This window comes from Anomaloglossus baeobatrachus, chromosome 3 (assembly GCF_048569485.1).
Source record: "Anomaloglossus baeobatrachus isolate aAnoBae1 chromosome 3, aAnoBae1.hap1, whole genome shotgun sequence".
In the NCBI taxonomy this organism is placed as follows: Eukaryota; Metazoa; Chordata; class Amphibia; order Anura; family Aromobatidae; genus Anomaloglossus; species Anomaloglossus baeobatrachus.
The window spans coordinates 356,099,468-356,243,646 of record NC_134355.1 but is presented as its reverse complement, the minus strand read 5'-3'; positions in this window follow the sequence as shown (position 1 = coordinate 356,243,646).

Sequence of the window (144,179 nt, the reverse complement as noted above, 5' to 3'; positions counted from 1 at the left end):
AGTGCTTCATGCAAAGCATCTTTTTCTTTTTCAAAAGGGGGCTCAACCGATGCCAGTCAAGTGGGGTGTGTGTGGCCCAGTTAGTGGAAACGAGGGAGACTGTGGTTGGAGTCCCCTCGCTGTGACTCTAAAAGAACCAAGATGAACAAGTCATGGCTCTCAGAGGACTTTTCTTCCCCTGGGTCAGCCAGGGGACGGGAAAGGCACGCGTATTTTTGAGAGTGCTTCATGCAAAGCATCTTTTTCTTTTTCAAAAGGGGGCTCAACCGATGCCAGTCAAGTGGGGTGTGTGTGGCCCAGTTAGTGGAAACGAGGGAGACTGTGGTTGGAGTCCCCTCGCTGTGTCTCTAAAAGAACCAAGATGAACAAGTCATGGCTCTCAGAGGACTTTTCTTCCCCTGGGTCAGCCAGGGGACGGGAAAGGCACGCGTATTTTTGAGAGTGCTTCATGCAAAGCATCTTTTTCTTTTTCAAAAGGGGGCTCAACCGATGCCAGTCAAGTGGGGTGTGTGTGGCCCAGTTAGTGGAAACGAGGGAGACTGTGGTTGGAGTCCCCTCGCTGTGTCTCTAAAAGAACCAAGATGAACAAGTCATGGCTCTCAGAGGACTTTTCTTCCCCTGGGTCAGCCAGGGGACGGGAAAGGCACGCGTATTTTTGAGAGTGCTTCATGCAAAGCATCTTTTTCTTTTTCAAAAGGGGGCTCAACCGATGCCAGTCAAGTGGGGTGTGTGTGGCCCAGTTAGTGGAAACGAGGGAGACTGTGGTTGGAGTCCCCTCGCTGTGTCTCTAAAAGAACCAAGATGAACAAGTCATGGCTCTCAGAGGACTTTTCTTCCCCTGGGTCAGCCAGGGGACGGGAAAGGCACGCGTATTTTTGAGAGTGCTTCATGCAAAGCATCTTTTTCTTTTTCAAAAGGGGGCTCAACCGATGCCAGTCAAGTGGGGTGTGTGTGGCCCAGTTAGTGGAAACGAGGGAGACTGTGGTTGGAGTCCCCTCGCTGTGTCTCTAAAAGAACCAAGATGAACAAGTCATGGCTCTCAGAGGACTTTTCTTCCCCTGGGTCAGCCAGGGGACGGGAAAGGCACGCGTATTTTTGAGAGTGCTTCATGCAAAGCATCTTTTTCTTTTTCAAAAGGGGGCTCAACCGATGCCAGTCAAGTGGGGTGTGTGTGGCCCAGTTAGTGGAAACGAGGGAGACTGTGGTTGGAGTCCCCTCGCTGTGTCTCTAAAAGAACCAAGATGAACAAGTCATGGCTCTCAGAGGACTTTTCTTCCCCTGGGTCAGCCAGGGGACGGGAAAGGCACGCGTATTTTTGAGAGTGCTTCATGCAAAGCATCTTTTTCTTTTTCAAAAGGGGGCTCAACCGATGCCAGTCAAGTGGGGTGTGTGTGGCCCAGTTAGTGGAAACGAGGGAGACTGTGGTTGGAGTCCCCTCGCTGTGTCTCTAAAAGAACCAAGATGAACAAGTCATGGCTCTCAGAGGACTTTTCTTCCCCTGGGTCAGCCAGGGGACGGGAAAGGCACGCGTATTTTTGAGAGTGCTTCATGCAAAGCATCTTTTTCTTTTTCAAAAGGGGGCTCAACCGATGCCAGTCAAGTGGGGTGTGTGTGGCCCAGTTAGTGGAAACGAGGGAGACTGTGGTTGGAGTCCCCTCGCTGTGTCTCTAAAAGAACCAAGATGAACAAGTCATGGCTCTCAGAGGACTTTTCTTCCCCTGGGTCAGCCAGGGGACGGGAAAGGCACGCGTATTTTTGAGAGTGCTTCATGCAAAGCATCTTTTTCTTTTTCAAAAGGGGGCTCAACCGATGCCAGTCAAGTGGGGTGTGTGTGGCCCAGTTAGTGGAAACGAGGGAGACTGTGGTTGGAGTCCCCTCGCTGTGTCTCTAAAAGAACCAAGATGAACAAGTCATGGCTCTCAGAGGACTTTTCTTCCCCTGGGTCAGCCAGGGGACGGGAAAGGCACGCGTATTTTTGAGAGTGCTATATGCAAAGCATCTTTTTCTTTTTCAAAAGGGGGCTCAACCGATGCCAGTCAAGTGGGGTGTGTGTGGCCCAGTTAGTGGAAACGAGGGAGACTGTGGTTGGAGTCCCCTCGCTGTGTCTCTAAAAGAACCAAGATGAACAAGTCATGGCTCTCAGAGGACTTTTCTTCCCCTGGGTCAGCCAGGGGACGGGAAAGGCACGCGTATTTTTGAGAGTGCTTCATGCAAAGCATCTTTTTCTTTTTCAAAAGGGGGCTCAACCGATGCCAGTCAAGTGGGGTGTGTGTGGCCCAGTTAGTGGAAACGAGGGAGACTGTGGTTGGAGTCCCCTCGCTGTGTCTCTAAAAGAACCAAGATGAACAAGTCATGGCTCTCAGAGGACTTTTCTTCCCCTGGGTCAGCCAGGGGACGGGAAAGGCACGCGTATTTTTGAGAGTGCTTCATGCAAAGCATCTTTTTCTTTTTCAAAAGGGGGCTCAACCGATGCCAGTCAAGTGGGGTGTGTGTGGCCCAGTTAGTGGAAACGAGGGAGACTGTGGTTGGAGTCCCCTCGCTGTGTCTCTAAAAGAACCAAGATGAACAAGTCATGGCTCTCAGAGGACTTTTCTTCCCCTGGGTCAGCCAGGGGACGGGAAAGGCACGCGTATTTTTGAGAGTGCTTCATGCAAAGCATCTTTTTCTTTTTCAAAAGGGGGCTCAACCGATGCCAGTCAAGTGGGGTGTGTGTGGCCCAGTTAGTGGAAACGAGGGAGACTGCGGTTGGAGTCCCCTCGCTGTGTCTCTAAAAGAACCAAGATGAACAAGTCATGGCTCTCAGAGGACTTTTCTTCCCCTGGGTCAGCCAGGGGATGGGAAAGGCACGCGTATTTTTGAGTGCTTCATGCAAAGCATCTTTTTCTTTTTCAAAAGGGGGCTCAACCGATGCCAGTCAAGTGGGGTGTGTGTGGCCCAGTTAGTGGAAACGAGGGAGACTGTGGTTGGAGTCCCCTCGCTGTGTCTCTAAAAGAACCAAGATGAACAAGTCATGGCTCTCAGAGGACTTTTCTTCCCCTGGGTCAGCCAGGGGACGGGAAAGGCACGCGTATTTTTGAGAGTGCTTCATGCAAAGCATCTTTTTCTTTTTCAAAAGGGGGCTCAACCGATGCCAGTCAAGTGGGGTGTGTGTGGCCCAGTTAGTGGAAACGAGGGAGACTGTGGTTGGAGTCCCCTCGCTGTGTCTCTAAAAGAACCAAGATGAACAAGTCATGGCTCTCAGAGGACTTTTCTTCCCCTGGGTCAGCCAGGGGACGGGAAAGGCACGCGTATTTTTGAGAGTGCTTCATGCAAAGCATCTTTTTCTTTTTCAAAAGGGGGCTCAACCGATGCCAGTCAAGTGGGGTGTGTGTGGCCCAGTTAGTGGAAACGAGGGAGACTGTGGTTGGAGTCCCCTCGCTGTGTCTCTAAAAGAACCAAGATGAACAAGTCATGGCTCTCAGAGGACTTTTCTTCCCCTGGGTCAGCCAGGGGACGGGAAAGGCACGCGTATTTTTGAGAGTGCTTCATGCAAAGCATCTTTTTCTTTTTCAAAAGGGGGCTCAACCGATGCCAGTCAAGTGGGGTGTGTGTGGCCCAGTTAGTGGAAACGAGGGAGACTGTGGTTGGAGTCCCCTCGCTGTGTCTCTAAAAGAACCAAGATGAACAAGTCATGGCTCTCAGAGGACTTTTCTTCCCCTGGGTCAGCCAGGGGACGGGAAAGGCACGCGTATTTTTGAGAGTGCTTCATGCAAAGCATCTTTTTCTTTTTCAAAAGGGGGCTCAACCGATGCCAGTCAAGTGGGGTGTGTGTGGCCCAGTTAGTGGAAACGAGGGAGACTGTGGTTGGAGTCCCCTCGCTGTGTCTCTAAAAGAACCAAGATGAACAAGTCATGGCTCTCAGAGGACTTTTCTTCCCCTGGGTCAGCCAGGGGACGGGAAAGGCACGCGTATTTTTGAGAGTGCTTCATGCAAAGCATCTTTTTCTTTTTCAAAAGGGGGCTCAACCGATGCCAGTCAAGTGGGGTGTGTGTGGCCCAGTTAGTGGAAACGAGGGAGACTGTGGTTGGAGTCCCCTCGCTGTGTCTCTAAAAGAACCAAGATGAACAAGTCATGGCTCTCAGAGGACTTTTCTTCCCCTGGGTCAGCCAGGGGACGGGAAAGGCACGCGTATTTTTGAGAGTGCTTCATGCAAAGCATCTTTTTCTTTTTCAAAAGGGGGCTCAACCGATGCCAGTCAAGTGGGGTGTGTGTGGCCCAGTTAGTGGAAACGAGGGAGACTGTGGTTGGAGTCCCCTCGCTGTGTCTCTAAAAGAACCAAGATGAACAAGTCATGGCTCTCAGAGGACTTTTCTTCCCCTGGGTCAGCCAGGGGACGGGAAAGGCACGCGTATTTTTGAGAGTGCTTCATGCAAAGCATCTTTTTCTTTTTCAAAAGGGGGCTCAACCGATGCCAGTCAAGTGGGGTGTGTGTGGCCCAGTTAGTGGAAACGAGGGAGACTGTGGTTGGAGTCCCCTCGCTGTGTCTCTAAAAGAACCAAGATGAACAAGTCATGGCTCTCAGAGGACTTTTCTTCCCCTGGGTCAGCCAGGGGACGGGAAAGGCACGCGTATTTTTGAGAGTGCTTCATGCAAAGCATCTTTTTCTTTTTCAAAAGGGGGCTCAACCGATACCAGTCAAGTGGGGTGTGTGTGGCCCAGTTAGTGGAAACGAGGGAGACTGGTTGGAGTCCCCTCGCTGTGTCTCTAAAAGAACCAAGATGAACAAGTCATGGCTCTCAGAGGACTTTTCTTCCCCTGGGTCAGCCAGGGGACGGGAAAGGCACGCGTATTTTTGAGAGTGCTTCATGCAAAGCATCTTTTTCTTTTTCAAAAGGGGGCTCAACCGATGCCAGTCAAGTGGGGTGTGTGTGGCCCAGTTAGTGGAAACGAGGGAGACTGTGGTTGGAGTTCCCTCGCTGTGTCTCTAAAAGAACCAAGATGAACAAGTCATGGCTCTCAGAGGACTTTTCTTCCCCTGGGTCAGCCAGGGGACGGGAAAGGCACGCGTATTTTTGAGAGTGCTTCATGCAAAGCATCTTTTTCTTTTTCAAAAGGGGGCTCAACCGATGCCAGTCAAGTGGGGTGTGTGTGGCCCAGTTAGTGGAAACGAGGGAGACTGTGGTTGGAGTCCCCTCGCTGTGTCTCTAAAAGAACCAAGATGAACAAGTCATGGCTCTCAGAGGACTTTTCTTCCCCTGGGTCAGCCAGGGGACGGGAAAGGCACGCGTATTTTTGAGAGTGCTTCATGCAAAGCATCTTTTTCTTTTTCAAAAGGGGGCTCAACCGATGCCAGTCAAGTGGGGTGTGTGTGGCCCAGTTAGTGGAAACGAGGGAGACTGTGGTTGGAGTTCCCTCGCTGTGTCTCTAAAAGAACCAAGATGAACAAGTCATGGCTCTCAGAGGACTTTTCTTCCCCTGGGTCAGCCAGGGGACGGGAAAGGCACGCGTATTTTTGAAAGTGCTTCATGCAAAGCATCTTTTTCTTTTTCAAAAGGGGGCTCAACCGATGCCAGTCAAGTGGGGTGTGTGTGGCCCAGTTAGTGGAAACGAGGGAGACTGTGGTTGGAGTCCCCTCGCTGTGTCTCTAAAAGAACCAAGATGAACAAGTCATGGCTCTCAGAGGACTTTTCTTCCCCTGGGTCAGCCAGGGGACGGGAAAGGCACACGTATTTTTGAGAGTGCTTCATGCAAAGCATCTTTTTCTTTTTCAAAAGGGGGCTCAACCGATGCCAGTCAAGTGGGGTGTGTGTGGCCCAGTTAGTGGAAACGAGGGAGACTGTGGTTGGAGTCCCCTCGCTGTGTCTCTAAAAGAACCAAGATGAACAAGTCATGGCTCTCAGAGGACTTTTCTTCCCCTGGGTCAGCCAGGGGACGGGAAAGGCACGCGCATTTTTGAGAGTGCTTCATGCAAAGCATCTTTTTCTTTTTCAAAAGGGGGCTCAACCGATGCCAGTCAAGTGGGGTGTGTGTGGCCCAGTTAGTGGAAACGAGGGAGACTGTGGTTGGAGTCCCCTCGCTGTGTCTCTAAAAGAACCAAGATGAACAAGTCATGGCTCTCAGAGGACTTTTCTTCCCCTGGGTCAGCCAGGGGACGGGAAAGGCACGCGTATTTTTGAGAGTGCTTCATGCAAAGCATCTTTTTCTTTTTCAAAAGGGGGCTCAACCGATGCCAGTCAAGTGGGGTGTGTGTGGCCCAGTTAGTGGAAACGAGGAAGACTGTGGTTGGAGTCCCCTCGCTGTGTCTCTAAAAGAACCAAGATGAACAAGTCATGGCTCTCAGAGGACTTTTCTTCCCCTGGGTCAGCCAGGGGACGGGAAAGGCACGCGTATTTTTGAGAGTGCTTCATGCAAAGCATCTTTTTCTTTTTCAAAAGGGGGCTCAACCGATGCCAGTCAAGTGGGGTGTGTGTGGCCCAGTTAGTGGAAACGAGGGAGACTGTGGTTGGAGTCCCCTCGCTGTGTTTTACATGCTTCTAGAAGGGCATGACATGTCTTGGAGGTTGACTTTCATCATCTGCAAACTGTTGGCTACCAAAATGCTGCCTTTCCAACAACTGTGGTTATAGACAATGAGGAACATACTGATGAAGATGAGACGCAAATACCCGATTGGGATGACAACTGAAATATTCGGTAAGGGCAAGAAGAGGCTCGGTATGAGGGGGAGGGGATTGCAAACACAACAATTGATGATGAAGTTCTAGATCCCACCTACTGTCAACCCACAGTCAGACACTCGAGGAGGTCAACAGAGGCGGTTGAGGAGGATGCAACCGACGACGAAGTAACCTTGCGCCTTCCTGGACACAGTCGGAGCACTGGTAGCACGTCTACAACTGCATCCTCAGCCACCACTCTGCCTCTGAGCATTATTCGGGGTGGATCAACAGGTCGCATGGCCTCTAAGCCTTGCGTAGCCTGGTCCTTTTTTGACATAAAAAAAGATTGCCCAAATTATGTGATCTGTAACATTTGGCATGGTTATCTTAGTAGAGGTCAAAACCTCAGCAGTTTGACAACTTCTTCCATGAATCGTCACATGAATAAATATCATATGGCCTGGTGGGAAGCTCACCGTGCTGAAATGCGGCTTAGCGGAGCCAACCATCCACCGCCTGCCCCTTCCAGTGCATCCGCGCGCCCGTCATCTTCTAGGACTGTGGGGACAGCTGTCACACCTGTTTTTCCACCCACAACTTCCACCACTGTAACCGCAACAGGCAGTTTGCTTGGTAGGTCGTCAGTTGGTTTGGAAGGGGAAACAAGTGATTGTGTACAGCTCTCTCAAACATCGATAGCACCAACGTTGGATGAAGGCAACATCATGTCTCCGCCTGCACTTTCCTCACAAACCTGCATTTTTCCAGGGACACCCTACTCAACACTGTCTACACACAGCAGCCAGATCTCTGTCCCTCAGATGTGGTCAAATAAAAGGCCACTTCCTGCGACCCATGACAAAGCTAAGAGGTTGACTCTATCCCTCTGTAAGCTGTTGGCTACCGAAATGCTGCCTTTCCGCCTAGTGGACACACAGGATTTTAGAGACCTTATGTCTGTCGCTGTGCCCCAGTACCAGATGCTTAGTCGCCACTACTTCTCTAAGAAAGGTGTGCCCGCGCTACACCAACATGTCGCACACAACATCACCGCTTCCTTGAGAAACTCTGTGTGTGAACGGGTGCATTTCACCACCGATACTTGGACCAGTAAGCATGGACAGGGACGTTACATGTCGCTGACTGGCCACTGGGTAACTATGGTGATAGATGGTGAAGGGTCTGCTGCACAAGTCTTGCCGTCCCCACGACTTGTGTGTCAATCCTCTGTCTGTCCAAGTTCCGCCACTGCTTCTGCATCCTCCACCTCATCTGGGTCCTCCACCTCCGCCCCAAGCCTGCCTGGTCAGGCCACCAGCGTTCTCACTGCGCAGAAGGAATCACGCAACCCTCATTACTATGCTGGCAGCAGAGCGCAACGGCATCAGGCGGTCTTTAGCTTGACATGTCTTGGGAATAAGAGTCACAGAGCTGAGGAGTTGTGGTCAGCTCTGCGGTCCGAGTTAAATAAATGGTTGTCTCCACTCAACCTGCAGCCTGGTAAGGCCGTGTGCGACAATGCTGCAAACCTGGGTGCGGCCCTTCGCCTGGGCAAGCTGGCACACGTGCCTTGTATGGCTCACGTGTTTAACCTTGTTGTCCAGCAATTTTAACCCACTATCACGGCCTAGATGGGCTTCTGCACAGGGCATGGTCACTCTCTGCTCACTTCTGCCGTTGAAACGCCGCAGCTGACTTGACTTGCATTGCTCCAGAAGTCTTTCAGCCTGCCGGTTCATCACCTGAAATGCGATGTATCGACACGCTGGAATTCGACTCTCCACATGATACAGAGACAGCACCAACGAGCCCTGGTGCATTACGTCATGACGTATAGCCTAGGCCAATGAGATGCAGAGGTGGGGCAGATTACACTGCTAGAGTGGTCTCAGATCAAGGACCTATGCACCTTTCTGCACAGTTTCGACATGGCGACGAATATGTTTAGCGCTGACAATGCCATTATCAGCATGACGATTCCAGTCATTTACATGCTGGAGCACACGCTAAACACTATTCGGAGTCAGGGGGTGGGACAACAGGAAGGGGATGAACTACAGGAGGATTCATATGCGCAAGACACAACAACATAACCAAGGTCCAGACGTTCATCATCACCAAGGCGACAGGCATGGGACCATGGGGGACAGGGATCAACAAGGGCGCATGGTAGCAGGCGAGATGTTGAGGAAGGTGCAGGAGGACATGAAGATATGGAGGACGAACTGTCCATGGACATGGAAGACTCAGCAGATGAGGGGGACCTTGCTCAAATTTCAGTTGAAAGAGGTTGGGGGGAGATGTCAGAGGAAGAAAGAACGGTTAGCACCTCTATGCCACAAACACAGCGTGGACTTGGTCTGCATGGCTGCGCAAGACACATGAGTGCCTTCTTGTTGCACTACCTCCAACATGACCCTCGTATTGTCAAAATTAGAAGTGATGATGACTACTGGCTTGCCACACTATTAGATCCCCGGTACAAGTCCAAATTTTGTGACATAATTCCAGCCATAGAAAGGGACGCACTTATGCAGGAGCATCAGCAGAAGCTGTTACTCGATCTTAGATCCGCTTTTCCACCAAACAACCGTGCAGGTGCAGGGAGTGAATCTCCCAGTTTTAACTTGACAAACATGGGACGGTCTCGTCATCTTCAACAGTCTACACGTACCAGTAGGACCGTATCTGGTGCTGGTAACAGCAATTTAATGGAATCTTTTCATAATTTTTTTAGACACTCCTTTGCAAGGCCACCAGAGACAACAAGTCTAACACATAGTCAACGGCTGGAGAGGATGATACAGGAGTATCTACAAATGAACATCGATGCCATGACTTTGCAAATAGAGCCTTGCTCATTTTGGGCTTCAAATCTAGAAAAATGGCCAGAGCTATCCAGTTACGCCTTGGAGATTTTGTCGTGTCCAGCTGCCAGCGTTGTCTCTGAACGTGTCTTCAGTGCTGCTGGGTGTGTGCTGACAGATAAGCGCACGCGTCTGTCCAGTGACAATGTGGACAGAATGACGTTCATCAAAATTAACAAGTCATGGATCCAGAATGAATTTACAACCCCTGTGTCATCCTGGGGAGAGTAAATGCTTGTGGATTTTGAATGTGCTTGATGCAAATCTAGCTGTGAAGTGTACAACTATGGCACAACTGCTGCCACTGAATGGGTGGGTGTGTGTGGGGCACAATTTTTGGAAAAAAGGGAGGCTCCGCTTGGAGTAACCCTTGCTTACATTGTTTTTAAAAGGAGCCAAGATGACCAAGTCATGGTTCAGCAAAGACTTTATCTACCTACCCCGGTGTCATGCTGGGGACGGTTAATTATGCCGTATTTTTGAATGTGCTTGATGCAAATCAAAACATCCTGTTTGCAACTAGGGCACAAGTGCTGCCACTGATGGGGTGTCTGTGTGCCCAATTTTTGGAAAAAAGGGAGACTCCGCTTGGAGTAACCCTTGCTTGCTGTGTTTTTTAAAAATGATACAAGATGAACAGATCTGAAGGCAAGATGAAGGCAACATCATGTCTCCGCCTGCACTTTCCTCACAAACCTGCATTTTTCCAGGGACACCCTACTCAACACCGTCTACAGACAGCAGCCAGATCTCTGTCCCTCAGATGTGGTCAAATAAAAGGCCACTTCCTGCGACCCATGACAAAGCTAAGTGGTTGACTCTATCCCTCTGTAAGCTGTTGGCTACCGAAATCTTGCCTTTCCGCCTAGTGGACACACAGGATTTTAGAGACCTTATGTCTGTCGCTGTGCCCCAGTACCAGATGCCCAATCACCACTGCTTCTCCAAGAAAAGCATGCCCGCGCTACACCAGCATGTCGCACACAACATCACCACTTCCTTGAGAAAATCTGTGTGCGACAGGGTGCATTTCAACACAGATACTTGGACCAGTAAGCATAGACAGGGTCATTACATGTCACTGACTGGGCACTGGCAAACTATGGTGAGAGATGGAGAAGGGTCTGCTGTACAAGTCTTGCCGTCCCCACGAGTTGTTTCAATCCTTCTTCTGTATGTAGAAGTTAATACACTGCTTCTGCCTCTTCAACCTCGTGTGGGTCCTCCACCTTGGCGCAAACCCTGTGTGGTCAGGCCACACTTCCTTGCAACTGCGCACAAGGACTACCACACACCTCCTTACTATGCTGGCAGCAGAGCTCAATGCCATCAGGCGGTCAAAGTTTTACTTTGAAATGTATGGGAAATGTGAGTCACACCGCTATTCCAGAGAATAGTAGTCAGGCAGGGTCAAAACATTAATTGAGGAACAGGAACAGAATGGGACGGCCAGGACTTAATCAGAAAACAAGCAGAGGTGAAATGCGGATCGGCCAACAAGGTACATAAACAGCAAGCAGGAAAAGTAGTCAGGTAACAAGCACACAAAATCATAAAACTGAACTGGGGGTAAAATTAACCAGAGGTTCATAGCTATGGCTGGCAGTGGTCTGCAGACAGGATGGGCATAAAAAAGGGTGTGGTGTCTTCCCATTGGTTGTAGCTGAATGATGGTATTTCATCTGTGAGATACCCACCAGCTACATTCAGCCAGAGATTCTGCATCTGTCAAGGTAATGCAGCCCAGTGGGTGAGCATAACCTGCGTCCACCTGCGCCGCTGGCATCGACTACTCTCCCATCATCAGCACTATTCATGAAAGGAACACGTTGTCACCTGGCGACCGCAGTACAAATTGACGGAGCAGACTCCGTTGGTGACTTAACAGCCGTGTGCGGCAATGATGCAAACCTGGCTGCGGGCCATCCTCAGGGCAATGTGACACACGTGCCTTGTATGGCTCACGTGTTGAACCGAATTCTCCAGCAATTTTTAAAACACCATCCCGGCCTACATGGCCTTGTGCAGCGGGCACGCTCGCTATGTGCTCACTTCCATCGTGCGCACACAGCAGCTCAACAACTTTCATCACTCCGGAAGTCTTAGGGTCTGGCAGTTAAACGCCGGAAATGCGATGTTCCGACACGCAGGAATTGGAATCTGCACATGTTGCAGCGTGTGTGGCAGCACCGCAGAGCCCTGCTGAAATACGGTATGACATATAGCCTGGGATAACTTGATCAAGAGGTGGTGCAGATCACGCTGCTGGAGTGGTGTCAGATCAAGGACCTATGCACCCTGCTACACAGTTCACAAATGTCGACGAAGATGTTTAGCACTGGCAATGTCATTCTCAGCGTGACAATTCTGGTCATCTACATGATGGAGCACACTGTAATTATTATTCGGAGTCAGGTGTTGGGACAAGAGGAAGGGGAGGAAGTACAGGAGGAGTCATATGCGGAAGGGATAACAAGATCTACGAGGTCCAGATGGTCAGCGGCACCTATGCGGCATTCATGGTGAGGGAGATGGATTAACAAGGGCGCATAGTATCAGCAAAAAGTGTTGATGAAAGTGCAGGAGCCCATGAAGAAATGGAGGACGAACTGGCGATGGGCATGGAAGACTCAGCAGATGAGTGAGAGCTTGCTCACATTTCGGTTGTGCGAGGTTGTGGGGAGAGGGCAGAGGAAGGATGCACGATTCTCACCTCTCTGCCACCAACACACCAAGGACTTGGTCCTCGTGGATGCACAAGACACATGAGCGCCTTCTTGCTGCACTACCTACATGACCCTCGGATTGTATGAATTTGAAGTAATCCTGAATACTGGGTCGCCACACTGTTAGATCCCCGGTACAAGACAAAATTTGGCGAACTAATTCCTGCCATAGAAATGGACGCACGTATACAGGAGTATCTGCAGAATGGGGTACGCAATCTTAGATCTACTTTTCCACTAAACACCAGTGCTGCACAGAGTGAATCTCAACGCTTTGTCATGGATAGGAGGAAATGGTCTTTTCCTTGTCCACATCGGAGGGACCGAGGGATGGCTGCTGTGCTGAGATGGCGTTGAGTACGGTGTCCCTGCACAGTTGCACTTTTGGTCATATCCCAAAATGAGTTGAAAAAGGACAGATGCTGTTGGAAAGGGGAAAAAAGTTTTGGTCCGTGGATTTGGAGGTTAAGCAACTGTAACATTTGCTGAAGAAACACCATCTGTTACAGTGGGACTGGCAGATTTGGATAAAGTGGTATATAATCTGTGACCGCTATATAACGAAAATTAATAAGAAAAGAAAGAGAAAGGTAGATATCCCCATCAGCAGTCAGTGTCCACCGTGCTCCCAGTTGGAAAAGGAGAGGTTGGCAACTGGAAGGTTTGGTGGAGGATACAGAGCTGTGTGGCTATGAAACTAATAGTAGCCTGAACCGAGTTAGACGCCATTCGGATCTGGAGACTGTGAGCCCTGTTAGCGTCACAGGGTCCACATGCCCGCCCAGCCCAGGAACTCCCTGTTAACAACACAGGGGCCATTGAGTACGCTGACCGTGTGCGTAGGGGCACACCTGTGGACAGCAGGCGCATCAGCAGCAGCAAGCCTGTTAATGCCACTGGGCTGCACAAGCAGGACTGGTAGGACAGGAGCTGGTCTTAACCGTTCTGCGTTATCAACTGTGGTGGTGGCCTGCATCGACACCCTATCCCTGCCTACCTCTGGCCTAAAGCCGCAATGGGTTCAACACATGGAGGTGTGCTCTTTCGGAGCATAATAGAAGACTGCGCACCTCCTTGTTGGCTCCAGCCCCTTTTATAACCTGGGTCCGCCCCAAACCAGGGTGAACCACAATGCACCTCCTGGAGACAAAAGTAGAGTGACACGTCATGAGTGGCATAACTAGCGTCCTATTTGGAACCGCAACTTCAATGATGACCTCATGGCTGCCATGACCCAAACACCTCACCAGTCATCGTCTGACCATCAATAATGCGGTGACAAGTCATAGGTGTGGGCCTCTGCAAGCCATTTGGGAGGACACCTGATGCCCTGTGGTCTATATGTGCCCCCCACATCAGGGCCATGGCCAAAGAGTTCATTACCGGACCTAGTCTCTGATGCAGTAAGTGCCTGAGCATGCTCAGTAGCATGAAATACAGTCTCTGAAAAAAGACTATCAGCTTTAGCATGGTGTCTAGGCACAAAACAGGACTTAGACCCGGCACGGAATGCAAGCACCTGTGCAAAGAGGCTTTTCACACTTAGTGTGGGAGCATGCGCTGTATCCCGAAAAGAAGACTTAGCGTCAGGAATAACACATTCAGGCTGAGCATACTCACTAGGCGAAACACTGTAATTAGGCTGCAGCTGGGGTAAATCGGCACACGCATGCGCACTAGCTGCCTCTCCACACTTAGACGTGGAGGGGAAATTGCTCTTGGAGATGCTGTCTATGAACAGAAGGAAAAGCTAAAGGAAGCCTGACTTTCTATCCCTCCGAATTATGAAATGCAGCAATGAATTCCATGAGTTTGCTATAACATTAGCGTAGCAAAATGTGCATGAGGGTGTCATGTTGAGGTGCTAGAAATAGCTTGTCACCAGTGGGGCACTAATGGAATACAACAGCCAGTTCTATGATGCCACTAAATGGGAGTATTTTGTGCTATCATTATAGCTTATTAAAAACAGAGCAGGAGGGTGTCATGCAGAGGTGCTGCACATAGATTTGCAGTAGTGTGAATAGACAAAAGTACAATAGCCACGTTTAGGATGCCACTAGGTACAATGAGTGTTTGCTAGTATAATGGCTTAGTTTAAAAAAGTTTGAGTGTGCAATGCAGGCAGACGTGCTGCAAATATGTTTACAATAGTGTGAATAGACAAAAGTACAATAGCCACGTTTAGGATGCCACTAGGTACACTGAGTGTTTGCTAGTATAATGGCTGAGTTAAAAAAAGGTGGAGTGTGCAATGCAGGCAGACGTGCTGCAAATATGTTTACAATAGTGTGAATAGACAAAAGTACAATAGTCACGTTTAGGATGCCACTAGGTACACTGAGTGTTTGCTAGTATAATGGCTTACTTTAAAAAAGTTTGAGTGTGCAATGCAGGCAGACGTGCTGCAAATATGTTTACAATAGTGTGAATAGACAAAAGTACAATAGCCACGTTTAGGATGCCACTAGGTACACTGAGTGTTTGCTAGTATAATGGCTTAGTTTGAAAAAGTTTGAGTGTGCAATGCAGGCAGACGTGCTGCAAATATGTTTACAATAGTGTGAATAGACAAAAGTCCAATAGCCACGTTTAGGATGCCACTAGGTACACTGACTGTTTGCTAGTATAATGGCTTAGTTTAAAAAAGTTGGAGTGTGCAATGCAGGCAGACGTGCTCTGCAAATGTCTTTGCACTAGTGGGACTATAGCAAAGTCCAATAGCCACGTTTAGGATGCCACTAGGTACACTGAGTGTTTGCTAGTATAATGGCTGAGTTAAAAAAAGGTGGAGTGTGCAATGCAGGCAGACGTGCTGCAAATATCTTTACAATAGTGTGAATAGACAAAAGTCCAATAGCCACGTTTAGGATGCCACTAGGTACACTGACTGTTTGCTAGTATAATGGCTTAATTATAATGAGTTGGAGTGTGCAATGCAGGCAGACGTGCTGCAAATATGTTTACAATAGTGTGAATAGACAAAAGTACAATAGCCACGTTTAGGATGCCACTAGGTACACTGAGTGTTTGCTAGTATAATGGCTTAGTTAAAAAGAGTTGGAGTCTGCAATGCAGGCAGACGTGCTCTGCAAATGTCTTTGCACTAGTGGGACTATAGCAAAGTCCAATAGCCACGTTTAGAATGCCACTAGGTTCACTGAGTGTTTGCTAGTAAAATGGCTTAGTTTAAAAAAGTTGGAGTGTGCAATGCAGGCAGACGTGCTCTGCAAATGTCTTTGCACTAGTGGGACTATAGCAAAGTCCAATAGCCACGTTTAGGATGCCACTAGGTACACTGACTGTTTGCTAGTGTAATGGCTTAGTTAAAAAGAGTTGGAGTCTGCAATGCAGGCAGACGTGCTCTGCAAATGTCTTTGCACTAGTGGGACTATAGCAAAGTCCAATAGCCACGTTTAGGATGCCACTAGGTACACTGAGTGTTTGCTAGTATAATGGCTTAGTTATAATGAGTTGGAGTGTGCAGAGGACAGGAGGGTACAGTGGCAGGATTGTGGGGCTCTGGGTAGAGGAATGGAAGCCTGCCTTTCTATTCCCTCCTAATGGTGAAATGCAGGGAGGAAATCCCTGACCTTGGCTACACAGACGCTGTTGCTGTTTGCAGGACCTGTCACCTATGGCTCTCTGACCCTGCCGGTTTGAGCCCTTAAAAGGACTGCTAGAATGTGCTCTCCCTAAGCTGTCTAACGCTGTGTATGCAGCGCATACAGCTGTATCGGCGATAGGACTCAGGAGGACGGAGCTGCGACAGTGATGTCTGACACCAAAGACGCAGAAGGCAGATAATGGCGTCCTGGAGGAAAATGTCCGTTTTTATAATGCAGGGACATGTGACATGGACATCCTATCACACATGCCGTTGCTTCTCTGGCTAAAAGTCCACTTAGCTGTGTGTGTGTCTGGGATTGGCTGACATGCTGGCCCGCCCCACTACACGCGCGCGCTTAGGGAAGGAAGACAAGAAAAAAAAAAAAATGGCGATCGCCATTATCCCTGCAGCAGTGATCTGAATGCGCTGTTCCCGCACACTATACGCTGAAATTTCATAATAGTGTGAGTCACAGAGTGACTTACACTATTACAGCAGAAACCAAGGTAGGATTTAGCTGTTTTTTTGCTGCTAGAACCGTTCTCGAACGTTTCTAGAACTATCGAGCTTTTGCAAAAAAGCTCGAGTTCTAGTTCGATCTAGAACATGCCCCAAAATCACTCGAGCCTAGAACTGGAGAACCACGAACCACGAACCGCGCTCAACTCTAGTCCTGTCAAATTAATCTGATCAGCCTCTATGAGGAGGAAGGTTCCAGACTAGATGAGGGTAAGGCTGTAGATGTTGTATAACTGCACTTTCAAAAACATTTTATATGGTACCACATAAATGGTTACTATATGAAATAAGGACTGGAGGGAAATATTATTATTATTATTATAGTGCCATTTATTATAAAAAAAATATATGTAATTTTGTTAATTTTATCAGTGATAGGAAAGAGTGGGTGGTTATTAATGCGATAAACTCTGAGACATAGCTAACAGTGCGGCACCACAATGACCAGTATTGGCCCCTTCACTACCAATGACTTATATTTATGTTATTGGTCGTATCATTGTCTTTTATGTGGGCTCACACGCTAAATTAATCAGCTATCAGGTTCTCTAATCAGTTAAATGCTGCTGTCAATTACTGACAATGGCATTTAACACATGCAGACAGAAAGTGCGCCATTGATCCTGCCATACCTATTATCACGATCCTCCTGTGAACACCTTGGGCTGGCATTCATAGGAGATCGTGATCTCTGCTATATCGAAAATTAAAAAATTACAAACAATTAAATCACTGCCTTTTTCCCAATTAAAAATAAAACAATTAAAAATATAATCCCCCCACATATTTGGTGTATGAATCTATTTTGGGGGTAAGTCCATTGACTGCATCCAGATGACTCATAAAACTTATCCAAGAAGTGATCCACTCATCTCTCATATACACCTATGAGAACTAATAATATATTACAATTTTTGACCTTAGCAACAGCATGTTTAATATGAAAAAAATGTTAAATAATCTGAAATAATCAAAAATAACTATCATAATACAGGTAATGCTATCTCTTCAATGCATTAACATAAACTGTAATAAATTGACCTAATATAAAAAGAAAAAATATGCCTGATTACAGTTCAAAAATATTGCTAAATTGTACATTTGACATAATTATCTTGGACCAAAAAAATGTGCCCAAAAAATACAATTTTTAGTTTGCACAGAAATCAATAAAGAAAAGATGGATGTCTGCATGAATAAAATGACAAAAAAAGACAGTTGCACACTGTAATGCCAAGGAATATAAATAAATCATAAATATAAGAATATATACATGCATTACTGCAAAAGGCAATCTAGGAAAAGTTGAGATATTTAGCATACAAAAACGGCCATTTCTCATCTGCCCAGTAACCACATCAAGGCATTTCTTAAAATACTGGGTACCTACACTAAGCTGAAGCCTCTCTCTGGGTTAAAAACCTCCATGTGTGGGAGAATATGAACCTTTTATAGAGAATATATTCACCAGTGATTAATGGGGGAGGGATGCACAGTCAGAAGGCATTACCCCATAATCTACACAAAAAAGACTGACGGCACTCCCGAACATGCAGTGTGAACAGGTTCAAAACTGAAAAAGACATATAATGACAAGAAAAGAAAGTTGTACTCTGAAATGCTAAAGTATGCAAACCGTGAATGTAAGAATATAGACATGCATTACTGCGAAATCTAATTGAAAAAAATATGATATTTAGCATACAAAATAAAAATTTCTATATTTGCCCAATAGCCACATGAAGGCAATCTCATATTACTGGGATACTTTGTGACAGTGTCAGAGTATGGTGGTAATAAAATCTTATTTGGGTGAACAAGTACTGGATGCAGGACATTTTTACTCCATGGTTGAATTGAATGTTGGAGAGGCTATTCTTTTTTTTGTAATGATATTCTTTTGCACGCCTAACCTACTAACACAGAAAGCAGCAGTACTTTGTGTATCCACCCTGGAATCCAAGTAAGAGAGCAACCACCTTTAAGTCACCACAGAGGGACCACAACTGTCAGTTGTAGTTCAGGCACCTCAACAGCTGTTTCATGTTGTCAAAGGTTTTTTTCATGTGGATGGCATTACCAAATAGAATTGAAGTAAGCACATTGCCACTACTATGCAGCAAGGTGGCTTTTATTATTATTATTATTTATTATTATAGCGCCATTTATTCCATGGCGCTTTACAAGTGAAAGAGGGTATACGTACAACAATCATTAACAGTACAAGACAGACTGGTATATGAGGAGAGAGGTTTTAGACTTGATTTGTACAAATTGATTAATTGCTTCAATTCCTCTGGATTATGACTTATCTTCAGAGCTTCCATTAAACTGTTCATGTTGTTGCATGCCACAAGTTTGCCCTCCATAAAGAAGTATTGGACATGATTGGTTGAGCAACAAACAAAATCTGAACATCACCCATTTGGAGATTCCACTGCTGTAGTGTTGTACCTAAGAATTCAGCCTCAAGGCTGCTTTACACGCTGTGATATCGGTACCAATATCGCTAGCGTGGGTACCCGCCCCCATCTGTTGTGCGACACGGGCAAATCGTTGCCCGTGCCGCACAACATCGCCCAGACCCGTCACACTACTTACCTGTCCGGCAATGTCGCTGTGACCGGCGAACCGCCTCCTTTCTAAGGGGGCAGTTCATTCAGCGTCACAGCGGCGTCACAGCTGCGTCACTGAACCGCCGCCCAATAGAAGCGGAGGGGCGGAGATGAGCGGGACGTAACATCCCGCCCACCTCCTTCCTTCCGCATAGCGGCCGGGACGCAGGTAAGGAGAGCTTCCTCATTTCTGCGGTGTCACACGGAGCGATGTGTGCTGCCGCAGGAACGAGGAACAAGTTCGTTACTGCTGCAGTAACGATTTTTGAGAATGGACCCCCATGTCAGCGAGCGATTTTGCAGGTTTTTGCGACGATGCAAAATCGCTCATAGGTGTCACACGCAACGGCATCGCTAATGCGGCCGGATGTGCATCACCAATTCCGTGACCCCAACGAGTTCCCATTAGCGATGTCATAGTGTGTAAAGCCACCTTCACACTTTGGCAGAGCCAGATATCTAACAAGCTGATTCAGTTCACTTTGTGTGGAGGTGGAGTTTGGTTGAGGTTGCTGACACAAAGGTTGGTTCATTAGAGGAGCATGCTTCATGACACCAAGCACTCTCTTCTTTCTCACTTGGCTCAACTGAAAATGTTTTGCTGCTTTTAAAACCAGCAATTCTTCTGTTCTGTATGTGGTACTGGGCCTATTGAAGATTAAATTTTTGTATATTTGTAAAGTGCATTTCTTTCTTGAAACTTTTTTTCTAATTGGAGGCACCATGCAGAAATAGCAATTGTTAATGTGAGCGGTTTGCTCTCTTCAAATCATTGGGACTGCAAAAGGCATAGATTGCATCTGCCCATTCAATCACTGGGTCAGATGTTATGCAAATCTATTGCGGCATGTGTGAAGACCAACCCTTATCCTAATCTCCTATTCTGCAGCCAGAATACAGGTTGTAGGCTAGTTGCACGTAGTCACGGTTGCAGGTAGCCAAGGTTTGCCTTTGTGATGGAAAACTAACTTCTCCTATGTAACATAAACTATCCTATTTGTTAATGCAAAAAAAAGGCATATCTAAAAAAACATATAGAAACATGGGAATATGCTAAGAAATTAAGCTAAGGAATCCTAAAACTGTATACCATATACAGAGAGCATTTATAAAAGTAGATGATGGAACTGTAATTAGCATTACATCATCGAAGCTGAGTTGTCAATTTTTTGATTGGTCACCCTAAGATAATAGAATACTGAAGGCTCAATAGACTAAATAGATGATGTAATAGACTAGCTACTAACAATGCAATAATGATTAAATAATAAAGACACCATTTCTCTCTAAGCCTGCACAAAAGGTGTAATAGTTAATTACAACCTCCTCTAGATCTTGACAATTCAAGCCTATTAGTTAATTTAAGCATTATATGAGTTTTCAGCACCACACAATAACTTACGTTTAACTGTTTTCATCTCTGAACCAATTTTGCTGTAGAACTGTGTTCTGAGATCTTGTCCGAAACATAATCACCATCATCATCTTCATCCTTGATTCTGTTGACAGTTGCCTTTTTGTGGAAAATAGCCATACCTAAAAAAACCTAAATTTCTTTAATGTTCCATAACTGGGGCTTGGCAGACCTGGACCATAAAAGTCCAGATCCACGTAGTTTCAAAGATGTCCGGGTGCCGGGGCTTGGACCGGAATTCCAGGTGTTTGATCCAGTTCGGCACTGGGGGAATACAAAAAAAATAAAGGAAAAATAAAGAAAACAAGAATGAAGTGAGTGCATCAAGGCTCTGTGTCATGGCTGCACACTGCTTCCAGGTCACTGATTCACTTCGTTTGCCGTGCATTAGGCTAATTGCATACACACAGCTTTTCCCACTGGCCATCCTGTGATTGGTTGCAGTCAGATGCACCCACAACCTGTGTAACAGTGTCTGACTGCAATCACTGACAAACGCTGTACGCGGGTCAGTACCGAGGTATGAAAATAAATAAAACAATTGGTGCAGGGTCCCCCCAGTATTCTGATTCCAGCACATTTTTTATTTAAATAAATTTAAAAAAAACAACGTGCATTCCCTCCAATTTTCATACTCAGCCATGATAAAGCCAGCTGGGGACTGCTATTCTCAGGCTGGGGCTGAAATCTGGTGCAGACGATTTCAGCACCAAATGTGCACCTCCTGGCAGAAAATCATGGCAAAAATCGCAGCAAAAAGCCACAGCAAAAACCGTAGCAAAAACTGCGGCAAAAAAAATGTGTAAAAAAAATACGGATTTTTGCCAGGAGGTGTAGATTAAGTGCAGGAATATAGTGTAAAAAATGAGGCCAAATTTGCATTCTTTGGGCCAAAAATGCAAAAAAATATTTTTTTTTGTTGTGTTTATTTACTTACATTTACAGATTACTGATGTGGGTCTCATAGGCGCTGCCATAATCATTTGGCTCCTCTTCCTTTGATACACAGCCAAAAAGAGCGCATTTATGGGGCTCTAGTGTGACGCCCTGGCCGGGCCAGATAGTAACAAATAGGGCCCCGCACTACACCAGTCCCCTAACAAGGTGACATTAAAACCCTAGTTACCCCCCTCAGTGCTTGATGGACACACCAGGGGGCGGAACCAGGCGGTTGGAAGATGCCCACCGAGGAGTCTCAGACAGCCGGGGGCGGGAAAGTTCAGATCAGTTTTAGTGTTGAGCAGAAGTGGAGGTCAGGCCTGTGTGTCACAGGCCTGAAGTAAACTGAACCAGTGCCAGGGTAGGAGCCCTTTCAGACAGCAAGAGAAAAGCAGTTTTAAATACCGCGCCAAACCACAGGAGTCCAGATGACGTTAGTAAATCTCTTTTCTTTATTTTCACAGGTCTACGCGTTTCAAGGACATATCCGTCCTCTTCCTCAGGACAATATGCAGAGAATACTATAGATAGTATTCTCTGCATATTGTCCTGAGGAAGAGGACGGATATGTCCTTGAAATGCGTAGACCTGTGAAACTAAAGAAAAGAGATTTACTAACTTTATCTGGACTCCTGTGGTTTGGCACGGTATTTAAACCTGCTTTTCTCCTGCTGTCTGAAATCACTCTGTTTCGCGGGACCGCTGCCTTCCACGCTACTTTTATGCTGTCAAAGGGGTTGTGACTGGCACAACCACACCAGGTGAGTGTTCCTACTAACATTCACCTCCCATTGTCATACCGGGTAAGACCCTATTGCGCCTTATCTTCCCACAGTTTTTTCGCTTTCAGGGTAGGAGCCCTGGTACTGCTGGCTAGGAGGCAGACGGAGGCCTCTGTCTGCAGGAACTGAGAAGACAGCTCGGTGGAACCAAGGTGGACCGGGACAGGGTAGTGGCCCGCCGGTACCGACCCGGGGAACCGACTCGGAAACCGGAGCACAAAGGGGGGTACTCAGACCCTGAAGCTAGGTCCAGAAGCTACTGGGGGCTAGCTAATTAACTGATTGCGGCCAGGACTATAGGTCCTGTCCCACCCAAAGTCCCGACTGAAGACAACAGGCCAACGAGGGGGGTATAAAGCCACCACCACGGCAGAGAGATCCCCAGACGCTGGCAAAGGTCTCCTCAGGCAACCACAAGCCAGGGAGTGGACTCCTGAAGTTGCAAGCGCAGGTAGTCCACCATCACAAACAGGTGCAGGAGAAAGGCAGAGACCACCAAACGGGTGGGGGACCAGACTGCAGCTGTCTGCGGGCACCAACCACCATCACCTTGGTTTACCAGAGACTCATGTGTTTACTAATAGTGAGTACATCAGTGCCCTCCGGCCGCCCATCTCCCTGCACTGCCAAACACCCCCAACGAGTCCCGGGGCCACCATCCCTGCCCACAGAGGGGTTAACAACTTGCTGCATAACATCTCCCCCGGGTGCTCCATAACTGCACCAGTAGTGTCCACCTTCACCACATCTCATGGTTGATGTCACAAACTCAAACACGGCTCCGGCCGTACACCTACGTCCCCAAACCGCCAAACCCCTTTTGATCGACGTGACCGCAGGACCCCCGGGTCCGGAGACCCTCGAGCCACCCACTGAATGTCCGGGTCCGAGCGGCTCGGCTGCTGCGGAGCACGGGATGGCACAGTAGCCGTGCACTTTATCTTTGTTGGGTATCAGAATACTGGAGGGAGGGACATTCCACCAATTGTTTTTTTGTTTTTTTTACACCACAATACTGACAGTAGATGCTAGCATGTACCAGCTCCTTCCAGATACGATGTCATTTCAACACGCCCCCTTTCACATGATGGGGCATATTCAAAATGCCATCTAATGTTTCCAGCCAGAATAAACATTTTTTTTTCTAAGTCCACATGGGCATGGAGTTATTTATAATAGAAGCGGGGGTCTGGGGGTGACACCGCCAAATAGGGTGAGTGCGGGGGATGAAGCCCCCCTTGCATGGTTATGATGGACGAGAGGAAACATCACTATGCCCACTAGACTAGCCAGTCACACCCACTAACCTGGAGTGAGCCCATACATTCTAGGTTCATGGTAGATGCTAGAGTGTACGGAGAGTGTACAGCCATGCAGGAGCCTTGGTAAGTCCACCACTTGTGCTCCCATTACTCTATCCTTTCTACCACCATCTCCGGATTCTGATCCCTATAGACTTATATGAGGACGGATTCCAGACCGGATCAAGATTTTTTTTTAAGTATGGGACCCGCCAGTTCTGTTTTTTTTCGAGTCTGCCCAGCTCTATCCAAAACTAATTCAAAGCATATTGAAAATGTGGAATAGTATTACAACTAGGAAGCATGTGAATTAAACTGTGATTGCATTAACTGCTCTGATGTATTTTCTTGTAGTCATATTATATGCAGATTTTTTCTTAAATAAAATATTACTCATGAAAAGAGAACTATTAAATGCAAAAGAGCTGAGTATAAAAGATATAGGTGGCGCTCACTGATCCATAAAAGTACTTGATTTTGTTTGTTTAAAAACCATGGATGCGGCCAGCGCGATGGACGACAGGCATTCTCTGCGACATTGCGCTTCAGTGGGTCCTATTAAATGTAATAAAACTAAACTTTATTTGCTATGAAAAGTTTTGTACACATTCAGGCAAGTTTAACTTCTGTATTCTGATTTTCTCCAATCAGTATAATACATCTGCTCCAGAAATTAGCTTAGGGGAAAAAAATATTTGTTCATTCCAATGCCTTTACCAGCTGTAAATGGCTATTTAAATTATATGCAAATAGGCATCCACAGACAGCATAAGCTTTCCATGTATAAGGCAATACCATGTGTTAGGAAATAAATTACAGTTTTTATACATTCTTTCACAAACATTCAAGATGTTCAAGCATCCTCTTGTATGTGATTATAATAAAAATACCATACCTTTATTTTCTCTTGAATAATTAAAATCAGTTTGCCATTGTTTGATATTGATACAATACAAGTTAGCTTATACCTCATTGCCGGGGTTGCTAACTTAACTTTTTATTTCTTTTGGATAATGTTTTAAAAAATCACAGACAGACAATATTGTGAACAGACACATTGTAAGACCATAAAAAAAGCATTATGATTAGAAGTGATACACGTCTACAGCCAACAATGATATAAAGACATTAGCTGCATCACTGTAAATCTGTAAAATGATGGTATATACAGTCAAAATAATCTGTAAGTTTCTTCAACTTTAAAAATATCATGGACACCTTTTTTTTTTACGGACAGGGCAAAAAGATGCATTATTTTTGTTGACCGTTCAAGATTTTCTAGACAGTTAGCAACACAGCTCACTGCTGGATTATATATCCCTCCAATGTTTGTTTTTAGCATATTCTGTTTATACCTGTTTACACTGTTATGTGCAATGAAATGGTGCAAGTATGCTTGCGCCAGTCTTATAATAAAAGGAAGCTGTGTGTACCGTCCTACAGCTCCTTTCAAATTGTAAGTAGACACCTTGATAGTTGAGCAAGCAGAAAAGTATCATTCACTTATTCATTCAATACAATTTATTAAAAAAGGTAAAGTACATTTGTATTAGCTGGGTGTTTGCAAAAGCTTAAGAGACACAATGGTTCTGATACATCATAACTGGCATGAGGAAATGGGTTCATAGAATCATAGTATGGTAGAGCTGGAAGGGACCTCAAGGGCCATTGAGTCCAACCCCCTGCGAGTGCAAGCTTTCCTAAATCATCTCAGCTATATGTTTATCCATTTTCTGCTTGAATATTTCAATTGATGGAGAGCTCACTTAGAGTCAGATGCCCCTAATTCATGAAGAAGCATTTCCCTCTTCATTAATCAGCAGCACCGTATGAATGGCGTATACCTGTGTGCACCATGTCACAAATCCTTTTCCAGTCCATACCGGAGGAAGATTTGTGGCATAGCAAACATCACCGCTCATCATGAAGTTAATGAGCGGCGGTCTCTGTACTCCAATCCTGCCCAAGCTCTAACCCCTTTGTCGGAGCTGGATGAAAATTACGTGAGAAAGACAAAAGTCCCATCATTTAAGTGCAGTGATTATACAACTTTTCAAACCTTTTTAATGCAGAAAACTGCATGGGATTCTATCATTCCTCAAGCAGTAGTGAAGTGAGCAGCACCTATAGACCTCTCACTTTATACAGAGAAGACATGTTTGCCTAAAAGAGGTGGAAAAAAAATAGGAAGAAATATATTTAAGGGGAAACATTTGGACTTGCTTAGTTGTGTAGAGGGCTTTGAAAAAAAGATTATTTAGAGATAGGTTTAGAAACATTTTGACAGCCCAGATTTGGGCTCTGCATGCCAGAATGTTTTATTTAAAATGAAACAACTTAGATGCAGCTGAACTGTACACTTTCAGATTTCATTTAAACAAAAATATTCTGTGAAATGTTTAGGAATTGCAGCCATTTTTCTACAAAGGCTCTGCATTTCAGGACTCAAAAGTAATTGGACAAATTCACTCTAAAATAAATAAAATGTCAATTTGTAATACTTTGTAGAGAATCTTTTGCCTGAAGTCTAGAAGCCATGGATGTTACCAAATGCTGGGTTTCCTCTTTGTGATGCTTTGCCAGGTCGTTACTTCAGCTGATATATGTTGTTGCTTGCTTGTGGATCTGCTTTAAGTTTTCTTTTAAGCATGTAAAATGCATGTGCTAAGGGGTTGAGATCTAGTGATTGACTATGCTATTGAAACCTTTTTCACTTCTTTGCCTTAAATAAATTCCTGGGTTGCTTTTGCAGTATTTTTTGGGTCATTGTCCATCTATACAATAAAGCACCATCTAATCAACCTTACTGAATTTGCTGCAAACCTTGATGAATCTGAGCAGAAAATATTGCCCTGTAAACTTCACATGTAATCCAGCTGCTTCTGTCTTCAGTCATACCATCAATAAACACTAGTGACCAATGCCATTCGAAGTCATGCATGCTCATTGCATCACACTGCCTCGACCATGGTTTACAGAGAAAGTGGAGTGCTTTGGATCATGAGCCTTTCTAAGCCTTTATCCATACTCTCAGTACAGCTGTACTGCACAGTAAGTTGAAAGTTTTCATTCATTTTTTGGCATTCCACAATCTACAAGTATTTGATTGTGTTGAGGTCTTGGGACTGTGTGGGCCAATCCAGCACCTCTACTTTATTGAACCATTTAATTGTCAATCTTGATGCATGCTTTAGGTTGTTGACCCTCTGGAGCACTATGTCATCCTTTTCATACCCATATTTCTTCAATTTCTTGACCTGCTGACCCTTGTTCCTCTTGTTTCTTCTGGACACATTTACACCCATCAGAGCCTAGTCTATTGACTTTCGCCTCATCTCCTTATATAACCCATTTTTAATCTTCTACTGTCCACTTTTGTACTTTTTTGGCATATAAGCCAAAGCTTCTTATGACAATATCAAAGTTCAGGCTTCTTCACCTTTTTTGGGCCACCATTCCAGACTTGTATAGCGTGCATCACACGGTGCTTGCATAGACATCTGTTAACTCATTATTATGAAAAATATGAGCCACCTTCACTACCGTGTTTGTCATACCAGGACCTTGTCATGAGCCAACTTATTGACTCCGATATTTTGCCTGGACATCCTCCTCTTGGCTTTTGAATGAATGGCTAAGAATGAATGGATAAGCTTTTTTTCATATTCTTTCAACTGTTTTCTCACTCACGTGATGCATTTTCACAATTTTCTTGGCCAGGAGTCCATTATCGATGACCTGGATGATGTAATTTCTCTTCTCTTAGGAAATCTTCTTCATGACTGCTCCTCAATTTGAATATGTGAACTTTTGCTACGATTTCAACCAAATACGGATAACAAGAATTTAGAGCGCACCACCGTAATAATATCACAAAAATATAGAAATTGGGTGCTCCCTAGTGCAGTGAGACATAAGACGCTACACATGCAAAAAGGGGCACACCTTTTACATATTTGAATAGCAAAAAAAAACTTTATTCAGAACAAAAACATCTTTAAAAATAATTAAAAAAGTGACAATAAATACCACACACAAGAGCGGTACACTCCCCAAATTGTTCACAATCAAAACAGGCTCAGAATTCAGTAATATCAAGTATATGTCAATATTTTGTGCAAAAGAGCATGAGAAGCCACCTGGAAGATCAAACGTGCAATAATAAATCCAATATATAACAGATGATTATTTTAAATGCCGGTATAAAGAAAAATAATACATACAAAGATATATATCAAGTTCCTATTCTAAGATAGACCTTATCACATTCCTATTCAACAATAAGATGTATAAGAGGCAAAGATGGTAACCCAAGAAATAAACAGCATATAGTGAGACTGGCATATGGGTAATGATATAGGGGATAACCTAATCTTTATAGCTCAATAGGCTACTACTTTATCCTATTGAGCTATAAATAGGATAAAGTAGTAGCCCATATCATAATGGGATCATATTCCTTTAAAGTGCAAGCATTAACCCATAAACGCACAGCACAAACACTAAGAAAAAATACTTATATTCCATAGCATAGAAAAAGTAGAGTTAACTCAACAAGATGGCCCACAAATAATGGTGATGTGGATCATGAAACAACCATGTCCGCAGCAGGGAGAGGAAAAAATGCTCAGGGAGAAGGACCCCACGTGTATCGCTGCCGGGGCAGCTTCATCAGGGAAAGGTGGCACAATTACTGAAAGCACGGTTTATATGTAGTCATGTACATTTTCAACCTAATAACACACTGAGCTATTAGGCAATGTAAGAGCAGGATTAAATTTGTAATATATAGGAACAAACAAAAAATCTATCACCATGAGCAAAACAGTAACAATGCAGTGGCATGACAAGACTCTGCATAACTAGTCATAAGCCAAATAGTTGCACATCAAATTTATGTATAAAATAGCCAAGATGGTGTCTATAAAATGAAGGTATTCTCACTTTGAAGCTGTAGTGGATGGTGAGATACGGAGCCAGAAATTCAAAAGTTCAAAGCTTTGGTACCCTTTTGCTCATCAATGTATTTCCTGGAGAGTGTTCTTCTCTTCACCTAATTGGATGTTGTGAAGGGGCTTTTCTTCCCCTTAGAAAGGATTCTGCAATCATACACTTCTGTTGTCTTTTGTGGACGTTCAAGTCTTTTTGAGTTCCCAAGCTCATCAATTATACTCTTTTTTGCAGAATGTACCAAACTGTTGATTTGAACACTCCTAACATTCCTGTTATATAAAAACATTGGAAGTCAAGGAGCGCAAATAGGGTATTATCCAAGGGGGTACAAGAAGGGGAGTACAGGTAATGCTTAACTTGAGGTGTTGTGCAAGTCCCAACCAACTGTTACGGCATGAAAGCACAGCTGCCGCAGCCCCACGCGTAGTCAGGGATGAAGAGGCGATGAAAGGTTTAAATGTCGCACTGCCGAGCATAAAGACAATTCAGGTATAACCAGAGAGGGATTTGTTGTGTACGCATTTTCAGAGATTCCACCTCCTTCATCAGATAAAATCACATACGCTACTTTGACCTCATGTTTGTTGTGGGTTCACAGCAACAGAAACCCAGTGCAAATACCATTCCTGGAATCATCTCCATGCCTTTTAACTGCTTGATGGATTAATGAGGGAATAGCTCATGCAGCACAATAAAGAGCTTTAGAGAGCTTTCCCTTGGAAAAAAGGCAGCTACATGTTAAAGAGCTGTAATTACAAATGCCTTACTCCAAATAGGATGTGAATACATTCAAATGAAAGTTGAACTCCACTTTAAGCCCATATTGATTATAGAACTGTATCTTTAATATGTTTTTGTTAACAGTTTAAATGTCACACCTTGTGCCATATACAGCAGGTGAAATGAGTATTGAACACATCACCAATTTACTAAGTAAATAAGTTCTAAAAGTACTACTGACATATATTTCTCACCAGATTTCAGTAACAATCCATCCAATCCACACAGGCAAATAAATTAAACTATAGATGTTCATAAATTAAGTGTTGTCTGATAATGAGAAATGACACAGGGAGAAAGTATTGAACACACTTACTGAATTGTATTTTGTGAAATAGTAGAAAAAATTATGAAGAGCACTCACCGGTAGTTGCTGTGCAAATAGGTATCACCACAATAGATCATCCTAAGAAAACAATCAAATCATTTTTATCATTAAAACCCAAAGGGCCCATAGCATGGTATTTAATGATATAATGTGCTTCCCTCTGGAGAAGTAATTTATGGGTGTCTCCACCCCTTGCTGGTGTTTCAACCAGCTCTAATCCAGCAAATCTAAGTAAGTTACAATCCGCATTATGTGTTTCTTTCATATGGTTTATTAATTTTGTGGCCCCTATCCCTGATGAGATTGAATTACGGTGCTCTCTAAAATGAATAAATAGTGGTCTAATCGTCTTTCCAATGTAGAATTGTCCACATGGGTTTTAATGATAAAAATGATTTAATTATTTTCTTAGGATGATCTATTGTGGTGATTATCGCATGTACTGATGTTATATTTCCAAATTGAGACATCATTTGTTGAATTGTTTTCAAAGTCGTTTTTAATTTATCACTGACATCTGTCAGCATGAACCGCTGATTTAAAAGTCTAGGATGTGATGTCATTGACTGTCAGACCCGTCGAAGCACTAGTATAGAGTGTGAAACGGCCGTCGTCTGACGTGCCGCCCCGTCCTGCTCCCTCCCCGCCTGCCTTCACATGTATTATCGCACTTGTGAATAAATTTATACCTATTTGCACAGCAACTACCGGTGAGTGCTCTTCATCCTTTTTTCTACTATTTCACAAAGTGGATCATATTGCCTGTATGTTTGAAGTAGCACCCCGCAGCTGTGACAATGTCTTTTCCATTACTAGTGTTCTTGCCATTCGTAATATTGCTGCGTGCAGCGTAACAGCTGTGTAAGTTTTAAAGGGGTTTCTTTTCCCCCACATGTCTCTGCATATGGAGTAGTGCCCTGTCCTCCTCACCTGTTTACTGAATTGTATTTAATACTCCACACAAAAGTCTTTGGTGGTGAAGATAGCTTCATGATGCCTTCTGTATTGAGAAATTAGTCACCTGCATTCCTTAGTATGATTTGGCCCATTCTTCCGCACAAACACTCTTTATATCCTGAAGCCTCCATGGGCTAATTCTATGAGCTCTGAGCGTTAATTGTTTCCATAAATTTTGTATTGGATTCAGATCAAGTGATTGGCTGAGTCATTTTATTTTCATTCTCCGAAACCAATTGATAGTTTCATTGGCTGTGCGTTTGGGATCATCATTGTCTTGCTGAAATGTCCACCTCCGTTTCCTCTTAGGCTATGTGTCCACGTTGCTTTTTACCTGCTTTTTACCTGCTTTTGAACTGCAAAGCAGAGTTTTTGCCCAAATTTCTGCCAGAAAAAGGCGCAGTTTGAACTGCATAGTGGGCACAAGAAACCCAAATTCCCATAGACTTTGCTTGAAAAGCAGAACACACCAATTTTGGCATTAAACACTGCAGTTGAAAAAGCAGCAAAAAAGCAGGTAAAAAGCAACGTGGACACATAGCCTAAATCATCCTGGTAGATGGACAGAATGCATATGGATGAAACTACAGAGGAAAATGATACTATTTTTTATACATCCGTGTGAACTGGGCAGCACGGTGGCTCAGTGGTTAGCACTGCTGTCTTGCAGCGCTGGGGTTCTGGGTTCGAATCCCACCAAGGACACTATCTGCAAGGAGTTTGTATGTTCTCCCCGTGTTTGCGTGGGTTTCTTCCGGATACTCCGGTTTCCTCCCACACTCCAAAGACATACAGATAGGACTCTAGATTGTGAGCCCCAATGGGGACAGTATTGCCAATGTATGTAAAGCGCTGTGGAATTAATAGCGCTATATAAGTAAATAAATTTATTATTAATTATAATTATTATTAACTTAGCTTCAGTGTGACAATCAGAAAACAAATCCATAAATATTAGACGATATATGAAAATATCCTTCACATTTCTATGATTCTGATGGCTATGAGTGACAGGACATACTTTTATTATTTGCGCAGACGTGACTTTTTAAATGTGTTTTCTAATAAAATTAAATGCTTGTAGCTACTGATTAATATGGCCATCAATATTTATACCTTTGGAAATTATAATACTTTTTCAAAAGGGGATTGTGGATCATATGAGATTTAAAACCGAGGATACGGAAGAGCGTTTTTCTCACTGAATTTATGTTGCCACAAAGCAAAGATACCTGAAAGAGCTATTGCTACTGAGAAGGATATCAGATTTGTAAAGGTCAGATTGACATATATGTCAGTGAACAGACAGATTGTTAATGCTCTAGGGAATGTACAGCAAGAAAATCTGAAAAGCTATCTCGTTAGATTAAATTAATGTATTTAAATGATGTAATTTAAATATATGGCCAGCTTGATAGCTTGGGAACAAATGTAATAAAGTGTTATTAAAGATTTTAAGCTGTGTCTTGAGTTGAATGACTAGAGAGTGCTTAAAAGATTAAAAATGGAAAGTGTCCATAATGATACATTTAATTTGGAATTAAAAATATTTTTTCTTATTTGTGAAAATTCTGGTAAAGTCTTAATTGCTAGTAATGCCAAAAAATGAATAAAAGTAATGTCTATGGAATTTAGAATTAAATAATGTTCTCTTAAAGTCTACTGTCCGTGTCTGAGATATAGGTTTATTTGTATATAAAGCATGAGAGTTTTATTATGAATTTCTTATAAAAAAAAGACAGTAGAAGGTAGAAGAACATAATTCCTTACCAGTAAAGTGGGCTCCTAAGGCTATGTTCACACGCAGCTGTTATGCTGCAATTTATAACAGCAGTAGCCCTATGGAACCACAGTATTTACTCTGTTTCTGTCACGATCATCTCCCTGCATGTTGTGACCAGTGCAGCCTTTGGTCTGGAACCTCTCATCTGGCTCTCTTCATTTAAATGGGTTTCATTTCTCTTGGCACTGAAGTGGTTAAGTGCTAATTTTGCTGTTGCAGCTTTTCCTAAGCTGTTCCTTGCTGAGTGATCAGCTGCACTTAGTTTTTGGTGTGTTGTTAGTGCAGCGGTGAGGTCTAGTGAACCCCACCTGCCCCTCACTTGTCAGGGTTACTATAGGGTCTTCCGAGGGTCTCAGGTTCCTGTTCGGCAACAGTTGCGAAGACTGAGTAGGGACTGGTGAGGAGAGAAGGCACAGTTGCAGGGGAGGTTAGGAGGTGCCCACCTACCCCTCTTATTAGTTCCAGGGCCTTGTGGTGCCCCCCTTTTCTTGTGTTTTTTGTTGTGCTTCAGATGCTCGTAGGTCTGAACTCACCTCACTGTGCTTGATACACACGGCAAGCATGACAGTTTTCCTGCAAAATAACTTCATCTTTCAGTTGAAACAGTAGTTTTTGCAGCTGAAACATTTGCTTTCTTGCAAGATCAAGTGATTGTGCAGAAAAACAGTAGAAGAACTGTATCACAACTTGATCATTGCATGTGAACGCAGCCTTAAATGCTACTTAAAAGGTGACTATGATGTCTATATAAATTATAACAATGAAATGTAAATCTATCTTTATATAAGTGCAAAAGAAATGAAAAAAAAATGAGGAGTAAAAGAAAAATCTCAGTGGCAGAACAGCAGCATGGTGCAGATCAAACATAGCAGTTGTAACCAGTTATATTTATAGTACCACACATGGTAGTAAATGACATATTTAGTGTGTTTTCAACTATTGATGGAACATCAAGCATATGGGTATGGCCGGTAAGGCTGTGCACACGAGTTGAATATTTGCAGCAGATTATTCTACATCAAAAACTAGAGTGTTGGCAGGAAAACACTGAGTAAAACGCACATTTCTACAGTAGTTTTGTGTTTGTTTTTGGTACATTTTTACTTGTCTTTTTTTCCCATTAATATATAAATTGCTGCAAAGACACTGAAAGAATTGACATGCTGAAGATTAAAAAAAATGCTTGGGCGCACGCAATAAAAGCAGCATTAGCATGACATTTCAGAAACCTCATCCACTTTGCTGGAATTGTAAAATTCTGGGGGGGCGGGTTTCCACAACAAAAATGCACAGAAAAAAAAATAAGTTGAATTATGTAATCAAGCACTAAGGGAATTGTTTTCAATGGATCTGGCCATAAGTAAAGCTGGTGTCACACATAACGACGACGACAACGACGTCGCTGCTACGTCACCATTTTCTGTGACGTTGCAGCGACGTCCCGTCGCTGTCGCTGTGTGTGACATCCAGCAACGACCTGGCCCCTGCTGTGAGGTCGCCGGTCGTTGCTGAATGTCCAGCTTCATTTTTTGGTCGTCACTCTCCCGCTGTGACACACACATCGCTGTGTGTGACAGCGAGAGAGCGACGAAATGAAGCGATCAGGAGCCGGCACTGGCAGCTGCGGTAAGCTGTAACCAGCGTAAACATCGGGTAACCAAGGGAAGACCTTTCCCTGGTTACCCGATGTTTACGCTGGTTACCAGCCTCCGCTCTTGCTGCCAGCGCCGGCTCCTGCACTGTGACATGTGGCTGCAGTATGCATCGGGTAATTAACCCGATGTATACTGTAGCAAGGAGAGCAAGGAGCCAGCGCTAAGCAGTGCGCGCGGCTCCTTGATCTCTGCACTGTGACATGTAGCTGCAGCACACATCGGGTTAATTAACCCGATGTGTGCTGCAGGAGAGCAAGGAGCCAGCGCTAAGCGCGGCTCCCTGCTCTCTGAACTGTGACATGTAGCTGCAGCACACATCGGGTTAATTAACCCGATGTGTGCTGCAGGAGAGCAAGGAGCCAGCGCTAAGCGCGGCTCCCTGCTCTCTGAACATGTAGCACAGCGACCTTATGATCGCTGCTTCTGCTGTGTTTGACAGCTAAGCAGCGATCATAACAGCGACTTACAAGGTCGCTGTTACGTCACCGAAAATGGTGACGTAACAGCGACGTCGTTGTCGCTGTCGTTTAGTGTGACACCAGCTTAAAACAATTGTAGAATCATTGATCAGACCAGGATATTGTCTTTATCAATGACCACATACTTTTTACCCTTCTTGTACATATAGTGGTATAAAAAAATATCTTTTTATTTGTTGGATTATCAAAATGATTTTTGTTCTTTTTTTTACTTTTTTGATCACTTTGGATTTGATCGCCATGGTCCCCACTGTTGCCAAGTAACTGGGAATGAATAGAGCCAAGGTTTATCATGCTACGGCTCCATTAATGGGAGTGCTGATCTTTGGTGCTCCTAATAGAATGAATAAAGAGGCAGTGCGCATGATCAACCTCCGATCTATTCAGCTGGGACTCTTCAGAACCCCAGTTATTGAGATCAGGGAGTTCCATGGCAGTCAGGCCTCCAGCAATTGGAAAGGTTTCCCCTATCCTTTGAATAGGAGAAACTTAATCTTGAAAACACCCTTTAAAGGGAACCTGGCAGATGCAATGTGCTCCCAGAACCATGAGCAGTTTTGGGTGCATATTACTAATCCCTACCTAACCATCCCGTCATCTAGTAGCATACATAAAGAGGTCTTTAGAAAAAGTATTTCTAAAGATTCTTTATAATATGCTAGTGAGCACAGGGATTAGTTGCAAGGGCATTACTTCCCTTGACTAGTCGCCCCCTTAGCATGTTAGCATGACCCTGTTGGCGTGCTAACAGGCTGAGTGCGCAATGTCAGAGATATGGTTGATCTCACTGCTCTCTGCTGACACCACGCCAGACTGTATTTCTGCTCAGTGTGCATGATCAGAATACCTGGACTTCCAGTCATTCATACTATGAAGCCGGGTGTAAGTGTCCCGACTTCAAACTGGTGTAGTGTGCATGACCGGAATTCCAGGGATGATCTGATTGCGTGCATTGAGCCAAAAAACAGCAGTGGCAACAGAGGTGAGAGCGACCATGCCTCTGACATTGTGCATTCATTAGCATGTCTGAACGCCCACTGTGGTGTGCTAACATGCTAAGGGGGCAGACTAGCCAAGGGAACTAACACCGTTGTGACTAGTCGCTGGCCTCATTAGCATATGATAAAAGATCTTTAGAAATATGTTTTCTAAAGATCTCTTTATCTATGCTACTAGATAGAGGGACGGTTAAGGCCCTTTTACACACTGAGACTTTCTAGCGATCCCACCAGCGATCATGACCTGGCCGGGATCGCTGGGAAGTCTCTAACAGTCTCTGGTGAGCTGTCAAACAGGCAGATCTGGCCAACGATGCAGCAGCAATACGGACCTGCAGAACGACCTCGCTGGAAAGGGAACGCTAGCATGCCTATCGGCTGGGTCGCCAACGATGTCATTGTAACGGTGTCAAACACACCGATACATGCTGCGCAGTGGGAAACAAAGGATCAAAGAATGGTCCTGAATGACTTGTAGCAATCAGCGACCGCACAACGGGGGCCAGGTCGCTGATGCGTGTCACACACTGCAATGTCGCTGGGGAGGTTGCTATTACATCACCAAACCGGTGACGTTACAGCGATATCGCTAGCGATGTTGCAGTGTGTAAAGGGGCCTTCAAGCAAGGATTAGCAATATGTACCCTGAACTGCTCGTATTGCACCTGACAGGTTCCCTTTAAGTGTTTTATGGGATTTTGACGGAATTTTGAGGAGATCAATGAGGATTGGTGGACTGTTCTAGGACCCAATCACCTAACAATGGCTATTAGGTCAGCCATCCTATTAGGCTCTGCCATACCATACAACGACTAAAGCATCTTCTGCTGGGCCAGTCCTACCATGACTTTTCTACAAAAGAAACAAATACAAAATTAAATTAAACAAATGTCTTTCTGTTTTATAAGAATATCTGCATGACAAAGAGACTTCTGTTAGTAAATTTGCAAAATGTTTTTTTTTCTCCAGTATTTTTATTTACTTTTCTCTGATAATTGAATTTTGCCTGTTTCGGAATTAAAGGATTTTAATATTGTATTATTATGGGGTACTGTTCATGTACTAGATTTACTAACGAAATGGATGTTTACAATGTAGCTGCATGACTGAAGAATGACTTTAAATGAAAACTGCTGACACTCTCCTCATACGCTCACATTAATATTATTGCAATTTGTATAAATTATTAAAGTATCTAAAAGCCTAATCCCATTTGCTGTAAGGTCAGATTGGGAAATTGCTACTACTGAGCTACTCAGGCCTCCATTTAAAATAATTAATTCCATCCACATGTTTATTATGCATCTAAATTGTACATGAAATCCATTTCTATGCAGACAATTTGTAAAGAATATTTTAATGTAGAGTTACTAAGGCTTTCACTCAATTACCATCTGCTGTGTAAATTGAAGTTCTTCAGTAACAGTTTTTTTCGACATAATTCTACATTTCACCAGCAAGCTTTCTTTGTTATTGAAACTATATACAGATGCATCTAACAATTAGTATAGTACATCATGTTTTAGATACATATAGCAATATAGCTAGCGGGTTAGACAGTTCACTTACTCTATAACCTTGTAACTTAGAAAACTTCACACATACTGTATATTTCAAAACAGTAAGTACAAAAAGAAATAAAGGATAAAAAATAGTTAATGGGGAATGAATCACTGTGTGCAGTTACACAGTTACATAGGTCTAAAAAAAAACTAACTCCATCTAATTCAACCTTCCTCCACCAATTAAATATTTCATCACTAAAATATATATAACCCATAGTTACATAGGTTGAAAAAAGACTGACGTCTATTTATAATGAGTATACGGAAAAAATACTGTTTAATTATAGAAATTAATATAGATAATAGAGCCTGGGAACAGTCCTTGGAAGTCAATAACTGAACATTAAAGAATAGTAAAGTTTAATAAAGCAAGTTAATCAGGAGCGGGCACAGATAGAGGAGGGCCCCTGTGCAAGAATAATACATGGTCCCTTTGCAGTCCAATGGCTCATCCTTTCACCTGCTTCAATAGTGGAACTGGCCTCTTAACTCTGCACAGGTTGTATAAATTGCAATTTTTTTGCAAATGAAGGCATATGCAAACTTAGAATATATGAAACTTAAACTGCATTAATGCTATATAAAATAGACTTAGAAAAATAAAGGTTCTTTGCGTAAAAATTGGCCAATTTTTGTGTGCCTATCAACCACAACAAGATGCCCTTTCTTTTATGCAACCCTATTCTAGTATCATGATTCTCCTAGACTAAAAGTTTACAAATATACGGGCAGATAGGATATGTCACTAATTAAAACCACCCAGATGCTGATGGGCAGAGAGCACAGTCAGAATAGGAGGCGGTCTACATCTCAAATATATACTGAAAAAAAAACTGCATCTCCAAATATAAAGTGTGAATAGGTGCTAATTTCTAAAACTATCTGCCCATATATTTGTTGACTTTTAGTCCAGGAGAGGCATGACACTATGATACGGTCCCATCAAATAAAGGTCCCCTTGTCGCGGTTAATGGGCACACAACAATTGGCCAATTTTTGCACAAAGAACCTTCACTTTTCACTGAAGTTAGTAGCAAAGTTTACATTTGTGTCACTAAAGACCTGATGCATAGCCAGATGTTTAAAATCTAACAGAACTGTGGCACTTCACTGTAAAAAATCCTTTAAAAAAGTACAAAAAAGTAAAGCACAAAATATGCAATATACAGTGAAGATTGCTGCAGAAAGCATGAGAAAAAAATATATTTATTTTCCACTACATGGAAACAGTCTTAATGTACTAAAATGATATTATAAATTTATCCTTATCATTTATGTTTAATTGTAAAAGACTGATACATAAAGAATGATAAATGTGCATTTCAACTAACAGTACTCAGTCTAAATCAGTACAGTAATGATGAATTCATCGCTTTGGCTTGATGCTTATGTTTTCAGCATATCATTCGATAGCTGTTTGTGGTTACAGAATCCAGGAGGGCAATCTTTCAAAGTTATTTAGAAATGTTGCAGTGAGGACTGTAATGATCTTAATAGCACATGACTTGCATTAATGGACTATGACTTCCAAATTTAGCAAGTTGATTTACAACTATGTTCTGTGACTGTAATTCTAAACTTGAAAAATAAGAAAGTGACAGATACTTATTATTTTATTCAACAGACTCGCCTATTTCACAGCAAGTATAGTTTACATGAGAGACGACTAATTACACTATAATTATTAGTGCATTTGACAATGATTAATGTTCACAAGTAAAGTAAAAATATAAATTTAAAAATTATATTCAGGTAGTTTATTAATTACAAGAGATGTTTCGTACATCCCAATGTGAATTATGCACTTTTCTGTCAGGACGTACATTTGCTTTAGAGTTGTTATAGAGAAAAACATGTTGGAAAATATTAAGCATCTACAGTTGAAACCAGACGTTTACATAGACTATCTAAAAAGACACATATCCATGTTTTTCTCACTATCTGACATGAAATCAGAATAAACCTTTCCTGTTTTATATCAATTAGGATTACCAAAATTATTTATATTTGCTAAATTCCAGAATAATGAGAGAATGTTTAAGGTATTTGTATTACTTTCTGCAAAGTCTAAAATTTACATACACTAAGAGTACTATGCCTTTAAACAATATAAAATAATAAATACTCAATATGTGTTGGTTTTCTGATAATTATTTATTAATACTGTCTATTATACAATTTTCTCCTATCAATTTTTTGCTTTTATCTTGCTTTATATTTTGTTAATAAAATTTGAATTTTTACTTTACTTGTTTTAAATTTCTATTTCCCTTCACCATAACTCGTCCCGTTATTTGAGAATTTCACTGAATTTCTTTGGTATTTTCATTTAATGGTGCATCTCTTATTTAGTAGCTCAATTTGAAAAATCATACATGTCACATCTCTAGGGCGATTTTCCTTCACCATTTGCTTTCTGTATATGTACAGGATCGAACTGGGGTATCTGGGGCACACCAGGGGAATTGACTCTAGGGGTTGACCCTACAGCTGCGGTCTAGGAAGCAGGCGATGATGCCTCTTGCTCCCAATCTGCTTTTGGTGAGATGCAATCATCATCAATGACATCAGCTTCGATGTCCCAGCGTGGCGTTCATTTGTCCATAAAACATACATTACTGAATAATTTGAATAGAATTTGAATAGAGGGCCACTTTTGCTGGTGGTGTTGGAGGAGTAGAAGGAGGGCAAGGCCAACACTCAAATGGCCACATTGGCAATAGCACTGTAAAGTGTTATGGAGTACGTATTCTAACTTTCCCACTAATGATATAGAGGATGCAGAAAACTACAAATGACTGCCATCCCTCCCCAATGTATGTTACAGGGCCCACCTGAGAGGCCTAAGACGTCTGAGATTTGAGGACAGCCAGTGGCCCTTCCTATATTTGAGTATAGGACCACTGGAGCCAGTGGTGCTGGTGGAGGAGGAGGGCAAGGTCAACATCCCAACGGGCACAACGTAGCTGACCTTTGAAAATGCTGTCAAATATGTCCCAAAAAGGGAGGTGAGAGACAGACACCAATATAATGTATAAGTTACAGTCCTTTCTAATCGAAAAATAAGGAGAAATGTAAAAAACAAAACGTGTGAACATATGCTAAAGTGTTTTTATTTGGAGGTCGGGCTTGATTTGACGTTTATTACAGTGATTAGGCACTAGAAACTGTTTCTTCTCAATTTCCCCTCTTTTACTTTGGTTTGAGAGCTGTTCTGGCGACTACATAAACGCCTTGTGCTGCTCTGACCTTGTTATTCAAAGACACCAGAAATGCAGTGAGGCACCTTCTACAGGCTGTGCCCATGCTGTTTCAGCCTTTTCCTATCCATTTCAGCCTTTTCCTCAGTCACCACAGGTCACCGTTAGGTCTGACGTGAAATTATTCTGGTTTCCCATAGATTTACATTGGGGGTCGAACATTAGCGAATACTCGAATAGTGGTTAGGTATTCGCCGGATATTTGGCGAAGTGAATAATAGGGTATTCGATCATCCCTAGTAATGATTATTATGAAATTTATTTTTTTCATCTGCTTATTGAAAGGTAATGGCTTGACAAATATTACTACAAATGATAGAAAGAAATTGATTAGCATTTTGAGGAAAATAATGACTTTGAACCAAAAAATCTTTTAGATTTCTACTTCTTTTTAAGGTCATTAGAGGAAAATCAGATAAGATTTTGTTAAGGCAGGTTCAGTTTTCAAAACTGGGCAATGTCATTGCAAAATAGTTGTTATCATATTCCATTTCCCATTAAATGTAGAGATAAACTGAATCTGGAAATCTAGTTTTAAGATCTTTTACTTACGCTTCAAATTTAGGATCAATTGAATAAATTCACATAATTCGGAGAAACTGTCCAACTGATAATTTGTCTCTCCCAGTATCCTAAGAAAAGGTTAGTAAATGATGGCACACTGACTGCATCCATTGCGGTCCCATGTTTCTGTAAAAAGAAAATTGTGTTTGGAAATGAAGTAGTTGTGCATTAGGATATATTCCAGTAGCTCATGGACCTGCTCACAAACTTAACCATCTCAGAAAGAAGTGGATGGCCTCCAATCCATTTTCATGTTGAATCCAGGTGTAGATGGATTTAATTTCAACTGTGAAAAGATCCAATTCAATTCCATCAATTCTTGTTAGCGCATTCATCATATCACAAACACATGATGGTAATGTTTCCACTAGTGTTGAGCCACCCCCCTAGTGTTCGAGTTCAGGTCGTCAAACAGCGGCTTAGTTCGGCGAATGTTTGACGAACGTTCGATGAACACCTTCGAACCCCATTAAAAACAATGGCAGGCAAACAAAAACACATACATTATACATGTACACATACAGTTAATAAACATTGCCATTGCACTTACAGGTGCTCATGACGCGTCCTGCACTCTGTCTCCCACCACTTTATCTTCCGATCATCGCTGCGCCGTCCCGGTAACCAGCACTGATGATAAGACCTTCCGTGATGTTGTCATAGCATGTGACCAGTCACGTGTGTATTATCTCATTGGCTACAGACTGGTCACATGGCTAGACGTCATGCTAGGTCCTGTCAGTGCATCTGTCCGGTATGCGGTGCTCATTTGAGCATCTCCGTGTACCGGCGAGATGCTTGTGCACATGCTTGCCTCCCTGTTCCTGCATGTGAGCTCTCTTTACAGAGTCAGCCCACATGCAAGGACTGGATGCCACAGCTGGTGAATAACGGAGATCACCATTGCTATAGTAACCCGCCTGTCAGATTACTATTTCAATGGTGGCAGCGGTGATGTCACCGCTTACAACCCGCAGCCTCTGCTCACTCACTGAGTGATTAGACTGCACGGGAGCAGCAGCGTCTTCCTCCCATGCAGTGTTGTCTCATGTAGCAGAGCTGCATGGGTTGAAGGAGAAAGAAGACAGAAGACCAGGATCGTGGAGGGGTGAGAGGGAGTAATAAACATGGAGTCTCTAAGTGTGTCTGTGTATTTATTTCTATTAAAGTATTTTTTCTCTGTATGGTGTCTTTTTTAACCATTTATTGGAGATTCTTAGTGGCCAGGTCAAACTTGCCTGACATTAAGAATCTCTGGCTTAATACTAACTAGTAAAACAAAGCTGAAGAGTTGGATACAGCGGCAGACGATGACGCTTCTATGAAAGCGCCATTTTCTGGGGCAGCTGCGGACTGCAATTCTCAGCAGAGGGGCCCAGAAAGCTAGGGCCAACCTGCTGTGTGGCTGGACACAAAAATGGGGCAAAGCCCATGTCATTTTTTATTTTTTTTTTTAATTATTTCATGCAATTCATGAAATAATTAAAAAAAGGGCTTCCCTATATTTTTAGTTCCCAGCCGGGTACAAATAGGCAGCTGGGGGTTGGGGGCAGCTGTACCTGCCTGCTGTACCTGGCTAGCATACAAAAATATGGTGAAGCCCACGTCATTTTTTTTGTGGGCAAAAAACTCCTGCTTACAGTCCTAGATGGAGTATGCTGAGCCTTGTAGTTCTGCAGCTGCTGTCTGCTCTCCTGCATACACTAGTGTATGCAGCATGCTGAGTCTTGTAATTCTGCTCCCCCTGTCTCTTCCTCCAGCATATAGTCCTAGATGCAGCATGCTGAACCTTGTAGTTCTGCAGCTGCTGTCTGCTCTACTGCATACACTAGTGGATGAAGTATGCTGAGCCTTGCAGTTCTGCTCCCCCTGCCTCTCCCTCCAGCATACAGTCCTGGATGGAGGATGCTGAGCCTTGTAGTTCTGCAGCTGCTGTCTGCTCTCCTACATACAGACAGACAGCAGACAGCAGCTGCAGAACTACAAGGCTCAGCATACTCCATCCAGGACTGTATGCAGGAGTTTTTTGCCCCCCCAAAAAATTACGTGGGCTTTGTCATGTTTTTTATGCTAGTCAGGTATAGCAGGCAGCTATGGGCTGCCCCCAACCCCCAGCTGTCTATTTGTACCTGACTGGGAAACAAAAACATAGGGAAGCCCTTTTTTAAAAAAAATATTTCAGGAATTTCAGGAAATAATTAAAAAAAAAAATGACGTGGGCTTCGCCCAATTTTTGTGTCCAGCCAGGTACAACTAGGCAGCTGGGGATTGGAATCCGCTTTTTGGGCACCCCTGCTGTGAATTGTAGTCCGTAGCCGCCCCAGAAAATGGTGCTTTCATAGAAGCGCCATCTTCTGGCACTGTATCCAACTCTTCCAGCTGCCCTGGTGACGGGTGGCTCGCTGGGTAATAATGGGGTTAGGGCTTGCTGTATATTATTAACTGGCCCTAAGCCCGAAATTCATGGTATCACGCCAATATTATACACGGCCACCATGAATTTCTAGTACAGATAAAAAAAACACAACACAGAAAAATATTTTTATTAGAAATAAAACACAACACAATTAGTGACTCCATCTTTATTGAAATAAAGAATCCCCCTCCGCAGTAATCCTGGGTCAAGGGTCCCGTGCCGTCCAATCTGGATCCAATATCATCTGATCAGTTTGCTGGAAGGCAAAGCGATCAGATGATGTGTCAGGTTCAAGGGCCTGAATCACATGACACAGCAGCTGATTGTATAAACGGCTATTATACAATCAGCTGATGCATCAGTGCAAAAAGAAAAACAAATTACACACTTCTGTGCAGACTCCTGTCCGACAGCAGCAGTTGATAGTTTAGCCGGCCAGGCGGTAAAAAGCCAGCCTCACCGCTCGACTTGTAGTGTCAGCTGGGTCCTTCAGGTGACCGCATCAGCTTATCATCGCCGGGTCTGAGAGAGAGAGAGAAAAGAGAGAGAAAATAGAGAGAGAAAAGAGAGAGAGGAGAGAGAAGAGAGAGAAAAGAGAAGAGAGAGAGGGAGAGAGAGAGAAGAGAGAGAGAGAGAAGAGAGGAGAGAGAAGAGGAAAGAAGAGAGAGAGGAGAAGAAGAGAAGATAGAGAAGAGAGAGAGAAAAGAGTAGAGAGAGAGGGACAGAGAGAGGAGAGAGAGGAAAGAGGGAGAGAGAGAGAAGAGAGAGAAAAGAGAAGAGAGAGAGAGGAGAGATAAGAGAGAGAGGAGAGAGAAGAGAGAGGTGAGAGAAGAGAGGGAGAGGGAGAGAGGAGAGAGAGGAGAGAGGGAGAGAGAGAAGAGAGAGAGAAGAGAGAGAGAAGAGAGGAGAGAAAGAAGTGGAGAGAAGAGAGAGAGAAGGGAAAGAGAAGAGAGAGAAGAGAGAGAGGAGAGAGCAATGCAGCCTCATTCCGTGAACTGCTCCAATTTTAGAGGTGTATCCCGCGGCTCACAGCTGATGTCCGGCTCCTCCCCTCAGTGAATAATTAAATTAAATTATAATTATAAATAAATAATAATTATAATTTAAAATTAAAAATAAATTAAATAAAATTCCTTACCGGGACAGCCGGGACTCAAACTCGTGAACTAATTCTCCTTGGCAGTAGCTCTACCCATTGAGCCTCTGCCTGTAATGAAAAGCATAAGAAGATTTGGTAATCTTGACCTCTGTATTGCACTTGAGAATCCAGAAGTGGATTATTCAGCTGCAAAGAGGAGACAGTGAGGCAAAAAGAGAAAAAAAGAGAGAAAAAGAGAGCAAGAAAAAGAGAGAAAGAAAAAGAGAGAAAAAGAGAGGAAAATAAAGAGAAAAAGAGAGAGAAAGAGAGAAAAAGAGAGAAAAAGAGAGAGGGAAAAAGAGAGAAAAACAGAGAAAGAGAAAAAGAGAGAGAGAGAAAGAGAGAAAAAGAGAGAAAAAGGGAGAGAGAGATGAGAGAGAGAGAGAAGAGAGAGAGGAGAGAGCAATGCAGCATCATTCCGTGAACTGCTCTGATTTTAGAGGTGTGTCCCGCGGCTCACAGCTGATGTCCGGCTCCTCCCCTCAGTGCATAATTAAATTATAATTATAAATAAATAATAATTATAATTTAAAATTAAAAATAAATTTCTTTAACCGGGATGGCTGGGACTTGAACTTGTGAACTAATTCTCCTAAGGCAGTATCTCTAACCCTTAAGCCCCTGCCTCTAATGAAAAGCATAGGAAGATTTGGTAATCCTGACCTCTGTATTGCACTTGAGAATCCAGAAGTAGATTATTCAGCTACAAGGATGGATGGAGGGATGGATAGATGGATGGATAGAGGGAGGGATGGATGGAGGGATGGAGAGAGGGATTGATGGAGGGATGGAGGGATGGATGGAGGGATGGAGGGAGGGATGAATGGATGGAGGAATGGATTGATGGATGGATAGATGGATGGATGAAGGGATAGAGGGATGGATGGAGGGAGGGATGAATGGATGGAGGGAGGGATGGATGGATGGAGAGATGGATGGAAGGATGGATGGAGGGATGGAGTGATGGAGGGAGGGATGGATGGAGGGAGGGAAGAAGGGAGGGATGAATGGATGGAGAGATGGAGGAAGGGATGAAGGGAGGGATGAATGGATGGAGAGATGGATGAATGGATTGAGGGAGGGATGGAGGGATGGAATGATGGGCAAACATCGGCACTACCGCACTCATCACCGCACACACGCAGGCACTACAACCCCCATCATCACTGCACACGCAGGCATTACCTCAGTGATGTCCCCGTTGACAGCGCAGCTCACGTCAGTTGCTGCGTGGATCTGACACAGAGCGCTCGTGTTCCACGGTGCTCCCTGTCAGCTTCATGTAGCAGAGCTGAATGCATCGCGGGACCTCTGTGGATTACATCGGACCTGGAGGGGTATTTGGGGATTTTAAAAAAAGGGTAAAAGAGGGTGTTTTTTCATCTTTTATTCCAAATAAAGGATTTTTCATTGTGTGTGTTTATTTACTTTCACTTACAGGTTAATCATGGACGGTATCTTGGGGAGACGCTTGCCATGATTAACCCCTTAATACCCTGATTGCCACTGCACCAGGGCAATTCGGGATGAGACGGGTAGAGTCCTGGGACTATAACATCTCATGGATGCGGCAATTCCAGGCAGCTGCTGGGTGATATTGTTAGGCTGGTGGGATCCCCATAACGTGGCGCTCTTCATCCTGACAATACCAGCCTTCAGCCGTGTGGCTTTATCCTGGCTGGTATCAAAATTGGGGGGACCGCAGGTTTTTTTTATATTATTTATTTATTTTACTGCATGATATAGACCCGCCCGCCGGCGGCTGTGATTGGTTGCAGTGAGACAGCTGTCACTCATCGTGGGGGAGTGTCTGACTGCAACTAATCATGGGCGCCGGTGGGCGGGGAAAGCAGGAAATACCAGATTGAATAATGAGCGGCAACCATTTTCAAAAGAGGAAAAGCTGCTGGAGCTTTGTGACAGCCGTGCAGCGCCGCACCCGTGATCGGTGAGTAGGAAAGAGAGAGGGATTGTGCTGGGGATGCAGGACGCATGCAGATACGCAACGTGCGCACATAGCCTTACTGTGAAAAGCCAAGCTTTTTGTGATAGAACCGTTATAGAATGGTAACTTGAATGGCCGAACTTGAAGAAAATCGTTCGAGTTCGTCAAACGACTCAAACACCGACCAAAATCACTCGAATTTGAAATTGGTGATTGGTTTGAATCGAACATTGCTCAACTCTAGTTTCTACCAGTGTTCAAATAATAATTATTAAATTGGCATATTTGGTCACATAATTTTTCACCGCCTGAACTGAAGGAACATCATGTTCTAATGCATTTTTATATATCTTCAGAATGAAATATATTGTCGGAATTTTACAGCATTTTACATTTATCGTCCATCCAATACTTGTATGGCAATAATTCACCAATAAAAAGTCTCATGCAAGATAGTCTCCAACTCAATCGAGAAGGAAGACAAAAGCCTAAATGTCAATTTTCGGTAAGTATTTTTATCTCCTAATTGTTAAACACCCTCCATGAGCTCAAATGAATGGCGCTGTAATAGGCTTCACTAGATCAGGTGACCATGATGCGCTGTAAATAGAAGATGTCACTGGGTCATAGCCATGCCCCCTGAGAAAGCAAGTGGTATGAAATTCACAATGGAGAGGAGGTGTGGGATGCTCCCTGAATCCACTTAGGGTAAAAACCCTTTTTATTAACTTTATTGTTGGCTGCAAAATTTAGGCGGTAAAATTATATTACTTATGCAACTAAAGGAAATGCAATTTTCCTACAAGTCCCTAAAAGACTGCTATTCTATTGTTCTGATGGAATATACTCTGCATTGCCTCCAATTGTATAGCCATATACTTTAACACATTCACCTCTTGTTTTTGCACAAGTGTTTGTGATATCTATAAATGTACATCATCTTTGCACTTCATTTGTATTTGTGAATAACAATGTAATATATGATATCTGAAATTTTGTGGGCAGTCTGAAAAGTTAGGTGATATACCCTAAAATTTTTAGTGGGACTTCATCCTGTAGCATTGTGGCACCACTATATTAACAGAGATCTATCCTTAAATCCATACTGATATCACACTGTTTTGCTGAAGAATGATGTCTTCATACATATGTTGTATGATGTTAACCCATCGGGAGCTGTTGTTCTTAAATGTATGATAGCAATGTATGTGTTTTTTTATTCCACTGTTCCATACTAAACACTGTTGAGGACGTCACCCTGTGTAAATACAGCATTGCCCTCAGTATTGCCAGTCTCCAGCATGGTGTCAGCGGTGCGCACTTCCGGGTCTGGGGTTAGCGCATGCGCGAGTGGCGCGGTCTCCTACTTGGTGCTTCATGGGTGAGTCATCGGGAGTTTTCTCCCTAACCCATGGAGCACCGGAGAGTCTGCGCCGCCCACAGGATCGCACCTGTAGATCTGAGTGTACCAGGTGTGCTGCATAACATGGATCCTGGAAGGTATATATCGCCTCACTTCCTTCTCAATCTTCACGGTTCCCTGATGAAGCAACACGTGAAACACGTATTGTGCACGGATTGTATTGTGCATGCTAAGCATTCTGAATATGACACTTCTCTTTCGTATCTATCTGTCACCATGTGCTTTTCCCATATCTGACTCTCCTGTTGGTTTGATTAAATAGTACTTTCAGTCTTTTTCTGTGCAGCAACCTCTAACATATTTATCAGAGTGTCTGGGAATGCACATAATTTCCTATTTTAGTGTTGTCCAGATAGTCCAAATGACTGTGTCTTTAACTCTTTATGTGTGGACTCGTGGTGGTGGGGGGGTTATTCACCCTCCTGTGTCTTTTGTACTTGGATTTATACATACTATTTGTAATATTTGTATCCCCTTTACCTTTTTAAAGAAAATCTTTGTACCAATAAAATCTGATTTCATACACATTTTGTGTTATATTCCATCTGTGATATGGTAATGTGATGTATACTTGGCAAAATGAAAAACTTCTTCTGTCCTTTGGTGTTTATTCATGCTATTTGAAGTTTTTGCCTTCTGATCACACTATGAGATCCAGTGCTTTCTCTCTATGTTGTTTATCATGACGAGTACTGTCTAATACTCGCGTATGTATTCTGAATGGCGTGTGCAATGCAAGTCAATGAGGAATACTCGCAAAGTAACGAGTAACCTAAATTCCGCACTATTCTCTACTTGCACAAATAGTACGGCATTTGGATTAGTTGTTACATTGCGAGTGTTCCCCATAGACTTGCATTGCACACACTATTTGGAACGAATACGTGTGTATTAGAAAGTACTCATTACGAGTATTACAAATCCGAGTATTTCGAAACTCACTCTTCATTAGTTATTATATGTTCTGTAAATATATGCAAATCTGCAACCTGCTTGTATCATTCATTAAAACATACCCTAATGAAATGCTCCTTATGTCCACAATCAAAATAATAGCGTCTGTAAGCAGGTGAAATGTAATTAGATCACGGCAATATCATAATATAACACTATCACAGTGAGACAGAGCTTGTGACTTTCTTTCTTGTTTCTATATCATTCTAATTGTTTTTCTTACAACAGTTTATAAAAAGCCAAAGTATGGCTGTCGACAAGGAAGTAATTGATTTACAAGATATTAAATAGTGACTCTACACATTGAGGTGTAATCCATTAGACCTTTTAAACAAAATACTTATGTTTGCTGTAGATTTATTTGTATTCCTTTTACTAAACAGACAAAAGGAAAACACATGAATGGCTTCGGCACAATGAAAGTAAAAATCTTGTAAGTGGAGGATTTTGCCTCTGAGAGTCTGGTAATTACGTTGATTTTGATCTGGTTTGTATAAAATGATGCATAAGACAGACCATTTAAAGGTACATTAGTAACACACATTTACGTCCTGCTAAAATATTTTTTTTCAATGAAAAACAGTACAGAAAATAAAGCATGTTCCTTTTTTTTCTAAAGCGGATACTTAAGTTGTCATCTAGTAGATGTTTAAATGACTGTTCTTATGAGCCTAGCTCTAAAGTAATGGCAACATTTATAAATACATATTTAAGTTGAAATAAATAAATAGAATCTATTGTGTTGCAAACTTTATTTGTCTACTAGTATCCACGTGTTTTTACACAAATTAATTCAGGTCCGTCGGTTGCTGCCCCAAAGGGTGTGATGTTCTTATACAGCAGAAATAATACCATACAATGCATCTAAAAGTAGGGTTTTGAGGTTTGGGATAAAGGTATATGAACAAACAAAAGGGTGATCTGATCAGTAAGCTTTCCTTACATAGGAGTCTGACTGCATTACAAGTTATGTTGTGGTATAAGAATATTACATATAGATACTGTACTGGCATAAACATGATACACAAGGAAACATAAGGGAAACCAAAAAAACGAATCCAGCTCACCACATATGGAGTAAATCCTGGGACAGTGAACAGATAGGGAGGCAAATCCAGATTCAGATAATTGTAGAAAGATCCAGCATCCAAGTCCATATATAATATAACTTTGATTTATCAGAAATTCATGTTAAAAACATCCAGAAAAATCCATCATGGTAGCATGGTTTAGAAGACACGTTTCGGATGTGCTTGCGTCCTTAGTCATCTATCCCAGTGTGTGCCAAACAGGTTTAAAAAGAAAATCACTGGAAATGACATGGAAAGGGCAAATAATCTGGACATTGTAATCAGCTCATTATCATTATTATCAGCTGATTACGATGTCCAGATATATATATATATATATATATATATATATATATATATATATATATGTTACAGGCGATGTATGAAAACCCGGCATTCTATAGAAAACCTAGGCAATGTATACAATCCCTGTCGTTTTCAGGCAAGGTATGAAATACATACCTTGTATGTATTCTGTGTTGTTCTATACTTTTCCTAGGCATTACATAAAATGTCTAGGTATTATAAAGAATGACAAGAACTTCTCAGGGCAAAGTCTGATATAATGCCCAGATTGGAAAAGTTAGCCATTACATAAAATCCAACATGTCCAATCAGGAGAGGAGAGTTTTGGAGGATATGGATGCCTGGTCTGATGTGGTCTTCAAGCCTGCTGACAAGGGGGGGAATTTGGTTATTTGGCCGAAGGCCCTCTACGAAAAGCAGGCTTTTAGACTACTATCTGACCGGGTATGCTATAAAAAACTCTCCTCTGACCCCTTACCCAGATTCCAACAGGAGTTGAATGACATTATCATCGAGGCATTCAACAGGGGGATCATATCCAAGAAAATCTGTGATGCCATTACGTCGGTTAAGCCAAGGTTACCAACCTTCTACTTTTTACCAAAGGTGCATAAACAACTATTGGACCCCCCTGGGAGACCCATAGTTTCGGGCAATGGGGGTTTGTGTGAAAGTGTTTGCCAGTTCATCAATTTTTATTTGAAGCCAATTGTGTCCACCCTTCCGTCGTACCTTAAAGACACTACAGTTGCTCTAGCTAATTTCGACAATATATATCTGCAGGATGACATGATTATGGTCACTGCAGATATAGAAAGTCTGTACACCTCAATTCGTCATTCAGACGGTCTAAAAGCAGTTTCTTGGTTCCTGAAAAACAGCAACTTGGAACCATCTCTTTCAGAACTTCTTTTAATGTTACTTGAATATATTCTGACACATAACTGCTTTACTTTTAAAGACCAGACATACCTCCAGCTCCAAGGAACAGCAATGGGGGCGGCTTGTGCCCCCTCCTATGCTAATGTTTTCCTTGGAGCTTGGGAGAGGGAAATCTTTGTGTGTAATCCTTTACAACAGACGGAACGGGTGCACAATTGGCTTCGATATATCGATGATGTGTGGTTCCTTGGGAGGGCACTATACAGGAACTTCAAGCCTTTATGGATTGCCTTAATTCCAACACTATTAATTTAAAACTGACCTATCAGTTTGGTACCAGGCTCAGCTTCCTGGATATTGATATCCAGAGGACTGAACGGGGCTATTTAGATACATGTGTTTATCGCAAACCTACATCTAGCAATGCCCTGTTACGTGCCGATTCTGCTCATCCACCTGGAACAATTAGAGGGATTCCATCCAGTCAATTTTTAAGATTAAGGAGAATTTGTTCATCAGATGAGCAATTTCGGCAGCAATCAAGAGAACTTTCTGATCGCTTTAGGGCTAGGAGCTATAGCCATAGGACGATACGTCATGGCTTTAACATCGCTAATAATTCATCTAGAAATGATCTACTTTATCGGGAACAGTCTAATACATCAACAAATCAGGATACGGTTAGACTCATAACCACTTTCCATAGCCAATGGAAGGGTTTCCAAGAAATTATACATAGACCTTGGAAAACTTTGTTTACCGATCCAGTTCTCAGAAAGATCCTTCCCCCAAGACCCTCGATCACCGCAAGACGATCCAAAAATCTGGGTGATATCCTTGTAAGGAGCCACTACCAGGCAGTCCCTGCTAAAAGAACACCCGCCAATAATCAGGGCTTTTTTCCTTGCAGGACTTGTAAAGCCTGTTTGAATTTAGTTAAATGTAAGGACTTTACCGACTCTACCTCTACCCGCACTTACCAAATTTTTCACCATCTTACATGTTCTTCAAAGGGCGTAATTTATTACGCCACCTGCCCATGTAAAAAAATCTATGTGGGCCTGACTACTCGGGAACTGAAGATAAGAGTGCGGGAGCACGTCCGCGACATAAATAAGGCTAAAACAGCGGAATCTTTTGAACAACTTAAAACATTGGCAAAACATTTTAGGACATATCACAATAGTGACTCGAGTTTACTTCAGATAAGGGGGATTGACCAGGTTACACTTGGTAGTAGGGGTGGGGATTTGTTCAGGTCTCTGTCCCAGGTGGAAAGCCGCTGGATTTACAGGCTGGATACAGTCTCTCCGAAAGGTCTAAACGAAAATTCTGGGTTTGCCTCTTTTTTATAATTTATATTTTCAGGTTCCATAAGATCTGTTAGGCTGCTTTTTATTTGCAGGTTTTTACTCTGTATTGTGTATTTTTCTGTTTTTAATTTTTTTTCCATCTCTATTTCTCTAGTACCTTTTCCATCATTTAAGGTTTTCGATCTATGACCTTTGGACTGTATGATGTCATCCCATGGCCTGCGTAGGAGTATTCTGCATTTTGTCCTCCCTTTTCTCAAGAAAAAAAAGTTGCTTACTTTTCATAATTATTTGCTCTTTTTGTTTTTTTATTTTGCATACTCCATATATGTCTGTATATGCTTATACATACCTCCTATGGCCGCGTCCTTTAAAGCCATGTTTATTTTTCTACCACTTATGTGTATTCTGGGTGCAGTTTTTTTCTTATACAGCTGTCTGCCATTCTGTGTTTATAAAATGCAATGTTGTGTGCTTTAAGCAACCCCGTTCCATTCTAGATACCTGTCTGGTTTGGGATTTCCTGATGCTTGACCACTGCTATTTCTCTTTGAGCTATGCCTCTCTGTCCGATCAAAGAGCGCGTCTAGCTGGCCTGCCATCCATGGAATGTCTGTGCTCCAGCTCTATACAGGTGCACGCGTAGCGACATGGGACGCAGACGCTGCACTACCCGGAGCTTGGCATTTCCTGCTTTATGGATTGCGGCCCAGTGCGCATGCGCCAGTGACGTGATCGGATCAGACAGGATTCCCCTTTCTATGTGACGTATGCGGCTCACCCCCGCTGTTAATGGAACGCAGGCACTAACAGCTGCCACTATTGGCTCTCTTTGCATTTCCTTTCTGCCCTAGATTGTTTCTAATGAATTGGGTCATATGATAGTTTCCTGAATTCTGGATAGGTCATTCACCTGTATAATTAAACCTGTGTTGCACCGAATAAGCCACACCTCCTGACGAAGACCCTTTTGGAAACAAAAGAGAAAAAAAAAAAAAAAAGGGCGTTGACTGCTGACTGTGCTGGTTACCGGCCGCGATTGGTCCGGCCGCGCTGACAGAGTGGGGGTGGAGCAGCTGGAGCATGGGAGCACCATGTATAAAAACACATGGTTGCTTCACAGCGTTCCACCTCCCCCTGATGAAATAATCTTATAGCTGAGATTGTGAAAGTATATGTTGGGGCTCTCTCCGGGGGGTCTGCTCTGCTGCTTATCAGGCCAGCTTTGTGCACTTATGGGTATGTTTATTTAACCTGCTGGGATTCTATTCATGCATTCATGTCTTTGTACTTTATCTGACTGTTCATTGGCATCTAATTAGCACCTCATGGTGGCTAAACTTGTTTATCTGTTTATAGCTTTTTTGACTGTTTAACTATTTGACTCTGTCACCTCAGAAGTTGCTGCTTCACCAGCATCTGTATCAAGCACTGTTTATTAGTGATTAGTGAGACTTGGATCCTATTTTATATATTTTATATATCTCTGTTATTTCAGAGTATACACTTTTATCATTGTGCTTATCCAATGCTGGTTTTTACCATCTGTCTATGTGTAACAATTGTCAAAATTTTACACCATGCTCTTTATGTGCAGGATGCCTTGTTCATGTTTTTGACCCAGTCTGTTATTCATTCATTTTACTTGTGCCCTATATGTAATTGTCATCTAGTACATCTATATTGTATCTGCCGGCCTGTTTTTGCCGCTGATTCCTTTGTGCCAGTTGCTATTTATTAAACATATTTGCACTTTACTCCTTGTCCTCCGGTCTTTGTTTGATGTTCAGAGTGTGCTCAGACAGGTGCCATGCAGTGGCTTTCCTGCTTCTTTTTTATTGTTTGTTCCTCTTGCATATGTTGAGGTTGCCTGTCCTGGTGCTCTATTTTCTTGAGGTAATGGATCTTTTTGACTAAGTCTGCCCGTCTCATGTACACTCCTGTTTGCATGCATTGTATTGGTCACTTTTCTTTATATGGACCCACCTGTTTGCACATTGTACTGGTGGGGATCCTTGTACTGTGACCAAATATAAATAATAAAATATTTTTGTATAAATACCTTTAATGACTAAACCTGCATAACGGCAGTGTACTGTTTTCAGCATGTGGCACTTTACAACGGTCGTTTTAGCTTTTTTGCATGTCTGACTGTTTTTGCCTGCTGATATTTGTAATAATTTTTTGGGCTCATCCTTTCATCATCTAGATCCACCCTCTATTAAATTATTTATAATCAACTTTTATATATATATATATATATATATATATATATATATATATATATATATATATATATATTTTGTTTGCACCAGGTCTTGGCTTTTATGCAGTGTTTTGTACTCTTACATCTCTTAATTTTTAAGCCTAAATACTTTGGTGTTCTCATGTGTTGCTATATATGTTCAGTTTGATAGGCTATGTATTCTATTCACAAGGTTTTGTGTATACCATTACGTAAAATGTCTATTTATTATAAAGAATAACAAGAACTGCTCAGGGCAAAAGTGTCATTCCTGACTATAAGGGGTACTTTGCACATTGCGACATTGCTACTGCGATCTCGTCGGGGTCAAATTGAAAGTGACGCACATCCGGCGCCGGTAACGACGTCGCAACGTGTAAAGCCTAGAAGCACCGATAAACGATCGCAAAAGCGTCGTAAATCGGTGATCTGTGTAGTGTCGGTCATTTCCATATTTTCGCTTCAGCGACAGGTACGATGTTGTTCTTCGTTCCTGCGGCAGCACACATCGCTGTGTATGAAGACACAGGAGCGAGGAACATCTCCTTACCTGCATTCCGCCTGCAATGAGGAAGGAAGAAGGTGGGCAGGATGTTTACATCTCGCTCATCTCCCCCCCTCCGCTTCTATTGGCCGTCTGCCGTGTGACATCGCTGTGGCGCCGCACGACCCGCCCCCTTAGGAAAGAGGCGGATCGCCGGTCAGAGTGAGGTCCCTGGGCAGGTAAGTGCGTGTGAAGCTGCCGTAGTGATAATGTTCGCTACGGTAGCTATCACAAGATATCACATCTGTGACGGGGGCGGGGACTATCGTGCTCGGCATCGCTACAATCGGCTAGCGATGTCGTAGCGTGCAAAGTACCCCTTAGTCTTTAGTAACAAACAGTCAAAAACATGAAAGAAGAAATGCAAAATGAACAACAGGATATCTTTGCTGGGAAAAAAAAAGGAATCAGAAGTGTCATTCCTGACTATTTGTTGCAGCACGGGAGGCTAGAATGACATTTTAATGCTATGGGCAACTGAGTCAGTTTCACAGATCTGCTGCTGCCTGCTCTATCCACCTACTTTTGGATGCTAAGGGCAACTGAGCCAGTTTCACAGATCTGTGCTGCCTGCTCTGTCCACCTACTTTTGGATGCTAAGGGCAACTGAGCCAGTTTCACAGATCTGCTGCTGCCTGCTCTGTCGTTAATCAGGCTTTCATTTGTCAACCAACCTATCTGAGTTCTCGTCCCTCTATACACTGTGAGGTAGCGTGGTCGGCTGCGCAGCAGAAGACACGGGATCCAGGCACCAAGGTTCACAGCACACGGTTTAATACTCAAACAAAAGTCCACAACAGTACACATGTGCCTCCCTGGCAGAAAACTCAGGGAGTTGTGTTCACTTCCTCACACTAGGCACACCCCGCCCTTGTTCCTGTTTCCTTTTAACCCTTCTTTCAGCCTGTAGGGAAACAGCATTAACCCTGGAGTGGAGTTGCTTTCTATCATGGAGTGAGCACAACCGGGGCGAGACATACCGGCCGTCATAGATAACCCCGGTCACAGTCTCACATATTCCCCCCTCAGTTCAAGCGTGCGGGGTTGAACTCCCGCCATCAAACACGGGCCGCAGGACAAGGCATCGGCGTTGCCCAGCAACCTACCGGCCCGGTGTTCAACCGTAAACCGGAAGTTCTGCAGAGAAAGGAACCACCGGGTAACCCGGGCATTCCGTTCCTTGGCGGACCTCATCCAGACCAGTGGAGAGTGATCCGTCACCAAGCGAAACTGCCGTCCCAGCAGGTAATAGCGTAGGGACTCCAAGGCCCACTTGATCGCCAGGCACTCCTTCTCCACTACGCTATAATTCCGCTCGGGAGGGGTGAGCTTCCTACTTAAGAAGGTGACGGGGTGTTCCTCCCCCTGAACCACCTGAGACAGCACTGCCCCCAGGCCGAACTCAGAGGCATCAGTCTGTACTATGAACTCCTTCCGGAAATCAGGGTTTACAAGAATGGGCTGTCCGCACAGAACCCCCTTCAGGGCCCGGAAGGAGTCCTCGGCCTGCGGAGTCCAGCGCACCATGACGGACTTCTTGCCTTTGAGAAGGTCCGTCAAGGGGGCTGATAGTCCCGCAAAATCTTTTACAAACCTCCTGTAGTACCCCACGATACCCAGGAAGGCCCTAACCTGCTTCGTGGTCAGGGGTCTAGGCCACTTCTGGATCGCCTCAACCTTGTTAATTTGGGGCTTAATCACTCCTTGGCCTATCACGTAGCCCAAGTAGCGGGCTTCCGTGAGTCCCAACGCACATTTCTTGGGATTGGCTGTCAATCCGGCTGTTCGAAGCGCGTCCACCACCGCTTGTACCTGTTCCAAGTGGGTCTGCCACTCGGAGCTGTAAATAATGATGTCATCAAGGTACGCTGATACATACGCCTGGTGGGGTTCCAGCACCAATTCCATCAACCTCTGGAATGTAGCCGGAGCGCCATGTAACCCAAAAGGCAAGACAACATAGTGGAAGAGACCCTCCGGCGTAACAAAAGCGGTTTTCTCCTTGGCGGACTCCGTCAGTGGCACCTGCCAGTACCCCTTGGTCAGGTCGAAAGTGGTGAAATATCGTGCCTGTCCCAGCCTATCAATCAGCTCATCCACCCGGGGCATGGGGTAGAGATCGAACTTGGATATTTCGTTCAATCTCCTAAAGTCATTGCAGAACCTTAAGGAGCCATCGGGTTTTGGTATTAGGACAATGGGACTAGCCCATTCACTCCGGGATTTTTCGATGACCCCCAGGCGTAGCATTGTCTTCACTTCCTCTGATATGGCTTGTCTTCGAGCCTCCGGCACCCGGTATGATTTCAGGCGTACCTTCAGGTGAGGCTCGGTGACAATGTCATGTCGTATCAGACTGGTCCTACCCGGCAACTCGGAGAAGACATCGGGGTTCTGCTGAACCAGCCATCTGGCCTCTCGCCTCTGTTGCTTGGTGAGGGCTTCTCCAATCCTTACTTCTGGTTCGTCCTCTCCGGAGGTTGCTGGAGCCGGGTTTGAACGACCCGAAGAGGAGGGAGATGGGGGAAAATCAACCATCAGGCTTTCACGTTCCTGCCACGGTTTTAATAGGTTGACATGATATATTTGTTCAGGTTTCCGCCTACCGGGCTGCAATACCTTATAATTGACCACCCCGACTCTTTCCTTTATCTCGTAGGGGCCTTGCCACTGAGCCAGGAATTTACTCTCCGCCGTGGGGATCAATACCAACACCCGATCCCCGGGTTTAAAGGTCCGCACGGTGGCTTGTCTATTGTAGCGGCCGCTTTGCGCGGCCTGAGACTCCTGTAAATGCTCCTTCACAATTGGCATGACCGCGCTTATGCGGTTCTGCATTCCTAAAATGTGTTCAATCACACTTTTATGGGGGGTGGGCTCTTGCTCCCATGTTTCCTTTGCCAGGTCCAACAATCTCCGGGGATGTCGCCCGTATAACAACTCAAACGGCGAAAACCCCGTGGATGCCTGTGGCACCTCTCGTATGGCAAACATCAAATAGGGAAGCATCATATCCCAGTCTTTCCCGTCTTTGGAGATCACCCTTTTGAGCATGGTTTTCAGGGTTTTATTGAATCGTTCTACTAACCCATCCGTCTGAGGATGATACACAGACGTACGCAACTGCTTGATCTGGAGTAGCCGGCATAGCTCTTTGGTCACTTTAGACATGAATGGGGTCCCCTGATCCGTAAGGATCTCCTTGGGCAACCCCACCCGGCAGAACACAGCAAACAACTCCCGAGCTATAAGCTTCCCTGCAGTATGTCTGAGAGGTATCGCCTCTGGATACCGGGTGGCATAGTCAACAATCACTAGGATGTGTTGGTGCCCTCGAGCAGACTTTACGAGGGGCCCCACCAGATCCATCCCTATCCGTTCAAAAGGGACTTCTATAATGGGTAAGGGCACCAACGGACTGCGAAAGTGGGTCAGGGGTGCGGTAAGCTGACACTCCGGGCAGGTTTCACAGAACCGTTTTACCTCCCCAAAGACCCCGGGCCAATAGAACCTTTGCAATATTCGCTCCTGCGTTTTCTTGACCCCTAGGTGGCCCCTCATCAGGTGTTTATGAGCCAAGTCGAGGACCCGCTGGCGATACGGCTGGGGCACCACCAACTGCTCTACCCCCACGCCCCGTATTTCATCTACCCGGTAGAGCAAATCCTGCTTAAGAGCGAAATGGGGGTACCTTACCTGGGCACCGGGCAGCTGTGCCACCCCGTCAACTACTGTCACCCGACTCCGGGCATGTATTAATGTAGGGTCCTGGAGTTGGGCTGTCCCAAACGTATCCGGGGACGCCTCCAACTCCGGGATGGGCTCGACCGTCTCAGCCTCTCCTGCCAATACCTCTAGGGGCGACCTATCAGGTTCACAGGTTCACATTCTGTCCCTATCATGGGAACCCCTATGGCAGGCGTCCCGGATTCAGGATTGTAGGGCTCAGGTCCCGGACTGACCAATATCTGAGGGGACTTAGGAGGTCCCTTCCATAAAGTCCAAAAATAGGGCAGATCCCTTCCTAGGATCATGTCATAGGGAAGAGTGTTAATAAGTCCCACCTCATGTTGCACCTGACCGCAAGGTGCTGTGATGGTGACAATCCCCATGGGATAGTCTCGGCGGTCCCCATGTATGCAAACCACCCCCACGGTACGTCCTGTGGCCTTTACTTTAGCCCTTAGGGTTGATCGCACAAGGGTCACTAAGCTTCCGGAATCCAACAAGCCTGTAACCGGACATCCATTCACCTGTATTTGGCACAAGTGGGCCTCAGACCAGGTCAGCGGTACACACCACCTGAGCATACATTGAACCCCGCCGGGTAACCCCACAATCCATGGGCTCCGTGGTGAGTGGACACTGGGCTTCCATATGTCCCACCCGCTGGCACCGCCAACATCTAATAGGGAAGGAAACCCCCTTGACGAGTTGTCGTTTAGGGTACAGACCCTTCCGGACCTCAGGGACGGCGGGCGCGGCCTCAGACGGGACGGTAGCGGACTCCTGCACCGGTGTCGGCGGTGGGTCCTTGGCCCTAGGCTTGGAGGGGCCGGACCGACGGGCGGTACGCAAAGTCTCAGTGTCCCGTATCAAGTCCTGTGTAGCCACATGCCGCTCTACCAGGGACACTAATTGGTCCAGGGTACTCGGGTCGCCCTGTCCTACCCACCGTTGAATGGTGACGGGTAAAGTGCGCACAAAACGTTCAACTACTACCCTTCCCACCATTTGCGCCGGGCTCAGAGTGTCAGGCTGCAACCACTTTTTTACGAGATGCAACAAGTCATAGGCCTGGGAGCGTACGGGTTTGGCTTCCTCATAGAACCACTGATTTACCCGCTGAGCCCGTACATAGGTATTCACCCCCAACCGAGCCAGTATTTCGGCTATCAAAGACGCATATTCTATGGCGTCCTCGGTACAGAGGTCCAGGTACGCTTTTTGGGGCTCTCCCGTCAGATAGGGCGACAATACCTCAGCCCACTGGGGGGTCGGCAGCTTTTCCCGCTCGGCCACCCGCTCAAACACCGCCAGGAACGCTTCCACATCATCCCCCGGGGTCATCTTTTGCAACGCTTGTCTCACCGCTTTCCGGACGCTGCCGTCGTCACCCGGTCCCGGGGTTGTTGCTGCCGGTCCGGCACGGATCGACTTGGCCAGGAGGACCATCTGTTCTTGGTGCCTCTGTTCCTGCAATTTCAAGGATTGCTGCTGATGATCCAACGTCCGGAGCAGGTGTGTATTCGTCTGTTGTTGCTGTGCAGTAGCCTGAGCCAGCTGCTTTAGTATGTCCTCCATGGCGTCGCCGGGTTTGGGCTGTAGTATAGCCGCTCGAATCCAGGACATGCGCTGCTGGGTCACCAGGGATGGATGCTACACCTCACCGGGCTGGCATGCCCGCATTCTCCACCATATGGGAGGTAGCGTGGTCGGCTGCGCAGCAGAAGACACGGGATCCAGGCACCAAGGTTCACAGCACACAGTTTAATACTCAAACAAAAGTCCACAACAGTACACATGTGCCTCTCCGGCAGAAAACTCAGGGAGTTGTGTTCACTCCCTCACACTAGGCACACCCCGCCCTTGTTCCTGTTTCCTTTTAACCCTTCTTTACATTATTTATATTTATTGTTTATTTTTTATTTTTTCATTATTATTTTTCCAAATGTAACCCTCTTTTTGAGTTTTTTCTTAAAATTTAAATATATGCACTGGGAAGTGAATATATGAATATATGAAGGGTTTAAAGGAAATTGCAATGTCTGTTATCTCCCGTCTTATGTACTAATAAGGATCCCACCAATTTTGTGAACTGGAGGGAGGTCCTATGAGGGGTACATCTAGGAATATATATACCAGCTCATACAGATTTTCTGTACACTATCCTTGTCATTACTATACTGTCCTGAAGAGGGGGGCAGATACCCCTGAAACACTGTGACCTGTATATGTGCCTGCAATAATTGACTTGGATTAATAATTCTTACTTGCATTGGTGATAAGTGCGGCAGTGACCCCCTTTTTTCTTCTGAAAAATTAGGTACAGATAATATAAAGGAGATATGCATTGTTTTCCCACTTACATAAGATAGATTTTGATTATGGATATGACTATATATATATATATATATATATATATATATATATATATATATATATATATCATTCCTGTATGTTAATGTTTTGTGTATTTAGCAACTTCAGGATTTTAGGTATTAAAAAATCCAACATGCCATAACATTTAAATGTCTCTCATTGTTCATTAAACATTGTAGTAAGATCCTAAGGTAATTTAAAACTTCATTTTAATGAATCCTATTTTTTTCATCTTATTGAAAGCACAAGTGCTAAAACATGTCATTGGAGTCAACCCCTCATAACTATATTATTGTCAAACTTTTAATGAGGCAATATGTCTTTCTAATCTAAATTCAAATATACTCATCTTTCCATGTACTGCCATACCTCTTCAATGTTAGAGATTGTATTTTCAATTATCAAATTACCATATTTTGTATTATTGTAATCTAAAACACTATACAAAAATAGGATGCTATTTATCAAGTTACAAGCTTGTAGCATAAAAAGTAACATAATTAGCATGTTTATTGGAATGCACTAGCTTTCCGCTGTCTTTGCCACTGATTCCTATCATTTGAGCAGCGGAAATAGCCTGGTTGGTTAGACTGTATAAAACTGCTGGATGAGTTATTCTGAAGAGATGAAGCTCATTTCTGGTTTTCGCTAAATACTAGGGTTGCTTGGATTACACATGAGAGACCATATACTTTGAAATAAGGCAAGGTGGTTCGGTGGCATAGTCCGTTAGTTGATAATTTTATGAAGTAAATGAATAGTAGGTTGACACTAATGCTTTGTTAATAATACCTGTTATAGGTTAGGGTAAGATACAGTTTCATGTTAGCCCCATCATATGGGAAAATACAGGGTGGTCTATCTTTCAGTTTCTCCATTGTCATTTATTTTATACTCCTGTAACAAGAAATTGCACTATGAACCCTCCATCAGAGATCTAAAAGAGAACCTGACATCTTGCCCAATCCAAGACACTATGTTTGTCCTCAGCCAGGTATGTTTGATTCTGAACTGCTGCGGAGTTTAAGAGAACAACATATTTTGAATAGCCATAAATCCACAGAAGAGAAAATTCCAGTATTCCCATAAAATCTTCACTTTATTTTCAATTCATAAAATACATAATCATGGTCAGAGGAAGCAGCCAAAGATTTTATGGGAATACCAGAACTTTCTCTTACATGGATTTATTACTATTACCCAGTTGTGGCTGATTGGCTTTCCGGTTTCCCTGCCAAAGGAATACAAGAGCAGGTGACTCGCCCCAGGGCTATGGGGTAATCGGTCCCGGGCCGTGTATTGCTGGGATAGGTCACTGGGTGGCCGTTACCCGAGTCTGTGACCCTGGGGGTCGCTTGAAAAGGGTTATGTACAGGGGAATAATAATAGAGTTTTGTCGTGCGCCACTTGCGGGTTGCAGCTAGGTAGATGGAGCCGCCGTTGCACAGTTTCTCATCACTGGGGCTGGTGTTGATAGAGCCTGGATGTTGGGCCCTCCGCAAGTAGGGCCAGGCCCCAGGGGGTAGATGATGGTGTTGGGAACGAAAATAAGGTAGGCCACACAAGGGATTGCAGTGTAAAAGGTTTCTTTAATCACAGCGTTGTTATGGCTTGTAACCCAAAGAAGGCTGGTCCTCACCACTAGTCCCCTTAGTTCCAGTGCTGGTGTGGTAACCTGGTGGCGTCTTTCCCCTGCACCTGTCTCTGGTTGGTGGGTCCACGTGGCTTTGTGCATCTGGGGGTCCACTCTTGGTAGTTTTTGAGTCTTAGTCCGTACGGCAGGCAGTTTGAACCCTGTAGGGTCGGTTCTCTGTTCTGGTCCCTGGTTCTCCTGTCACTGCTGGTGCCCCCGGATTTTACGGTTGGTGAGGTCCTGGATGGTCCCCTCACCATGCAGATTTTATCAGGTCTGCCTAAATTTGCCTGACCTAGGGCTCTGTACCCAGTTGATGCTATGGTTCCGAGAGTACTTCACCGTACTCCTTTGGCAAGCACACGCCTGCGCCTGACAAGTCACTGTTACACACTCAGTACAATTACATTTGTCTCCTTTCACTTCCACTTACTGACTGTCTGACCCCTCCTCCCTGGTTGTCATCTAGTGGACTGGATCGGCTCCACCCCTAGGTGGCCATTCATTGGGTCCAAGCCTAGCCTGTCAACAGTCCTTAGGGAAGGTAAAAACAGGGACTATATGTGCTTTGGTGTTACCGGCACTGGTCTTCTGGGTCCCTGGGGGTAGGCTGTTGTGAATGTCAGTTATGCTTTGGCTGCTGGGAGGCTTCCTCTTGTGGCCAGGAATGGTTTGGACATAGACCAGGTGTGTTGAGCAATGGGCGTTTCCATTGCTAACTCTCTGCTTACTTAAATCCTGGTCTGATAGCAGGCTATGCCAGATGTCAGTTGTTCTTTGTTCACCAGCCTGCTTCATTCTGCTCCACACCACATCTACCCCAGATAAGTGCTTTGCTTTTTATTTGTTGTTTGGTTCTTTTACTCTTATCTGAGTTTTTCATTTGCTGTGGTTCTTTTCAGTTTATTTGCATGCAGGGATTTTCCCTCTCAGTTGCTTAGCTGGGAAACTCCCTGCAGTTTTGTTTGGAGTATAGCTCCTATAAGTCCATGTGTTTGTGACTTTTTGAATTTGTAATGATTCTTGTTTTCTGTTCATTGGTATGACAAGAGCACCTGGTATAGGACGGAGTGCAGATTGTGTGATCTGAGGGCCTTTTTGTACTATCAGGAATTTGGAATTTTGCAGGGTTTTTCTCTGGCCACCATCAGCCCTTTTCCTGTCCTTTCCTATTTTAGTCAGTGGGGGCCTCACCTTTTGCTAAACCTATCATCTATCTGTGTATTGTGTTTTCCTATATCACCGCAGTCTTTGAATGTGGGGGGCTTGCTATTCTTTGTCTATTTTCTGAGGCAGAGAGTTGTTCATCTTTCCTTCCTTTAGAATAGCTAGTTCTCCGGCTGGGTTCGCGGTGCACAGGATATTAGTTCACCCCTCGGCTACTTCTAGTGTTGATGGTTAGTAAGGGGATAGCGGCCAGATTAGTTGCCAATGCTCTTTTCACCTTTTACCAATGATTTATGGTGGTCTTCCATGGTTCTGGATCATAACAGTACATCTGGCCAACAAATTTAAAGGGTACTCTTAGGAAGGAAAAAAAAAAAAAGGTCTGCTGAAATGTATTTATTTTTTTTTTTTTGGTGTTTTTTACCTCTTCTTCTTCGGGTTCCGTGGAAGATTTCTTTTTTCTAGCATGGATGAATTGGGTGACCGTGTTGCTATTCTTGATGCTAAGGTTCGTCGTATAGAGTCTTATCTTGCACAGACTCCCCTTGCAGAGCCTAAGATTCCCGTTCCGGAATTTTTTTCGGGAGATGGGTCGAGATTTTTGAGCTTCAAAAATAATTGTAAATTATTTTTTGACCTGCGCCCTAAGTCCTCAGGGAATCCCGTACAGCAGGTTAAGATTGTCATCTCCTTACTGCATGGTGACCCTCAGGACTGGGCCTTCTCTTTAGCGTCTGATGATCCGATTCTCAGTGATGTGGACTCCTTTTTTCAGGCCTTGGGTTTATTATATGACGAACCCAATATTGTGGACCAAGCAGAAAAGGTCTTGTTGTCTTTAACTCAGGGTTTGGATTCTGCAGAAACGTTTTGTCAGAAATTTTGAAAGTGGGCGGTTCTTACCAAATGGAATGATGATGCGTTTGCGGCTCTTTTTCAGAAGGGTATTGCTGATACTGTGAAGGATGTAATGGTAAGAATTCCCGTCCCTTCTGGTCTTGATGCCTCTATGACCTTGGCCATTCAGATTGATAGGCGTTTACGTGAGCACAGGAAGATACCTGCTGATTTTGTGCCTGTGGAACAGCCTTGGGAGCCTATGGAGTGTGATAGGGTCCTTTCTAATGCTAGTCGGCAGGGGTTCAGACGGAAGAATAGACTGTGCTTCTATTGTAGAGACGCTTCTCATAACATCTCTGTCTGCCCTAAACGTGAAAGGAGATTGGCTACTTCTGTTACTGTGGGTTCTTTGCAACCAAAGTTTCTTTTGTCTGTCACATTGATTTGCTCATTGTCTTCCTTTTCTGCATTTGCCTTTGTGGACTCAGGGGCAGCGCTCAATTTGGTGGATTTTGGGTTTGCTAGGGATTGTGGTTTCCTCATGGTTCCTTTGCAAACTCCTATTCCTTTAAGGGGCATTGATGCTACCCCTTTGGCAGAAAATAAACCCCAATTTTGGACCCAGGGGCCTATTAGAGTTGCACCAGCGCATCAGGAAACTTGTACATTTTTAGTATTGCATAATCTACAGGATACCTTGGTACTGGGATTTCCGTGGTTGCAGAACCATAATCCAGTTCTTGACTGGAGACCCTTGTCGGTATTTAGTTGGGGTTGTCAAGGTTTGCATCAGGACCTTTTCATGCCGTCCACGTCTGCTCAGGCAGTTGATGTTTTGGCCTCCTTGTCTGATTTCCGTGATGTATTTAATGACCAGGAATCTGATTCTTTGCCCCCACATCAGGACTGTGACTGTGCCATTGAGCTGGTGCCGGGTTGTAAATTTCCCAAGGGGCAGATTTTCAACTTGTCTGTGCCCGAACATGATGCCATGCGGTCATTCATCAGGGAATCATTGGAGAAGGGGCACATTCGGCCCTCACCTTCTCCTTTGGTTGCTGGCTTCTTCTTTGTTGCTAAGAAAGATGGGTCATTGAGGCCTTGTATTGATTACCGTCTTCTTAATAAAATTACGGTCAAATATCAGTACCCTTTGCCTCTGATTTCTGATCTTTTCTCTAGAGTGAAGAGCGCCAAATGGTTTACGAAACTGGATCTCAAGGGTGTGTATAATCTCAGCCGTATTAAGGAGGGTGATGAATGGAAGATGGCTTTTAATACTCCTGAGGGGCATTTTGAGTACCTAGTGATGCCCTTTGGGCTCACTAATGCACCCTCCGTCTTCCAGGCTGTTACGGTTGCTGTGAGCACTGGAGACTATGTCCAGATTTCTTGCTACTGCACATGTGCGAGCGCTGGAGACTAAGTCCAGATTTCTTGCTACTGCACATGTGCGAGCGCTGGAGACTAAGTCCAGATTTCTTGCTACTGCACATGTGCGAGCGCCGGAGACTAAGTCCAATCTTGGAGCCATTGCACATGTGCGGGTGACATCATCGCTGACATGAGGTCACATGTCTCTGACACCTTCTATGCCGATTGGTCGTTGGTCATGTGCTTGTGACGTCTTGCTCGGTGATAGGCCAGCATGACGTCACTCCTGTCGTTCTGGCAGCGGATTGGCTCTGGTGTCCTCCATCTTGGATGAGGCACAGAGCCTATATAAGACCCTGACACACGCCGCATGGTGCTCAGTCCTCTTGGTTCATGCATATGAGTAGACGCTCTGTGCGCGTTCCTCTAGGCATTCCTCTGTCTATGCTAGGTGAGCGCTACCGGCAGGGTAGCGTTCTTATACCTTACAGCTTCGGCTGCTGTCCGTATCCTTACCTCTTAGGGGAGCGGACATAGGCAGGTGCCTGAGGCACATGGTCTGGCTGGGCCTTGTGATTCTACTCGTAGGTGGACGTTGCCGCTAGGGTAACGTTCCTTATACTGCGTCTGGCAGTTGTTCGTATCCTCGCACACTAGGGGAGCGAACAGAGGTAGGAGCTTTGTGCGGCTTACGCTGCTGTTCGTCTCTTTTGCACCACTAGAAGAGCGGACCTAGGCAGGTGCCATATCTAGTGGTTCGTGTCCTCGCACACTAGTGGAGCGAACGCAGGTAGGAGCTTTGTGCGGCTTACGCTGCTGTTCGTCTCTTTTGCACCACTAGAAGAGCGGACCTAGGTAGGTGCCATTTCGCACACATTGCTTTTGTCTCTGTGATTATTAACAGAGATCATTCCACACACCCTCCAAGTAAGGGAGGAATTGCTTTACTTACTTATTATATCCTTCTGTGAGTTAACAGAGGTATTGCACTCTGCCATAGTCTGCAGCAAAGTCTTTGCACGGTGGACCCTGACTGTCTGATACTCCTTTCAGTTATTATCAGACAGCTCCCCGTAACATTAGGACTGAGCCAAGGGTCTGGCAGTTATGGCAGAATATCAGCAGTTACACCGTTACATACAAGTACTTGAGTCACGGCTCAAGAGTATAGAGGATAAACCTCAGACCATGGTGACATCTGCACATGATCCTCGACTTGCTCTGCCAAACAGATATTCTGGCGATGCCAGATCATGTCGTGGTTTCATTAGTCAGTGTCAGATACACCTAGAGGTCAACTCTTCTCGCTTCTCTACGGAGAGGTCCAGAGTAGGCTTTATCGTCTCCTTACTTCAGGACAAAGCCTTAGAATGGGCGACTCCCCTATGGGAGCGCTCTGATGTGGTTACTCTGAGACATCAAGACTTTCTTGATGCTCTTAAGGCGGTATTCATGGGTCCGCAGGTTACCCATGATGCGGCCCTGAGACTGTTAGATCTATCTCAGGGTTCGTTATCCACTAGTTCTTATGCCATTGCTTTTAGAACTCTGGTGGCAGAACTAGATTGGCCAGAGAAGGTGTTGATTCCTATCTTCTGGAGAGGGTTGGCAGGCTATGTCAAGGATGCCCTTGCTACTCGTGAGGTCCCTGCTTCTCTGGAGGACTTGATCACAGTAGCAACGAGGATCGATGTACGCCATAAGGAACGTAGACTCGAGGTCTCTTCCTCACGCCCTAAGCATCGGGCTATTCCGGTTGTTGAGGGTCCACTACCATCTTCCTCAGCATCTGAAACATCTCCCACTCCTATGGAGTTAGGTCATACGTTCTCCAGACTACGCAAGTCTGGTCCTCCTATATGTTACGTATGTCGTCAGGCTGGGCACTATGCCAACAAGTGTCCTAGTCGTCAGGGAAACTCCCTGGCCTAGTAACCATTAGAGGGGGGTTACTAGAGACGTCTTCTGCACCCTCTAAGTGTTGTATCCCAGGTCAGCTCTCGTTATCTGAGAATACATGGCCTATTATGGCTTTTGTGGATTCCGGAGCTGACGGGATTTTTCTGTCCTCAGGATTTGTAAAGGGACACAATATTCCCTCTATCATGTTAGAGGCGCCTATTCCTGTCCGTGTTGTTAATGGAACTATGTTGTCTGACTCCATTACATTGAGGACAGTTCCCTTGCGCCTTTCCCTGTCTCAGGGTCACATAGAGGAGATTTCTTTTCTTGTTTTGCCTGAGGGTATAGACGACGTCCTTCTGGGTCTTCCATGGCTTCGGACTCATGCTCCTCACATTGACTGGGAGTCTGACAGCATTATTAGTTGGGGTTCGAAATGTCAGTCCCGATGTCTTCCCTTACCACCTAAGGTCGTTGCGGTTGCATCAACTGATCTCTCTCCCATACCTACACCCTATTTGGATTTCGCTGACGTGTTCTCCAAACAGGGTGCTGAGGTTCTTCCACCCCATAGGCCGTATGACTGTGCCATAGACCTTATCCCAGGTTCGGTTCCACCTAAAGGCAGGGTTTACCCCCTGTCGATACCTGAGTCGGAGGCCATGTCGACCTATATAAGAGAGAGTTTAGAGAAGGGGTTCATTCGTAAGTCTGTCTCTCCCGCGGGAGCTGGGTTTTTCTTTGTTCGGAAGAAAGAGGGTGATTTGCGTCCCTGCATAGATTACAGGGGTCTCAACGCAATCACAATAAAGAACAAATACCCATTACCTTTAATTTCGGAGCTCTTTGACAGACTGAGAGGAGCTCAAGTTTTTACGAAGTTGGATCTGCGGGGTGCGTATAACTTGGTACGAATTCGAAAGGGTGACGAATGGAAGACCGCTTTTAACACCCGAGACGGTCACTATGAATACCTCGTCATGCCTTTTGGGTTATGTAATGCACCCGCAGTATTTCAGGACTTCGTAAACGATGTGTTCAGGGATTTACTGTTATCCTCAGTAGTGGTGTATCTGGACGACATCCTGATTTTTTCTCCTGATCTGGAGACTCATCGTCAGGATGTCGTTCGTGTCCTTTTCCGTTTAAGGGAGCACTCATTGTTTGCTAAACTCGAGAAATGTGTATTCGAGCAGTCCTCATTGCCTTTTTTGGGTTACATTATCTCACAAGAGGGTCTGGCTATGGATCCTGCGAAGCTCTCTGCTGTCCTGCAATGGTCCGAACCTCATTCCTTGAAGGCGGTGCAACGCTTCTTAGGATTCATAAATTATTACAGGCAGTTCATACCCCATTTTTCTACTTTGGTGGCCCCTTTGGTGGCCTTGACTAAGAAAGGTGCTAATCCCAAAGCCTGGTCTACTGAGACATCTCAGGCTTTTGAGGCAGTAAAAAGACACTTTTCAACTGCTCCCGTTCTTCAAAGACCCGATGAGAATAAGCCCTTCCTCTTAGAGGTTGATGCCTCTTCAGTGGGTGCTGGTGCGGTCTTGTATCAAAAGAACGGTGCAGCTAGAAAAAGGCCGTGTTTCTTCTTTGCTAAAACCTTTTCACCGGCAGAGAGAAACTATACCATTGGGGATAGGGAACTGCTCGCCTTGAGATTAGCCTTGGAGGAGTGGCGTCACTTGCTGGAAGGAGCGAAACATCCTTTCCAGGTCTATACAGACCATAAGAATCTGACGTACTTACAAACCGCTCAGCGTCTGAATCCTCGCCAAGCCCGCTGGTCCTTGTTTTTCTCCCGCTTTCACTTCTCCATCAACTATTTGTCTGGGAGTAAGAATAACAAGGCAGACGCCCTGTCTCGCTCTATGCTTTCTACCCAGGAAGAGATTGACGAACCTCGTCTTATCCTTCCCTCCAGGGTTTTTCATACGCTCTCCCCTGTGACGTTAGACCAAATCCCACCGGGCAAGACCTTTGTTCCGCCTGATCGACATAATGATATACTGTCATGGGCCCACACCTCAAAGGTGGGTGGGCATTTTGGTATTAGGCGGACACGAGAGTTACTGGAGAGGTGGTATTGGTGGCCACACTTAGCCAGCCACGTCAAGAGATATGTCGGTTCCTGCTACTCGTGTGCTCGCAACCGTCCATTACGGCAGAGACCGGCTGGGCTCTTGCATCCTTTACCAGTGCCAGATAGACCATGGGAGGTGGTAGGCATGGACTTTGTGGGTGATCTTCCATGTTCACAGGGACATAGATTTGTGTGGGTCATTACGGACCATTTCTCCCGGATGGTTCATCTCGTACCGTTATCGAGAATCCCATCTTCCAGGGTACTAGCCAAACTATTCCTCAAGCATGTCTTTAGGCTTCACGGGATGCCAGATCGTATCATTTGTGATAGAGGCCCGCAATTTACTTCCCGTTTCTGGCGAGATCTTTGTAGCCTTCTGCAAATTGAGTTGAATCTCTCTTCGGCATACCATCCGGAGACTAATGGTTTGGTTGAACGTACCAATCAATCTATGATTATATACCTTCGACACTTTGTTGCTGAGAACCACGATAACTGGTCCTCCCTCCTACCCTGGGCAGAATTTGCCCTTAACAATTCGCTGGCTGAGGCCACTGGGCAGACACCGTTCGTACTCAATAATGGGCAACACCCTAGGGTACCGGTACCGTTTCCCGCTGCTGCACCTCCTCCTCTTGTGGCCGACTGGGCAACTAATGCCAGAGAGGTTTGGGATCGGACTCAAGAGTCGATCCAAGCAGCTAAGGACCGTATGAAGACGGTGTCCGATCGGTTTCGTCGCCCGGCTCCTGTCTTTTCTCCAGGGGACTTTGTGTGGCTCTCTGCAAAACACGTGAGACTTAGAGTGAGCTCTGTCAAATTTGCTCCTCGCTTCCTGGGTCCTTATGAGGTTCTTCGACAGGTAAATCCTGTAGTCTATCAATTGAAGTTACCTGTCCATCTTAGGATTCATGACAAATTCCATGACTCACTGCTAAAGCCGGCTATTTTACCTCACGCTCGTGAAGTGCACTCTCCTGCCTCTGATTCCTCTCGCTCTAGCTATGAGGTACGAGCCATAGTTGGTTCTAAGATGGTTAGAGGGCGCAGGTTCTTCTTGATAGATTGGGAGGGCTATGGCCCGGAACATCGCTCTTGGGAGCCTGAGGAGGCTGTCCATGCTCCCGACTTAGTTGCCGATTACCTGCGTCGCCGGGAGGGGGGCCCTTGAGGGGGAGGTACTGTTACGGTTGCTGTGAGCACTGGAGACTATGTCCAGATTTCTTGCTACTGCACATGTGCGAGCGCTGGAGACTAAGTCCAGATTTCTTGCTACTGCACATGTGCGAGCGCTGGAGACTAAGTCCAGATTTCTTGCTACTGCACATGTGCGAGCGCCGGAGACTAAGTCCAATCTTGGAGCCATTGCACATATGCGGGTGACATCATCGCTGACATGAGGTCACATGTCTCTGACACCTTCTATGCCGATTGGTCGTTGGTCATGTGCTTGTGACGTCTTGCTCGGTGATAGGCCAGCATGACGTCACTCCTGTCGTTCTGGCAGCGGATTGGCTCTGGTGTCCTCCATCTTGGATGAGGCACAGAGTCTATATAAGACCCTGACACACGCCGCATGGTGCTCAGTCCTCTTGGTTCATGCATATGAGTAGACGCTCTGTGCGCGTTCCTCTAGGCATTCCTCTGTCTATGCTAGGTGAGCGCTACCGGCAGGGTAGCGTTCTTATACCTTACAGCTTCGGCTGCTGTCCGTATCCTTACCTCTTAGGGGAGCGGACATAGGCAGGTGCCTGAGGCACATGATCTGGCTGGGCCTTGTGATTCTACTCGTAGGTGGACGTTGCCGCTAGGGTAACGTTCCTTATACTGCGTCTGGCAGTTGTTCGTATCCTCGCACACTAGGGGAGCGAACAGAGGTAGGAGCTTTGTGCGGCTTACGCTGCTGTTCGTCTCTTTTGCACCACTAGAAGAGCGGACCTAGGCAGGTGCCATATCTAGTGGTTCGTGTCCTCGCACACTAGTGGAGCGAACGCAGGTAGGAGCTTTGTGCGGCTTACGCTGCTGTTCGTCTCTTTTGCACCACTAGAAGAGCGGACCTAGGTAGGTGCCATTTCGCACACATTGCTTTTGTCTCTGTGATTATTAACAGAGATCATTCCACACACCCTCCAAGTAAGGGAGGAATTGCTTTACTTACTTATTATATCCTTCTGTGAGTTAACAGAGGTATTGCACTCTGCCATAGTCTGCAGCAAAGTCTTTGCACGGTGGACCCTGACTGTCTGATACTCCTTTCAGTTATTATCAGACAGCTCCCCGTAACACAGGCCTTCATGAATGATATTTTTCGGAACCTTATTGGTAAGTTTTTGATTGTGTATTTGGATGTCATCTTGATTTTTTCTGATGATTGGGACTCTCATGTTGGGCAAGTATGGGCTGTTTTTCAGACACTTAAGGATCATGCACTGTACGTTAAGTGGTCAAAGTGCCTCTTTGGGGTGCAAAGGATTTCCTTTTTGGGCGTCATCTTGTCTCCCTCCGCTATCGAAATGGACCCGGTTAAGGTTCAGGCTATTTATGACTGGGTGCAACCAACTTCTCTAAAATCCCTGCAGCAGTTTTTGGGGTTTTCTAATTTTTACCGTAAATTTATAGCCAATTTTTCTGCCATTGTCAAACCTCTGACAGATTTGACAAAGAAGGGAGCTGATGCTGAGCATTGGACCCCAGAGGCGATTGTGGCCCTCCAGGAGCTTAAAAGGCGATTCACTTCTGCCCCAGTCCTGCAGCAACCTGATGTGTCTCACCCATTTCAAGTTGAGATCAATGCCTCAGAGATTGGAGCAGGAGCTGTTCTGTCTCAACGAGACGCTACTTCGGGTAAACTTACGCCCTGTGCCTTTTTCTCTCAGACGTTTGCTTCTTCTGAACGGAATTATGATGTGGGGAATTATTGGCTATGAAGTGGGCATTTGAAGAGTGGAGGCATTGGTTGGAGGGGGCTAGACATCAAGTTGTGGTGCTTACGGACCACGAGAATCTTACCTATCTGGAATTGGCCAAGAGGTTGAATCCTCGGCAGGCCAGGTGGGCTTTGTTTTTTACCCTGTTTAATTTTGTGGTCTCTTTTTTGCCGGGCACCAAGAATGTTAAGGCCGATGCCCTTTCCAGGAGTTTCTGCGCTGACTCTTTGGAGGTTGTTGAGCCGTCTACTATCCTGAATGATGGTGTAGTTTTCTCGGCTATTTCGCCTGATCTGCGGTTGGTACTGGCGGAATTTCAGGGGGATAAACCTGAGAGATGTCCTACAGGGAAACTGTTTGTCTTGGACCAATGGAGAGACCGAATTGTCTCTGAGGTTCATTGCTCTGTTTTGGCGGGTCATCCTGGCATTTTTGGTACTCGGGATCTTGTGAGACGCTCTTTTTGGTGGCCTTCCCTGTCCCGGGATGTCCGTCATTTTGTGCAGTCGTGTGGAGTTTGTTCTAGGTCCAAGCCCTGTTGTTCACGTTCTAGTGGGCTATTATTGCCTTTGCCGGTACCTAAGAAACCTTGGACGCACATCTCTATGGATTTTATTTCAAAGCTTACCATCTCTCAGAAAATGACTGTGATTTGGGTGATCTGTGATAGATTTTCCAAGATGGTCCACTTGGTTCCCCTATCTAAGTTGCCGTCTTCATCAGAGTTGGTGCCTTTGTTTTTCCAACATGTTGTTCGTTTGCATGGTATTCCCGAAAACATTGTTTCTGACAGAGGGGTGCAGTTTGTATCCAGGTTTTGGAGGATTTTTTGCTCCAAATTGGGTGTTCAGCTGTCTTTCTCCTCGGCGTTTCATCCTCAGACCAATGGTCAGACTGAAAGGGCTAACCAGACCCTGGAGACCTATTTACGGTGTTTTGTTTCTGCGGATCAGAATGACTGGTTTTCGTTTTTGCCTTTGGCTGAATTTGCCCTTAACAATAGAGCTAGCTCTACCACATTGGTGTCCCCCTTTTTCTGCAATTTTGGGTATCACCCCATGTTCCTCTCGGGGCAGCTTGAGGCGTCTGACTGTCCAGGGGTAGATTCGGTGGTAAACAGAATGCAGCAGATTTGGGGGCAGGTAGTGGATAAATTGTTTCAGTCCCAAGAAACTGCCCAAAAGTTTGCTAACCAGCGTCGGACTGTTGGTCCCCGGTTTAAAGTAGGGCACATGGTGTGGTTGTCCTCTAAAAATATTACTATGAGAGTTCCATCTCCTAATTTTAAGCCCAGATTTATTGGACCTTATAAGATTTCGGAGATTATCAACCCTGTATCTTTCCGTTTGACTCTGCCTGTGTCATTTAAGATTCACAATGTCTTCCATAAGTCCTTGTTGAAGAAACATGTGGAGCCAACAGTTCCTGCAGCAGCGCCTCCTGACCCTGTTTTGGTACCAGGGGATCTGGAGTATGAGGTTGAAAAAATTCTGGATTCCCGTTGCAGTAGGCGTCAGCTTCAGTACCTTGTGAAATGGAAGGGTTATGGGCAGGAGGATAACTCTTTGGTTGTGGCTTCTGACATTCATGCGGACAGGTTGGTTTGCACCTTCCATCATGCTCATCCCGAGCGACCCGGTGCGTTGGTGAGGGTACGGTGACCCCTTCTCAAGGGGGGGGTACTGTTGTGAATGTCAGTTATGCTTTGGCTGCTGAGAGGCTCCCTCTTTTGGCCAGGAATGGTTTGGACAGAGACCAGGTGTGTTGAGCAATGGGCATTTCCATTGCTAACTCTCTGCTTATTTAAACCCTGGTCTGATAGCAGGCTATGCCGGATGTCAGTTGTTCTTTGTTCATCAGCCTGCTTCATTCTGCTCCACACCACATCTACCCCAGATAAGTGCTTTGCTCTTTATTTGTTGTTTGGTTCTTTTAATCTTATCTGAGTTTGTCATTTGCTGTGGTTGTTTTCAGTTTATTTGCATGCCGGGATTTTCCCTGTCAGTTGCTTAGCTGGGAAACTCCCTGCAGTTTTGTTTGGAGTATAGCTCCTATAAGTCCATGTGTTTGTGGCTTCTTGAATTTGTAATGGTTCCTGCTTTCTGTTCATTGGTATGACAAGAGCGTCTGGTATAGGACGTAGTGCAGATTGTGCGATCTGAGGGCCTTTTTGTACTATCAGGAATTTGGAATTTTGGAGGGTTTTTCTCTGGCCACCATCAGCCCTTTTCCTGTCCTTTCCTATTTTAGTCAGTGGGGGCCTCACCTTTAGCTAATCTTATCATCTATCTGTGCATTGTGTTTTCCTATATCACCGCAGTCTTTGAATGTGGGGGGCTTGCTATTCTTTATCTATTTTCTGAGGCAGAGAGTTATTCATCTTTCCTTCCTTTAGGATAGCTAGTTCTCCGGCTGGGTTCGCGGTGCACAGGATGTTAGTTCACCCCTCGGCTACTTCTAGTTGTGATGGTTAGTAAGGGGATGGCGGCCAGATTAGTTGCCAATGCTCTTGTCACCTTTTTCCAATGATTTATGGTTGTCTTCCATGGTTCCGGATCATAAAACCTTGCTGTCAAGTCCTTCACTAGAACGACCACCAAAAATTTGGAGTAATGTTCCACCATGGTGAGAGCATATGTATAGACTGTCCGAGTAGCTGTTAACTTCACATGGTCCAGGGCTACAAGGCTGCTTGGTGACAAAGGGTCGCAGCAGTGCTCTTTGGCTGTCGCGGTCTTTCCTTCTCAGAGCGCAAGGACCACAGTTTCTGCACCATTTTTCTATAGTGGTTCTCATTCCAGCCCAGTAAAATCAGTCACGCAGCAATGCTTCTAACTTTCTCCATCTGAAGAGTCCTGCTCGATCGTTGTAAGCTTCCCGCACCACCTGGACATGGTTCTTTTGCACTACTACTTGACATACCCTCTCGTGGGTTTTAGGGTTGGTAACGCTTCTGCACAGTTTGCCTCGATGGATACACAGCCTACTTCTGTCCTCCCACAGGTGTTAGGCTTCAAGTGGAGCATCAGGATCTAGGTACGAACCGGGTTGGGGTTATCAGTTCTTTGACCAGTCTAACCGCAGGGTAAGCCTCTTGTGTTTCCTTCCACTCATGATGAGGTAGCGGGTTCAATGCAGCCTCCTGGCACTTGCTAAAAGACTGCTGATTCTGGGAGGCATTATGGCAGTGGAACGCTGGCAACTTGATCTCCTCTAGTTCATCTATGTCTTCTCCCCCATCTGATAGGTGAGGCATCCTGGATAACACATCCGCATTGGCCTTCTTGCAACCAGTCCGAAATTTGATGGTGAAATCATAGTTTGCTAGCCAGGCCACCCAATATTGCTCCAATGCACCTGGCTTTGCCGTATCCAGGTGGGTAAGGGGGTTATTGTCTGTGAAGACAGTGAACTTCGCGGCCGCCAGGTAATGTTTAAACTGTTCGGTGACAGTCCAGACCAAGGCCAGGAACTCTAACTTGAAGGAACTGTAGTTTTCAGGGTCCCTCTCGGTAGGACGGAGCTTTCTGCTTGCATAGGCAATCACTCGTTCTTTGCCATTTTATACTTGAGATAGCATGGCTGCCAGTCCCACGTTGCTGGAATCAGTATACAGCACAAAGGGTAAGGTCACCAGTCAGGGCCCACTTCATCTGCCTGAAGGAATTCTCTTCTCCTTCACCTCATTCAAATGGAGGACCAGAAGTCTTGCCCTTCTTTGCCTGACCTACCAGGAGTTCTTGCAAAGGTGCTGTCATCTTCGTATAACCCTTTATGAATCTCCTGTAGTATCCCACCAGGCCCAGGAACTGACGTACCTCTTTGACGCTGGTCGGTTTTGGCCAGTTCTTGATGACTGTAATCTTCTCTGGGTCTGGTGCCACTCCTTCTGCGCTGACCACGTGTCTGAGATACTAAACCTTGGGTTTTAACTGATGACACTTTGATGGTTTCAACTTCATTCCATACTTTGACAACACTTCAATGCCTCAGCTAGATATTCCAGATGTTCCTCACAGGTTTTTGAGTGCACAATAACATCATCTAAGTAGAGCAGTACTGTCTCAAAGTTGCGGGATCCCAAGCAGCATTCCATCAATCTTTGGAAGGTTCCAGGTGTGTTACAGAGTTCAAACGGCATGCTATTGAACTCACACAGGCCCATTGGTGTTGCGAATGCAGTCTTCTCCCGATACTCTTCGGCTACAGAGACCTGCCAGTTGAGATTTAGGGTAGAAAAGTAGTTAGCAGCCTTCATTGCAGCCAGCGATTCTTCAATGCGGGGTAGCGAATAAGCATGCTTGTGAGTTATTCGATTGATTTGCCTATAGTCCACACACATCCTCATGATGCCATCCTTCTTTTTTACTAGAACCAGTGGAGCTGCCCAGGGGCTATAACTATCTCTAATAACCCCAGCCTCCTTCATGTTCCTCAACTTCATCTTGGCACACTGATGACTTGTTCGTATTCCTGCACTACCCGGTAGACTCCGTGTTTCTGGTATGAAGGAGTGGAATCAGTACCTACATGCAGTTCCTGACACCAACCTTCTAGCTGTTCTTGGGGACAGTCAACTTCTGCCTGTTCTGATGGGGTCAGGGATTCTACTGCCTGGATGGAATAATCTGTAATAGTGAACAGTTTGGCAATGGTAGCATACCTGGGAAATTTAGTTTCCTCCTCCCCACAATTTAACACTCGCATGGGAACTCTTCCCATGTGAACATTAACCCCCCCCTGGCTGTCATGACTGTAGACCAATTCTCTGAGTATATGGGCTCCATCATTGCCTGGTAATTTTGCCCTTTGATGCCTATTGCCACCCGACACCTTATTATCATTTCACTTCGTGGGGGTATCACAATAGGACCAGAGTCTATTACCCGTACATTACCAATTTCTCAACCAGATAGGTTTACCTGTTGTCGCTGCAGGAGGGCTCTGATTTCTCTTTGCCGGACCCTCTGCTGCCCAGTGTAAGGGGGTGGTCGAGCCCCCGTGAGAAGAAACCGCCCAGAAGACATAACATGGTTCTAAAACGTGTTTATTAATCTTTATAGTATTTTATAAGTGTGTATTAGAGATGTATGCATATTGTAATGTATAAGATGTAGCAGAGTACAGAATGTTGCTATGTAGAGGTGTAGCAGTATTGAAGATGTAATGTACAGTATGTGCATTGGTATAAGGTGTAATGTTATGTAGTATATAATGAATAATGCTTAATAAGGTATTATTAGTGTTATAGGTGCAGGTGAAAAGTTAAATCTGCCCGGTGACAGACAGGTGACAGCTGGGATTCTAGGATTAGCCAATAGGGAAAGAGCTACTGCTGAGGGAGAGAAATGGTTGCTGTGGAAACGTCAGTTAAGGCCCAGCCTGTGACAGGAACAGACGTCAGGTCTGAGGAGAAGCAGAGCCGCATGATATGGGTGACAAGAAAAGAGGGAGACCGTTACATAGAATAGTGTGACCGAGGAAAAGAAGGAATGACTGACAGAGAATGACAAGTCTGGTGCAAGACACAGTGGGACAAGGAATGACATAAGTGTCTTAAGCAGGTGTCCCTGAGGCGTCTTGAGTAGCTTATAGCTCGGTCCAGCCATATTGGCAAAATCTCTCTAAGAGGGAAAAGACGTGGAACTGCTTGAGGAGGAGAAAGTCTTCCAAGGACTGTGAGGTGGTGCTAGGCTGGGTAGTGAAGGGAAGAAAAGGACTTATGGAGGTTGGAACAACTGAACTGAAGGTTGTATCCTCCTCTGTGACACTGAAACATGTAAGAAGATTTATGTCCACTATCTAATGTACATTGGTGTTGACAAGTTTATGTTCAGTAAAATGACATTTTTTATGAACTTGTGGTCTCCCTCAATGAGCTGTGTACCATCTGGTCCTGGCCAGCCCAAACCATTGGCAACATGCGGCCTGCAAAGGCGTATCGCCTCCAGAATGCAACACCACACACCCAGCCAGGACTTCCATTTTCATGTAGCGTGCCGGGGTGCGGCAGACAAATACCTCGCCCACGACTACCACCCCACACCACGTTACACCAGCACCCGCAGTTTCAGCAATCTATTGGAGTAAGAACAACACTTTCCCCAGACAATTTTCAATCACATTTGCACCCAAAATCATCTGTGGATTCTTATCATTGTCGTCAGTTTCAACTACAATCAATTCTTGGTCTTTTAACTCTACCCTCCCCACCTTTATGGTTACCTCCTTAAACCCAATCTGAGTCACTGGTAATCCATTAACAGCATAAATAGTGAGGCCCAAGTCTGTACGGGTGAGTTCAGTATCTGACCAGAATCTCTTATAGAGTACACACGGGATGGTTGTTACCTGCGAGCCGGTGTCCACCAACGCAGATGTGGGAATTCCATCCAGGGTGATGGACAGAAACAGTCGTCCTCCCACATACCTGTTATGCCAATCAGATGGGCTTTGTCGTCTTATTCCTGGGGGTTGGCCCTTGACCCCAGGGATTGTCGGTTTAAGTGACACACTCATGCAAAAAGGCCGGCCTTGTTGCAACAATGGCAGATGGGTTGTCCAGATGAATCGTAGCGATCACTGCTCCTTCCTTGGGACGATGGGATCCTCCTTCCTCGCATCCGTGAGATGTCCTCCGGGCAGTCGGCTAACTGGATCTTCTCCGCCGGCTTGGGTTCTGGCTTGAGCTGCATCACTTTTAGGATCATGGCCACATCCTTGTTTAGCTGTTGCACCTGAGAACTCAACTCATTTGGAGTACCAGGGGGCGCAGCCTGTCTATTAGCCTCTACCACAGTTAAGGAGGAGGGCTCCACTTGCAAAGGTGAGGCACTGGCTTGCCAGGACTGAGAGGCAAAGTCTGTGGTTGCTGGGGATTGCAGGGCTTTTATGGTTCAGTCCTTTAAAACAACAAAGTCCACATCCGAGTGTTCCAGGGCCCACAGGCGCAGCTACTTGCAGTCTTCCACTGATTGTAAAGACTGCAGGAACTGTTCAATCATCATCTTGTTTCCTTCTGAATCACTGATGGGGTCTACATGTTTCAAGGTCCGCAGTGCTGCCTGTAATCTTAGAGTATAGTCTCTGATACTGTCCTGTGAACTCTGCTTGCAATTGTAAAATCCTAGTCTCAGCTCTGCCTCTGTACGGGTTTCAAAAGGAATTTTTAACTTTTTAAAGATGGTGTTCACTGACTCCCGGTCTACATCTGAACAGGTCTCTACTTCCAGCTCTGCTGCACTCATTAACTGTCCCAGCACCACAGACGCTCTTTGCTTGCCAGTCTTTGCATACATGTCCAATACGATGCATATTTTCTTCTTGAACCCGATTAAGGCATCCAGTTTGCCATCATACTGAGGCAGCCATGTTGCTCCTGGGAAATATGGCAGGCTGATCAGCATAATTGGCACCGCCGCTCCGGGCACTGCGGCTTGCATAGCCGGACCAGGCCCCGCTGCATTTCCATCACCCTGCACCTCCATTTTCCCGTCCCCCTTGGTTTTTTTTCACCACTTTCTCGCGGGACTTGAACACATCGGGAGCTTCCAGGTCAGGTCACTGCCCCCTTCTGCCCACGCTTGTCGAGTCGTGGGCGGGATCCCCTTTCGCGCCTTTTTCACCAGTGCTGTGGTGAGTCAGTTTTTCACACAAAAATGGCGGCAGTTGCACAAATAAATAGTCTGGGGGTCACTTGAAAGGGGTTATGTACAGGGGAATAATAATAGTTTTGTTATGACGCCACTTGCGGGTTGCGGCTAGGTAGATGGAGCCGCCGCTGCACAATCTCTCAAAGCAGGGGCTGAAGTTAATGGTAGCCTAGATGTTGGGCCCTCCGCAAGTAGAGCCAGGCCCCAGGTGGTAGATGATGGTGTTGGGTGTGGAAAGAAGGTAGGCCACACAAGGGATTGCAGTGTAACTGGTTTGTTTACTCACAGCATTGATATGGCTTGCAACCTGAAGAAGGCTGGTCCTGACCACTGGTCCTCTTAGTTCCAGTGCTGGTGTGGTAGCCTGGTGGCTTCTTTCCCTTGCACTTGTCTCTGGTTGGTGGGTACCCGTTGCTTGGAGCGTCTGGGGGATCACTCCTTGTAGTCTTTGAGTCTTAGTCCGGCGGGCAGTTTGAACCCTGAAGGGTCGGTGCTCTGTTCCGGTCCCTGGCTCTCACGTCCCTGCTGGTGCCCCCGGACTTTACAGTCGGTGAGGTCCTGGATGTTCTCCTCACCATGCAGATTTTATCAGGTCTGCCTGGAGTGTTTGCCTGACCTAGTGCTCTGTACCCTGCCGGTGCTATGGTTCCGAGAGTACTCCACCGTATTCCTTCAGCAACCAAACGCCTGCTGCTGACAGGTCACTGTTACACACTCCCATCATAACGATTACGTTCGTCTCCTTTCACTTCCACTTACTGACTGCCTGACCCCTCTTCCCTGGACTGGGTCGGCTCCACCCCTAGGTGTCCATCCATTGGGTTCAACCCTATCCTGTCACCAGTCCTTTGTGAAGGGAAAAACAGGGATTATATATGTGTTTTGGTGTTACCGGCACTGGTCTTCTGGGTCCCTGTGGGTAGGCCCTGCATCTTTTACAGGATGCAGTTCTTTGTAGCTCCTGATGGCATCAGGGTGCTACACAGGATCCCACGCAATTCAGTGGTGAGTGTTTTCTCGGAACGGTACTTATATTTTTAATAGCCGCTGGCAGTGGCGTAACTAGAGTCTGATGGGCCACAGTGCAAAATTTGGGCCCGAGTGCCTCCCATATATTCATCTGATGCATAGGCTCTTGCAGAATTCTAAATCCTATAAGGACATATGATTTGTGCCTCCTCCTACACTATGTAATAATGTCCCCCATCTTGGTGAATATGATCCCCATCCTGTTATATATGTGGCTGATACAGGTAAATACATTCCTCATCTTGGGCTCCTGTTAGTATATATGTTCCTCCTGTTGGCCCATCCTTGTGTGTATGTTCCCCATCCTGGCCCCATCATGATGTATATGTTATCCATCCTGGTACATAATTCCCCTATCCAGAGCCCATCCTTGTATATATGTTGCGCATCCAGTGCCCATCTTAGTATATATGTTCCCCATCCTGGTATATATCTTCCCCATTCTTGGCCCATCCTTGCAAATATGTTTCTCGTCCAGATATATATGTTTTGCATCCTTGGCCCATCCTGGTATATATGTTCCCCATCCTTGGCCCTTTCCTGGTATATATGTTCCCCATCCTGGCGAAGCAGTCAGTCATGGGTCATGCATGAAATAGGGTCTGGGCCAGCATTTACAGTTTTTAATGAAGTTAAAATTAAGAGGTAGATGAGTGGCAGGTGTTGACCTGGTGCTGTCAGACTCCTGCCACTACAGAAAACCCACAACTTGGAAACCTAACTTGCAGTCTCCACATTTCCAAAAATTAGGGGCAGACAACAGGAAAAGTGGCATCAATTGCCCTAGCGTACAAATAGTACAGTATAATGGTGCCACATGGATGCATGGGACAAGGCCGGGAACAAGGCCTTGCCCAGCATTTCTAGCGTAAACATTGATTAGTAATAGGGGAATGAGTGAGAGGTGTAGGCCTGGTGCTCTGAGACCCCTTCCACTACAGACAACACACAATTTGGAGACCCGACTTGGAGTCTCCACATTTACAAAAATTAGGTTTAGACACCAGTAAAAGTGGCATCAATTGGCCCAGAGTAGCTATAGTGTTGTGACATAGCAGTCACGCATAGGCCATGCATGACACAGGGTCTTAACCAGCATTTAAAGCTTTCAAATAAAGTTAACAATAAGAGGAGGATGAGTAACAGGTGTAGGCATGGTGCTCTGAGACTCCTACTACTATAGGCAACATACAACAAGGAGACCCGAATAAAAGTCTCCATTTACAAAAGATTTGGCTTGTTGTAGCACAGGAGGAAGCAAAAGGAGGAGGAATAGGAGGAATATTAGGTGCTTCATATATTAAAAAAAAAACAAATTGTAAAAGTAAATGTGGTGGACACACCGTTTGATTGCTGCACCTCTAAGGCGGGCTTTACATGCTGCGACATCGCTAGCAATTGCTAGCGATGTCGAAGCGCGATTGCACCCGCCCCCGTCTCACATGCGGTATGTGGTGATTGCTGCCGTAGCGAACATTATCGCTACGGCAGCTTCACACGCACATACCTGGTCGGCGACGTCGCTGTGACCGGCGAACAATATCTCCTTCAAGGGGGAGGTGCGTTCAGCATCACAGCGACGTCACCACGATGTCACTAAGCGGCCGGCCAATAGAAGCGGAGGTGCGGAGATGAAGGGGACATAACATCCCGCCCACCTCCTTCCTTCCGCATTGTCGGTGGAGACAGGTAAGGAGATGTTTGTCGTTCCTGCGGTGTCACACACGGCGAAGTGTGGTGCCGCAGGAATGACAAACAACATCGTACCGGCAGCAGCAATATTATAAAAAGGAGCGACGTGTCACCGATCAACGATTTTTGATGTTTTTGCGATCGGTGATCGTCGCTCCTAGGGTTACACGCTGCCATGTCAGTAACGGCGCCGGATGTGCGTCACTAATGACGTGACCCCGACGATATATCGTTACCGATGTCGCAACATGTAAAGCCCGCCTAAGACACTTGTTAGTAACGTCAGCTGCAGTAGCAAAAGCAGTAGCAAAAGCAGCCACAGAAGGTATGACAAAGGTGTGACAGACTGCAATAATAGTTTCTTAGTTTCATAGTGTTTAAGGTTAAAGGTAGACTTAAGTCCATCGAGTTCAACCCATGAACTAACCCAGTATGTTGATAGGAAGGAAAAAACCCCAGAGGACAGACAGTAAGCGCCCCTTTGGGGGAAAGAAAATCCTTCCTAACTCCACATGTGGCAATCAGACTAGTTCCCTGGATCAACGCTCCATCACTGAATCCAGTGCACATAACCAGTAACATTATATTTTTCAAGAAAAGCATCCAGGCCACTCTTAATTTTAGCAGTGAAGCAACCATTACAACATTATGTGGCAGAGAGTTCTCACTGCTCTACCAGTAAAGGATCTGCATCTGTGATTATGATAAAACCTTCTTTCCTCTAACCATAATGGATGCCCCTTTGTCCCTGTTGGAGGCCTAGGTGTAAGATGATCCTTTTATTATTATTATTGTTTATTTATAGAGCACCATTGATTCCATGGTGCTGTACATGAGGGGGTTACATACAGAATACATGTACACGTTACAATAGACAGACTAGCACAGGGGGAAGGGGGCCCTGCCCTTGCGGGCTTACATCCTAAAGGATTTTGGGGAGGAGACAGTAGGTGGGGTGTAGGTGGGGCGGCGGCTCCGCACGGTGGTGGGGCGGCAGCTCCGCACGGTGGTGGGGCGGCAGCTCCGCACGGTGGTGGGGCGGCAGCTCCGCACGGTGGTGGGGCGGCAGCTCCGCACGGTGGTGGGGCGGCAGCTCCGCACGGGGGTGGGGCGGCAGCTCCGCACGGGGGTGGGGCGGCAGCTCCGCACGGGGGTGAAGCAGTGAGGTCATTGAAGGTTATAGGCATTTCTGAACAGATGAGTCCTTAAAGAAAGCTCTGTACTGTCCCCTCATATATTTGTACATTTTAATAAGATCGCCCTTAAGCCTTCATTTTTCCAAACTGAATAACCCCAAGTTAGTAACCTGTCTGCGGTACTGCAGTCCACCTATTCCTTGGTTGTTCTTCTATGCACCCTCTATAGTTCAACTATGTCCTTCTTGTACACCGGAGACCAAAATTGTACACAATATTGTAACAGTAGTCAACTCTGGCCAGTGTAGTTTGCCCTTTGTTTCCTATCACTGAGCCAGTTCTTAACCAAGTTATACATATTTTCCCCTATTCCTATTAATCCCATTCTATGTACCATCCTTTTGTGTGACACTGTATCAATCACCTTTGAAAAATCAATATAGACAACATCCACTACATTTCCCTGGTCAAGTCTAGAACTTACCTCTTCAAAGAAGCCGATCAAATCAGTCTGACAGGTCCGAAGTCTACATTTCTGGGGTTTTTTTCTGCCAAGATTGGATGCAGAGTGTATATTAATGAGAAAAAAATGAACTTTTTTGAATTTACCAAATGGCAGCAATGAAACATGAAACAAAGAGTAAAAAATTGAATGGGTATCTGAATACTTTACGTACCCACTGTATATCAGTTGGCACTTGATGGTGTGAAGGAACTCTGAAATTCTCTGCTTACTATAGCAGCTGCTAAAGCTCGATAGAGAAGGCAGAGAAGTTTTATTGCTATTTTTGCCTCCCCATTCACTGAATAAACAGTGCTGAAAAAGTGCTATATATAGGATGCGATGACATAAATGGGTGTAGGGTGAGGGTAGGAGCTGTTGGGTGCTTGGATACTCAGTGAACTCTGCTATGCAGGCAGGAGGTTTCATTTCCTCTGTCACTTGGGCTAATATCCCAAGAGAGATCAAATCTCTTATAAGGGGCACAATGTGTGAAATAAATGAAAAATAAATAAATAAAAAGCTGAAAAAATGAAATAGATAAACGCTGAAGGAAATCTAAATTGCTGTTACTAACCCCACATCTGTTGAAAACTAAAACATGTCTGATATATAATGACAATTGCTCTGGAAAGGGTGGAAAATGTAAAATGCATTTCAGTGGTCCTTAGTGGTCCTAAGAAAAAAAAATGTGAAAAACATACAAGTATTTTGTTTTTTCCCCACTGATATTGCCTCATAATGTTAAAAAAGGGAGTATGAAAATCACATAAACATTAGGTCTCATTATCACATAAAAAGAGGGAATAATTATTTGAATATCTGAATGAGAATTTTTTTACTACTCTTTAAAACGCACATACGTACTAAACCGCATCAAAGGTGGTATAGACGATCAAGGCATGATTGTGGAGACACGGGGCTCAGTGGGTGCTCTCGTCTGCTAAAACCCGCCGCCTTTAGAAAGACAGCGTGGCTCAGGGCTCATCCCAACTGAACGCCAGCCTCCTTAACCGTGGGGGGAACACTACTCAGAGAACACAGGGTGAGGGAACCACAATAATTAGACTTTATTGGATCCCCAAACAGTTAACGGCACATAACACATAATCAGCAAATCACACAAATGTAACAGGCAACAGAGTCTCACCCTTCCGCTGGCTCACCAGGGATTTAGAATGTCCATGCCTCAGAGGTCCCAGGGCTATTTACTCCAATCCAGCAGCACCCCGCTTTTGGCAGGCACCCACCGAGAAAGGAATAATGCCAGATTTAGGAAGCTGTGTGAGGTCTGCAAAGTCTGTAGCAGGTGACTGAACTGTCCCAACCTGAGTGTCCTACTTAGGTAGTACTGGTATGATGATATAATCCTGGCAGCCGGGGTCGAAATCCCTAGACTGTGGATATGGTCTCCAACTGGAACCGGAGTCCCTAGATTGAAGCCACATGGTATCCTGATCCTCTAGTCAGCTCCTAAGAGCTTAGACTGGATCCATCAGCATCCATCAACCTTCAACAACCTGTTGGCTTAAAGAAGTCCTCTCTTATAGCCACAGCCCTCCCTCTGGGCACACTGCGTCCTCATCGATTGGTTGGACAAGATCGCCTCTCCCATTGGATGAATCTCAAGCTGCATGGACAATGTTCATCCAAATGATGTCTACAGAAAGACTGAGGGTATACATATAGTCTGGAATGCACAGACTAGACAATGACTACATTAGCAATACACAACTACAATACAATGATTACTGGAAGGGTCTGGAGAAACAATAGCTAAGCAAACATGACTTAGCACACATAAGAACAATACATCTGGCTGAATGTTAAGAAACTTTAACCCATGAGAGGCATTGGGTGTCCATGTCGTCACAATGATAGCCTACATTTGCGATACTGTTAGGGCCGGCTTCAGGTTTTTGTGGGCTCCGGACAAAAGAGTCTAAAGTGGGCCCCATGTACATGCAGACATGCACATGCACATGCACAGATACATACACATACAGCCATACGGACATATATAGATTTAAAGACAAGTTCACAAATATACATATAAACAGATTAAATATATACGCAGTCATATACACTGATATACATAGATATACACTGTGTTCAGAATTATTAGGCAAATGAGTATTTTGATCACATAATACTTTTTATACATGTTGTCCTACTCCAAGATGTATAGGCTGGAGAGTCAACTACCAGTTAAGTAAAATAGGTTATCTGCATCTCTGTAATGAGGAGGGGTGTGGTGTAATGACATCAACACCCTATATAAGGGGTGCATACTTATTAGGCAACTTCCTTTCCTTTGGCAAAATGGGTCAGAAGAGAGATTTGACGGGCACTGAAAAGTCCAAAATTGTGAGATGTCTTGCAGAGGGATACAGCAGTCTTGATTTTGCCAAACGTTTGTAGCATGATCACCGAACAATCAAGCGTTACATGGCAAATAGCCAACAGGGTCGCAAGACACGTGTTGGGCAAAAAAGGCGTAAAATAACTGCCCATGAATTGAGGAAAATCAAGCGTGAAGCTGCCAAGATGCCATTTGCTACCAGTTTGGCCATATTTCAGACCTGCAACGTTACTGGAGTAACAAAAAGCACAAGATTTGTCTACTCAGGGACATGGACAAGGTAAGGAAGGCTGAAAAACGACCACCTTTGAACAAGAAATATAAGATAAAACGTCAAGACTGGGCCAAGAAATATCTTAAGAATGATTTTTCAAAGCATTTAATGGATTAATGAAATGAGAGTGACCCTTGATGGGCCAGATGGATGGGCGAGAGGCTGATCAGTAAAGGGCAGAGAGATCCACTCCGACTCAGACGCCAGCAAGATGGAGGTGGGGTATTGGTATGGACTGGTATCATCAAAGATGAGCTTGTGGGACCTTTTCGGGTTGAGGATGGAGTGAAGCTCAACTCCCAGACCTACTGCCAGTTTCTGGAAGACAACTTCTTCAAGCAGTGGTACAGGAAGAAGTCTGTATTGTTCCAAAAAACCATGATTTTCATGCAAGACAATGCTCTATCACATGCATCCAACTACTCCAGAGCATGGCTGGCCAGTAAAGGTCTAAAAGATGAATAAAAAATGACATGGCCCCCTTGTTCACCTGATCTGATCCCCATAAAATGTAAGATCTACAGGGAGGGAAAACAATACACCTCTCGGAACAGTGTCTGGGAGGCTGTGGTGGCTGCTGCACGTAATGTTGATCGTAAAGAGGTCAAGCAGCTGACAGAATCTATGGATGGTAGGCTGTTGAGTGTCATCATAAAGAAAGGTGGCTATATTGGTTACTATAAAGAAAGGTGGCTATATTGGTCACTATTTTTTTGGGCTTTGTTTTTGCATGTCAGCAATGTTTATTTCTAAATTTTGTGGATTTATATTGGTTTACCTGGTGAAAATAAACAAGTGAAATGGGAATATATTTGGCTTTTATTAAGTTGCCTAATAATTCTGCACAGTAATAGTTACCTGCACAAACAGATATCCTCCTAAGATAGCCAAATCTCAAAATAACCCACTCCAACTTCCAAAAATATTAAGCTTTGATATTTAGGAGTCTCTGGGGTTGATTGAGAACATAGTTGTTGATCAATAATAAAAAAAATCAGCTAAAATACAACTTGCCTAATAAGTCTGCACCCAGTGTACACATCATACATGCACACACAGAGACATTACATATATTTTTACAGCAATCCTCACTCACCTCCCCCACGCGTCTCCTGTCCAACTCCTCCCAGGCACGTGACTGTGCAGAGCCTGCTGCCTAGAAGCTTTCACTAACATACATGGCCGTGCACAGTACACAATGAGGCTGCTATATATATATATATATATATATATATATATATCTCGAAGGGGAGGCTGGGGGCATACACATTACTAGGAGCATCTGATGCGCCCACGGGGTCCCTGGTGGTTACTCGTCACCGGGCCGGTGTCGATTTGGGTTGTCACAGTGTCCGTAAAAAAAAGGAGAGATGGGGATGATGGAGATTGTAGTAGTTATTTGTGACGCCACCTGTGGTGTGCGGCTAGGTATTAGCCGCTACAGCAGGAGGCCTTCTCCGGGGCGGATGATAATGCAGCTCTTATGGTATAGCTCTCCACAGGCAGAGCTTAGGCCCCAGTGAAGATGTGGGGAGTAGTAGTCCACTCTAATGCAGGAGCGCGGGGCGTGGAAAGGATCAGACAACACAGCGGTTGCAGTTTAAGTTCTTTTACTCACTGAAATGTCACTGCCTTTGGACTGCCGAACTCCGCCGTCATGGGCTCCTGCCGATCCCGGATAGTTTGGAGGTCAGAACCGGTGATTCAGTCAGTGAGCCCTTCCTCCTTACGCTGTGTTGGGCAAGTCCCTGCGGCTTGAAAATATGCTGAGACCTGAGTCCTTGGGGTCGTTCTGCTCCCCATCTCATATAGTAGGCAGAGCGAGTCCGTAGATGGAGCTGCCCTGTGGTCACAACTCCTGGCTCTATATGTTGCTTTGCCCTGGGCGCTGTGTGTGGGCCAGAAGACTTGAAATCCTCTCCCGGCGGATTCTGCTGGTGGCACTTGCAGTGTCCACCAGCCTAGGGCTCCGAACCCTGAGGTGAACGCTGGTCCCGAGGGAGCTATCAGTTCTCCCCTCAGCGACCGTGTCATCCTGCGTCTCACTTGTCCAGGACTAGACTGCTTGTAAGTCTGTGTGTGTGTCGCCTTGCTCCCCAGTGTTTAGCTCCTCCCCCGGGATCCTGAACTAGTGAACATAGGGTTCACTACATTAGTGATGGCCACCATCCAATGTCTTTACCCTAGCCCAGTTTCAGTGAGAGGGCATCTAACTGTGTGTTTTGGTGGATTGTGGTGGTTTTACTGCCGATGACCTCCTCCATATCTCAGATGAATACTGCACCTTTGGTGAGGTGCAGTACCCTGTGGTGACTGAAGCCTCAGGGGCACCACACATACACATTACTGGGTGGGGGCATATAGCTCTGGGAGGGCATATACTTTACTGCGTTGGGGAAATACAACATAGTATTCAGCTCTGGGAGCAAACAACTCTGGGATGCATACATCTCTAGGGGAGTCATACAGCTTTGGGGGCATACTGCTCAGGAGGAGGCATACAGATCTGGTGGGGAATACAATTCTGGGGGTATACAGCACTGGAGTAGGGGACATACAGCTCTGAGAGGTACACAGCATTGGGGTGGAGGGCCATATAGTTCTGGGGTTTATACAGCACTGGGTTGTGGGCATACAGCTCGAGGGGGTATACAGCACTGGGGTGGGGGGCATTCAGCTCTGGGGGTACACAGGACTGGGGTAGAGGGCATACAGCTCTGGGGGTAAACAGTTCTGGGGGAGCATACATCTCTGGGTGGCATACACATTACTACAGGGCTGGCTTTAGCACCAAGATGAAGAATCAAAAGAATCACGTGATAGAGGTTGACAGAGGCGGCAGGTCTCAAATGAAAGCAAGAGCTTGGCTTTGATGATGCAGAGATGCCGGAGAGCAGATGTACAATGGAATCGATTGGTGGGTTGGAGGCTTACCGCTCAACTGGTGCTGTGGCTCCTCTCTTTATCTGTGGGATGGCTGTGTATTGTGTACTACCTCCGCCCACAGATGAACTTCAATACACATGCACGCAGCATTCAGCAGTGAATGGTGTGCTCAAGTGGAGATTTAAAGGGCCGGCAATAAGCAAAGTGCGGATTATGGCCTGAGAACTGTAGTCTCTGGGATTCAGCCCGGGGACTGCAGAATACATAACCGCCCCTGCCGAGTGGCCACTCCTAGCCCTTGCCTGGGTGCGCCGGGTGCTGATGCCGGCCCTGGATATTGTATACAATTTTGGGCTCTCTCTCTGTTGTGATGATGTGTTTATTGAATAAGGTCAACAAAGGCCTGTATTTATTTCAGATACAAATATTAAACTTTAGAGGGCATATTCCACTAATATGGGCAACTGACATCTAGCTCATTTGGGTTTATTTCCTGGATCACCACATTAAGATTATAGTTTGGATATGTATATTTTTTTTAACTTTATAATCCACATAACCATGTAAAAGTGCTTGTGCTGTGCAAGGATTAATAAATAATAGCTAAGACCCATCAATCACCTTTCCAAAGTGCCGCCTATATTCACGTCTTATATTGTAAGTATTTCAAGTACAGAATAAGAATGAGTGTTTTATTACTCCTGATACACAGTTTATCATCATACATTTTCATATATTTTATACTCCTGGACATCCATATTTCAAAGAAATAAATGTGTAAATGATTCAGCTGAATAGCAGTGGGAAATATATAATTTAGTAAAGAGAATTTAGACCTCGCACCCGTTTTTTTCCCTGAAGTGTAAAGCCTGAATGAGTTTATGAAAATGACGGTGCAGCCGACTTTATTTGCATATTCCTTCTGCACTTTAAAATTAACTTCTGACATCCTATTTCAGACAATTTGTGAAGTTCAGTACCGCATGGCATTCCGCACTGCAGGAAGGAAGAGGTGATACATTTTAGCAATTCGACTCCATTCATTATAATAATCACAAACATTGCTGCAAGCTGTGAATTTAGTACTAGTAACCTCCAAAGTCTTCATTTTCAGGTTTCATTACAGATTATGCAACAAGTTAATACATTTACTTTCAATGCACTCACATCTGTTTAGGACATGGGGCAAGTTAAAATCTGAAGGATTAGGCTTTGCATAGATCACTGCTGCAAAGAATCAAGGCTGGCACTTTTTATGTTCCTGCAACCTTTCAATGTGGGTAGAACTGGGGGAGTTTTAAGTCTGACACTGCCTTGTATAGTAAGCTAATCTGCTAAACACACAAAGAAGAGAAAGACATGAAGCCTAGGTCTTGTTAACCCTGGACCTATGTGATTAAATACAAATAATTAAGACGAACAGATTCAGGTCTTGGGGCTTTTCATCCATATGGAATAACAGTTGGTGAAACTGACTGCAAATTGTGTAAGACTAATAAATAATGCATTAATGCATTTTTGTAGATGGATAATTGGGTAATGAAATGGAAATAATTCTAGAAAAGAATAAAAATGTTTTCGAAGCCAGATTTATCTTGGGTGGCACCCATAAAATATGTCAATCTTTCTGTTCTCATTAATAGTGAATTTGAAAGCAAGAGTCAATTTGAAAATTAACAAGGTTTAAGGGGAACCATCCTCAGAGGTTAAAGCAGCTTAATAGAAAAAAAATTCTTGGCAATATTGAGATGTGGCACAAACTAGAAGATACAGACTCTGCATATGAATAGGACAAATGTTCATAAGCGTTCTTATACGACTTAACTGTAAGGGACTGTGCACACGTTGAGTTGGTGTAAGCCAAAATCATAAATGAAACAATAAAAAGTATTATAGAAACACCACTTCTGCATTTTTCACCCACTCCTGGTTTTGGCTTACAAATACTGATATAAAATACTGAATAATTACTCAATGTGAGTGTAGTGGTGACACGGGGCACTTGTAGTAACGGGCGGGGACGAATCCCGGCTGGTCCTTGGCCACCTCTACAGTGAAAGGGGATATTTGCTGGGACTTGTGGTGCATAAATTCACTTGTGAGCCAGAAGCCTCCGCTGTCTCGATCTTCCAGACCACTCCAGTAGCAGCTGGTTCCCATTCCTCAGTTTCAGTACAGGTGACACATAATTTAGCAGACACCAGACACTTCTCTTCAACTAGAACTTTACTAAACATTTCCATTTCAACAAATATCTTCACAGTATGTGAGGCATAACATCTTCCAGTAATGTTACGGTGTACATTCATATTGTTCCTGCTTTATACCTGGACTTCTTATGCTTGCTGCTTGATGACGTCCTAGCACAATCTCTCTCTTGCTTCGGACCCCTTGTCTCTCCCAGCTGGTGACTCCTGGTCTCACTGCCCCTGTAGAGAAGGGGGTTTTCAGGTGCTATCTTAACACCAACCCTGAGCCTTAAGCGGGCTTTACACGCAACGACATCGCTAACGAGATGTCGTTGGGGGTCACGGAATTCGTGACGCACATCCGGCCTCGTTAGCGACGTCGTTGCGTGTGACACCGCAGGAACGACAATTAACGATCAAAAATACTCACCATATCATTGATCGTTGTCCAGTCGTTCCTATCCCGATTATCGTTGCTGTTGCAGGTACGATGTTGTGCGTCGTTCCTGCGGCAGCACACATCGCATGTGTGACACCAGAGGAACGAGGAACAACATCGTACCTGCGGCCGCACGCAATGAGGAAGGAAGGAGGTGGGCAGGATGTTCGTCCCGCTCATCTCCGCCTCTCCACTTCTATTGGGCGGCTGCTTAGTGACGCCGCTGTGATGCCGCACGAACCGCCCCCTTAGAAAGGAGGTGGTTAGTCGGCCACAGAGACGTTGCTAGGCAGGTAAATATAGTGTGACGGGTGTTAGCGATGTTGTGCGCCACGGGCAGCGATTTGTCTGTGATGCACAACCGACGGGGGCGGGTGCTTTCACCAGCGACATTGCTAGTGATGTTGCTGTGTGTAAAGCCCGCTTTAGGCTCCATACCTGCAGTAGTTTTAACACCCGGGAGTTTCTGGGTCCAACCCGCCAGAAGCGGGCACGCCTGGCAGGCCAGGTTCCTACATCCTCTCTTCACTCTGTCCTCTCAGACACCACCATTCTAAGATGGCTGCTGCCTGCAACCTCTGTTCTGTCTCCACCCAAATTAACTATTAATCATCATACAAAATACCCGTAATACAATTACCGACCAATAGGTGTGACATTACCTTATAAAACATCCTAGAACACTGTCTCTAGCACATTAATAGCCCTATCACATTAATATTTACATTCTTTGCACATACACATATATAACGCAATTGATGGTGTTTGCAAGAAGGCACTGACCATAGGTCACCTTCTTACATGTGCACGTGGTCGAAAGGTACATCTACACAAAATTGATAAACAGGAGAATTTCTGCTGGAAAAGCAACCCATTTAGATTAACCAAACTGATTTTATTCTGGGAAATGTCTGTAACAAAGCTATAACAATTTTGCTAATTTACATGTATCATGGGGATGATTAATTCAGGCTTGCATTTCATATACTACGAGGGGCTGCTGATAGGTCTTTGACTTTGTGATCTTTTTTTGTTTCTATGGTAACCAATGTTACATTACATGAAAGCCTTATGTGTCTAATATATGTTTTCAAAATTTTGTGTTTGTTGCTTATAGCAACAGTGTTCTACGCAAACAGAAGAACAAAATGGCAGAGTCTAATGTGATATTCATAGCAATTGAGAGCAGAGGAGTGATAAAATTCTTGTTTCTGCAAGGAAAGTCCGTGAAGAATATTCATGGTGATATGTCGCAGACATTGGGGGATCAATGCCCTTCATATTCCACAGTTAAGAATTGGGTTGCCAAATTTAAAACGGGCCACTTCAGCACTAATGATGAGGAATATCCTGGACGACTGAAAGAGATCGTTGATGCTGTGCACAGCCTCACACTGGAGAATCAATGAACTTCAGCTAAAGCAATAGCAGACATCATGGGGATTTCCCGTGAAAGTTTGTGTCATTATTATCCATGAACATTTGGACATAAGAAAGCTATCTGCAAAGTCGATCCCCAAATGTTTGACAACAGATCAGCGAAGCATGCGAATGAAAACTTCCCCGTCCATTCTGGACTGATAAGAACTTCCTGGATTGACTGGTCACTATGGATGAGACCTGGATTTATTTCTATGACCCTGAAAACAAGGAGCAGTCAAAAGAGGGGAGGCACAGTGATTCTCCTCGTCCAAAGAAGTTCAGAGTGCAAAAACCAGCCACTAAGGTGATGGCGTCTGTGTTCTGGGATAAGGAGGGTGTGATGCTAGTGGACTACTTTCAAAAGGGTTCCACCATCAATGCAAGGTATTACATTGAACTTTTGGAGCAATTGAAGTCAGCTCTGAAGGCCAAAAGGCACGGAAAGCTGTCCAAAGGAATCTTATTCCTGCAAGACAACACCTTCGCTCACACTGCACAAGTGACCATGGCAAAACTGGCAGAGCTGGGCTTCTAGCTGGTTGATCACCCACCTTATAAACCAGATCTAGCTCCCTACGACTATCATCTGTTTCCAAACCTGAAGAAACACCTCAAGGGTACTAAATTTCCCATAATTTCTGATGCCATGGCTGCTACGGATGCCTAGTTTGAGGCACAACCAAAATCCTTCTTTTTGCTAGGCCTACAAAACTTGGAATACTGATGGAAGAAGTGTGTTGACCTCAGTGGAGAGTATGTGGAATAAATGTAAACTTTCATCATTCTATCTCATTTCTTTCTGGGTAAAGCTAAAGACTTATCAGCAGCCCCTCGTAATTGTAATGAATGGCTTGCTGGAGTGCGATTTTCCTAATTAATACCGAGACACATGCCGCTAAATTAATTCGGTGCATTTTTTCAGTGGTGTTCAACTTTGTTGGACATTGCCAAAAATTATACTCCACTCAGGGAATGTTAGCATTTTTGGCATATAAAATGTTGGCACATTTGCAGAATTTGGGGTGTGGACATGGCCATTTAAAATATGACGTATAGTCAGGGAATATTTGTGAATAGGAAGCAAGAAAATGATTACCAAAAGTGCAAATTTTTATTAAATATCAAAAAGGTGCTGAGCCCTGCAATAGACAACCATAAAGTGATGTCTTTAGATCTTCTAGATACAGGATGGTCTCTCCATCTGCTCCTGGATACCAGGGGCAGACTGGAGGATCCTAAATATGATCCATAAAATATATAATGCACACAGGTAACGGCTTGATACAAACAATTATATACATAGAACTCAAAATGAGCCAATACTCAGCAGTGTTTAGATAGACAATCAGGGTTCTTATCAAAGAACCATTCCACTTCCATGGATAGATGAAAATGCTGTTGGCAATGATATATCAGTCCTCAGTGTGTTGTATACCCTGACTGCTGAAGCTGGAATCTCTACAGCACTGACTGTGCCCAAGGCAGGATCATCCAGGATCGATTTACCATGGGCTTGCATCTCTGATTTGGATTATTTATCTCTCATCTTTTGCTCAGGCCTCGTGAAGAACCATTGTTTATAGGGAAACGCGTCGAGGCAATATCACCAGGCTTATCATCTATATACAACGATGTATACAACACACTGAGGACTGCGATATCATTGCCAACAGCATTTTCAACTATCCATGGAAGTGGAATGGTTCTTTGATAAGGACCCTGATTGTCTATCTAAACACTGCTGAGTATTGGCTCATTTTGAGTTCTATGTATATAATTGTTTGTATCAAATCGATACCTGTGAGAATTATATATGTTATGGATCGTATTTAGGATCCTCCAGTCTGCCCCTGGTATCCAGGAGCAGATGGAGAGACCATCCTGTATCTAGAAGATCTAAAGAGATCACCTTATGGTTGTCTATTGCTGGGTTCAGCACCTTTTTGATATTTAATAAAAATTTGCACTTTTGGGAATCATTCTCTTGGTTCCTGCGGACATAGCCATGCCCTGTAAGTCCCGGATCCTTCTCAGCTCCACTCATTTTGGCAGAGCTACTACAGACTAGGAAGAAAATGCTCAACGTGATAAAAATTGTCACAACTCAGCATTTTGCAAACATTTTGAAATCTTTCAAAGCATTTTATGTCCTTTTTCCAACATAAAAGCTTTGCTGAATCATCCCTAGACTTCTCTGCCAAGTCCTGTCCCACAAGGCATGTCAGTACATAACACTAGTTTATCCAAGCTAAGGTATGGAAAAGATGTTGAAGCTCACAGTAAAGGCTTTAAGGGAAAAAATGAAATGGAAAACTATAAACTATTACATTAGATGAGTGGTACAGGTGACACTTTCCATTAGTTTTGTGATAGTGACTTCCCATAATAATTGACTAAATAGATATGTCTATTCAAGACTACACCTTGCACATGTGATGTTCTGTCTTCTCAGGCTTATGACCAAGTCAAAATATAGTCTGGTAATCAGTTTCCCTGACAGATCCATACACTGTGGATACATTATTATTTTGTCTAATTCCAGGTGAAATATAAAATATGATCTTTGGTGTGAAGATTATACTAAGCCATCAAAGGCTTGTCAATTTCATTGTTGAATTTCCAGCCTTATTTTAGCTCAGCTGCACTTTGAAAAAGTTTATATACTGTGTTCTTATACATTGGAGGATGGGTGTATTTTGACACTCTTGCCTTGGATGATTAAGCACTTTGACCTGCCACTACCCCTTGTATTGGAGAACTTGGCCTTTTAACTGCTTTAACAAAAAGGCTTCATATTCACAGTATTACCAAACCAGGATGTTATTGTCACAGCTACTAAGCCCTATTCTTGAAAATGAATTGAACACAGAGTTCCAAAAATCCATAGATAATTTGTAGAGAATTGAACCATGAAAAATGTCAACTGCACATCTAATAAGATGTTAAATATAAAGATATATGTGTACGAGTGTGTATATATATATATATATATATATATATATATATATATATACACAGTGGTTTAAAAAAGTGTTTGCTCCTTCCAGATTTCTTACTCTTTTGCATACCTTAGTACTCCATCATACTTGATCGCAGTTAAGTGGAGACCACTAGTCCACATCATTTTTATCTACCATCCATCACAGGGATATCTATTCTGGGGCGACAGACCTTAACAGCCTCATGAGGAAACCTTTAGGGGACATCTATGACTGGGAGCAAGATAAGTAACCATACTTGTTCATTTTTCCATGTTATTATTTAACCCAAACCTTCCAGTTTTGTATTTTATATGCACTAATCACTTTAATGAGCACTGCACCTTTCTGGCAGGATTAATCAGGGCTAAATAGAGACAGCTGACGGTAATTGGACGCGCTATATCGCACCAAGGGTGCCAGCCTCCGGAGGCAGGTAGGGCAAAGGAGGGAGATGCTTTTCAGGGCCAGTACACTTCTTTGCTGTGCACTTAGGTTTAGATATCACTATTCGTGTTGTTTTTAATGTACTTAATAAAAAAAGGTTTTTATGGTATTTCCAATATGTATTTTCGGTGTTTAAACTACCCTGTACATCTGAAAAAATTAGTATTTCAAATTTTGCATGTTTGTCACACTTAAATGTCTCGGATCACCCAAACAATTTAAATATTAGACAAAAGTAATACAAGTTAAACACAGAATCCAGTTTTTAAAATAAGATATTTATTATTACGAGAAAAAGAAATCCATACCTACATGGCCCTGTGTGAACAAGTGATTGCCCCCTAAACCTAATAACTGGTTGGGCCAATCTTAGCAGCAACAACTGTAAACAAGCATTTGCAATAACTGGCAACAACTACACTCTTCAGGATTTTTGTCCTACTCATCTTTGCAGAATTGTTGTAATTCACCTGCATTGGAGGGTTTCTGAGCGTGAATCGCCTTTTTATACTCATGACACGACATCTCAATCGGAATAAGGTCACAACTTTGACTAGGCCACTCCAAAGTCTTAATTTTGTTTTTCTTAAGCCATTTAGAGATGGACTTGCTGGTGTGTTTTGGATCTTTCTCCTGCTGCATTTTTTGGTAGTCAACAGAATGCATGGTTCCATCTACCACAACAAATCTACCAGGTCCTGAAGCAGCAAAACAGACCCAGACCATCACACTATTGCCACCATATTTTACTGTTATGATGTTCCTTCTCTGAAATGTTGTGTTACTTCTATGCCAGATGTAATGGGACATACACCTTCCAAAATGTTAACGTTTTGTCTCATCAGTCCATAGAGTATTCTTCTAAAAGTCTTGGGGATCATAAAAGTATTTTCTGGCAAAACTGAGATGAACCTTTATGCTTTTTGATCAGCAGTAGTTTCCATTTTTGAACGCTGCCATGCAAGCCATTTTTTCCCATTATCTTTCTTATGGTGCAGTCATGAACACTGACCTCACCTGAGGCAATTGAGGTATGCAATTCTTTGGATGTTGTTGTGGGGTCTTTCGGGACCTCTTTGATGAGTCATCACTACTCTCTTGGGGTAATTTTTGTCATATGGCCACTCCTGGGAAGGTTCACCACTGTTCCATGTTTTTGCCATTTTTGCATAATGGCTCTCACTGGGGTTCTCTGGAGTCTCAAAGCTTCAGAAATGGCTTTATAACCTTCTCCAGACTGTTAGATCTCAATTACTTGTTTCTTATTCGTTCCTGAATTTCTTTGGATTGCAGCAGGATGTCTAGTTTTTGAGGATATTTTGGTCAACTCACTTTGTCAGGCAGGTCTTACTTAAGTGATTTCTTGATAGAGAAAAGGTGTGGCACTAATCAGGCCTGAGTGTTGCTAGAGAAATTGAACTCAGCTTCCCAAAGGTGTGATAAACCACAGTTAATTTATGTTTTAAGTGGGGGAAGGTAATAACTTTTCACACTTTCACACAGGGCCCTGTAGGTTTATATACATACAGTGGAAACCAAACATTTACATACACTATCTAAAAAGACACATATGCATGTTTTTCTCACTATCTAACATGATATCAGAATAAACCTTTCCCGCTTTAGGTCAATTAGGAACCAAAGTTATTTATATTTACCAAATGGCAGAATAATGAGAGAGAATTTTTTTAAGGCAGTTTTATTACTTTCTACAAAAACAAAAGTTTACATACATTTCATTTGTGTTTGGTACCATTGGCCTTAAGCTGTATGACTTGGGTAAAACATTTTGGGTATCCTTCCACAAGCTTCTCACAATAGTTGGCAGGAATTTGGGCCCATTACTCCTGACAGAACTGGTGTAACTGAGCCATGTTTGTAGGTTGCTTGCTCGCACCTGCCTTTTCAGCTTTGCCCATAAATTTTCAATAGGATTGAGATCAGAGCTTTTTGATGGGTACTCCAAAACATTGACTGATTTATTATCCTAAAGCCCCTTTGTAACCCATTTAGCAGTATGCTTTGTATCAGTGTGCATTTGGAAGACCCATTTCCACCCAAGCTTTAAGTTATTGGCTTAGGTCTTGAGATGTTGCAACAAATCAACCTCACAACATGATGCTGCCACCCCATGTTTCACAGTTGGTATGTTGTTCTTAGGCTTCAAAGCTCCTCTCTTTTTTTCTCTAAATGTAATGATGGTCATTATGGCCAAACAGTTAAATTTTAGTTTCATCAGACCACAGGACATGTCTCCAAAAATTAAGGTCTTTGTTCCTGTGTGCATTTGCAAACATTAATCTGTCTTTAATATGTTTCTTTTGAAGTAATGGCTTCTTTCTGGCAGAGTGGCCTTTCAGCCCATTTTGATACTGTAGTCATTTCACTATGGATAATGACACAATCTTAACAGCTTCCTCCAGCATCTTCACAAGGTCTTTTGCATTTGTTCTTGGGTTCATTTGCACATGCCTGGCTAAAGCACGTTCATCTCTGGTACACAGAACTCGACTCCTTCCTGAGCAGTATGATGGCTGGACATTCCCATCTTGTTTGTACTTGAATATAATATATACTGTATATATATATTTGGAAATGTAGAATAGTTCTCCTAATTAGGCATGCCCTTACCTCATGAGTAGAGTTGAGCGCGGTTCGCGGTTCGTGGTTCTCCAGTTCGCGGCTCGAGTGATTTTGGGGGCTGTTCTAGATCAAACTAGAACTCGAGCTTTTTTGCAAAAGCTCGATAGTTCTAGATACGTTCGAGAACGGTTCTAGCAGCAAAAAAAACAGCTAATTCCTAGCTGGCTTTCTGCTGTAATAGTGTAAGTCACTCTGTGACTCACACTATTATGACATTTCAGTGTATAGTGTGCGGGAACAGCGCATTCAGATCACTGATGTTTGGATAATGGCGATCGCCATATTTTTTTTTTTTCCTTGTCTTCCTTCCCTAAGTGCGCGCGTGTAATGGGGAGGGCCAGCATGTCAGCCAATCCCAGACACACACACAGCTAAGTGGACTTTTAGCCAGAGAAGCAACGGCATGTGTGATAGGATGTCCATGTCACATGTCCCTGCATTATAAAAACGGACATTTTCCTTGGTGTCAGACATCACTGGCGCAGCTCCTATAGCTGATACAGCTGTATACGCTCCATACACAGCGCTGGACAACAAAGGGATAGCACTTTCTATCAGTCCTTTTAAGGGCTCATACCGGCAGGGTCAGAGCCATAGGTGACAGGTCCTGAAAACAGAGTTTAACAGCTACACAAGATGACAGCGTCTGTGTAGCTAAGGTCAGGGATTTCCTCGCTGCATTTCCCCATTAGGAGGGATAGAAAGGCAGGCTTCCTTTCCTCTACCCAGAGACCCACAACCCTGCCACTGTACCCTCCTGCCCTTTGCACACTCCAACTCATTATAGCTAAGCCATTATACTAGCAAACACTGAGTAAACTTAGTGGCATCCTAGACGTGGCTATTGGACTTCTGTATAGTCCCAGTAGTGCAAAGATATTTGCAGCACGTCTGGCTGCATTGCACACTCAAACTCAATATAACTAAGCCATTATACTGGCAAACACTGAGTGAACTTAGTGGCATCCTAAACATGGCTATTGGACTTCTGTATAGTCCTAGTAGTGCACAGATATTTGCAGCACGTCTGCCTGCATTGCACACTCAAACTCATTATAACTAAGCCATTATACTAGCAAACACTGAGTGAACTTAGTGGCATCCTAAACGTGGCTATTGGACTTCTGTATAGTCCCAGTAGTGCACAGATATTTGCAGCACGTGTGCCTGCATTGCACACTCAAACTCATTATAACTAAGCCATTATACTAGCAAACACTGAGTGAACTTAGTGGCATCCTAAACATGGCTATTGGACTTCTGTATAGTCCCAGTAGTGCAAAGATATTTGCAGCACGTCTGCCTGCATTGCACACTCAAACTCATTATAACTAAGCCATTATACTAGCAAACACTGAGTGAACTTAGTGGCATCCTAGACGTGGCTATTGGACTTCTGTATAGTCCCAGTAGTGCAAAGATATTTGCAGCACGTCTGGCTGCATTGCACACTCAAACTCAATATAACTAAGCCATTATACTGGCAAACACTGAATGAACTTAGTGGCATCCTAAACATGGCTATTGGACTTCTGTATAGTCCTAGTAGTGCACAGATATTTGCAGCACGTCTGCCTGCATTGCACACTCAAACTCATTATAACTAAGCCATTATACTAGCAAACACTGAGTGAACTTAGTGGCATCCTAAACGTGGCTATTGGACTTCTGTATAGTCCCAGTAGTGCAAAGATATTTGCAGCACGTCTGCCTGCATTGCACACTTAAACTCATTATAACTAAGCCATTATACTAGCAAACACTGAGTGAACTTAGTGGCATCCTAAACGTGGCTATTGGACTTCTGTATAGTCCCAGTAGTGCAAAGATATTTGCAGCACGTCTGGCTGCATTGCACACTCAAACTCATTATAACTAAGCCATTATACTAGCAAACACTGAGTGAACTTAGTGGCATCCTAAACGTGGCTATTGGACTTCTGTATAGTCCCAGTAGTGCAAAGATGTTTGCAGCACGTCTGGCTGCATTGCACACTCAAACTCATTATAACTAAGCCATTATACTAGCAAACACTGAGAGAACTTAGTGGCATCCTAAACGTGGCTATTGGACTTCTGTATAGTCCCAGTAGTGCAAAGATGTTTGCAGCACGTCTGGCTGCATTGCACACTCAAACTCATTATAACTAAGCCATTATACTAGCAATTTATGCTGCCAGTTTAAGGGCCGTAGTTGCATTGTCAGGGATATTTATTCTTTTTTATTCTGCTGTTAATAAAGCTAGACCACCGCTGCAATCTACACCACCTCTCAATTTTTACTACCACATTTTCAGTGTGCAATCTTGTCGCAATCAACATGAGTGGCAAAATGACAGATGCTGGTGGAAAGGGGAAGAGGCGTGGTGGAAAAGGAAAAAAAGGGTTTGTCCGTGGGGAAGGTGGCAAAGCTACATTATCATCTGCTGAAGATAGACCATCTACCAGCAAAAGTAAGATGTCTACTACTTACCGTGGACAATTCGATGTGCTCCCTTTTTTACGGACACGAACAACAGGAACAAAGGTAGATGATGGCCAAAAAATGAAAATGCTTGAATGGATCTCAAGTGGTCCAACAAGTGCCCTCTCAGCCACTTCAAGTACCGCATCCAAAAAACCCCAGTCCTCTGAGTTGTCATCCCAATCACACTTGCTTTCTCCCAGCTCTGAAGTCTCCATCAGCCCTGCACAGTATGGTGGAACTGAGATGGCTGAGTCTGCAGAGCTGTTCAGTCACACTATAGCCTGGGAATCAGAGGTCTGCTCCCAAGCTATAGTGAGTACAGACCAGGAAATGGTCTGCAGTGATGCCCAGAACCTTTGTGACTCTGATTCAGGCCGTGAGGACCAAGTTTCTGAGCATAATGTTGCCCCTTTGTCACAAACTGTAACACCTGTGGTTATAGACAATGAGGAACATACTGATGACGATGAGACGCAGATTCCAGATTGGGATGACAACTTAAATATTCGGTCAGGGCAAGAAGAGGCTCGGTCTGAGGGGGAGGGGAGTGCAAACACAACAATTGATGATGAAGTTCTAGATCCCACCTACTGTCAACCCCCAGTCAGGCACTCGAGGAGGTCAACAGAGGCGGTGGAGGAGGATGCAACCGACGACGAAGTTACCTTGCGCCTTCCTGGACAGAGTCGGAGCACTGGTAGCACATCTACAACTGCATCATCAGCCACCACTCTGCCTCTGAGCACTAGTCGGGGGGGCTCAGCAGGTCGCATGCCCTCTAAGCCTTGTCTAGCCTGGTCCTTTTTTGACATAGAAAAAGATCGCCCAAATTATGTGATGTGTAAAATTTGTCGTGATTCTGTTAGTAGAGGTCAAAACCTCAGCAGTTTGACAACTTCTTCCATGAATCGTCACATGAATAAATATCATAGGTCCCAGTGGGAAGTTCACCGTGCTGCAATGCGGCCTAGCGGAGCGAACCATCCACGGCCTGCCCCTTCCAGTGCATCCACGCGCTCTTCATCTTCTAGGACTGTGGGGACAGCTGTCACACCTGGTTTTCCACGCACAACTTCCACCACTGTAACCGCAACAGGCAGTTTGCTTGGTAGGTCGTCAGTTGGTTTGGAAGGGGAAACAAGTGAGTGTGTACAGCTCTCTCATACATCGATAGCACCAACATTGGATGAAGGCAACATCATGTCTCCGCCTGCACTTTCCTCACAAACCTGCATTTTTCCAGGGACACCCTACTCAACACCGTCTACACACAGCAGCCAGATCTCTGTCCCTCAGATGTGGTCAAATAAAAGGCCATTTCCTGCGACCCATGAAAAAGCTAAGAGGTTGACTCTATCCCTCTGTAAGCTCTTGGCTACCGAAATGCTGCCTTTCCGCCTAGTGGACACACAGGATTTTAGAGACCTTATTTCTGTCGCTGTGCCCCAGTACCAGATGCCCAGTCGCCACTACTTCTCTAAGAAAGGTGTGCCCGCGCTACACCAGCATGTCGCACACAACATCACCGCTTCCTTGAGAAACTCTGTGTGTGAATGGGTGCATTTCACCACCGATACTTGGGCCAGTAAGCATGGACAGGGACGTTACATGTCGCTGACTGGGCACTGGGTAACTATGGTGATAGATGGTGAAGGGTCTGCTGCACAAGTTTTGCCGTCCCCACGACTTGTGTGTCAATCCTCTGTCTGTCCAAGTTCCGCCACTGCTTCTGCCTCCTCCACCTCATCTGGGTCCTCCACCTCCGCCCCAAGCCTGCCTGGTCAGGCCACCAGCGTTCTCACTGCGCAGAAGGAATCACGCACCCCTCATTACTATGCTGGCAGCAGAGCGCAACGGCATCAGGCGGTCTTTAGCTTGACAAGTCTTGGAAATAGGAGTCACACAGCGACTGAGTTGTGGGCAGCTCTGGAGACTGAGTTTAATAAATGGTTGTCTCCACTCAACCTGCAGCCTGGTAAGGCCCGTGTGCGACAATGCTGCAAACCTGGGTGCGGCCCTTCGCCTGGGCAAGGTGACACACGTGCCTTGTATGGCTCACGTGTTGAACCTTGTTGTCCAGCAATTTTTAACACACTATCCCGGCCTAGATGGCCTTCTGACCAGGGCACGAAAACTGTCTGCTCACTTCCGCCGTTCATCCGCCGCAGCTGAGCGACTTGCATCGCTCCAGAAGTCTTTCGGCCTGCCGGTTCATCGCCTGAAATGCGATGTGCCGACACGCTGGAATTTGACTCTCCACATGTTACAGCGACTGTGGCAGCACCGCCAAGCCCTGGTGCAATACGTCATGACGTATAGCCTGGGCCAACGAGATGCAGAGGTGGGGCAGATCACCCTGATGGAGTGGTCTCAGATCAAGGACCTATGCACCCTTCTGCACAGTTTCGACATGGCGACGAATATGTTTAGCGCTGACAATGCTATTATCAGCATGACAATTCCAGTCATTTACATGCTGGAGCACACGCTAAACACTATTCGGAGTCAGGGGGTGGGACAACAGGAAGGGGAGGAACTACAGGAGGATTCATATGCGCAAGACACAACAACATCACTAAGGTCCAGACGTTCATCATCACAAACGCGGCAGGCATGGGACCATGGGGGACAGGGATCAACAAGGGCGCATAGTAGCAGGCGAAATGTTGAGGAAGGTGCAGGAGAACATGAAGAAATGGAGGACGAACTGTCCATGGACATGGAAGACTCAGCGGATGAGGGAGAGCTTGGTCAAATTTCAGTTGAAAGAGGTTGGGGGGAGATGTCAGAGGAAGAAAGAACGGGTAGCACCTATGCCACAAACACAGCGTGGACTTGGTCCGCATGGCTGCGCAAGAACATGAGTGCCTGTAATACTACTGTATGAACTGAGGATTTCGATTGCGTTAGGGCAATGATAACCAGAGACGGGTTCTTGGTGCAAAGACGTTTATAATATGCAACCAACAATATGTACACAAAACAGAACATAAACAAAGTAGAACATAAACACAGTAAATACCTGCCAGGGTCGGAGCAAAGGGGAATTCCCGGGGCCACGCACCGGACTCCCCCAGGGAGACCACCAGGAGCGAACCCCTATACAGGGACTGTCTGGCGATCACCCCAGAAGGCCTAAATGCGCAGCAGCCGGGACACGAAAGGGCAACAGGTATAGTCCAAAAATGTCCGTACGTGATGTGAGTCCTAGGGTGGATATGAAACGGAAGGAACCGGGCAGAAGTGCCGACCAGAGACGGCAGACGGAGTCCGGGCACAGCTTGATGAGACCAGGTGAAGTCCAGAGCCGGTGTCGGGTGTTTTCAACAGGATCCAAATATCAATCAGGAACCAAGAGCAGCAGGGCAGGAGTACACAGGAAGCAGTATACTCAGGCAACTAGACTAAGCTTAGGGGCGGGCTTTTAAACAGATGAACAGGAAGTAGGGCAACAGAACAGAAAACTCCATGTTAACAAAGGGCAAGATCCTTCAAAAGAAAACTGGAAATCCTCTGACAGTGCCTTCTTGTTGCACTACCTCCAACATGACCCTCGTATTGTCAAAATTAGAAGTGATGATGACTACTGGCTTGCCACACTATTAGATCCCCGGTACAAGTCCAAATTTTTTACATAATTCCAGCCATAGAAAGGGACGCACCTATGCAGGAGTATCAGCAGAAGCTGTTACTCGATCTTAGCTCGGCTTTTCCACCAAACAACCGTGCAGGTGCAGGGAGTGAATCTCACAGTTGTAACTTGACAAACATGGGACGGTCTCTTCATCTTCAACAGTCTACCCGTACCAGTAGGACTGTATCTGGTGCTGGTAACAGCAATTTTATGGAATCTTTTCATAATTTTTTTAGACCCTCCTTTGCAAGGCCACCAGAGACAACAAGTCTGACACATAGTCAACGGCTGGAGAGGATGATACAGGAGTATCTCCAAATGAACATCGATGCCATGACTTTGCAAATGGAGCCTTGCTCTTTTTGGGCTTCAAATCTAGAAAAATGGCCAGAGCTCTCCAGTTACGCCTTGGAGATTTTGTCGTGTCCAGCTGCCAGCGTTATCTCTGAACGTGTCTTCAGTGCTGCTGGGTGTGTGCTGACAGATAAGCGCACGCATCTGTCCAGTAACAATGTGGACAGACTAACGTTCATCAAAATGAACAAGTCATGGATCCACCAGGAATTTACTACCCCTGTGTCATCCTGGGGAGAGTAAATGCTTGTGGATTTTTGAATGTGCTTGATGCAAATCTAGCTGTGAAGTGTACAACTAGGGCACAAGTGCTGCCACTGAATGGGTGGGTGTGTGTGGGGCACAATTTTTGGAAAAAAAGGGAGACTCCGCTTGGAGTAAACCTTGCTTACATAGTTTTAAAAAATGATCCAAGATGCATACAGCTGGGATCAGGAAAGACTTTGCTACCTACCCCGGTGTCATCCTGGGGACAGTTAAGTAAGGCGTATTTTTGAATGTGCTTGATGCAAATCTAGCTGTGAAGTGTACAACTAGGGCACAAGTGCTGCCACTGAAGGGGATAGTGTCTGTGTGGCCCAATTTTTGGAAAAAAGGGAAACTCCGCTTGGAGTAACCCTTGCTTGCTGTGTTTTTTAAAAGGAGCCAAGATGAACAGAGGTGGAATCAGGAAAGACTTAGCTACGTACCCCGGTGTCCTCCTGGGGACGGTTAAGTATGGCGTATTTTTGAATGTGCTTGATGCAAATCTAGCTGTGAAGTGTACAACTAGGGCACAAGTGCTGCCACTGAATGGGTGTGCGTGGGGCCCAATTTTTTGAAAAAAAGGGAGACTCCGCTTGGAGTAACCATTGCTTGCTGTGTTTTTTAAAAGGAGCCAAGATGAAAAAAAGGGAGACTCCGCTTGGAGTAACCATTGCTTGCTGTGTTTTTTAAAAGGAGCCAAGATGAACAAGTCATGGTTCAGCAAAGACTTTGCTACCTATCCCAGGGTCATCCTTGGAACGGTTAAGTATGGCATATTTTTGAATGTGCTTGATGCAAATCTAGCTGTGAAGTGTACAACTGGGGTACAAGTGCTTCCACTGAAGGGGATGGTGTGTGTGTGGCCCAATTTTTGGAAAAAAGGGAGACTCCGCTTGGAGTCACCTTGCGGTGTTTTACATGATTTTAGAAGGGCATGCCATGCCTATATCTGTGTCTCGTCCTCTTTTTCCTCGTAACGCTGTTTTGTTTTCACATGAGAATTTGTCCTTGTCACTTTCCCATGTGTTTGTGTTGTTTTGTCAGTTGTTTGTCACCTTTTGGACACCTTTGAGGGTGTTTTCTAGGTGTTTTTATGTGTTTGTGATTGCCTGCCATTGTTTCCTATGCAGTTCGAGTTCGGTTCGTCGAACGTTCGACGAACCGAACTCGAACGGGAGCTCCGTTCGGCGAACCGACCTTAAGCCGAACCGCGACCGGTTTGCTCATCTCTACTCATGAGCAGGGCATTGCAGCTTTGGTAGCAACAGTTACGACATGGAGTCTGCTGCTGTTGACCTGGGGAGAGTGGGTGCAGATTCATTGCACCCACACTCCTCACATGGAGGGTCTGCATTCCTAGAAAATGGGGGATACGTTCCCTGAGCATGTCCCCCCATATTCTAGATGGTCCAGAGTCATCGTGGGACCCCCTTATTTCTTTTCCTTACAATAAATTGGTGAAAGAGGGAATGTTTTGGGGAGTGTTTTTTCAAATACATTTTTTTTTGTCAATTGTTTTTGTTAGTACTGACAGTTTGTGATGTCGGGTATCTGATAGACGCCATGACATCACAAACTGCTGGGCTTGATGTCAGGTGACTTTACAGCTAGTATCAACCCCATTTATTACCCCGTTTGCCACTGCACCAGGGCACGGGATGAGCTGGGGTGAAGCGCCAGGATTGGCGCATCTAGTGTATGCGCCACTTCTGGGGTGCCTGCGGCCTGCTATTTTTAGGCTGTGAAGGGCCAATAACTATGGACCTTCCCACCCTGAGAATACCAGACCACAGCTGTCCGCTTTACCTTGGCTGGTGATCCAATTTGGAGGGGACCCTACTTTTTTTTTGTAATTATTAATATTTATAAAATAATTATAAAAAAAGAGCCTGGGGTGACCTCCACGTTGGATCCCCAACCACGGTAAAGCTGCCAGTTGTGGTTTTCAGGCTACAGCCTTCTGCTTTACCCTAGCTGGCTATCAAAAATGGGGGGACTCAACGTCATTTTTTTTAACTATTTTTTTAAATAAAAAAAATTAATGGGCTTCCCTGTAATTTGATTGCCAGCCAAGGTAACACCAGGCAGATGGGGGTGGCAACCCGTAGCTGTCTGCTTTATCTGCACTGAGAATCAAAAATACCACGGAGCACTACGTAATTTTTTTAAAGGTTTATTTTTACAGTACTGTGATGTCCAGCAATCAAAATACAGGGAAGCCCATTTTGTTTTTAGTTATTTAAATAAATAATTAAAAAAAATATATATGGGCTCCCGCTGCATTTTTTGTATTGCTAGATAAGGGTAATCCAAGCAGCTACTGGCTGCTAACCGCCACTGCTTGGTGTTACCTTCACTGGCAATGGAAAATCCAGGGAAGCATTTTTTTTGCAAAAAAACTACAAAAAAAATTACGTGAGCTTCGCCATATTTTTGTATGCTAGCCAGGTACAGCAGGCCTGTACGGCTGCCCCCAACCCCCAGCTGCCTATTTGTACCCGGCTGGGAACTAAAAAAATAGGGAAGCCCTTTTTTTACTTAATTCATGAATTTCATGAAATAATTTAAAAAAAACGACGTAGGCTTCGCCCCATTTTTGTGTCCAGCCAGGTACAACTAGGCAGCTGGGGATTGGAATCCGCAGCACAGGTTAGCCCAAGGTTTCTGGGCGCCTCTGTTGCGAATTGCAATCCGCAGCCTCCCCAGAAAATGTCGCTTTCATAGAAGCGCCATCATCTGGCGCTGTATCTAACTCTTCCAGCAGCCCTGAAGCCGGGTGGCTTGCTGGGTAATCATGAGTTAATACCAGCTTTGTTTTACTAGCTAGTATTAAGTCAGAGATTGTTAATGTCAAGAAAGTTTGACCCAGCCATTAAGAATCTCCAATAAAGGGTTAAAAAAAAGACACCACACAGAGAAAAAATACTTTAATAGAAATAAATACACAGACACACTTAGAGACTCCATGTTTATTACTCCCTCTTATCTTTCCACGATCCATGCTCTTCTGTCTTTCTCCTTCAGCCCATGCAGCTTTGGTACATGAGCAGCACAGCATGGGAGAAAGACGCTGCTGCTCCCTGTGCAGTCTTCACTCCGTGAGTGATCAGTGCTGCTGGCTGTTAGCGGTAATGTTACCGCTGACAGACAGGTTGCCATAGCAATGGTGCTCCGATCATGTGATTCCCGGTGCCGCTGTTAGCGGTGACGTCACCGTTAACATGGGCATTGCTATGGTAATGGTGATCTCCGTTATTAACCGCCTGTGTCAGCCGGTCCCTAACGGAATGGAGAAGCAGAACGGGGAGTCGACCGTGTGCCAGAGCATGTCGCCAGTACATGGCGATACACAAATGTGCACCGTGTACCGGAGAGTGCAATGACAGGACCTAGAATGACATCAAAGCCATATGACCAGTCTGTAGCCAATGAGATAATAGACATGTGACTGGTCACATGGCTATTTTGACATCACGATAGGTCCTACATCACTGCTAGTTATGCAGTAAGGACGCAGCGATTACCGATGGAAAAGCAGCAGGAGACAGAGTGCAGGATGCATCGGTAAGTGTTATGGCAATGTTTATTAACTGTATGTGTACATTTAAAATGTGTTTTTATGTGTTTGTGATTGCCTCCCATTGTTTCCCATGGGGTTCGAGTGGTTCGCCGTCACACGGTACGATATCTCTAACGATGCCTGATGTGCGTCACGGAATCCGTGACCCCGACGACATATCGCCCGATATATCATAGCGTGTGATCCCGCCTTAACTCCCCTTCCACCTGTATTATACTCACCCTGCAGCATGCCTTTGGTGTCCAGAGATTTTTGATTAACTTGTAGCGCCAGTGTTTCATGGAGCGTGCCAGAGGTCACAACTCTATTCATCTCTGAGAGCCTCCTTCTAGGTCATTCTGGCTCTCATAGAGATGCATTGGGAGCTTGTGACATATTTTCTGGCAAGCCAGTCAGAAGTTACAATCAATAGATGGCATGGGATCGGAGCGGAGTTGGTAAAAGGGAAGCCATTGGAAAGTGAATATATGATAGGGGACTTAAATTTACAGACCCTTTCCAGACCTGGAAAAAAAAACACTGGAGTGCTTTAAAAACTGTGGAAAAACCAAAGAGGATTTGGAGGCAGAGCTAATTTATTTTAAATTGATTATATAGTGGCCATAGGTGCTTGATTGTATCCAATGCTTTTTATTCTTGTCTTCTTTGCCAAATGCCATATGACCAATGCATATAAACATTATTTTGCTACAGTTTTTGTCTCTTAACCTGATGGAATCTATAAAAGATGAATATATATTCTCCTCTTTTGGTTTGGACTCAGACATTGTTTCTTTGTTTGGGTACCCTATGATGCAGAAGTATTGCAATGCAGAAGAGAAACAATGTAAATCACATTTCTCTCTGTTAGGTCTCTTTAATTATTGTATATGTGGGAGTTTGCATGTTTGTAGATATATGTATGAGTTATTAATCAGAACTGTAAAGTATGTGATACTACTTGCTGTTTATTTGGCAAATACCATAGCCATGTATTCAGCTTATTTTCCTTGCGGGTGACTCAAGCAGATAAGATCAATAAACATCTATCTTTTTATTTTATGAATATTTTCCTTATTATTTAGGGTAAAGGGTCTCCCATAGAAAAGAATTTGTGAGCTGTCTTAGACAGCAAGCTTTATGACTGCTTAGATGGAATTTGTCAAAGAAAAATAAATCAACTGATTTGAGAACAGACACGAACTTTGGCACATGGTTGATTTACAGGACCTGATTATCATATCTGTCAATTTTATTAAAGAAATGTGTGGGTTTAAGCATTGTGAACCATAATAAAATGTTTATACGTGCAATAGCTGAGAAGGTTTTAAGAATTCATATATTCTTCCTTTTAGCAAAAACTTTCATGAATATGGTTATTTTTTTATGTCTGGTTATTTGGCAGACACAAAAATACGATACCAAAATTATTTAATATCATAAATATTTAATTTAAAAGGGTTCTGTAGGACAATAATATTCTTGATCATTCCTTAACAAGGTTAATCAGTTTGTGATTTATGGAGTTTGGCTTCAGTAAGGCACAGAGGTTGCTCCAACAAGCGTAGTGTCTGATCCAGTTCCATTGTTTCGTCTCAGGCTAGTGTATGTTATCATGACCAGGTGTAATGCCTGAGTGTAGCCACAGACTCAGACTGGCTGTAAGGGGAGTCTAGAGTAAGGCTGCTCAAAAAGCAGGACCCCAAGAACTCTGCAACCCTTTAACCCCTATACAGGGATGTGGAATTACACAGCCGAAGAGATCACTACCTGTGGCAGGCTGTAGTCCGTGGTCGTCAGGCAGGGTCAAAAACCTGGAGATGCAAAACAGGAACAGAATCGGCAGGCAAGGGCATAGTGAGGAGACAAAGCAGAGGTCAATTCCGGAACTGGCAGCAGGGTACAAAAACGACAGGCAGGAGGGTAGTTAACAACGAGCAAAAGTCAGCGCACAGGAATCACAATACAAACAGCACATGAGCCAGGAGTAGAGAACTATCTCTGGCAGTAGTCATGTGACAGGAGGGGAAATAAGAAGGGTGTGGTGTCTTCCCATTGGCTGCAGGTGAATGTTGGCAACATCAGCTGGAAGACACGCCACCTACAGTCAGCCAGTGGTACTGCAGGTTCCAGGGAAACCCAGCCTAGTGGATGAGCGGAGCCTGTGCTCCGCAGAGCCACGGGCACGACTCCTCTCCCATCACCAGCACTATCCATGGTGGAAACATGGCGTCGTCTGGCGATCAGAGCAGAAGTCGCAGGAGCAGAATCTGATGGGGTCGTGACACCAGGGTATAGCTACTAAGGGCAGAGTCACATTTGTGAAAAGCTTTTGATGCAAGAGCATCGGATGCGATATACTAATGACACTAGGCACAGGTCGGCTGCAAGCGTGAGCCAAGTGTAATGAGACTGTGGTCCGTTCCTGAGATCAGACCACAGCCCCAGAGGAGAGGGAGGGAATAATCTCCCTATCTCCTCCATTGTGCGCCTGTGCTTATATCATTTGAGTGCTGTCCAATGTTTCTTTTCAAGTCTACATACAAGTCTATGAGTGACAAAGCTCTTGCAGACAATCGCAGCATACTGCGATCTTTTTCCTCAGTGCATTTAGGGCTGAGGAAAAACTCGCAGATCTGAGCTGCAGCATTGACTTACATGGGGCCGAGTGCAATGCAAGATTTTCTCACATTGCACTCATGCAAGTCATACGCAAGTGTGTCTCTGCCCTAATATGGATGAACCGTTCTGCTTGCACAAGCAGCAGTGCCTAGTTTTGCAGCTGAAATCTGCTCAGTGAGCGGCTTTGTCTATGTATTCCAGGTAGAGTGGCTCTCGATGACCAGCACAGGTCTTTTAGATTGAATCTACAACCAAAAATGTATGGCCTATTCTAAGCCAAGGTTGAAACTTTAACTTGTGGATAGATCCCAAAGGTTATGTTCATAATCTACACACAAACATGGATTATTGTTTTAAATGGGAAATCTGCATTGTCAGCTATACCATCAAGGACTTTACAATTGATATTCCTGTCTCAGAAATAAAATATTGAACCCGTCACTAAAGCCAGCTTTACACCTTACAATTAGGTGTGCGATCTCGTATGCGATGTGACACGCCCAGGTCGCATATGCGATTGAATGAGATTGCCCGTAGGTCGTTCATTTGCTGTCACACGTGCGTTAGTAGTCTATGTTAAATTGATCAATTTTGTGTGCGATCCTTTAGATCATGTGTTCCGTGACGTATGCATTGGGCACCTTTTTTTTTTTTTTTTTTATTTATTGACTTGCCAAGCGTGTGTAATGTGTAGGGATGTGTTTTTACTATGTCATCTGCCATTCAGCTCTGCTACATGGCCGCTGACAGCAGCCACAGACAGCCATGTAGCAGAGCTGAATGGCAGATGACAGCAGACACAGACAGAGCCGCACTGTCAGAATGAACTCGGGTGAACCTCCCCCGACTTCATTGTCATGCTGCGGCTCTGTCTGTGCCGCGTCCTGATTAGCGGTCACCAGTGAAGGACTCACCGGTGACCGCTAAACTCCTGAGTAAGTGAATTGAGCAGCCCTCTCTCATACTCACCGATCCCCGATCCCCGGCTCTGCACGGCATTCACACTGCTCTGGCGGCTTTTACTGTTTTGAAAAAGCCGGCCGCCCATTAAACAATCTCGTATTCCCTGCTTTCCCCGCCCACCGGCGCCTATGATTGGATACAGTGAGACACGCCCCCACGCTGAGTGACAGGTGTCACACTGCACCCAATCACAGCAGCCGGTGGGCGTGTCTATACTGTGCAGTGAAATAAATAATTAAATAATTAAAACAAACGGCGTGCGGTCCCCCCCAATTTTAAAACCAGCCAGATAAAGCCATATGGCTGAAGGCTGGTATTCTCAGGATGGGGAGCTCCACGTTATGGGGAGCCCCCAGCCTAACAATATCAGTCAGCAGCCGCCCAGAATTGCCGCATACATTAGATGCGACAGTTCTGGGACTGTACCCGGCTCTTCCCGATTTGCCCTGGTGCGTTGGCAAATCGGGGTAATAAGGAGTTATTGGCAACCCATAGCTGCCACTAAATCCTAGATTAATCATGTCAGGCGTCTATGAGACACCTTCCATGATTAATCTGTAAATTACAGTAAATAAACACACACACGCCCGAAAAAATCCTTTATTAGAAATAAAAAACACAAAGATATACCCTGGTTCACCACTTTAATCAGCCCCAAAAAGCCCTCCTTGTCCGGCGTACTCCTGGATGATGCAGCGTCGCTTCCAGCGCTGCTGCATGGAGGTGACCGGAGCTGCAGCAGACACAGCCGCTCCTGTCACCTCCACACAGCTAATGAAGACAGCCGTGCAATCAGCTGAGCTGTCACTGAGGTTACCCGCTGTCACTGGATCCAGCGGTGGATGCAGCGGTGGCCGCGGGTAACCTCAGTGACAGCTCAGCTGATCGCGCTACTCAGCGCAGCTCCTCTCACCTCCACGCAGCAACTGAGGTGAGTAGAGCGATCAGCTGAGCTGTCACTGAGGTTACCCGCGGCCACCGCTGGATCCAGTGACAGCGGGTAACCTCAGTGACAGCTCAGCTGATCGCGCGGCTGTCTTCAGTTGCTGTGTGGAGGTGACCGGAGCGGCTGTGTCTGCTGCAGCTCCGGTCACCTCCATGCAGCAGCGCTGGATGCGACGCTGGACCATCCTGGAGTACGCCGGACATGGAGGGCTTTTTGGGGCTGATTAAAGTGGTTAACCAGGGTATATGTTTGTGTTTTTTATTTCTAATAAAGGATTTTTTCGGGCGTGTGTGTGTTTATTTACTGTAATTTACAGATTAATCATGGAAGGTGTCTCATAGACGCCTGACATGATTAATCTAGGACTTATTGGCAGCTATGGGCTGCCAATAACTCCTTATTACCCCGATTTGCCAACGCACCAGGGCAAATCGGGAAGAGCCGGGTACAGTCCCAGAACTGTCGCATCTAATGTATGCGGCAATTCTGGGTGGCTGTTGGCTGATATTGTTAGGCTGGGGGGCTCCCCATAACGTGGAGCTCCCCATCCTGAGAATACCAGCCTTCAGCCGTATGACTTTATCTGGCTGGTTTTAAAATTGGGGGGGGACCGCACGCCGTTTTTTTAAATTATTTAATTATTTATTTCACTGCACAGTATAGACACGCCCACCGGCTGCTGTGATTGGGTGCAGTGTGGCACCTGTCACTGAGCATGGGGGCGTGTCTCACTGTAACCAATCATAGGCGCCGGTGGGCGGGGAAAGCAGGGAATACGAGATTGTTTAATGGACGGCCGGCTTTTTCAAAACAGTAAAAGCCGCCGGATCAGTGTGAATGCCATGCAGAGTCGGGCCGGGGATCGGAGATCGGTGAGTATGAGAGAGGGGGTAAGAGGGATAGACTGACATGGACAGAGAGAGAGGGACAGAGATAGTGACGGACTGACAGAGATTAGTGAATGACAGACATTGTGAGGCGCTTCAGAACGCAGCTTTTCAGCTGCGCTCTGAAGCAGACCTTTTTTAAGCTGCGGTGCAGAGCGCACACCTGCGCCCATAGCCTCAGACATCAAAATCGTATGAGGGATGTCACACGTTTCAATTGACTAGGTTCATACAACAAAACGTCCAATGTATGAGGAATAAACGACGTGTATGCGATCACCGTATTTTCGTTCAATCTTGATTGCACGTAGGTGTCACACGCAAATACGTCACGAACGATGCAGGATGTGCGTCACTTACAACTTGACCCCGACGACGAATTCAAAGATTTATTGAAGCGTGTAAAGCAGGCATAATAGAAGCAGATTGAGTGAAGATTCTGCATAGTAGCAGTGGTAGGTGTCCAAATTTCGATAACATGAGAAAATTAGCTAAAATACAAACTGAGACACATCAGTTCAAAATGCAGAAATGCAAACGTTAATATTGTATTTTTGACACAGAATCCACTAAAAATATTTTATTTTCCTAAAATAAAAATATGCCATATGAATTCAAATATTATTTTGCCTTTACACACAGCATTTTTTGGGAAAAACACATTTTTTGTGGCATATTTCTGTTACACCTGTGATTTTTTTTTTTCACTAAACAATTTTCTATGCATGGCTGGAACCACCATTAAATTTAAAAAGAAAAATATTGCTGAAAGGCTATATGTGAAGAAAGTGGTAGGCACTAATTCATAACAGTTACTGCCAGAATTCTGGTATGAAGGAGTAAGAAATGTTGGAACATTATTGTGCAACTTAGAGTTGCACAAATTTTTGTATGATTTTTGCCATTTTTACATTAGTCCCAGCTAACTCTTATGTTTTTTGAAAAATAATCCGAGTCTAGCTGCATATGGATGTGGTCAACTGGGACCTGCAAGTTTATAATCATTTATGCCACAAAAGTGAGGCAGTAAATTTGAACCAGCCAGTGACTGGAGTACATTTCTTGAGTTGACACTTGACCACTAACAGGTATGCTAAATTTATTAAGTGCACCAGTTAATGAAGTTGGTGCACCTTACTCAAGTGCACCCTTCATGAATTCGAAATCACCAAATTACACAGAAATTCCTTAGAAATTTGATTTGCAGCAAACTTCTTCTCTGCAAATTAAATGTCTGTTATTATTCTACTTCGATTTAGTAAAAAAAATACTTAGACACACATTACCACTCACCTCTTCAACCCCTCTGCTCTTCACATTCCTTGTCTGGTCTTCACCACATCTTCTTATCATCGACACGAGCATTGAAATATTCACACTACGTGGTATGATTTTGCATATAAGGTCAAGCTGTGTGTCATAACCCTGAGACATTACGAATGCGTGACCAGAACTGTCCTGGTTATCATCAGATGTTTAAGCACTAGCCTGGCATGAAGAGGCTTGAGATTTCAGAACTTGCAGCTAGAAATGAGTGAACTTATTTGAAAAAGTTTTGCCAATCTCAAATTCAGGATTGGGATCGGATTCACAGACCCTTTTTTCAAAAATCAGCAAAGTTTGGCTTTGTTTGGTAACTGTTTGTGTTTACATTAATGCAGAAACTATCAATTTCCGGCCCAACCATAGCCATGTCAAGTATTGGCAAGGGAGTGATTGGCCAGGGAAATCACTGTAAAAAAAAAAAAAGCAAAATGGTTAAGGCATGACATGCTTACCAATCTCCACATAGTTGTAACACCACAACCAGGTTCACTCATTATCCTTCAAGCATAGTCACTGCTTCCACTGCTCACTGTCTGTGACAGCATCTGTGATTGGCTGCTGTCAGACTTCAGGCATGCAGGCATTTCTGATTGGTTGTCCTCACAGTAGCTGTCTGTCTGCTTGAGTGAAGTGTAAAAATAAGTAAATTAAAAAATGGCTTATGTTCCCCCGTATATTGATACCCAGCTCAGCTAAAGCAAATGGCTACAAGCTACAGCTGCCAGCTTTGTGCAATATCTTGCCTGTATATCAAAATACTAGAGACCCCATGTGGCTTTTTTTTCATTATTTAAATAATCATTTTAAAAAATGGCGTGTGGTCTCCCCCATTTTGATACCTTGGCATAGAAAAGCCGACAGCTGGGGGCTAGTACACTCAGGCTGGGGAGGCCCATTATTGGACCTAAAATAGCCTAAAAATAGCAGTCTGTAGCCATCCATTAGATGTGACAATTCCATCACTTTACCCGGCTCATCCTGATTGCCCTGGTGTCATGGCAATTGGGGTAATATAAGGAATAAATGACAGTTCAAAGTCAGCAAATCCAAACTGAACCTTGATAGGTTTGCTCATCTCTACTTGCGATGAAAGCAAGAGGATACAACAAGGACCAGACAGGGTATGGCAAGAATCATGGGAGTAGGACAGACTAGCAATAAGGTGAGTATATATATATATATATATATATATATATATATATATATATATAAAAATATATATATATATATATATATATATATATACTCACGTGGTCATAGTTGTTGGTACTCCTTGTTTAATGAAAGAAAAACCCACAATGGTCACAGCTAATTGCTCCTATTCATTGTATTTGTTAATTGCAACTATTACTAGAGGTAAGATAATTTTACTCTATTTGTATTTTACAAAAATCTGTATTAGCTAAAATGAGGTTACTTTGTAATTTGCTTCAATGTGGATTTACCAAATTATTGTCCGATGGCTTCCAGTCTGCTGAGCTATAAGGAGCCATCAATATATATATATATATATATATATATACTCACGTGGTCATAGCTGTTGGTACTCCTTGTTTAATGAAAGAAAAACCCACAATGGTCACAGAAATAACTTGAATTTAACAAAAGTGATAATAAATTAAGAATATTTGAAAATGAACAAATGAAGGTCAGACATTGCTTCTCAACTATGCTTCCACAGAACTGAAAAAAAAAAAAAAAATAAAACTCATGAAAGAGGCCTGGACAGAAATTATAGTACCCTTAACGTAATGTTTTGTTGCACAACCTTTTGAAGCAATCACTCCAATCAAATGATTTATGTAACTGTCAATGAGACTTCTGTACCTCTCGACAGGTATTTTAGCCCACTCCTCAAGAGCAAACTGCCCCAGTTGTCTCATGTTTGAAGGTTGACTTTTCCAGTCGGCATGTTTTAGCTCTTTCCAAAGATACTCAATAGGATTTAGGTCAGGAATCATAGAAGGCCACTTCAGAATAGTCCAATTTTTTCCTCTTAGCAATTTTTGGGTATTTTTAGCTGTGTGTTTTGGGTCATTATCCTGTTGCAAGACCCATGACCTGCAACGAAGACCAAGCTTTCTGACACTGGACAGCACATTTTACTCTAGAACCTCTTCATAGTCTTGAGATTTCATTGTACCCTGCACAGATTCAAGACACCCTGTGCCAGATGAAGCAAAGCAGCCCCAGAACATAGCAGAGCCTCCTCCATGTTTCACAGTAGGGACAGTGTTCTTTTCTTGATATACTTCATTTTTCCATCTGTGAACATAGAGCTGATGTGCCTTGCCAAAAAGTTCCATTTTTGTCTCATCTATTCATAGGACATTCTCCCAGAAGCTTTGTGACATGTCCATATGTAGTTTGGCAAATTCCAGTCTGGCTTTTTTATGATTATTTTCAACAATGGTGTCCTCCTTGGTCGTCTCCAATCAAGTCCACTTTGGCTCAAACAACGACAGATGATGTGATCCGACACTGATGTTCCTTGACCTTGAAGTTTACCTTTAATCGCTTTAGACATTTTTCTGGGCCCTTTTGTTATCATTTGTATTATCCATCTCTTTGATTTGTCATCAATTTTTCTTCTACAGCCACGTCCAAGGAGGTTGGCTGCAGTCCCATGGATCTTAATTTTTTGAATAATACTGTATGTACAACTGTATTTACAGGAACATTAAGCTGCTTGGAGACGGTCTTATAACCTTTACCTTTACCATGTTTGGCTATAATTTTCTTTCTAATCGCCTGAGACAACTCTTTCCTTTGTTTCCTCTGGTCCATGTTAAGTGTGGTACACACCATGTCACCAAACAGCACAGTGAGTACCTGTAGCCCTATGTACAGGCCCACTGACTGATTAGAAGATTAATTAGATTGTAGACATCTGTAATGCTAATTAGTGGACATACCTTGATTTAACATGTCTCTTTTGTCACATTATTTTCAGGGGTACCATCATTTCTGTCCAGGTCTATTTCATTAGTTTTATTTTTTTTTAAAGAAATTCTGTGGAAGCATGGTTGAAATGCAATGTCTGGCTTTCATTTGTTCATTTTCATAGATTTTTTATTAATCATTACTTTTGTCAGATTCAAGTGACCATTGTGGGTTTTTCCTTCATTAAACGAGGGGTACCAACAATTTTGACCACATGTGTGTGTACATATATATATATATATATATATATATATATATATATATATATATTTATATTTATATATTTTGATGGCTCCTTATAGCTCAGCAGACTGGAAGCCATCGGACAATAATTTGGTAAATCCACATTGAAGCAAATTACAAAGTAACCTCATTTTAGCTAATACAGATTTTTGTAAAATACAAATAGAGTAAAATTATCTTATCTCTAGTAATAGTTGCAATTAACAAATACAATGAATAGGAGCAATTAGCTTTAACAAAGATAACATCTCTATACAGACAGTTTCTTGGTTAGTGTTTCAGAAGGACATTGAATTTATCTAATATTGATGGCAAACTAAACAAAGGTGAATGAAAACCTATTTCAGAAGGATACTCCCTAAATTGTAAATCAATATAAAAGCCACTGAATTGAAAAAAACAAATAATAAACCAATAATGAAAAAGTCCATGTGAAACATGCATTGCAATGTGTGACGCGGGAGCAGCTTGGTAACTGTAATGTTACCGATCTGTATGCTCAGCAGGTCAAGATTTTTTCTGCCTCCCTATTTTGATAATTCTTATAAAAGCATACTAGGGTAAGTGCAATATTGTATTTTACTTCATTTTATTGCTATTACATTTTTTCTTATTTATACATTTGAAATCTAAAATTTGTAATATTACAACATATCATCTTGTTTTACCAATGACTTTTAGGCATATGTTTTTTTTTTATAAAGTTAACTATTTATGCATTAGAACTTAAACTACAGTTTAACATTGGCTTTTGTTACAACTATAACTTTTTAAGGATGGCTTAACTTTATTTCACAGCTCTTTGCTCCCCTCACCATTCATATGTTTTTATTGAGTTTATAATTTTGTATATTGTATTTGTTTTTTTAGTTGTGATCTTTTTTCCTGGTTAATAAAGTGCTTAATTGTTGTGCATATGTTTAATTTCTTTCTTTTTGGCTTGTTCTTTTTTAAATCCTTTTTTGGTTCAAACTAATCAACAATGCCTACTATACCATAGGAGACTTTCTATGTATGTATCTGTTTGACTGTTTCTATCTATCTATGTATCTATATATCTAATAGAGCAGGGGTCCCCAACCTGTAGCTCGGGAGCCACATGTGGCTTGTGCGCCCATGATGTCTGGCTCATGGCTGTCTGCCAGCTTAGTACCTTAACACCACATCTAGAAAATACCTTTGAACAGCGGGTCATCAGATGATGACTTTTGTGCGTGCCCCATAACTAAATGGGGGTAAGAACCCCTGGATCTTGGTTTATGGTCTCATTGTGATTTCTATGGAAAAACTTTGCTGTCATTATAGCGGTAAATGGGGGCTCTGGGTGTCAATATTGTGAGAATGGCAGGAGTTAGATGTGGCTTGTGACACTCGCTTAGAGCTGAATGTGGCCCTCAAGGTCAGAAAGGTTGGGGATCTCTGCTGTAGAGTATGGTACAGCTTTAAGATTGATAAAAATGACCCAGGAACCAATACACATAATTCCAACTTAAATTAACACAATATTAACAACTACTAATAGTTTATGGAATTATTAAATATGAAAATTTAAATAGTCTGGTAAATTTATCTAGTACTATTTGAAAAGTGTCATAAATGTAATAACATCATACTCTTTACAAAGTGTTTTTTACCGGTGATAATTTAATTGTGAATTAAAGTACAATATAATTAATTAGTTGAACATCTGCAAATATAGTAGTGTTCTCTACTAAAAGAAATAGGAAACTGCAAATTTCTAAAAAGCAAAGGGCAATGCACTCATGTTGAAGCTTGTTTGAAGTTGCATATGATGAAAACCATTGACCACATTTCTTCATATAGACAATGATTTGTTTATATGCAGATAATTACTTGCTAATTATTCTATCACCTTTTGTTGAAAAAGCTGTTTTTTTTCTCCCGCACTTCCTATTTACTTTCACACAAAGTGGGTTTGCCTGCAAAGTATTCTAAATATTTAATTTTGCTGTACATTTTTTTAAGGCATGATTATCCTCAACAAAATAATTTTGTGTTTTCTGAATTCTCCAAAATTTTCAATGTCTGGTTAATCTATTGTAATCTGGTAGTTTTGGCATAGACTTATAAACACATTGAAGAAAGTTTTTAAAGGAATAATTAACAATTTTACCAGCAATGCACGGTGATTTCCCAAATGTTATACTCATATAAAAGGTTCCTGTAGATGAGTGTATGAAAGACCAAGTTTCATCTGGAAAATTCATTACATTTTTTTCTAATTTTCAACCATGTGCCCTCTATGTGTTCATTTTTATGTCAGTGTCACATCTGTGTAAGTATTGTGTACTATCCATACACGATCTGTTTTTATACAACTATATTAAAATGTGCACATGTTAAAATATGGTTTTCTAGGTTGATAACAAAAATCTATGCTTAAAATTCAAATGCTACTTTTTCCAAACGGACACTCGATTGTGGAAAAAAATGTTCATCTGCACAGCAGTATTATATAACATGAGTTACTGTGTTTGAGTAAAAATTTGAACACACAAGTCCGATTTATACACTCATCTGCATGAGCTCAAAAAACTGTATATTTGTCAGCTTCAAGTGATAAGGCCCTGTCACACACAGAGATGGTAGATCTGTGGTAGATCTGTGGTAGATCTGTGGTAGATCTGTGGTAGATCTGTGGTAGATCTGTGGTAGATCTGTGGTAGATCTGTGGTAGATCTGTGGTAGATCTGTGGTTGCAGTGAAATTGTGGACAATCAGTGCCAGGTTTGTGGCTGTGTACAAATGGAACAATATGTCCATGATTTCACTGCAACCACAGATCTGCCAAAGATTTATCTGTGTGTGTGTGTGATGGGGCCTATAGAATAAGCGCACAATTTATTTTTGTAATATCTGCAAAGCCCAACATGAACCATAAGTATTTCAATCAAACAATGTTTTGCTCATTATTACAAGTTGGAATGATTAAGATCCTTACCACTAAAAGACCATCTCCAAGTGGGTAGAATAGTTTAAATATGCAGTTTCAATAACTTTTATACAGATGTCCTGAAAAATACCAGCCTTTTGCTTTCCTAGCATACAGCAATTTGTTATTTCTAGTTCGGTATAGAACAGTGATATATTCTTTCTGCATTGCCAGTTTGTTAAACATCACTTTGATCTTAATAGACTTTATAGTGTGTTACATTTTTATTAAAGTTAAATAATTCTCAAGACAGAGTTTACTAATATGAGAAAGCAACCTAAAGAAATTTCGACTTCATTATCGCACACTTTTCAAAAATCATGATTGTCTTAAGAGATCAAGATAGTTATAATTGGTAACACAGGGTAGCCTTTGGACAGAAACATGGACCCAGGAATCCCTGTTAGTTGATACATTCCCTTTAACCCCTTCACCAACCGGCAATTTTCCGTTGAGCCATAACTGTTTCATTCTTCCATCAATATAGCCATATGAGGATTTGTTTTTTGCGGGATGAGTTGTACTTTTGAGTGACACCATTCATTCTGCCACATATTGTACTGTAAAATGGGAAAAAAAATTCCAAGTGAGGTTACATTGCATAAAAGTGCAGTTTCACAATTGTTTGTTTGTTTTTTTATTTACCATATTTACTATATGGTAAAACTGCCTAGGCAATATGAATCCCCAGATCTGTTTGAGTTCATAGATACCAAACGTGTAATTTTATTTTTATTTAAGTGGTGAAAAAAAAAATCTGAAATTTGCCAAAACATTTTTTTACAAGACCCATAGCCTTCTCACTTTTCAGGGTCTGGTACTGTGTGATGGCTTGCTTTTTACGACTTGAGCTGATGTTTTAGTCACACCATTTTTGGATATATGTGATGTTTTGATCATCTCTTATTGCATTTTATTGCAATGGTGTGGTCACCAAAAAACGTAATTCTAGTTTTAAGAAACTCTTCAGACTAAGCTGTATGTACATAAATGATACCACTATTTGTAGCCATTTTATGAATTGTATCCTGCATTTTTAACATTTTTCCACTCTGCATCTTCTATTTCAAATTTGCAATAGACTGCTATCTATGAGCAGAAGACTGCCTGTTGTGATCTCTGCTATACGCAGCACAGCACACAGATGAAGTACAGCATTTTATTTATTTTTTTTAATTAAGCAGAGACAATTTGCAGCAATATGGAAATAGTTATACAGAAGAGCTGCGCTGTCTAGTTGGGAATCAGTTTTGGGATGATGTAAATGACTTGTAAGAAAATTTACCTTGATGTTTTCTATTACTTCCTCTGGTCATTTTCCTCTTCCTGCTCCTTACTCCTCCTTAGCCTCCCCTATCTGTAAAGAATAATGGGCCACGTGAAAGCACAGCAAGCTGACAGTTTGTCTTGTCTGAGCAAGATGGAATTTAACTGTTTTTTTCAGAGTGGGTGACAAGTCTAGGAGTTATGGGAACAAAAGTATAACTGTGAAAGAAAGCTGATTTATCTGTTAAGATGTATCATGTATTACAAAGTTGCTTTCTTTGCCTGTACTATTGATTTATAGTTTCCTTTACTTTTAATTTATGCAAAGTTTGTTGAAAGTACAGTTTCATTTTAAATAGGAAAAGATACTGGCTACTCACACTAAACTTATATAAGAGGTACTATTGCATCAATACATAGACCTGCTCTAGTGATTTCTTCTTCTGTTGCAAGGTGCCACCATATTTACTCTGCGGGTGTTGCTGGGGATCGAGGCTGCTGTCACATAGTGTTTAGCTCTAAACTCACTGTGTGTCATGGTGACTTCTGACCTTCTTCACACTACAGAGTCTGCCACATCACACTATGGTTTTCCTGGTGCTTTTGAGTTGCACAGTCAGACTCAAGCATCGACCAGTTGTGTCCCTATTAATGATCAGACTAGCAGAAGATAATTTATGCAAGCCTGTGGATCGCCGCTAGAGTCACAGGCTAAAGGAGAACTATCACTGTCGCCTCCACCCTTTAAAAAAAGATGATGGAGCCTGTTCCTACACAAAGATTATAGCTTCATTTGCAACAGCGGTCCTTCTGCTTTGGTGGTCTTGTTCTGGTGATTTCCTATGCGTTATGTGGTGTGTTATGAAAATATCTTCATTGTTTGTTATTTCATCCCTGATTCTTTATTTTCTCCTGAGCACATAATGTCTTACCACTATGAGTATGTGCAGTGAGTTTGAGTTTTATTTTTTTCCCTATCTGTCTATTTGTGTGGGATAAACCACTCCTGTCCTGGCCCACCCCGGAGTGGGGGAGAGGGGGTATTTGACCAGGGCTGTTCAGGAGCTAGGCAGCCCAAACATCATCTCCATTAGAGGTATCTTTGGGAACAGGGACAGCTAGGGCCACCCTAGCCCTAGGGTCAGTGTAGATGCCTCTGTTCCAAGTTACCTTGTCACACCCCATGAACAGATATATCAGGGTTCTGTCTAGCAAATGATACTGGTATGGCTAGGACTTGTGGTTCCACCCAGCCAGCCAGACAGAATGGGTGTGGGCCCAATAAGACAATATCACACCCTACTTAAACTCATGGCATGCTGGGAGTTGCAAGGTACTGTGCTTATTTACACTCTGCACTATGATGCCATTTTTCTGTTGAACTGAGCCGAGGTAGTCTTTATGACCTGATGACCTTAGACAGATTGTGCATGTTACATTTCATACAATTAGGACATATCTATAGGACATACCATAAATATATGGTAGCTGTAGGTCTCTCCAATGTAACCAACACCTGTCTTGAAAATGTACCTCAGCTTATGCAGCTTTCAATGGGGACTTTGTCAGAAATCCCAAAGAAATGTATGGTGCTGCACGTGTATGAGCATAATAAACATCTGTCAATTAACAGCATCATGCACTAAAGCACAATTGTAAAGCAGGTCCTATGGGTGGAACCAACCTCTGTCATACGTTTATGGCATAACTTGAGGACATGACTTAAATGTAATAGATGGGAATGGCATAGAGTGTGATAAGGTAACATCAGGATAAAATTGTACACTTTCTAATACTGTGTCTTTAGACTAAATGTATGGCATAAGGTGAAGGCATGGCATGTACAAATGTTTATCCCCAACCAAGTCAAATTTCCATTTTGTAGGTTTATAGAACAATTTATCTTCTTTTAGTCAAGTAGATACAGCTTTAGTGAGGTTTTTTAAGATTTTAGATCAATAGTAAGCAAATATTGGAATTAACAAGTAGCAACGAATAATGGATATACTGAGAGTAATTTATAATGACTAGTCAATGCTGTAAATATTGATAAATGTTAGTGTACTTGAGGAGCCTGCTGTTCTTTTCTTAAGTTAACACTATATAAATTACTAGCAAAACACTTATGAATACAAATATAATATCCATCTAGAACCTGCAGATTTTTTGTGCAGGCCAAGGAAAGCAAAGTACACAAAATAATACAGCAGCACTCTACATATGCTAAGATGTATGCAATAATTTAATATATGGATTTTAAACTGCACCACTGCTATATGGAATATACTTATAAAATGAAGATATTTAGTGAACAAATTTGTCAATTGATGGTTGCCCATCAGCCACAACAAGGTAATCTTTGTCTACTAAATCACTAAACCCAACATTCATGAAACACACCTCTCCTAGGCTACAAACCTAAAAGGAAAGGAAGACCCAGCAAAAATAGCAGCTCCTTTATTTAAATCAGTGTATAGATAAAAAATGGTTGGATGAGAAATAAAATCTACATACAAAAAAGGAGTGCCAATTCTATTGTGGACTGTTGTATGTTAAATACATATTCCTGATATGCACGTACAGAATGACATAAACCAATTCAAAAACAGTATTTTTATGTAGGATCCCCTCTATTTTGATATCCAGCCATGGTAAAGCTCACAGGTGGGGACTGCAGTCTGTAGCTGTTGTTTTACCTGCGCTGCCTATGAAAATATGACGCGAGCCCACATCATTTTTTAAAATGATTTCTTTCTTTCTTTTTACACTACCATACAGAAACCTAACTGCAACCAATCATAGACATGGACACAGTGTAGGGGGCATCTATAATAGTCTGCAACCAATCACAGACACTAGCACAGAGGGTGAACAGGGGAAGCAGTAAATATTGATGAACCTTAATAAGCGGGCCTGGAAAAGGGCATGACTTCAATGGGATCCTCCAGTATACACAGCAGGGCCGGCGTTAGCACCGGTAAACCCGGTCAAATGCCGGGGCCCTGAGCTGCCGGGGGGGCCCACTTGCGGTGGCAGGAGTGGCGCACCGCTACTCAGGGGGGCCCGGTGCCTGCACTGTCACCACCCCCCTCCCCCCCGCCAAGGATCGGGCTTTCAATTGCATCGGCATGGCAGTTGCCCATACAATTGAGAGCAATGATGAGAGAGTGAGCGGCGCGCTTCCTTTCTTATCATTCTCCCCGCTGTAACTGTCGGCGTTCTGACAGCTCTGCAGCAGAGCGCGGTGACGTCACCACTGCGCGCCTGCTGAGAGGTCAGAGAGAGCAACAGCAGTGGACGCTCTGAGGAGACCGGATCAGCGGGGGAACGAGGAGAAGTGAGTATTAATCACTGTATCCTACATGAGGGTGCCTACTGCTCTCTGGCTCTGCACTGTGCTGTATACAGCTGTGCTATATACAAGCTGCATACTACATGAGGGTGCCTACTGCTATCTCTGGCTCTGCACTGTGCTGTATACAGCTGTGCTATATACAAGCTGTATACAAGCTGTATACTACATGAGGGTGCCTACTGCTGTCTCTGGCTCTGCACTGTGCTGTATTCAGCTGTGCTATATACAAGCTGTATACTACATGAGGGTGCTGAGGGTGCCTACTGCTATATCTGGCTCTGCACTGTGCTGTATACAGCTGTGCTATATGCAAGCTGTATACTACTTGAGGGTGCCTACTGCTCTCTGGCTCTGCACTGTGTTATATACAGCTGTGCTGTATACAGGCTGTATACTATATGAGGGTGCCTACTCCTATCTGGCTCTGCACTGTGGTATTTAGGGGCTGTATTCTACATGAGGGTGCCTAATGCTATCTGACTCTCCAAACAAGAAGCCTCATGGTTAAACCTTAAGGAAAAGGATCATACTGGTAAAATGTATGATTAACCCACCAGAATGTCCCAGAGACAGCACACTCCAAAAAGACTAGTATATAAACAAGAGAAACTGAGTATTTGCGTGCAAATGCTTAATAATTTTAATATGGACAATTACAAATACATGTAGAAAACATTTAAGAAGCATAGATCTGGGAAAAAATACATGTGGTCCCCGTCAATCACCCAAAATATTAAAATGGACGTAATCGGGAGAAAGTCTCTGTATACAAAAAATATGGCAACTGGCTGCGGCTATATACAGTGCGGCGTAGTAAAAAAGCTAGGAAGGCTATATCAAGAATCTCATATAATATATATTGAATTATAATTAGAGATGAGCGAACCGGTCGCGGTTCGGCTCGAGTTCGGTTCGCCAAACGGAGGTCTCGTTTGAGTTCGGTTCGGCGAACTGGTTCGGCGAACCACTCGAACCGCATAGGAAACAATGGGAGGCAATCACAAACATAAAAACACCTAGAAAAAACCCTCAAAGGTGTCCAAAAGGTGAAAAACAACTCACAACACAACACAAACACATGGGAAAGTGACAAGGACACATACTCATGCGAAAACAAAAGAGCTGGACAAGGAAAAAGAGGAGGAGACACAGATATACGCATGGCATGCCCTTCTAAAATCATGTAAAACACCGCATGGTTACTCTAAGCGGAGTCATCCTTTTTTCCAAAAATTGGGCCACACACACACCCACCCCTTCAGTGGCAGCACTTGTGCCCCAGTTGTACACTTCACAGGTAAATTTGCATCAAGCACTTTCAAAAATATGCCATCCTTAACCGTCCCCAGGATGACAACAGGGTAGGTAGCTAAGTCTTTCCTGATCCCAGCTCTGTTCATCTTGGATCATTTCTAAAAACACTGTAAGCAAGGGTTACTCCAAGCGGAGTCTCCCTTTTTTCCAAAAATTGGGCCTCAAACACACCCACCCCTTCAGTGGCAGTACATGTGCCCCAGTTGTACACTTCACAGGTAGATTTGCATCAAGCACATTAAAAAATCCACAAGCATTTACTCTCCCCAGGATGATACAGGGGTAGTAAATTCCTTGTGGATCCATGACTTGTTCATTTTGATGAACGTTAGTCTGTCCACATTATCACTGGACAGACGCGTGCGCTTATCTGTCAGCACACACCCAGCAGCACTGAAGACACGTTCAGAGACAACGCTGGCAGCTGGACACGACAAAATCTCCAAGACGTAAGTGGAGAGCTCTGGCCATTTTTCAAGATTTGAAGCCCAAAATGAGCATGGCTCCATTTGCAAAGTCATGGCATCGATGTTCATTTGGAGATACTCCTGCATCATCCTCTCCAGCCGTTGACTATGTGTCAAACTTGTTGTCTCTGGTGGCCTTGCAAAGGATGGTCTAAAAAAATTATGAAAAGATTCAATAAAATTGCTGTTGCCAGCACCAGATACGGTGCTACTGAAACGGGTAGAATGTTGAAGATGACGAGACCGTCCCATGTTTGTCAAGTTACAACTGGGAGATTCACTCCCTGCACCACGGTTGTTTGGTGGAAAAGCCGAGCTAAGATTGAGTAACAGCTTCTGCTGATACTCCTGCATACGTGCGTCCCTTTCTATGGCTGGAATTATGTCACAAAATTTGGACTTGTACCGGGGATCTAATAGTGTGGCAAGCCAGTAGTCATCATCACTTCTAATTTTGACAATACGAGGGTCATGTTGGAGGTAGTGCAGCAAGAAGGCGCTCATGTGTCTTGCGCAGCCATGCAGCCCAAGTCCACGCTGTGTTTGTGGCACAGAGGTGCTAACCTTTCTTTCTTCCTCTGACATCTCCCCCCAACCTCTTTCAACAGAAGTTTGACCAAGGTCTCCCTCATCCGCTGAGTCTTCCATGTCCATGGACAGTTCGTCCTCCATTTCTTCATGTTCTCCTGCACCTTCCTCAACATTTCGCCTGCTACTATGCGCCCTTGTTGATCCCTGTCCCCCATGGTCCTCTGCCTGCCAAATTGGTGATGATGAACGTCTGGACCTTGGTGATGTTGTTGTGTCTTGCGCATATGAATCCTCCTGTAGTTCCTCCCCTTCCTGTTGTCCCATTCCCTGACTCCGAATAGTGATTAGCGTGTGCTCCAGCATGTAAATGACTGGAATTGTCATGCTGATAATGGCATTGTCAGCGCTAAACATATTCATCGTCATGTCGAAACTGTGCAGAAGGGTGCATAGGTCCTTGATCTGAGACCACTCCATGAGGGTGATCTGCCCCACCTCTGCATCTCGTTGGCCCAGGCTATACGTCATGACGTATTGCACCAGGGCTCGACGGTGCTGCTACAGTCGCTGTAACATGTGGAGAGTCGAATTCCAGCGTGTCGGCACATCGCATTTCAGGTGATGAAATGGCAGGCCGAAAGACTTCTGGAGCGATGCAAGTCGCTCAGCAGCGGTGGTTGAACGGCGGAAGTGAGCAGACAGTTTTCGTGCCCTGTTCAGAAGGCCATCTAGGCTGGGATAGTGTGTTAAAAATTGCTGGACAACAAGGTTCAACACGTGAGCCATACAAGGCACGTGTGTCACCTTGCCCAGGCGAAGGGCCGCACCCAGGTTTGCAGCATTGTCGCACACGGCCTTACCAGGCTGCAGGTTGAGTGGAGACAACCGTTTATTAAACTCAGTCTCCAGAGCTGCCCCCAACTCAGCCGCTGTGTGACTCTTATTTCCAAGACATTTCAAGCTAAAGACCACCTGATGACATTGCGCTCTGGTGCCAGCATAGTAATGAGGGGTGTGTGATTCCTTCTGCGCAGTAACAACGCTGGTGGCCTGACCAGGCAGGCTTGGGGCGGAGGTGGAGGACCCAGACGAGGTGGAGGAGGCAGAAGCAGTGCCTGAATTTGGACAGACAGAGGATTGACACACATGTCGTGGGGATGGCAAGACTTGTGCAGCAGACCCTTCAGCATCTATCACCATAGTTACCCAGTGCCCAGTCAGCAACATGTAACGTCCCTGTCCATGTTTACTGGTCCAAGTATCGGTGGTGAAATGCACCCGTTCACACACAGAGTTTCTCAAGGAAGCGGTGATGTTGTGTGCGACATGCTGGTGTAGCGCAGGCACACCTTTCTTAGAGAAGTAGTGGTGACTGGGGATGTGGTACTGGGGAACAGCGACAGACATAAGGTCTCTATAATCCTGTGTGTCCACCAGGCGGAAAGGCAGCATTTTGGTAGCCAAGAGCTTACAGAGGGATAAAGTCAACCTCTTAGCTTTGTCATGGGTCGCAGGAAATGGCCTTTTATTTGTCCCCATCTGAGGGACAGAGATCTGGCTGCTGTATGTAGACGGTGGTGAGTAGGGTGTCCGTGAAAAAATGCAGGTTTGTGAGGAAAGTGCAGGCGTAGACATGATGTTGCCTTCATCCAACGTTGATGCTATCGATGTCTGAGAGAGCTGTACACACGCACTTGTTTCCCCTTCCAAGCCAAATGACGACCTACCAAGCAAACTGCCTGTTGCGGTTACAGTGGTGGAAGTTGTGCATGGAAAACCAGGTGTGACAGCTGTCCCCACAGTCCTAGAAGATGAAAAGCGCGCGGATGCACTTGAACGGGCAAGCGGGGGATGGTTCGCTCCGCTAGACCGCATTGCAGCACGGTGAGCTTCCCACTGGGACATATGATATTTATTCATGTGACGATTCATGGAAGAAGTTGTCAAACTCCTGAGGTTTTGCCCTCTACTAACAGAATCACGACAAATTTTACATATCACATGATTTGGGCGATCTTTTTCTATGTCAAAAAAGGTCCAGGCTAGGCAAGGCTTAGAGGGCATGCGACCTGCTGAGCCCCCCCGACTAGTGCTCAGAGGCAGAGTGGTGGCTGTGGATGCAGTTGTAGACGTGCTACCAGTACTACTCCTCTGTCCAGGAAGGCGCAAAGTAACTTCGTCGTCAGTAGCTTCCTCCTCCACCGCCTCTGTTGACCTCCTCGAGTGCCTGACTGTGGGTTGACAGTAGGTGGGATCTAGAATTTCCTCATCAAGCGTTGTGATTGCACTCCCCTCACCCTCAGACCGAGCCTCTTCCTGACGTGAACCAATATTTAAGTTGTCATCCCAATCTGGTATCTGCGTCTCATCATCATCAGTATGTTCCTCATTGTCTATAACAACAGGTGTTACAGTTTGTGAATAAGGGTCAACATTATGCTCAGAAACTTGGTCCTCACGGCCTGAATCAGAGTCACAAAGGTTCTGGGCAGACCATTTCCTGGTCTGTACTCACTGTTGCTTGGGAACAGACCTCTGATTCCCAGGCTATAGTGTGACTGAACAGCTCTGCAGACTCAGCCATCTCAGTTCCACCATACTGTGCAGGGCGGATGGAGACTTCAGAGCTGGGAGAAAGCAAGTGTGATTGGGATGACAACTCAGAGGACTGGTGTTTTTTGGATGCGGTAGTTGAGGTGGCGGAGAGGGAAATTGTTGGACCACTTGAAATCCATTCAAGCATTTTCTTTTTTTGGCCATCATCTACCTTTGTTCCAGTTGTTCATGTCCGTAAAAAAGGGAGCACATCGGATTGTCCACGGTAAGTAGTAGACATCTTACTTTTGCTGGAAGATGGTCTATCTTCAGCAGATGTTAATGGAGCTTTGCCACCTTCCCCATGGACAAACCCTTTTTTTCCTTTCCAACACGCCTCTTCCCCTTTCCACCAGCATCTGTCATTTTGCCACTCATTTTGATTGTGACAAGATTATGCACTTAAAATGTGGTAGTAAAAATTGAGAGATGGTGTAGATTGCAGCGGTGGTCTATCTTTATTAACAGCAGAAATAACAACAATAACTATCCCTGACAATGCAACTACGGCCCATAAACTGGCAGCATAGTTTGCTAGTATAATGCCTTAGTAACAATGAGTTTGAGTGTGCAATGTAGTGGTGCTGCAAATAGCTTTGCACCAGTGGGACACTAATGGAAGTCCAATAGCCACTTTTCGGATGCCACTAAGTTTACTCAGTGTTTGCTTGTATAATGGTTTAGTAACAATGAGCTTGAGTGTGCAATGCAGTGGTGCTGCAAATAGCTTTGCACTAGTGGGACACTAATGGAAGTCCAACAGCCACTTTTAGGATGCCACTAAGTTTACTCAGTGTTTGCCTGTATAATGGCTTAGTAACAATGAGTTTGAGTGTGCAATGCAGAGGTGCTGCAAATAGATTTGCACTAGTGGGACACTAATGGAAGTCCAACAGCCACTTTTAGGATGCCACTAAGATTACTCAGTGTTTCCTAGTATAATGGCTTAGTAACAATGAGTTTGAGTGTGCAATGCAGAGGTGCTGCAAATAGATTTGCACTAGTGGGACACTAATGGAAGTCCAACAGCCACTTTTAGGATGCCACTAAGTTTACTCAGTGTTTGCTAGTATAATGGCTTAGTAACAATGAGCTTGAGTGTGCAAAGTGCAGGAGGGTACAGTGGCAGGGTTGTGGGTCAGTGTACAGGAAAGGAAGCCTCACTTTCTATCCCTCCTAATGGGGAAATGCAGCGAGGAAGTCCCTGACCTTAGCTACACAGACGCTGTTATCTGTAGCTGTTAAAATCTGTTTCCACGGTTCTGACTGTCACCTATGGCTCTGAGCCTGCTGTTATTAGCCCTTACAAGGGCTAATAGAAACTTCTATCCCTATTCTGTATATCGCTGTGTGTAGAGCGTACACAGCAGTATCGGAGACAGGAGCTACGCCAGCGGTGACTGACACCCAGACGCAGAAGAGATAATGGCGTCCGGACGGGCAGATACCCGTTTTTATAATGCAGGGACATGTGACATGGACATCCTATCACACATGCCGTTGCTTCTCTGGCTAAAAGTCCACTTAGCTGTGTGTGTGTCTGGGATTGGCTGACATGCTGGCCCGCCCCACTACACGCGCACACTTAGGGAAGGAAGACAAGGAAAAAAAAAAAAATGGCGATCGCCATTATCCCAGCAGCAGGGATCTGAATGCGCTGTTCCCGCACACTATACGCTGAAATTTCATAATAGTGTGAGTCACAGAGTGACTTACACTATTACAGCAGAAAGCCAGCTAGTAATTAGCTTGGCTTTTTGCTGCTAGAACCGTTCTCGAACGTAACTAGAACTATCGAGCTTTAGCAAAAATTTCGAGTTCTAGTTCGATCTAAAACAGCCCCCACAATCACTCGAACTGCGAACTGGAGAACCACGAACCGTGAACCGCGCTCAACTCTAATTATAATAGCCACCTATTTTTAGTAAATCTATATACACCCACCCAGAGAGTATTAAATAGGTGCATGGCCACATATGAAACAAAGTGCAAGGGGAGTAGAGTGTTTCATACTTAAAAGGTCAGCTCCATAAGGGACCAAGGCAAATGGAGACAGCAGAATTGCTTACCAATAGGTCCCCTCTGACTGGTCCCCCTGAACCACCGATATATTGGTAAGCAATTTTTTTACTACGCCGCACTGTATGTAGCCGCAGCCAGTTGCCATATTTTTTGTATACTGAGACTTTCTCCCGATTACGTCCTTTTTAATGTTTTGGGTGATTCACGGGGACCACATGTATTTTTCCTGGATCTATGCTTCTTAAATGTTTTCTACATGTTTTTGTAATTGTCCATATTAAAATTATTAAATATTTGCACGCAAATACTCCGTTTCTGTTTTATATGCTATCTGACTCTGCAGTGTACTATATAGGGGCTCTGCACTACATAAGGGTGCCTAATGCTATCTGGCTCTGCACTGTGGTATATAGGGGTTGTATACTACATGAGGGTGCCTAATGCTATCTGGGTCTGTACTGTTCTATATGTGGGCTGTATACTTCATGAGGGTGCCTATTGTTATCTGGGTCTGCATTGTGCTATATGTGGGTTGTATACTACATGAAGGTGCCTAATGCTATATGTGTCTGCATTGTGCTATATAGGGGCTGTATACTACATGAGGATGCCTAATACTATCTGGGTCTGCATTGTGCTATATGCAGGCTGTATACTACATGAAAGTGCCTAATGCTATATGGGTCTGCATTGTGCTATATGGGGGCTGCTTAATGTTATATGGGGGCTGCATAGTGCCATATGGGGGCTGCATAATGCATATGGGGGCTTCATGATACTATATGGAGGAATATGGGGGCCGCATACTACTATACCCCCAGAGTTGTATGTCCCCTCCACCCAGGTGCTGTATACCACCTCAGAGCTGTATGTTCCTCCACCCCAGTGCTGTATACCCCCCAGAGCTGTATGTCCCTCCCCCACCCCAGAGCTGTATACGCCTAGACCTGCATGTCACCCCCACCTAAGAGCTATTTGTCCCCCCACCTCAGAGTCACTGCCCTCCTTTAGAGCTGTATGCCTCCCGTTGCTGTATACCCCTTTCCTCAGTAATATGTATTCCCCCCAGTAATGTGTATGTCCCCAGCCTCTCTTGTGATGTATATACAGCAGTGTTAGTGTGCTCTATGTGTGCCCATGTCTGTTAGACAAGTGGGGAGGTGAATGAGGCTGTTTCCAGCTTCCCAATATTTGAAATATGTACAGTATAAATATATAAAAATAGAAAAATAATGTGTGTGTGTGTGTGCATGTATGATGTGTATCTATGTATGTCAGTGTATATGACTGTGTATAGATTTATGTCTGTTTATATGTGTTTTTGTGAATTTCTCTTTAAATAAGTATGTGTACGTATGCCTGTATGTGTATGTATCTGTGCATGTCTATGTGTGGATGGGGCCCACTGAGACTCTTTCGTCCAGGGCCCACAAAAACCTAGAGCCGGCCCTGATACACAGTATGTTTAACTATCATACTCTTATTACAATTTAATTTACATTTGTTGCCCACATCATTTTTTTTTATAGTGATCTCCCTGGTCAATCACAACCTTGCCAATACACATCAAAACAAGAACTGGACATACAGCAAAAAGTCTGTGTTCGGGGTTTAGCACCGGATCCTGAACTTTACAATTTGGCAATGGTCATGCCTCGTCACGTATAAAAATTACCGGCATGGCGTGCTCCTCATTAGAGATAAGCAAACCTGTTTGATAAAGGTTAGCCAATTTTAAATTTGGTATGAGCCTTAAGGGGGCTTTACACGGTAGCGATATCGCTAGCAATTTCTAGCGATATCGAGCGTGTAAGTACCCGCCCCCGTCGCGCATGCGATTGTTTGTGATCGCTGTCGTAGCGAACATTATCGCTACGGCAACGTCACACGCACTGACATGGTCGGCGGCGTCGCTGTAACTGCCGAACAATCCCTCCTTCAAGGGGGAGGGACAGTCGGCATCACAGCGTCACCGCAACGTCACGAGGCAGCCGGCCAATCAAAGCAGAGGGGCGGAGATGAGCAGGACGTAACATCCCGCCCACCTCCTTCCTTCCGCATTGGGGCCGGCGGCAGGTAAGGAGACGTTCCTCGCTCCTGCGGTGTCACACATAGCGATGTGTGCTGCCGCATGAGCGATAAACAAACCTTACCGATTTTTGAGTTTGGGACGACCTCTCCATGGTGAACAATTTTCACCATTTTTGAGGTCGCTTAAGGTCGCTGGTCAGTGTCACACGCTGCGATATTGTTAATGACGCCGGATGTGTGTCACTAACAACGTGACCCCGACGATAAAACATTAACGATATCGTAGTTTGTAAAGCCCCCTTTAGGCTATATGCACATGCTGCACTTTTAACTGCACCAAAATTGCAACCAAAATTGCACCCAAAACTGCTAGCAAAACTGTACCTTGTCCCAGAGTGCCTGGAAATGTAAAATAAAAAAATTGTAGTGATTCAGCATTTTTTCGGCTCGTTTTTGGTCCATTTTTTGCACGTTTTTGGTGCGTTTGTTAATTCTGAATTTGATGCCTTTTTTTGTAAAAAACAATAGTGATGGGTGGGCCGGACTGTGAAGTCCGTCCCCTGCAGATTCAAAGCCACCCGCGGGGGTCGGACACTCGAGAAATAACAAAATAAAATAAAGTAAACCTAAAGAAAAAAATTAAGCTAACGCTATTTACTTATTTCGCTTATTCTTCTTCCGGGGCTGCTCATTAGGTTCATGAATTTTCACTGCTTCCCCTGTCCACCGGCATCTGTGGTTTTATACCGTCAGACACTTCCAATCACAGACCTGGTCTGCAGGTCTATAGCGTACAGTAAAAATAAATAAATAAAAAGAAATGGCATGTGGTTCCCCCCCAATTTTGATAACCAGCCAAGATAAAACCAGAAAGTTGGGGAACCAGTTATTCTCAGGCTGGGGAGACCCACATTATTGGGAGCCCCTTAGCCTTGCGGTGGCACTCGGGGTAATAAGGGGTTAATAAAAAAATAAACACAAACACCACAAAAATTCTTTATTTGAAATAAAATACAAATAAAGACCCTCTTTTATCCCTTCATTAACCCCAAAAACATCCCTGCAGGCCCGACGTAAAGCACATGAGGTCCCACAAAAATTCAACTCTGCTACATCTGAGCCTGGAGAGAGCGAAAACATATCTGATCTCTCCAGGCTTCGGGAAACACTGACAAGAGCAACCCAGCTGGCAGCAGTGATGTCACTCAGTTCAGCCAAAATACTCCGAACCTTTTTGAACCTTTCTGAACCCATTTGGATTAAATGGGAGGCCAAATGTAAGGCAGAGTAAACACCGTTAAAGGAGTCGAAAAGCTTCCAAAACGGCAAAAATATGTTTTACAGTGCAGTAGCACTGTTTTGGCATAGCCTTTAGCTTCCTATACTATTGGTAAAAAATATAGAGGTGGATGAGAGACAGTTGTAGGGCTGGTTCTCCCATACCCCTGCCAGTACAGAAAAGACACATTTTGGAGACCCATATTGGAGTCTTGATATTTAAAAACATTCAGGCAGAAATTAGGAGAGCAGCAACTCCCCTTTCCCCATAATGTGTTTGCACACCAGAGAAGTATTGTCCATGCAACACATAGAATTTGGCCTGGCATTTCCATTTTAAAAAGTGAGCACACAGCAACCATGCCTTCTGCAACAGAGCATCCAGGCCATAATAGTGCCCTAGAAATTGCTGTAAAACCAGGTTGATCCATGCAGTGCATATGTTATGTTGCCCAGGAATAGTGGCACCACCAGGTTTGCACCGTTATTGCACATGGCCTTTCCTGGCTCCAGGTTGCTTGGAGACAGCCATTAATCAAACTGGGCCAGTATAGTGGTCTACAACTCTGCAGCTGTGTGACTGCGTTCTCCAATGCATTTAAATTTAAGCACTGCCTGATTGTGTTGACTTACACAAAAATTGTGGACTGGCAGACTGGCATTTTCACTTAAAAAAAATCAAGAGATGCATGAGTGATAGGCAAAGTACTCTAACTCACAGAACCCTGCCACTACACACAAGACACAACTTAGAGACCCAGATTGGAGTCTTCATATTTAACATTTAAAAACCTTTCAGGCAGACTGCAGAACAGCAATACAATGGCATTGATTCCCCCCTCCCCATTTCCCATAGTCTGTTTGCACCACAGGGAAGTATGGCCCATACAGCACATAAGAGGTGGGATCGAAATTTCATTTAAAAAAATCAAGAGATGAATAAATGACAGGCGAAGAACTCTTGTTCTCAGAACCCTGCCACTACACACAAGAAACAACTTGAAGACCCAGATTGGAGTCTTCATATTTAAAAACCTTTAAGGTAGACAGAAAGACAGTGGCATCAATTCCCTCCCATTTCCCAGTAGTCTGTTTGCACACCAGGGAACTATGTTCAATGCAACACACAGTATGTGGCCTTGATGTGTTCCATAGGTCAAAAACACCAGGCTTGGTCACTTCCGTAACAGCTGATAGGCTTTCACTCACACCTACTGTAGTGGGTAAGCAAGTGGCGGTTATGCGGTCGGAGAAGTGTGTGAGAATAGTTTTTATGGTGACGCTGGAGGAGGAAGAAGCAGCAGACACAGTTGAATAGATGGATGGTGGTTGGGTAGACCTAATAGTATGCATTTTAGCACACTAAAATTCCCACAGTAAGGAATGTTCCTTGCACATGTGCAGGTTCTTGCATGTAGTACTCAATTTCTTTAAATTTTTGCCTCTATTGACTCATTGTTTAATATGTTGGCATATGATGAAAGTTGGGTCATCCTTTCAGTTCTCAAAAAATGCCCAGGTTAGGCAACCCTTACTTTGAACTGCATACCAGCAACCGCTGCTTGCCACAGCTAGAGTTGTGGTTGACTATGCAGTGCTTCTCATGGTTGCATCACTACGTGTTTGTATGGGGGGGGTGGTGCCAGGGCACCTGCAAGGAAGACCTCCATGAAGACAACCTGCCTTTTGGTGGCACTTCATGGTTGAAAATCTCTTTGCATGTGAGGTGGAAAGAAAAGGTAACTTTTTCATGTAGACTGTAACAGCATCATCAGACTTGGAGTGTCTCATTTTTACCCTACTTTGGCAGCATTGTTACCCTTGCATACACAGATGAACGAAGACTCCATTTGGAAAGACTGCAACTCAGTGATCAAGAGCTGATGCAACTCGTGCAGGCGTTTCTGCAAATATGCTGAAGAAAAGGACCTCTCACAAGAAACATTGAAGTAATATGTGACCAAGTTAACCACTTTCTCAACCAAGAAGAAATATTGTAGCTTGCAGGATACAATATGGCTGGAAAGAGGGCAGAGGTCCAATAGCTCAATTGAAAGGAATTGTTTTGGATCAAATACCAGTAAAGCCTTCTCTTTATCTTAAAAAATATGATGGATTTGATTGTGTGTATGGACTTGAGCTTCACAAATATGAAAGGGTGTCTGCTTTTGAAGTTCTACCTGATAGAGTTGAATAATCTCGAATCAGCGATGCTCCTTTAGCAGGGGGTAGCATTGGGGGCACCTGCAGGGAAGATATCTGTGAAGACAACCTGTCTTTTGGTGGCACTTCATAGTTGAAAATCTCTTTGCAAGTGAGGTGGAAAGAGGGTACCTTTTCATGTACACTGCAACAACATAGTCAACCTTGGAGTGACTCATCCTTTGTGTTCTTGCTGTCCAAAGATACTATGGGGAAATGGGAAAAGGGTGGCAATTGATGCCACTGTCCTGCTGCCTAAACGTTTTTTTAAATTTCAAAGACTCCAAGATGGGTCTCCAAGTTGTGTCTTGTCTGTACTGGCAATGGTATGAGAGCACCAGCCCTACACCTGTCACTCCTACACCTCTATATTTCTTTTCACAATAGTCTAGTAAGCTAATAGCTATGCCAAAACAGTGGTGCTGCCCTGTAAAACATATTTTTGCCTTTTTGGAAGCTTTTTCATTGCCCTAAAGGCGTTTTCTCCCCATTATGTTTGACCTCCCATTGAATCACTGAATGGTGTTTGAAGGTTCAGAGTTCTGTACAGTGAACTGTTCGGTGAACGCAGCATTTGTTTGGTTAGGCTTGGCGAAACAAACTTTGAAAGGTTCGCTCATCTCTAACTGTAACTTCTGCCTGGCTGTAAGTCAGAAGTTTTGTCACAAGCTCCTAATGCATCTCTATGACAGCAAGAATGAGGCCAGAAAGAAACTCTCATAGAGATGTGTTGATTTGTTTGCATGCTTCATGAAACTCTGAAGGGCACAAATTGCCAGAGACCTAATGAAGAGGCAGCGGTAGAAGATGACCCCGCCGAAAGGTGAGAGTAATGCTGGCATCCCTGCATTGCCCCACCACCTCTGTCTGGCAGGAACGCTGATGTATTCACCACCGCAGTCACCCACGTTTTTCTATGGCTCCTGCTCTGGTCCCCACCTCGGCTACCACGGAATGTGCCAGTTCCTATAGGGAGGTGCCTGAGTAACTTCAGTACCAAATGTGTCTTGAACCTGCTAGGTCGTTATCATGTCCCTGTTACCCTGAACCAGTTTGTTTTCCATACCAGAACCTGCCTATGAACTTGAATCTTTCCTGTCTGTACCAACCAGCCTGTGCTGAACCTGTCCTGTCTGAACAAACTGTCCTGTCTGAATAAGACCCATAAGCTGTCCTGTCTGAACCAGCCACCCTGTCAGAATCTGAAAGTCAACTCGTCCTACCTGAACCTGTACCCAAACCTGTCCAGCTTGTGTCTCTGACTCACCTGTTGGCAATCCAGACGTCAGCCTGTGGCTCCATCTCAATTTCATTGCTTTCAGTCCTGATTCCACTCCATCTTGCCGGCTAGCAGTCCAGGCTCCAACCTGTCTCTCCGACTCATTCTCGCTTGTTACCAATCCACAATCCAGTCTGTGGCTCTGACTCCATCTCTCCTGTTGTTTTTTGGTTGATAACAGAGAGCATGAGAGAGGGGTGTTTGATACTGCGCCAAAAGATCACTGGAACAGATGTTCCTCTTCTGAGGGTTTTTTCACTTTTAATTCTATGTTATCCTCTGGATTTCGCTTGACCCTTCATTGTCACTCTTTAAGTGAGTTTGTTTCTTGCTTTCTGTTTTAACACAGCTTTTAATGTGCCACATAGGGGTGGCTGCACTGGTTTATGCCTCCACTTTCCTATGTCTGGTGGTCATTTGAACGCCCGACAAGAGTGGGTTCTTGACTCTCTCCTGTTGATTGCAGACTCATATGTAAAAAACACACATATGTACACTATGGAATATACATATTTAAATATTTTTCATACATATCACTGAACAAACAGGTTTTTTGGGTTTTCAAATTTTATTATTTTCTTTTATTTAATATATGCATTCTGACTGTCATTTTTGATTGTGTTATACCAGTCATGTTTTAACTTTATTTGTTGCAGATGCATTTATTACGTCATCTTGGACAGTTTTTTGCACTGTCTTTTCCCGCCCTTTTTTTTTAAGAAGGGGTGGTGTCATGATGTCATCTTGTCTATTTATCTGTATGCTGGTGTCCACCAGGACAGATTTGATGTTTGTCTTTCCTGACGGTCCTGAGGAAGGGGACAGTGGCTCCTGAAACGCGTAGACCTGGATGAAATAAAGATACATTAATCTAAACATCTGTTCCAGTGATCTTTTGGCGCAGTATCAAACACCCCTCTCTCATGCTCTCTGTAATCTGCCTTTTCGGGTGGCTGCAGCCTTTGATCAGATTCTACATGCGACTACAGTTGTTGTGACTTTCACAACGATATCTGGTGAGTAGTTTCACCCTCCTCCCACCCCTTATATACTGGGGTAAGACCCTATATGCGCTTTTTTTCCACAGCTTTCCTGTCTGTTGTTTTTTGGGTCAGCTACTATAGACCTGGGAACTGCCTTGGAGGCTACATGCAGCACAAACCTAACTTCACAACCAGAGGCTCTAGTGAAGACCAGGTAGCCACTTGACTCGCCACGGTAAGCCTAGGCTCCGTGGTCTAGTGGGTCAACTCACCTGTTGCGTTACGCCCGCTCCTGCAGCCATAACTCAGGCCATGGATCCTGCTGACTGTCAGTCTGTCCATGTCTGAACTTTACCATGAGATGTCTCACCTGTGGGAATAGCAATGTCAAAATCTGACCTACATACAGTGGGTGAATGTCCTCCTGAATGCTCCAGCACTGTCCGTATCCAGTCCTCATCTGTATGTCACACTATGATTTGATGGTGAACCTAAGCAATGATAAGGGTTCTTCAACCAGTGTATGATGCACTTTGAACTTTTGGCCAACAAGTTTTCTTATGACTGGGCTAAAGTGGCACTATTAATGTCCCAACTAGGTGTAGAGGCTCTTGCCTTGGTAAACCCTCTATTACCTTGGACATCCAAGTCTTCTTGGGTATTTTCCACAAGGTCTTTGATGACCAGGGTCATGTTGCCTCTGCAGCATCCTCCCTTCTGTGGATGTGTCATGGTATTCAGCTTGTGGGCAGATATGCAGTTCAATTCAGCATCTTTTCCTCTGAATTAGAATGGAATAATGAACTGCAGGTAGCCACCTTTTGGAAGGATCTGTCCAGGAATATTAAGGATGAACTGACTGGTCATGCAATACCCACTTCTCTGGATGTTCTGATTTCCTTGTCTACTTGGTTCCAGAAAAGGCACATAGAATTGTCCCACCAAAGGAGACTGATACACCTAGCACCATCCCTACATACTCTGCTGACTTCCCAGTTTACAGAACCTACTACTGTTCCAAAACTGATGCAGATTAACCCTTTCACGACCGGCCGATTT